General features: G+C 44.0%; 6 protein-coding genes across 7 annotated transcripts in view; 4 read left to right on the forward strand and 2 right to left on the reverse strand.

Moving 5' to 3' along the window:
- Positions 1-23987: 23987 nt before the first annotated feature.
- Positions 23988-35985, forward strand: LOC112239500 (insulin-like growth factor-binding protein 5). The gene is made up of 4 exons (XM_042323810.1): positions 23988-24803; positions 33105-33322; positions 33438-33557; positions 34131-35985. The coding sequence occupies exons 1-4, from the start codon at positions 24470-24472 to the stop codon at positions 34266-34268; spliced, it is 810 nt and encodes a 269-aa protein (XP_042179744.1). The 5' UTR covers positions 23988-24469; the 3' UTR covers positions 34269-35985.
- Positions 35986-37135: 1150 nt separating this feature from the next.
- LOC112239499 (insulin-like growth factor-binding protein 2-A) lies at positions 37136-58019 on the reverse strand. Of its 2 annotated transcripts, XR_006083673.1 has the most exons (5): positions 57500-58019; positions 41290-41468; positions 38825-38965; positions 38159-38391; positions 37136-37907 (listed from the first exon to the last, which is right to left on the reverse strand). XR_006083673.1 is itself a non-coding variant. In XM_042323811.1 (4 exons), exons 1-4 carry the CDS (start codon positions 57885-57887, stop codon positions 38233-38235), a joined length of 867 nt encoding a protein of 288 aa, XP_042179745.1. In that variant the 5' UTR covers positions 57888-58019; the 3' UTR covers positions 37136-38232. The 2 variants fall into 2 exon arrangements, 1 of the variants encoding a protein (XP_042179745.1); XM_042323811.1 differs by having other exon boundaries at positions 37136-38391.
- Positions 58020-62289: 4270 nt separating this feature from the next.
- On the forward strand, positions 62290-105323 carry LOC112235954 (serine/threonine-protein kinase 11-interacting protein). The gene is given in 27 exon segments (XM_042323812.1): positions 62290-62486; positions 62841-62908; positions 63103-63305; positions 63519-63593; positions 63697-63708; positions 63710-63793; positions 63878-63985; positions 64099-64170; positions 64289-64418; positions 64980-65083; positions 66745-66834; positions 66941-66982; positions 67139-67315; positions 67790-67865; positions 67975-68445; positions 68635-68855; positions 69070-69180; positions 70249-70465; positions 76327-76499; positions 79707-80022; positions 81829-81938; positions 82602-82699; positions 83555-83733; positions 93284-93368; positions 94446-94528; positions 99187-99413; positions 104159-105323. Coding segments are annotated over 26 exon segments (3672 nt in total). The 5' UTR covers positions 62290-62486; position 62841; the 3' UTR covers positions 104300-105323.
- Positions 105324-109253: 3930 nt separating this feature from the next.
- Positions 109254-120602, forward strand: LOC112235950 (gap junction gamma-1 protein). Its single transcript, XM_024404506.2, has 5 exons — positions 109254-109490; positions 117453-117734; positions 117942-118170; positions 118357-119025; positions 119307-120602. Exons 2-5 carry the CDS (start codon positions 117495-117497, stop codon positions 119318-119320), a joined length of 1152 nt encoding a protein of 383 aa, XP_024260274.1. The 5' UTR covers positions 109254-109490; positions 117453-117494; the 3' UTR covers positions 119321-120602.
- Positions 120603-120714: 112 nt separating this feature from the next.
- LOC112235951 (inhibin alpha chain-like) lies at positions 120715-122531 on the reverse strand. Its single transcript, XM_024404507.2, has 2 exons — positions 121891-122531; positions 120715-121689 (listed from the first exon to the last, which is right to left on the reverse strand). Exons 1-2 carry the CDS (start codon positions 122204-122206, stop codon positions 120944-120946), a joined length of 1062 nt encoding a protein of 353 aa, XP_024260275.1. The 5' UTR covers positions 122207-122531; the 3' UTR covers positions 120715-120943.
- Positions 122532-132326: 9795 nt separating this feature from the next.
- Positions 132327-137268, forward strand: part of LOC112266346 (rho GTPase-activating protein 20) — a 12726-nt gene continuing 7784 nt past the window's right edge. Inside the window, exon 1 of the mRNA XM_042324983.1 lies at positions 132327-132819. Coding sequence (XP_042180917.1) covers positions 132327-132819 — 493 coding nt within the window. The remainder of the gene's footprint in view (positions 132820-137268) is intronic.

Genomic DNA, 137268 nt, shown 5'->3' on the forward strand with positions numbered 1-137268 from the left:
ATAAGAGCCTCCTGTCTTCAGGTCATCATCATGTCTGTCTACCTGTACAATGTGTGTGTGTGTGTGTGTGTGTGTGTGTATAGGTGTGTGTGTGTGTGTGTGTGTGTGGTGTGTGTGTGTGTTTGTAGGTGTATAGGTGTGTGTGTGTGTTGTTGCAGAATGTCCAATGTGACACTAGCGTATCTATCCAATCTCCTTCCTGTGTCTAAACTTGCAGAATCGGTCAGATACAGATCTGCCACATCAGTGGAATCTTCTCCTCTCGTCTCTCACTTTTCTCCTGTTTTGTTTCTCTGTTTTCTCACTCTGTACTTTCTCACAGCCAAGATAGAGAACTGTCAAGGTCACTGGCAGAGTAGGAGCTCTTAAAACGCTGAGATTTTGGCGACTGGCTCATTTGACATTGTTTGTACTGTTTGGAGGTAGTTAAATCTTCACATCCGGTATCCCTGACAGTTTGCTGACACTTTTCAACGTCAACCGAGCTCCGGAGGCTGTCACTGTCAGGTATTCATCTGAGCGGAACCTTCCAGCCCACCAACACCATGCAAAGGTCAATGTCACCAGCAGAGGTCACTCTAATGTTGGTGATGTGTGTGTGTGTGTGTGTGTGTGTGTGTGTGTGTGTGTGTGTGTGTGTGTGTGTTTGTGTGTGTGTGTGTGTGTGTGTGTGTGTGTGTGTGTGTGTAAATTATTCTGGTGGGAGGACCTATAGCAAGACGGGCTCATTGTTAAGACTAATAGTATAAACGGAACGGTATCAAACAAATCAAACACATGGAAACCACATGTTTGAATCCCTTCCATCGAGCCCATTGGAGCCATTACAATGATCCTGTCCTCTTGTAGCTCCTCCCACTAGCCTCGTCTGGCGCACGTGCATTAGAAGGAGAAACAACAGGTCTTTGGATAAGACATTATCTCATGGATAAGACGTTATCTCTTGGATAAGACTTTATCTCATGGATAAGAAGTTATCTCATAGATAAGACATTATCTTATGGATAACACTTTATCTCATGGATAAGAAGTTATCTTATGGATAAGACTTTATCTCATGGATAAGAAGTTATCTCATAGATAAGACATTATCTCATAGATAAGACATTATCTCATGGATAAGAAGTTATCTCATAGATAAGACATTATCTCATGGATAAGAAGTTATCTCATAGATAAGACATTATCTTATGGATAAGACTTTATCTCTTGGATAAGAAGTTATCCCATAGATAAGAAATTATCTTATGGATAAGACAGTCTGTTGTACCATTGAATGATATTGGTATCAGTGAAACAGTAAACAGTCAACACACTATTATTTCTCCATAGTTCAATAGGTGACACCAGGACACGGTGTTGCATCTGTACACATCCCCCTTTAATCACATACTTTTGGTTCCAGGCACATTCTTTCTGATGACAGAGGCCAAATGTCCTGAAGGAAGGTGATTCACCCTCAACATGATATATTACGCTGCAGTCAAATACCACTAAATAAGTAGTGTTACTTTATGAGAATTCTCCTCTGACATATTTATCCTTTTGATTAAAGGGTGATTAAAGGGTGCAACCTGGTATACAATGGTTGCTTGTTTAACACATTTGATAGTATATGATTCAGTGCTCATGTGTAAACCAAGAAGTTACACGTTGTTTCATCAAGACAGGGTCAAACGTATCCAGAATAGGTTCATTACATTTTTATTGCAACGTCTTAGACTTTCAGTTACGCGAACATGTTCTTGTCAAAATGTGAAGCCCCTGGCTATACCTAGTTGGAACCAGTGCCACCAACCAGTAACCAGTGAGGATGGTGTGGAGGAGGGTTGAGAGAGACAGTAACCAGTGTGGATGGTGTGGAGGAGGGTTGAGAGAGACAGTAACCAGTGAGGATGGTGTGGAGGAGGGTTGAGAGAGACAGTAACCAGTGAGGATGGTGTGGAGGAGGGTTGAGAGAGACAGTAACCAGTGAGGATGGTGTGGAGGAGGGTTGAGAGAGACAGTAACCAGTGAGGATGGTGTGGAGGAGGGTTGAGAGAGACAGTGAGAGGATGGTGTGGAGGAGGGTTGAGAGAGACAGTAACCAGTGAGGATGGTGTGGAGGAGGGTTGAGAGAGACAGTAACCAGTGAGGATGGTGTGGAGGAGGGTTGAGAGAGACAGTAACCAGTGAGGATGGTGTGGAGGAGGGTTGAGAGAGACAGTAACCAGTGAGGATGGTGTGGAGGAGGGTTGAGAGAGACAGTAACCAGTGAGGAGTGTGGAGGATGAGAGAGGTGTGAGGATGGTGTGGAGGAGGGTTGAGAGAGACAGTAACCAGTGAGGATGGTGTGGAGGAGGGTGAGAGAGACAGTAACCAGTGAGGATGGTGTGGAGGAGGGTTGAGAGAGACAGTAACCAGTGAGGATGGTGTGGAGGAGGGTTGAGAGAGACAGTAACCAGTGAGGATGGTGTGGAGGAGGGTTGAGGGTTGAGAGACAGTAACCAGTGAGGATGGTGTGGAGGAGGGTTGAGAGAGACAGTAACCAGTGAGGATGGTGTGGAGGAGGGTTGAGAGAGACAGTAACCAGTGAGGATGGTGTGGAGGAGGGTTGAGAGAGACAGTAACCAGTGAGGATGGTGTGGAGGAGGGTTGAGAGAGACAGTAACCAGTGAGGAGTGAGGTTGAGAGAGGTGTGAGGAGGAGGAGGGTTGAGAGAGACAGTAACCAGTGAGGATGGTGTGGAGGAGGGTTGAGAGAGACAGTAACCAGTGAGGATGGTGTGGAGGAGGGTTGAGAGAGACAGTAACCAGTGAGGATGGTGTGGAGGAGGGTTGAGAGAGACAGTAACCAGTGAGGATGGTGTGGAGGGGGTGGAGGAGGGGTTGAGGGTTGAGAGACAGTAACCAGTGAGGATGGTGTGGAGGAGGGTTGAGAGAGACAGTAACCAGTGAGGATGGTGTGGAGGAGGGTTGAGAGAGACAGTAACCAGTGAGGATGGTGTGGAGGAGAGACAGTAACCAGTGAGGATGGTGTTGGAGGAGGGTTGAGAGAGACAGTAACCAGTGAGGATGGTGTGGAGGAGGGTTGAGAGAGACAGTAACCAGTGAGGATGTGTGGAGGAGGGTTGAGAGAGACAGTAACCAGTGGAGGATGGTGTGGAGGAGGGTTGAGAGAGACAGTAACCAATGAGGATGGTGTGGAGGAGGGTTGAGAGAGACAGAGTGAGGGTGTGGAGGAGGGTTGAGAGAGACAGTAACCAGTGAGGATGGTGTGGAGGAGGGTTGAGAGAGACAGTAACCAATGAGGATGATGTGGAGGAGGGTTGACAGAGACAGTAACCAGTGTGGATGGTGTGGAGGAGGGTTGAGAGAGACAGTAACCAGTGTGTTAGGTGTGGAGGAGGGTTGAGAGAGACAGTAACCAGTGAGGATGGTGTGGAGGAGGGTTGAGAGAGACAGTAACCAGTGTGGATGGTGTTGAGGAGGGTTGAGAGAGACAGTAACCAGTGAGGATGGTGTGGAGGAGGGTTGAGAGAGACAGTAACCAGTGAGGATGGTGTGGAGGAGGGTTGAGAGAGACAGTAACCAGTGAGGATGGTGTTGAGGAGGGTTGAGAGAGACAGTAACCAGTGAGGATGTTGTGGAGGAGGGTTGAGAGAGACAGTAACCAGTGAGGATGGTGTGGAGGAGGGTTGAGAGAGACAGTAACCAGTGAGGATGGTGTGGAGGAGGGTTGAGAGAGACAGTAACCAGTGAGGATGGTGTGGAGGAGGGTTGAGAGAGACAGTAACCAGTGAGGATGGTGGAGGAGGGTGGAGGAGGGTTGAGAGAGACAGTAACCAGTGAGGATGGTGTGGAGGAGGGTTGAGAGAGACAGTAACCAGTGAGGATGGTGTGGAGGAGGGTTGAGAGAGACAGTAACCAGTGAGGATGGTGTGGAGGAGGGTTGAGAGAGACAGTAACCAGTGAGGATGGTGTTGAGGAGGGTTGAGAGAGACAGTAACCAGTGAGGATGGTGTGGAGGAGGGTTGAGAGAGACAGTAACCAGTGAGGATGGTGTGGAGGAGGGTTGAGAGAGACAGACAGTAAGGGTTGAGAGAGACAGTAACCAGTGAGGATGGTGTGGAGGAGGGTTGAGAGAGACAGTAACCAGTGTAGATGGTGTGTGGAGGAGGGTTGAGAGAGACAGTAACCAGTGAGGATGGTGTGGAGGAGGGTTGAGAGAGACAGTAACCAGTGAGGATGGTGTGGAGGAGGGTTGAGAGAGACAGTAACCAGTGAGGATGGTGTGGAGGAGGGTTGAGAGAGACAGTAACCAGTGAGATGGTGTGGAGGAGGGTTGAGAGACAGTAACCAGTGAGGATGGTGTGGAGGAGGGTTGAGAGAGACAGTAACCAGTGAGGATGGTGTGGAGGAGGGTTGAGAGAGACAGTAACCAGTGAGGATGGTGTGGAGGAGGGTTGGTGAGGATGGTGTGGAGGAGGGTTGAGAGAGACAGTAACCAGTGAGGATGGTGTGGAGGAGGGTTGAGAGAGACAGTAACCAGTGAGGATGGTGTGGAGGAGGGTTGAGAGAGACAGTAACCAGGGTGAGGATGGATGGTGTGGAGGAGGGTTGAGAGAGACAGTAACCAGTGAGGATGGTGTGGAGGAGGGTTGAGAGAGACAGTAACCAGTGTAGATGGTGTTGAGGAGGGTTGAGAGAGACAGTAACCAGTGAGGATGGTGTGGAGGAGGGTTGAGAGAGACAGTAACCAGTGAGGATGGTGTTGAGGAGGGTTGAGAGAGACAGTAACCAGTGAGGATGGTGTGGAGGAGGGTTGAGAGAGACAGTAACCAGTGAGGATGGTGTGGAGGAGGGTTGAGAGAGACAGTAACCAGTGAGGATGGTGTGGAGGAGGGTTGAGAGAGACAGTAACCAGTGAGGATGGTGTTGAGGAGGTTGAGAGAGACAGTAACCAGTGAGGATGGTGTGGAGGAGGGTTGAGAGACAGTAACCAGTGAGGATGGTGTGGAGGAGGGTTGAGAGAGACAGTAACCAGTGTAGATGGTGTTGAGGAGGGTTGAGAGAGACAGTAACCAGTGAGGATGGTGTGGAGGAGGGTTGAGAGAGACAGTAACCAGTGAGGATGGTAACCAGTGAGGATGGTGTGGAGGAGGGCTGAGGAGGGTTGAGAGAGACAGTAACCAGTGAGGATGGTGTGGAGGAGGGTTGAGAGACAGTAACCAGTGAGGATGGTGTGGAGGAGGGTTGAGAGAGACAGTAACCAGTGTAGATGGTGTTGAGGAGGGTTGAGAGAGACAGTAACCAGTGAGGATGGTGTGGAGGAGGGTTGAGAGAGACAGTAACCAGTGAGGCTGGTGTGGAGGAGGGTTGAGAGACAGTAACCAGTGAGGATGTTGTGGAGGAGGGTTGAGAGAGACAGTAACCAGTGAGGAGGCTGGTTGAGAGAGACAGTAACCAGTGAGGATGGAGGAGGGTTGAGAGAGACAGTAACCAGTGAGGATGGTGTGGAGGAGGGTTGAGAGAGACAGTAACCAGTGAGGATGGTGTTGAGGAGGGTTGAGAGACAGTAACCAGTGAGGATGTTGTGGAGGAGGGTTGAGAGAGACAGTAACCAGTGAGGCTGGTGTGGAGGAGGGTTGAGAGAGACAGTAACCAGTGAGGATGGTGTGGAGGAGGGTTGAGAGAGACAGTAACCAGTGAGGATGGTGTGGAGGAGGGTTGAGAGAGACAGTAACCAGTGAGGATGGTGTGGAGGAGGGTTGAGAGACAGTAACCAGTGAGGATGGTGTGGAGGAGGGTTGAGAGAGACAGTAACCAGTGAGGATGGTGTGGAGGAGGGTTGAGAGAGACAGTAACCAGTGAGGATGGTGTGGAGGAGGGTTGAGAGAGACAGTAACCAGTGAGGATGGTGTGGAGGAGGGTTGAGAGAGATGGTGTGGAGGAGGTTTGAGAAACAGGGAGAGAATGTAAAAGAGGAACACTGGAGAGAAAAAAAGAACAACTCAGCATATTTTACACACACACACACACACACACACACACACACACACACACACACACACACACACACACACACACACACACACACACACACACACACACACACAGTCTTATATAAGTAACCTTGTGGGGACACACAATTATGTCCCATTCAAACTCCTATTCTCCCTAACCCCTAACCCTAAAACTAACCCTTAACGTAAATATAACACTAATTCTAACTTTAACCCTGAACCCCATAGAAAGGGCATTTGACCGTGTGGGAACTAACAAAATATAATGACTACTCTTGTTCATTTACTAGTCTTGTGGGGACTTCTGTATAGTTAAACAAGGCCACACACACACACACACACACACACACACACACACACACACACACACACACACACACACACACACACACACACACACACACACACACACACACACACACACACACACAGACACTCTGCATTTTGAGTCAGCAGTAATTTGGTTATATCTGGGCATATCTGGCCCCAAAGCCATTTCATGGTGGTTGAAACCAAGTCACCCATGTTCTCATGCACTACCTTAGGGATTTTAATCAGCACAAAGTTTCCAGGGTTTTCTACAGATGTAGGATCTTAATTTGAGCCAGTTTGCTACAAAATAATCCTGCAGCATCAGGAAATGTGGATTATAATGAATTTATATTTTTTGCAAGGGAAAAACAAATCTGAATCTTCAGAAGCTGAAAGTGAAAGTTATCTTGCAACAAGGTGATCAAATTAAGATTCTACATCTGTTATCTACATAAATACATAAATGTTTTGTTCAATTTCCAGGATAACATTTCTTCAGGCATACAGTAGTAAAAGTATAAAATCCAGGTTTCTGTATGTTGAAACTTGTCATCAAACTACAGAACTCCAAAAAACAATAGTGTTCACTACATCCAGATGAAACTGGAGTTGTTGTTTGGGGGGTTAACGGGTTCAGACAGCCTGACACAGATAGTATGGAATGAGATAATGTTTGTTTGGCTTTTCATGTATTAAAACCAAATCTCAAATGCAGCTATCAATCATCTCATCATGCACCGCCACCAAGGGGAATAGATGGGAGTTGAGGACAACTTGACCACAAGTTCAAAGTTCAGAAAGTGAGAGAAAGAACCAGCAGAGCAGTAAGTGATGGGCTCAGCCAAGAAGCTTGTCTTTCCAGTAGGATCCATATTTTCTTGGAAAATCTTGTGACATGTTGGAAAACTCTCTAGACATGCAGTACTGCCTATTCTGAGAAAGCAGTATTTTTTAAATAGGAAGTGAACAGAAATTCAATGTATTCCAAGAGTCTAACATTTACACCCCACTTTGCAGTTCCAAGAAAGAGACAAGTTTGGATACAAAGCATGCCACTTGCAATTTGTCTCTTTTCTTGTTAGATGTTCAAATAATTCTCTCACCTCTCTCTTTCTCCTCTCCTCTCCATCCTTTCTTTCTCTCTCCCTCTCCTCTCTTTCTCCCCTCTCTCTCTCTCTCTCTCCTCTCTCTCCTCTCCTCTCCCCTCTCTTCTCCTCTCCTCTCTCTCCTCTCCCCTCTCTTCCCCCTCTCTCTCTCTCTCTCTCTCTCTCTCTCCCTCTCTCTCTCTCTCTCTCTCTCTCTCTCTCTCTCTCTCTCTCTCTCCTCTCCTCTCCTCTCCTCTCCTCTCCTCTCTCTCCTCCCTTCTCTTCTCCTCTTTCCTGTTCAGATCTGATGTCTAGTTCTTCCCCTGCTGTGCTCTCCTTGGCTGTCCTGCCTGGGCCTTGCGTGCAGATCCCTGCCTTCCCCTGCTGATTTGAGGTTAGAGTTACTGGACTGTAGCTGCCATATTGGCTAATTTAGTACTGTCTCCGTACTATATTTTGACAAGTACACTGCATCATGAGTAAAGTGGAACGTCATCCTAATGAGTTAGTGAGTACACTCTCAGATTAGTTCCAGGCAATTCTCTTCACATGCACAGTCTGAGTGAGTTGTGATACACCCCCAAATATGACTTTACTCTTTAAGAATCCAGAGGAAAAGTAAGTAACTATTGTCTCAGCACATTCTCAGTGGTTAAATCCCAGTAGTGTTGTTTACATTAAGGGCTGAGTGTGTCAGAGAGGAGAAATACAGCAGAAACCCCCCTCTGGGCTTGATAAAGAGGGGCCATGATGAACTCATTGACACACACTGAGTGGATACAGTAGGACATGAAAACACCACAGAGCAGCAAAACAAATGTCCATATGAGAAAGAGAGAGAGAGAGAGAGAGAGAGAGAGAGAGACCAAGGACTGATCACCCCAATCCACAAAAGTGGAGACAAATTTGACCCCAATAACTACCGTGGAATATGTGTCAACAGTAACCTTGGGAAAATCCTCTGCATTATTATTAACAGCAGACTCGTACATTTCCTCAATGAAAACAATGTACTGAGCAAATGTCAAATTGGCTTTTTACCAAATTACCGTACAACAGACCATGTATTCACCCTGCACACCCTAATTGACAACCAAACAAACCAAAACAAAGGCAAAGTCTTCTCATGCTTTGTTGATTTCAAAAAAGCCTTCGACTCAATCTGGCATGAGGGTCTGCTATACAAACTGATGGAAAGTGGTGTTGGGGGTAAAACATACGACATTATAAAATCCATGTACACAAACAACAAGTGTGCGGTTAAAATTGGCAAAAAACACACACATTTCTTCACACAGGGTCGTGGGGTTAGACAGGGATGCAGCTTAAGCCCCACCCTCTTCAACATATATATCAATGAATTGGCGCGGGCACTAGAAAAGTCTGCAGCACCCGGTCTCCCCCTGCTAGAATCCGAAGTCAAATGTCTGCTGTTTGCTGATGATCTGGTGCTTCTGTCACCAACCAAGGAGGGCCTACAGCAGCACCTAGATCTTATGCACAGATTCTGTCAGACCTGGGCCCTGACAGTAAATCTCAGTAAGACCAAAATAATGGTGTTCCAAAAAAGGTCCAGTCACCAGGACCACAAATACAAATTCCATCTAGACACTGTTTCCCTAGAGCACACAAAAAACTATACATACCTTGGCCTAAACATCAGCGCCACAGGTGTGAACGATCTGAGAGACAAGGCAAGAAGGGCATTCTATGCCATCAAAAGAAACATAAATTTCAACATACCAATTAGGATTTGGCTAAAAATACTTGAATCAGTCATAGAGCCCATTGCCCTTTATGGTTGTGAGGTCTGGGGTCCGCTCACCAACCAAATCTTCACAAAATGGGACAAACACCAAATTGAGACTCTGCACGCAGAATTCTGCAAAAATATCCTCCGTGTACAACGTAGAACACCAAATAATGCATGCAGAGCAGAATTAGGACGATACCCACTAATTATCAAAATCCAGAAAAGAGCCGTTAAATTCTACAACCACCTAAAAGGAAGCGATTCCCAAACCTTCCACAACAAAGCCATCACATACAGAGAGATGAACCTGGAGAAGAGTCCCCTAAGCAAGCTGGTCCTGGGGCTCTGTTCACAAACACAAACACACCCTACAGAGCCCCAGGACAACAGCACAATTAGACCCAACCAAATCATGAGAAAACAAAAAGATAATTACTTAACACATTGGAAAGAATTAACAAAAAAACAGAGCAAACTAGAATGCTATTTGGCCCTACACAGAGAGTACACAGCGGCATAATACCTGACCACTGTGACTGACCCAAAATTAAGGAAAGCTTTGACTATGTACAGACTCAGTGAGCATAGCCTTGCTATTGAGAAAGGCCGCCGTAGGCAGACATGGCTCTCAAGAGAAGACAGGCTATGTGCTCACTGCCCACAAAATGAGGTGGAAACTGAGCTGCACTTCCTAACCTCCTGCCCAATGTATGACCATATTAGAGAGACATATTTCCCTCAGATTACACAGATCCACAAAGAATTCGAAAACAAATCCAATTTTGAAAAACTCCCATATCTACTGGGTGAAATTCCACAGTGTGCCATCACAGCAGCAAGATTTGTGACCTGTTGCCATGAGAAAAGGGCAACCAGTGAAGAACAAACACCATTGTAAATACAACCCATATTTATGCTTATTTATTTGATCTTGTGTCCTTTAACCATTTGTACATTGTAAAAACACTGTATATATATAATATGACATTTGTAATGTCTTTACTGTTTTGAAACTTCTGTATGTGTAATGTTTACTGTAAATTTTTGTTGTTTTTCACTTTATATATTCACTTTGTATGTTGTCTACCTCACTTGCTTTGGCAATGTTAACACATGTTTCCCATGCCAATAAAGCCCTTGAATTGAATTGAATTGAATTGAATTGAGAGAGAGACATCCACAAAGAATTCGAAAACAAATCCAATTTTGAAAAACTCCCATATCTACTGGGTGAAATTCCACAGTGTGCCATCACAGCATCAAGATTTGTGGCCTGTTGCCACGAGAAAAGGGCAACCAGTGAAGAACAAACACCATTGTAAATACAACCCATATTTATGCTTATTTATTTTATCTTGTGTCCTTTAACCATTTGTACATTGTTAAAACACTGTATGTGTAATGTTTACTGTTAATTTTTATTGTTTATTTCACTTTTGTATATTATCTACCTCACTTGCTTTGGCAATGTTAACACATGTTTCCCATGCCAATAAAGCCCTTGAATTGAATTGAATTGAGAGAGATGGGGGGGGGAGAGAGAGAGAGAGAGACGGCAAGACAGACAGAGACAGAGTAAAGTCAAGGCATTTGAGAGAACTGAATCATATCAGGAGAGGGGGATGGTTAGTAGTGTGAGTGGTGGAGGAGGATGAGGCAGGGAGAAGACTTATTAGACCTGCATCTTACCTTCTGCCTGAACAGCTCACTGTGATCCCAGGACTATGAGAGGTCCTGAACAGCTCACTGTGATCCCAGGACTAAGAGAGGCCCTGAACAGCTCACTGTGATCCCAGGACCAAGAGAGGTCCTGAACAGCTCACTGTGATCCCAGGACTTAGAAAGGTCCTGAACAGCTCACTGTGATCCCAGGACTAAGAGAGGTCCTGAACAGCTCACTGTGATCCCAGGACTAAGAGAGTTCCTGAACAGGTCACTGTGATCCCAGGACTAAGAGAAGCCCCAGAAACAACCAGTATTGGGTGGCAGTTTAGCGCATGAACCTCACAACACACATGCTAGTACACACACATACACGCACACACACGCATACACACAAACACAAACACCCACATAGATGAGTTGGCCATGGTCCCTTGCTACAGGGTGGGGAGTGTCAGAAACATCATGACTTCACTGAGCAGAGCTGAGTTGAGCTGTCAAAAAGCACCTCCATAGCCCTTATCCTCAGTCCATGTCTATCAGAACAGCACCTCCATTGCCCCTATCCTCAGTCCATGTCTGTCAGAACAGCACCTCCATAGCCCCTATCCTCAGTCCATGTCTGTCAGAACAGCACCCCCATAGCCCCTATCCCCAGTCCATGTCTGTCAGGACAGCACCTCCATAGCCTCTAGCTTCAGTCCATGTCTGTCAGAACAGCACCTCCATAGCCTCTAGCCTCAGTCCATGTCTGTCAGAACAACACCTCCGTAGCCCCTATCCTCAGTCCATGTCTATCAGAACAGCATCTCCATAGCCCCTAGCTTCAGTCCATGTCTGTCAGAACAGCACCTCCATAGCCCCTAGCTTCATTCCATGTCTGTCAGAACAGCACCCCCATAGCCCCCTAGCCTCAGTCCATGGCTGTCAGAACAACACCTCCATAGCCCCCTAGCCTCAGTCCATGTCTGTCAGAACAACACCTCCATAGCCCCTAGCTTCAGTCCATGACTATCAGAACAACACCTCCATAGCGTCTATCCTCAGTCCAAGACAACATTCCAACACTCTCAAGGAACATTTACAGTCATCGTCTGCATCCCAAATGGAACCATATTCCCTATGTAGTGCACTATTTTCGACCAGGGGCCTTAGGGCGACTTTGTGTCATTATTAAAAGTAGTGCACTACATAGTAAATGGAGTGTCACTTGGGATGCAGCAGTGTCTGCTACAGCATAACAAATTGAGTATTGTGTCTATCAAGTAGGCAAAAACATGTGTACTACTTTACTTTTATCCATCTAAAGTATTTATACAGTAGAAAGAATGGTGGCCCTGGACAGGAAGTCTGACTGACTGACTTGCGACTTGACACAAGTCAGGCAGGGTGTAGTTGCCTTGTTACTTTCGAACAGGTGCCTTCCCCACAGTCCAAATGCTTCATTTACCATACTGTGTCATGCTTGTATGAGGAACATCAACATTTTGCCCAGGAAGAGACCATCAATGGGTCTTGCTTGGTTCAACAAACATTAGAACATCTACACCAGTTTGACAGAATCTGAAATGGAATGCCAAGGCGTGTTTTGTGGGCTCAATCTATACGTGTAATACTATCTCTCCTACACACTGATGAAGGCTGCAAAGCCAAAACGTCTGTGTACGCTATCCCTGATGCAGTGAAAATGTGTTTTTTTTTACATCGAAAAATGAAGTAAGCTTTATGAGACATCTTTTTGAGTGTGGACCACACCTTTTGTTTGTCTGAATTCCGGGGGGTTAAGCACCAGCCAAGCTTGTGGGAGAGTAGCTCTCCACTCTCATATCAACCTGCGCTATATTAGTCGCCTCGTGTTTCAACTGACACGACACCAGGCGTGTCCACACAGGAACCTGCCCGTCGTCCTCCCTAACCCAATGAACACAACGACAGATTTGATCAATTTAATGTGCTCCACCAGCATTTAAATCTCACTCCTATTTTCAAATCCGGATGAAATGAATAGTGGGTTGGTTGACGTTGTATCTCAGTGACATCCATGCATGCCGGGCCAGGAGCATATTCAAATCAAATCCCCCAAAAATATTTTGTCAAAATCGCCGAATCCAACAGGTGTAGACTTTAACATGAAATGCTTCCCAACGATCCAGAGTTTCAAAAACAATAGTAACACAAGAGGAATAAAATACACAAGAATGAAGCTATATACAGGAAGTACCAGTACCAGATCAATGTGGAGCTATATACAGGAAGTACCAGTACCAGATCAATGTGGAGCTATATACAGGAAGTACCAGTACCAGATCAATATGGAGCTATATACAGGAAGTACCAGTACCAGATCAATGTGTAGCTAGCTATATACAGGAAGTACCAGTACCAGATCAATGTGTAGCTATATACAGGGAGTACCAGTACCAGATCAATGTGTAGCTATATACAGGAAGTACCAGTACCAGATCAATGTGGAGCTATATACAGGGAGTACCAGTACCAGATCAATGTGGAGCTATATACAGGAAGTACCAGTACCAGATCAATGTGTAGCTATATACAGGAAGTACCAGTACCAGATCAATGTGTAGCTAGCTATATACAGGAAGTACCAGTACCAGATCAATGTGTAGCTATATACAGGGAGTACCAGTACCAGATGAATGTGTAGCTAGCTATATACAGGAAGTACCAGTACCAGATCAATGTGTAGCTAGCTATATACAGGGAGTACCAGTACCAGATCAATGTGTAGCTAGCTATATACAGGGAGTACCAGTACCAGATCAATGTGTAGCTAGCTATATACAGGGAGTACCAGTACCAGATCAATGTGTAGCTAGCTATATACAGGAAGTACCAGTACCAGATCAATGTGTAGCTATATACAGGGAGTACCAGTACCAGATGAATGTACAGAGAGATACAAGGTATTTGAGGTAGAAATGTACATGAAGGCAGGGTAAAATGACTAGACATCAGGATAGATAATAATACGGTATTTGAGGTAGATATGTACATGAAGGCAGGGTAAAATGACTAGACATCAGGATAGATAATAATACAGTATTTGAGGTTGATATGTACATGAAGGCAGGGTAAAATGACTAGACATCAGGATAGATAATAATACAGTATTTGAGGTTGATATGTACATGAAGGCAGGGTAAAATGACTAGACATCAGGATAGATAATAATACAGTATTTGAGGTTGATATGTACATGAAGGCAGGGTAAAATGACTAGACATCAGGATAGATAATAATACGGTATTTGAGGTAGAAATGTACATGAAGGCAGGGTAAAATGACTAGACATCAGGATAGATAATAATAAGGTATTTGGGGTAGATATGTACATGAAGGCAGGGTAAAGTGACTAGGCATCAGGATAGATAATAATAAGGTATTTGAGGTAGAAATGTACATGAAGGCAGGGTAAAATGACTAGACATCAGGATAGATAATAATAAGGTATTTGAGGTAGATATGTACATGAAGGCAGGGTAAAGTGACTAGACATCAGGATAGATAATAATACAGTATTTGAGGTTGATATGTACATGAAGGCAGGGTAAAGTGACTAGACATCAGGATAGATAATAATACGAGTAAGAATAAAGAACAAAAAAGCAGCAGCATATGATGAGTGTGAAAGTGTATGTATGTATGTGTGAGTGCGCGTGTGTATGTGTTTGTGTGTGTTGTGTCGGTATGCGTGTGTGTGTGTTATGTCTGTGTGTGCGTGCATGTGAATGTGTGTAGTGCATGTGAATGTGTGTGGGTTTTGTTTATAGTGTGTATAGTCTTGTGACTGTGCATAGAGTCTGTGACAATAGGGTCAATGCAGATAGTCCAGGTAACCATTTAAATAACGATTTAGCAATATTATGGCTATTTAGCAGTCGTATAGCTATTTAGCAGTCGTATAGCTATTAGGCAGTCTTATAGCTTTGGGGTAGAAGCTGTCTCGGTGTCCACCCTATTGAAATCAGCTGGGTAAATCATCAATGTAAATATGGTGAACATATAGGCTTATTTCAGCTGTCTGAAGAGAACACAGCCTTTTGACCTCTGATATGTTTTGCATAGTAGCCTGGTGCAGCACATGAACCCTTTGGCTAGAGACAGACATCTAGAGACAGACTAGAGACAGGCGTCTAGAGACAGACTAGAGACAGACGTCTAGAGACAGAGGTCTAGAGACAGACTAGAGACAGATTAGAGACAGACTAAAGACAGACTAGCGACAGACTAGAGACAGACTAGAGACAGATTAGAGACAGACTAGAGACAGATGTTTAGAGACAGACTGGAGACAGTCTAGAGACTGACTAGAGACAGATGTCTAGAGACAGACTAGAGAAGATTAGAGACAGACTAAAGACAGACTAGCGACAGACTAGAGACAGACTAGAGACAGATTAGAGACAGACAAGAGACAGGAGTCTAGAGACAGATGTTTAGAGACAGACTGTAGACAGTCTAGAGACAGACTAGAGACAGACATCTAGAGACAGACGTCTAGAGACACTCTAGAGACAGACTAGAGACAGATTGGAGACAGACTGGAGACAGTCTAGAGACAGACTAGAGACAGACGTATAGAGACAGTCTAGAGACTGTCTAGAGATAGACTAGAGACAGACGTCTAGAGACAGACTAGAGACAGACTAGAGACAGGCTAGAGACAGACGTCTAGAGACAGTCTAGAGACAGATTAGAGACAGACTAGAGACAGACTGGAGACAGTCTAGAGGAAGATTAGAGACAGAGGTCTAGAGACAGTCTAGAGACAGGCGTCTAGAGACAGACTAGAGACCGACTAGAGACATATGCCTAGAGACAGACTAGAGACAGACTAGAGACAGACTGGAGAGTGTCTAGAGACAGACTAGAGACAGACGTATAGAGACAGTCTAGAGACAGTCTTGAGACAGACTAGAGACAGACGTCTCGAGACAGATGTCTAGAGACAGACTAGAAACAATCGTCTAGAGACAGACCAGAGACAGATGTCTAGAGACAGACTAGAGATAGACTCCTAGAGACAGACTAGAGACAGATGTCTAGAGACAGGCACGAGACAGACGTCTAGAGACAGATGTTTAGAGACAGACTGGAGACAGTCTAGAGACAGACTAGAGACAGATGTCTAGAGACAGACTAGAGAAGATAAGAGACAGACTAAAGACAGACTAGCGACAGACTAGAGACAGACTAGAGACAGATTAGAGACAGACAAGAGACAGAAGTCTAGAGACAGATGTTTAGAGACAGACTGTAGACAGTCTAGAGACAGTCTAGAGACAGACATCTAGAGACAGATGTCTAGAGACAGTCTAGAGACAGACTAGAGACAGAGTGGAGACAGACTGGAGACAGACTGGAGACAGTCTAGAGACAGACTAGAGACAGACGTATAGAGACAGTCTAGAGACTGTCTAGAGATAGACTAGAGACAGACGTCTAGAGACAGACTACAGACAGACTAAAGACAGACACCTAGAGACAGACTAGAGACAGACTAGAGACAGACTGGAGACAGACTGGAGACAGACTAGAGACAGACGTCTAGAGACAGACTAGAGACATAGACGTCTAGAGACAGGCTAGAGACAGACGTCTAGAGACAGTCTAGAGACAGATTAGAGACAGACTAGAGACAGACTGGAGACAGTCTAGAGGAAGATTAGAGACAGACGTCTAGAGACAGTCTAGAGACAGGCGTCTAGAGACCGACTAGAGACCGACTAGAGACATATGCCTAGAGACAGACTAGAGACAGACTAGAGACAGACTGGAGAGTGTCTAGAGACAGACTAGAGACAGACGTATAGAGACAGTCTAGAGACAGTCTTGAGACAGACTAGAGACAGACGTCTAGTGACAGACTAGAAACAGTCGTCTAGAGACAGAACAGAGACAGATGTCTAGAGACAGACTGGAGACAGACTGGAGACAGACGTCTAGAGACAGTCTAGAGACAGTCTTGAGACAGACTAGAGACAGACGTCTAGAGACAGTCTTGAGACAGACTAGAGACAGATGTCTAGAGACAGTCTAGAGACAGTCTTGAGACAGACTAGAGACAGACGTCTAGAGACAGACTAGAGACAGACTGGAGACAGACTAGAGACAGACTGGAGACAGACTAGAGACAGACTAGAGACAGACTTGAGACAGACTAGAGACAGACATCTCGCGACAGACTAGAGACAGACATCTAGAGACAGACTAGAAACAGACGTCTAGAGACAGTCTTGAGACAGACTAGAGACAGACGTCTAGAGACAGTCTAGAGACAGACGTCTAGAGACAGACTAGAGACATACGCCTAGAGACAGTCTAGAGACAGACTAGAGACAGACGTCTAGAGACAGACTAGAAACAGACGTCTAGAGACAGTCTAGAGACAGACGTCTAGAGACAGACTAGAGACAGACGTATAGAGACAGATGTTTAGAGACAGACTGGAGACAGTCTAGAGACAGACTAGAGACAGATGTCTAGAGACAGACTAGAGAAGATTAGAGACAGACTAAAGACAGACTAGCGACAGACTAGAGACAGACTAGAGACAGATTAGAGACAGACAAGAGACAGAAGTCTAGAGACAGATGTTTAGAGACAGACTGTAGACAGTCTAGAGACAGTCTAGAGACAGACTAGAGACAGAGTGGAGACAGACTGGAGACAGACTAGAGACAGATTAGAGACAGACAAGAGACAGAAGTCTAGAGACAGATGTTTAGAGACAGTCTAGAGACTGTCTAGAGATAGACTAGAGACAGACGTCTAGAGACAGACTACAGACAGACTAAAGACAGACACCTAGAGACAGACTAGAGACAGACTAGAGACAAACGTCTAGAGACAGACTAGAGACATAGACGTCTAGAGACAGACTAGAGACAGACTAGAGACAGGCTAGAGACAGACGTCTAGAGACAGTCTAGAGACAGATTAGAGACAGACTAGAGACAGACTGGAGACAGTCTAGAGGAAGATTAGAGACAGACGTCTAGAGACAGTCTAGAGACAGGCGTCTAGAGACCGACTAGAGACCGACTAGAGACATATGCCTAGAGACAGACTAGAGACAGACTAGAGACAGACTGGAGAGTGTCTAGAGACAGACTAGAGACAGACGTATAGAGACAGTCTAGAGACAGTCTTGAGACAGACTAGAGACAGACGTCTAGTGACAGACTAGAAACAGTCGTCTAGAGACAGAACAGAGACAGATGTCTAGAGACAGACTGGAGACAGACGTCTAGAGACAGTCTAGAGACAGTCTTGAGACAGACTAGAGACAGACGTCTAGAGACAGTCTTGAGACAGACTAGAGACAGATGTCTAGAGACAGTCTAGAGACAGTCTTGAGACAGATTAGAGACAGACTAGAGACAGACTGGAGACAGTCTAGAGGAAGATTAGAGACAGACGTCTAGAGACAGTCTAGAGACAGACATCTAGAGACAGACTAGAGACAGACTAGAGACAGACTGGAGACAGACGTCTAGAGACAGACGTCTAGAGACAGACTAGAAACAGACGTCTAGAGACAGTCTTGAGACAGACTAGAGACAGACGTCTAGAGACAGTCTAGAGACAGACGTCTAGAGACAGACTAGAGACATACGCCTAGAGACAGTCTAGAGACAGACTAGAGACAGACGTCTAGAGACAGACTAGAAACAGACGTCTAGAGACAGTCTAGAGACAGACGTCTAGAGACAGACTAGAGACAGACGTATAGAGACAGATGTTTAGAGACAGACTGGAGACAGTCTAGAGACAGACTAGAGACAGATGTCTAGAGACAGACTAGAGAAGATTAGAGACAGACTAAAGACAGACTAGCGACAGACTAGAGACAGACTAGAGACAGATTAGAGACAGACAAGAGACAGAAGTCTAGAGACAGATGTTTAGAGACAGACTGTAGACAGTCTAGAGACAGTCTAGAGACAGACTAGAGACAGAGTGGAGACAGACTGGAGACAGACTGGAGACAGACTAGAGACAGACGTATAGAGACAGTCTAGAGACTGTCTAGAGATAGACTAGAGACAGACGTCTAGAGACAGACTACAGACAGACGTCTAGAGACAGACTAGAGACATAGACGTCTAGAGACAGACTAGAGACAGACTAGAGACAGGCTAGAGACAGACGTCTAGAGACAGTCTAGAGACAGATTAGAGACAGACTAGAGACAGACTGGAGACAGTCTAGAGGAAGATTAGAGACAGACGTCTAGAGACAGTCTAGAGACAGGCGTCTAGAGACCGACTAGAGACCGACTAGAGACATATGTCTAGAGACAGACTAGAGACAGACTAGAGACAGACTAGAGACAGACTGGAGAGTGTCTAGAGACAGACTAGAGACAGACGTATAGAGACAGTCTAGAGACAGTCTTGAGACAGACTAGAGACAGATGTCTCGAGACAGATGTCTAGAGACAGACTAGAAACAATCGTCTAGAGACAGACCAGAGACAGATGTCTAGAGACAGACTAGAGACATAGACGTCTAGAGACAGACTAGAGACAGACTAGAGACAGGCTAGAGACAGACGTCTAGAGACAGTCTAGAGACAGATTAGAGACAGACTAGAGACAGACTGGAGACAGTCTAGAGGAAGATTAGAGACAGACGTCTAGAGACAGTCTAGAGACAGGCGTCTAGAGACCGACTAGAGACATATGCCTAGAGACAGACTAGAGACAGACTAGAGACAGACTGGAGAGTGTCTAGAGACAGACTAGAGACAGACGTATAGAGACAGTCTAGAGACAGCCTTGAGACAGACTAGAGACAGATGTCTTGAGACAGATGTCTAGAGACAGACTAGAAACAATCGTCTAGAGACAGACCAGAGACAGATGTCTAGAGACAGACTAGAGATAGACTCCTAGAGACAGACTAGAGACAGACTGGAGACAGACTGGAGACAGATGTCTAGAGACAGTCTAGAGACAAACTAGAGACAGACGTCTAGAGACAGACTAGAAACAGACGTCTAGAGACAGTCTAGAGACAGACGTCTAGAGACAGACTAGAGACAGACGTATAGAGACAGATGTTTAGAGACAGACTGGAGACAGTCTAGAGACAGACTAGAGACAGATGTCTAGAGACAGACTAGAGAAGATTAGAGACAGACTAAAGACAGACTAGCGACAGACTAGAGACAGACTAGAGACAGATTAGAGACAGACAAGAGACAGAAGTCTAGAGACAGATGTTTAGAGACAGACTGTAGACAGTCTAGAGACAGTCTAGAGACAGACTAGAGACAGAGTGGAGACAGACTGGAGACAGACTAGAGACAGATTAGAGACAGACAAGAGACAGAAGTCTAGAGACAGATGTTTAGAGACAGTCTAGAGACTGTCTAGAGATAGACTAGAGACAGACGTCTAGAGACAGACTACAGACAGACTAAAGACAGACACCTAGAGACAGACTAGAGACAGACTAGAGACAAACGTCTAGAGACAGACTAGAGACATAGACGTCTAGAGACAGACTAGAGACAGACTAGAGACAGGCTAGAGACAGACGTCTAGAGACAGTCTAGAGACAGATTAGAGACAGACTAGAGACAGACTGGAGACAGTCTAGAGGAAGATTAGAGACAGACGTCTAGAGACAGTCTAGAGACAGGCGTCTAGAGACCGACTAGAGACCGACTAGAGACATATGCCTAGAGACAGACTAGAGACAGACTAGAGACAGACTGGAGAGTGTCTAGAGACAGACTAGAGACAGACGTATAGAGACAGTCTAGAGACAGTCTTCAGACAGACTAGAGACAGATGTCTCGAGACAGATGTCTAGAGACAGACTAGAAACAATCGTCTAGAGACAGACCAGAGACAGATGTCTAGAGACAGACTAGAGATAGACTCCTAGAGACATACTAGAGACAGACTGGAGACAGACTGGAGACAGATGTCTAGAGACAGTCTAGAGACAAACTAGAGACAGACGTCTGGAGACAGGCTAGAGACAGACGTCTAGAGACAGACTAGAGACAGACGTCTGGAGACAGACTAGAGACAGACGTCTGGAGACAGACTAGAGACAGTCGTCTAGAGATAGACTGGAGACAGACTAGAGACAGACGTCGGCAAGTTTCAGCTCAATCCCCTTATTTCGTCTCTTTTTTTCCAGACGGAAGGAGAGAGGGGGAGAAGAGGGGCCGGTTAGGGTTCAAAGAGAGAAAGAGAGAAAGAAAGAGAGAAAGAACGTGAGAAAGAAAAAAGGCAAGCAGAGAATGGGTTAATATTGCTTGGAGCTGAAAGGACCGGAGATTAAACTTGGCAACATCACGCACGCACACACGCACACGTTTAGAGACAGACTAGAGACAGACTGGAGACAGACAGACTAGAGACAGACATCTAGAGAAAGACTAGAGACAGACATCTAGAGACAGACTAAAGACAGACACCCAGAGACAGACTAGAGACAGACTGGAGACAGACTAGAGACAGACGTCTAGAGACAGTCTTGAGACAGACTAGAGACAGACGTCTAGAGACAGACTAGAGACATACGCCTAGAGACAGTCTAGAGACAGATTAGAGACAGACTGGAGACAGTCTAGAGACTGACTAGAGACAGACTGGAGACAGACGTCTAGTGACAGACTAGAAACAGTCGTCTAGAGACAGACCAGAGACAGATGTCTAGAGACAGACTAGAGACAGACTAGAGACAGACTGGAGACAGACTGGAGACAGACGTCTAGAGACAGTCTAGAGACAGTCTTGAGACAGACTAGAGACAGACGTCTAGAAACAGTCTAGCGACAGTCTTGAGACAGACTAGAGACAGATGTCTAGAGACAGTCTAGAGACAGTCTTGAGACAGTCTTGAGACAGACATCTAGAGACAGACTAGAGACAGACTAGAGACAGACTGGAGACAGACGTCTAGAGACAGACGTCTAGAGACAGACTAGAAACAGACGTCTAGAGACAGTCTTGAGACAGACTAGAGACAGACGTCTAGAGACAGTCTAGAGACAGATGTATAGAGACAGTCTTGAGACAGACTAGAGACAGACGTCTAGAGACAGTCTAGAGACAGAAGTCTAGAGACAGACTAGAGACATACGTCTAGAGACAGTCTAGAGACAGTCTAGAGACAGACTAGAGACAGACATCTAGAGACAGACTAGAAACAGACGTCTAGAGACAGTCTAGAGACAGACGTCTAGAGACAGACTAGAGACAGACGTATAGAGACAGTCTTGAGACAGACTAGAGATAGACTCCTAGAGACAGACTAGAGACAGATGTCTAGAGACAGACACGAGACATACGCCTAGAGACAGTCTAGAGACAGTCTAGAGACAGACTAGAGACAGATTAGAGACAGACTGGAGACAGTCTAGAGACTGACTAGAGACAGACTTGAGACAGACTAGAGACAGACGTCTCAAGACAGACTAGAGACAGTCGTCTAGTGACAGACTAGAAACAGTTGTCTAGAGACAGATGTCTAGAGACAGACTAGAGACAGACTAGAGACAGACGTCTAGAGACAGACTAGAGACAGACTGGAGACAGACTGGAGACAGACGTCTAGAGACAGTCTTGAGACAGACTAGAGACAGACGTCTAGAGACAATCTAGCGACAGTCTTGAGACAGACTAGAGACAGATGTCTAGAGACAGATGTCTAGAGACAGACGTCTAGAGACAGACTAGAGACAGACTAGAGACAGACTAGAGACAGACTGGAGACAGTCTAGAGACTGACTAGAGACAGACTTGAGACAGACTAGAGACAGACATCTCGCGACAGACTAGAGACAGACATCTAGAGACAGACTAGAAACAGTCGTCTAGAGACAGACCAGAGACAGATGTCTAGAGACAGACTAGAGACAGACTAGAGACAGACTAGAGACAGACGTCTAGAGAAAGTCTAGAGACAGACTGGAGACAGACTGGAGACAGATGTCTAGAGACAGTCTAGAGACAGACTAGAGACAGACTATAGACAGACGTCTAGAGACAGACTAGAGACAGACTATAGACAGACGTCTAGAAACAGACTAGAGACAGACGTCTGGCAGGTTTCAGCTCAATCCCCTTATTTCATCTCTTTCTTCTCATCCAGACGGAACGAGAGAGCAGGGAGGAGAGAGGGGGAGAAGAGGGGGCGGTTAGGGGTCAAAGAGAGAGAGAGAGAAAGAAAGAGAGAAAGAAAGAGAGAAAGAAAGAAGGCAAGCAGAGAATGGGTTAATATTGCTTGGAGCTGAAAGGACCGGAGATTAAATTTGGCAACACCACACACACACACGCACCCGCACGCGCACGCGCACACGCAGGCAATGTTACAATAATAATACACAGTAAGATGCCATAGCATCTTCTGGCTGAAGTACACTCTTGTCTACTTGTTATGATCTGACATTGGCAAATCAACAACTACACAATGTACTCAAGGTCACATCGACCTTGGCGAACTATACTGAAGGCCACATTGACCTTGGCGAACTATACTGAAGGTCACATCGACCTTGGCGAACTTTACTGACCATAAGCTTATCTTGACCACATGCTGTCATATTACAGACAACCACAGCTCACAGTGACCCCAGTGTAGCTGGGAGAGCTTCCAGGAAACATGTTGCAGAGGTGGGGCTAACATCATCTGCCAAATATTTAACCTCAGTTGGTCAACTTTTTATCTCCTCAAAGAGTTGCAGATGTTGCTTTGAGGCAGATAACGTTTGTAATGTAGACACAGTCTTGTCCACTGGTCCTAAAATCAGTCCATACAACTCAAGGCTGGATCACTAGTGTTACTTTATTCATTTTTAAATACACCTCCCCACCTGATTACAAAAAAACACCAGAAAATACACCAGAATAGTGTATTTCAAAGAGAAATTGTAGCCTACAAATAGATAGGCCTATTTATTCCCTGTCAATGTCCATGATTGATGCAGGGGTCATCCAGCACCCCAAAACATTGTGGTCCCAGTCAGTTGGTTTTATTTATTTGCCCTCAGCATCGCCTTGTACCCAGCGGTAGAAGTCAGGGACTTGTCAGGACCCGCCCTGTACAATCAACAGCACCGCACGGAGTTGACAAGTGCGCCCTCCCCCATCAACGTCGTTTGACATATACCCATCGTTACAGGATTCGCCTCTGGCAGTTTTTAAAAAGGCAAGCTCAAAGCCACATATTATACTGTATGTGCAGAAAACGTGCGGGGAGGACAGCCTACAGAGATTGGTTCTTCTACAAGACAATCCCTGCTTTCTTCTTCTTCATTTGGAGACAATTGATGTGCATGCGTAAAACGACATTAGAAAGCCCAAAAGGAGAAGACTCGGGTTATTTCGCGGTGGACAATCTAAACTCGAATATAATTGGACATTTGACACAATAAAGACGCCGCAGACACTTCGCCCGGGTGAAGAGTGGAACCTTAGCATTTGATACAGTGATTGAGGGACTTTTACGCACGCAGGCAGTGGCCACCGGTGGATGGTGACTCTTTCAAGGACTTTTGCCCCAAAACCCCAATGATCGAAAGCATTGCAAGCGTTCCATGCAGTACACATAGTAGTTAATTATAGTTGTTTTATGTTTGTAATCGTTTTCATTTGAAACAATATGCTGATTCGTTTTTCACTCCTGGCAACGCTTCTCCTAAGCGAGTCGGGTTGTTTGGGCTCGTTCGTACCGTGCGAACCGTGTGACCAGAAGGTTATGTCGATGTGTCCGCCAGTACCGGTGGGATGCCAGCTGGTGAAGGAGCCTGGCTGTGGTTGCTGCCTGACTTGCGCGCTCCCCGAGGGACAGTCGTGCGGGGTGTACACGGGGACTTGCACGCACGGGCTCCGATGCCTGCCGAAGAGCGGGGAGGAGAAACCGCTGCACGCGCTCCTCCACGGGAGAGGAGTGTGCGCCAACGAGAAGATGTACAAGCCGCTGCATCCAGGCACGGGTAAATATGAGTCTTCATTCACTGATTTATCATTTTTTACCGTTTGTATTTCTTTAAAATGTTCAATATATATATATCTTTATAGGAACTACATCGGCAGATTATCCCATTTGTTAGACACACACACACACACACACACACACACATAAAAACACCACACCCTGTAGTGTATTCCAAATATACCACATGTATTGCCAAGATTGTTTGAATGATAACACACAGCTGAGAGCTGAAAATCCGGGGTTTTCAAGGGCATCATCTTGGTATGAGTGACCTAGTGCCTGGTACATGAAACAAGGTGAAGAATTACCAACATTACAAACATTTTAGAGCCTCCTGAGCTCTTTAGAGGGCTATTTGAGGGACAGTCACTGTGTCTGACGCATTAGCACTTAGTCAGCGGGTTTCTCAAGAGTCACGTTCTTTCACAGGGTTTCCCCCAAGCTTTAGTTTTCATTTTCTCCCCTGAAATGTGTTGAAGAGAGAGGGATCAGCGTTTTACCCTCCTCCCCCTTAACCCCCCCCCCTCTCTCCATTGCCATGCCCCCCTCCCCATTCCTCAGCTTCACCTGCAATAAGTAATCTCTACATCTTTCTCTGGTTAGATTTCTTCCTCCAACTCTTTCTCACCTAAGTAATTTCTCTCTCCCCTCCTTCACCAATATCCTTTCTCTATCTCACTCTTTCTCCTTTAAATCCCATCTCCTTCTCTCCTTCTCCTATGTCTCTCCATCTCTCCCTCCATCATCTTTAATCTGTGTAGTAATTCAGCAAAGTGTTAGCCAAGCAGCTAGATAAGATTGACGACCTCTTCTCATTTCCTGCAGGGTGTGAGAATTTAGAGAGGACAGAGGGCAAGGGGGAGGAGAGAGCGAAAGAGATAAAGACAGAGCAAGACAGATAGAGAGAGATGAAGACAGAGATGAAGACAGAGAGTGGGAGGTAGAAAGAGAGAGGAAGGGGATAAGGAGTCTTTTAGTTACAACTTAATCTGTGGGATTTCGAGAGAATCAAATTCGCCCAGATCAGGAAATACTTCATAACCCACTGAATCCCTCAGTCAGCAACACTGTTAATAAGATTAGAGAGGGCCAGATTAGGAAGTGAGGACTTGATTGGGTTTTAAACTAGGCTATGCTGCCTATGTTATGAATTTAATGTAATATCTTCTGTTATAGGAAAGACACCAAGAGACAACACAAATACTATTTACATACTATTCATATATACATATTGTTAAATACAGTGCAGTTAAATCTTATGTATTATATAGCTCTTATAATATTTAACTCTTATATAATATGTAACTCTTATAACACTTATATAATATATAACTCTTATAACTCTTATATAATATGTAACTCTTTTAACTCGTATATAATATATAACTCTTACAACTCTTATATATTAAATAACTCTTTTAACTCTTATATAATATATATCTCTTACGTAATATATAGCTCTTATAACTCTTATATAGTATATAACTCTTATAACTTGTATATAACATATAACTCTTATAACTATTTTGTAATATATAGCTCTTATAACGCTTATATAATTTGTAACTCTTACAACTCTTATATATTTTATTATTCTTATAACTCTTATAAAATATATAACTCTTATAACTCGTATATAATATATAACTCTTATAACTCTTATATAATATGTAACTCTTACAACTCTTAGATATTTTATAATTCTTATAACTCTTATATAATTCTTATAACTCTTATACAATATATAACTCTTATAACTCGTATATAATATATAACTCTTATAACTCTTATAATATATAACTCTTATAACTCGTATATATTATATAACTCCTATATAATGTATAGCTCTTATAACTCTTATATGTTGTATAACTCTTATAACTCTTATATAATATGTAACTCTTACAACTCTTAGATATTTTATAATTCTTATAACTCTTATATAATTCTTATAACTCTTATACAATATATAACTCTTATAACTCGTATATAATATATAACTCTTATAACTCTTATAATATATAACTCTTATAACTCGTATATATTATATAACTCCTATATAATGTATAGCTCTTATAACTCTTATATGTTGTATAACTCTTATAACTCTTATATAATATGTAACTCTTATAACTTATATAATATATAACTCTTATAAACCTTATATAATATATAACTCTTATAACTTGTATATAATATATAACTCTTATAACTCTTATATATTTTATAATTCTTAGAATTGTTATATAATATATAACTCTTATAACTCTTATATAATGTGTAATTCTTATAACTCTTATATAATATATGTCACGCCTTGGTCTTAGTATTTTGTGTTTTCTTTAATTATTTGTTCAGGCCAGGGTGTGACATGGGTTTATTGTGTTGTCATATTGGGGTTTTTGTAGGCATTGGGATTGTGGCTGATTAGGGGTGTGTCTAGCATAGGCTTGGCTGCCTGAGGCGGTTCTCAATCAGAGTCAGGTGATTCTCGTTGTCTCTGATTGGGAACCATATTTAGGTAGCCTGGGTTTCACTGTGTATTTTGTGTATTTTGTGGGTGATTGTTCCTGTCTTTGTGTTTGCACCAGATAGGGCTGTTTCGGTTTTCACATTACGTTTATTCTTTTTTGTAAGTTCGTGTTTCTTTATTATTTAATAAACATGGATTGCAATAGCCACGCTGCATTTTGGTCCGATCCTTGCTACACCTCTTCGTCAGAGGAGGAGATAGAAGAAAGCCGTTACAGAATCACCCACCACACCCGGACCGAGCGGCGTGGTAACAGGCAGCGATAGCAGGAGCAGTGAAAGGAGGAATGGACATGGGAAGACGTGATGGATGGCAAAGGTTGTTACACTTGGGAGGAGATACTGGCCGGAAGAGATCGCCTCCCATGGGAACAGGTGGAGGCATTTAGGAGAGCAGAGGCAGCCGGAGATAAGAGCCGACGATACGAGGGAACACGGTTGGCAAGGAAGCCCGAAAAGCAGCCCCAAAAATGTATTGGGGGGGGGCTCAGGGAGAGAGTGGCAGAGTCAGGAGTCAGACCTGAGCCAACTCTCCCTGTTAATCGTGAGGAGCAGCGATCAAAGGACTTCTGGACTTGGGAAGAGATATTGGACGGAAAAGGACCCTGTGCACAGCCTGGTGAATATCGACGCCCCAAAGAAGAACTGGAGGCGGCGAGAGCGGAGAGGCGCTGGTATGAAGAGGCAGCACGGCGACGCGGATGGAAGCCTGAGAATCACCCCCAAAAATTTATTGGGGGGGGCTCACAGGGAGTATGGCGATGCCAGGTAGGAGACCTGCGCAAACTCCCTGTGCTTACCGGGGGGCTAAAGAGACCGGGCAGGCACAGTGTTATGCTAGTGTGCGCACGGTGTCTCCAGTGCGGGTGCATAGCCCGGTACGGTACATACCAGCTCTTCATATTAGCCGGGCTAGAGTGGGCATCGAGCCAAGTAAGGTTGTGCAGGCTCAAAGAGCCCCAGTGCGCCTGCACGGTCCGGTCTATCCAGTGCCACCTCCACACACCAGTCCTCCGGTAGCAGCTCCCCGCACCAGGCTTCCTGTGCGTGTCCTCGGTTCAGTACCACCAGTTCCAGCACCACGCACCAGGCCTTCAGTGCGCCTCGCCTGTTCAGCGCAGCCAGCGCTTTCCTCCTCTCCTGCGCTGTTGGAGTCTCCCGCCTGTTCAGCGCAGCCAGAGCCTTCCTTCTCTACAGCGCTGTTGGAGTCTCCCGCCTGTTCAGCGCAGCCAGCGCTTTCCTCCTTTCCTGCGCTGTTGGAGTCTCCCGCCTGTTCAGCGCAGCCAGAGCCTTCCTTCTCTACAGCGCTGTTGGAGTCTCCTGCCTGTTTAGCGCAGCCAGAGCCTTTCTCCTCTTCTGCGCTGCCGGAGCCTCCCGCCTGTTTAGCACAGCCAGAGCCTTCCTCCTCTACAGCGCTGCCGGAGCCTCCCGCCTGTTCAGCGCAGCCAGAGCCTGTCTCCTCTCCTGCGCTGCCGGAGCCTCCTGCCTGTTCAGCGCAGCCTGAGCTGCCAGACTGCATGGAGCAGCCTGAGCTGTCAGTCTGCATGGAGCAGCCTGAGCTGTCAATCTGCATAGAGCTGCCAGTCTGCATGGAGCAGCCAAAGCTGCCAGTCTGCATGGAGCAGCCAGAGCTGCCAGTTTGCATGGAGCAGCCAGAGCTGTCAGTCTGCATAGAGCTGCCAGTCTGCATGGAGCAGCCAAAGCTGCCAGTCTGCATGGAGCAGCCAGAGCTGCCAGTTTGCATGGAGCAGCCAGAGCTGTCAGTCTGCATAGAGCTGCCAGTCTGCATGGAGCAGCCAAAGCTGCCAGTCTGCATGGAGCAGCCAGAGCTGCCAGTCTGCATGGAGCAGCCAGAGCAGCTAGATCCGCCAGTCAACCAGATTCTTCCAGATCTGCCAGTCAACCAGATTCTTCCAGATCTGCCAGTCAGCCATGATCTTCCAGATCTGCCAGTCAACCAGACTCTTCCAGATCCGCCAGCCAGCCAGGATCTGCCGGAGCCAACTACCTGCCTGAGCTTCATCTCAGTACTGGGCTTCCTCTCAGTACTGGGCTTCCTCTCAGTACTGGCTTCCCCTCAGTCCCGGGCTTCCCCTCAGTCCCGGGCTTCCCCTCAGTCCCGGGCTGCCCCTCAGTCCCGAGCTGCCCCTCAGTACCGAGCTTCCTCTCAGTCCCGAGCTTCCCCTCAGTCCCGAGCTGCCTCAGTCCCGAGCTGCCCCTCAGTTACGAGCTGCCCCTCAGTCTAGTGGGGTTCTGGGTGAGGACTACGAGGTCATGGTCGGCGGCGAGGGTGGACTATCCCAGGACGCAAGGGGGAGGAACTAAGACATTTATGGAGTGGGGTCCACGTCCCGAGCCGGAGCCGCCACCATGGACAGACGCCCACCCGGACCCTCCCTATGGTTTTGAGGTGCGTCCGGGGGTCCGCACCTTAGGGGGGGGTTCTGTCACGCCTTGGTCTTAGTATTTTGTGTTTTCTTTAATTATTTGTTCAGGCCAGGGTGTGACATGGGTTTATTGTGTTGTCGTATTGGGGTTTTTGTAGGCATTGGGATTGTGGCTGATTAGGGGTGTGTCTAGCATAGGCTTGGCTGCCTGAGGCGGTTCTCAATCAGAGTCAGGTGATTCTCGTTGTCTCTGATTGGGAACCATATGTAGGTAGCCTGGGTTTCACTGTGTATTTTGTGGGTGATTGTTCCTGTCTTTGTGTTTGCACCAGATAGGGCTGTTTCGGTTTTCACATTACGTTTATTGTTTTTTGTAAGTTTGTGTTTCTTTATTATTTAATAAACATGGATTGCAATAGCCACGCTGCATTTTGGTCCGATCCTTGCTACACCTCTTCGTCAGAGGAGGAGATAGAAGAAAGCCGTTACAATATATAACTCTTATGTAGTATATAGCTCATATAACTCTTATATATTTTTTAAATCTTATATAATGTATAGCTCTGATAACGGTTATATAATATGTAAATCTTATAACTCTTATATATTATATAACTCTTATATATTATATAACTCTTATTTTATTTGTATTTTTTAATTATGAACTTAATGTAATATCTTCTGTTATAGGAAAGACACCAAGAGACAACACAAATACTATTTACATACTATTCATATATACATACTGCTAAATACAGTACAGTTACATTTGAGATATTATATAGCTCTTATATAATATGTAACTCTTATAACTCTTATATATTATATAAGTCTTATAACTCTTATATGATATATAACTATTATAACTCTTATAGAATATGTAACTCTTTTAACTCGTAAATATTATATAACTCTTTTAACTCTTATATAGTATATAACTCTTATAACTCGTATATAATAAATAACTCTTATGTAATATATAGCTCTTATAACTTTTATATATTATGTAACTGTTATATAATATATAACTCTTATAACGCTTATGTAAAATATAACTCTTATAACTCTTATATAATATGTAACTCTTACAACTCTTATATATTTTATAATTCTTATAACTCTTATATAATATATAACTCTTATACCTCGTATATATAATATATAACTCTTATAATATATATAACCCCTATATATTATATAAGTCTTGTAACTCGTATATATTATATAACTCTTATATAATGTATAGCTCTTATAACTCTTATATATTATATAACTCTTATATAATCTATAACTCTTATAACTCATCTATAATATATAACTCTTATAACTCGTATATAATATATAACTCTTATAACTCTTATGTAATATATTACTTTTATAACTCTCATAATATATAACTCTTATATATTATATAACTCTTATATAATATTTATATCTTATATAATATATAACTCTATATGCATGTAGAGATATGGACATTTGGATTTGGCAAGACCCAGGGATTCTTGCCAGTTTTATAGGAGCTGTTCGCATTTGTCATTCACAGACAAGGTGTAGAGAGAGAAATGAAGATAGGGGAGGAGAATGAGAGAGGGAGAGAGAGAGAGAGAGAGTGAGAGTGAGAGGTGTAGAATGCTGTATGTTCATTGGATGACCCAGTTTAAAAGTAATGTCTTCCATTGCATTTGCCAAGCATTGACTTGAGAGGTATGTTGCATTGTCATGATAGACCACACCACTGTCTTGGCCCTAATCCAGCTATGTCACAGTTTACATTTAGCTCCCTCTTAGCTCCAGCTACAAGCCAGGGACTCTGCAAAAGGAAATCTCCACCTCACATGCAACAACTCCAGCGTACAACTACAGAACAAATCTTGTATACATACAGTATTGACTGATTCATGGCATTCATCACTTCAAATATTATATGGAGTCAATTCAACGCCATAAATGAGTAAATATGTACACAATATTTGTAGTTGTCCAGTTTAAAAAGAGAGAGTGTTGGAAGAGAGGCAGGAGAGAGTGAGATAGAGGGTGGGAGCAGTGGTGTAAAATGCTTAAGTATTTTTGGGGCATTTGTACTTTACTTTACTATTGCTATTTTTGACTACTTTTACCTTTACTTCACTACATACAAGAAAATATTGTACTTTTTACTCCATACCTTTTCCTTGACACCCAAATGAAGTCGTTACATTTGGAGTGCTTAGCAGGACAGGAAAATTGTCCAATTCATGCACTTATCAACTGAACATCCCTGGTCATCCCCACTGTCTCTGATCTGGCAGACTCACTAAACATCAATACTTTGTTTGTAAATTACGTCTTAGTGTTGGAGTGTGACTCTGGCTTTCCGTAAATAAAAACACTTTTAAAAATGTTGCAATCTGTTTTGCTTAATACAAGGAATTTGAAATTATTTATACTTGTATTTTTGATACTTAAGTATATTTTAAACCAAATACTTTTAGATTTTTACTCAAGGACAATTTTACTGGGTGAATTTTACTTTTAAAGGTATCTTTACTTTTACTCAAGTATGACAGTTGGGTACGTTTTCCACCACTTCAATTCACTCACTTCTCAAGAGAACATCCCTGGTCATCCCTACTGCCTCTGATCTGACGGACTCACTAAACACAAATGCTTTGTTTGTAAATGATGTGTTGGAGTGTGCCCCTGGCTATCCATACATAAAGAAATTAAAATGCAAATGATGCCGTCTGGTTTGCTTAATATATGGAATTTGAAATGATTTACAGTTTTACTTTTGATACCTAAGTATATTTAAAACCAAATACTTTTAGACTTTTACTCAAGTAGTATTTTACTGGGTCACTTTTACTTAAGTCATTTTCTGTTAAGGTATCTTTACTTTTACTCAAGAATGACAGTTGGATACTTTTTCCGCCAACGAATGAGGAAAGAGAGAAGAGGATCAGATTAAGAGAATGGAGAAATGCTTGTAAATGGACTGTGGCGAATAACTCCCTTAACCACTGACTGACCATGTGAGAAGTAGGTACACATTGTATGAGTCAGCTGGAGATTTCTTGATTGGCAAAACCTCAAGGTCTCCTTCTAGTGTTAGGAGAGGCTCTGTCTAAACACGCTGCCTCTCTTCAACTCTTTTCCTTCATCTGCACCGATGTGGAAGACCTTGACAGTATCCCACTCTTCCTACCTCCTCCTCTTCATATTCCTCCTCTTTCTCCTCCTTCTCCTCCTCTTGCTCCTCCTCCCCTCCCCCTCCTCTTCCTCCTCTTTTTCCTCCTCCTCCTCTTCCTCCTCCCCTTCACCTCCTCTTCCTCCTGCTCCTCTTCCTCACCACCACCGCAACCACCATCATCATCCTCTCTGACTCTCTGTCTCCCTAGATGGTTATTCTCCAGAGGAAGCTATGTTAGTAGAGGTTCCAGAGTCCCTGCTGCCCCAGGCCAAGGTGCCTCTGTACGGGGCCAGAGACCACATCAGCAGCCGCAAGGCTCAGGCCATGAGACAGGCTAAAGACCGCAAGAGACAGCAGGCTAAGCTCCACTCTGTCAGCAGCCTTGACTACTCAACCCTCGCCCTGGACAAACTGCAGCCTGAGTTTGTAAGTTGAACATATATACAATGTTTACACAGACAAACCCGCAGACACACACACAGACACACGCACACACACACATGCCATTCTTGCCCTAAACTATGACCCTGTATGTGTGTAGGGACCCTGCAGGAGAAAGCTGGATGGGATCATTCAGAGGATGAAAAACACATCTAGAGTCCTAGCTCTGTCCCTATACCTTCCCAACTGTGACAAGAAGGGATTCTTCAAGCACAAGCAGGTACCCATGGACTATTCTATCCTATACTATTGTATCCTATTCTATTCTATTCATTTGATCCTATTCTATCCTATACTATTGTATCCTATTATATTCTATCATATTCTATTAATTTGATCCTATTCTATCTTATTCCATTCTATCTTATACTATTATATCCTATCCTATTCTATCCTATACTATTGTATCCTATTATATTCTATCATATTCTATTAATTTGATCCTATTCTATCTTATTCCATTCTATCTTATACTATTATATCCTATCCTATTCTATCCTATACTATCGTATCCTATTATATTCTATCATATTCTATTAATTTGATCCTATTCTATCTTATTCCATTCTATCTTATACTATTATATCCTATCCTATTCTATTCTATCCTATTCTATTGTATCCGATTCTTTCCTGTTCTATTGTATCCGATTCTATCCTTTCTATTATAACCTATTCTGTTTTATTCTATCCCATTCTATTTCATTTCATTGTATTCCTATCCTATTTTATTCTATCCTATTTCATTTAATTGTATTCCATCTTATTCCCTGCTATTTCCTCTCCTCCTGCAGTGTAAACCATCACGTGGGCGGAAGCGGGGGATCTGTTGGTGTGTGGACCGTTTTGGCGTGCAGCTCCCTGGCACGGACTACAGTGGAGTGGACATCCAGTGCAAAGACCCGGAGAGCAACAGCAACAAAAACGAATGAGAGATGGCCAATTTGGTCACCTGACATGAGCCAAGGCCCGCCTCCCTTTACCCCTACTCCTGCAAATCACATGTACATGCAAAATATGCAAAAGCCAATCAAATCAGGAAAGCAGAGCACAGATACAGTACATACACATGGTTTTAAACTATACATCTACCTATACTGAGATGACCTATAACCTCCCTTTGAAGCACATATAACAATGTTCTCTGATTTAAATTATATTAGATTCTGTTTAAACAAAATGTTAAGGCTAAAGAGTAAAGCTCATCTTTTTCACCTACTGTATGTTGTTATCGTGATGTTGACAGGAACTCTTTACTGGGGAGCACAGTAATCTGGGGTCGTATTTAAACGTAACTCTGTTCTCTTGGTCCAAATGTTTGTCCCTTCAGAGCACTTCCCCTACAAGAGAACCTCAGTGACTGAAAGTACTTTATTGTCTGAGTTTGGGTCTATGTCCTTATATGTCTTTCTGAGTGCGATGAGATGAGATGAGCTTTTTTCAGTCCCGCCTTTCTTCCACTTTGTCTCCCAGATTGTTCTGAGTTGAGGGTCTTAAGAACTAGTAACTGCTCGTATACAGTAGGTTGTTGCAGAGTAGTTACAGTAGCTATCTTAATAAACCCATCAACTGCTACTTCTGATGGGTTGTGTCTCAATATAGTGTCATATGGGTGACTGTATGAAATGACTGTGTGTGTGTGTGCCTCCTATACTTTCTCCTTTAGTAGTCTGTATTGTGCCTTACCTTCCGTGAAGTATATAAAAAAGATCACCTCAAAAACACATCATGACAGTCATTTGCTTGTTTTGTCGTTTATAAACGACAGCCAAGAAAGTACAGGTGCTTTGAAAAATCCAACACAGGCTCAAATCGCATGCAAATGCTGCACAGCGTTTCTATTGACTTCTCATAGCTTCCTGTCTGACCACAACACAGTCTTCTGCCTAGGACTCTACTGTATGACCCCTGGAAAGGTGTGGCTCTTTGGGTTTCTATGGAAATCTCAGTGCCTTCTCTCTCTCTCTCTCTCTCTCTCTCTCATGACTTTGAATCCAGATTTACATCCAGGTTATCAGTATGTGGATGTGGAGATTGGTCACGGAAGGCCGTGATGATACTTCTTGATCCTACGTCCCGTTTGTTAACATGATGTTAAATCAGACTGATTTTATTGAAGCTCAAAACATTTGCCAGATATTTTGTTGACATTCCTTGAAATAGACATCCCTTTTTTCAGGGTATGGTAACATGCCAATAGCTTTGACAGGGGCTGTGTGTACAGCCTATGCCTGCCACTAGAATGCATAGGAGACTTGGAAAGGTTTCTCAACTCAGTCTTAAGCTTGCTTGTATGAAAGACCATGACATCTCAAACATTCCATATTCGTGATAAAAAAGCATGTAGGAAAGTAATAGGTAACATTTTACTTAAAGCCAAACGGTACAATGCTTCTTTGCTGCAATTTACTAACAGGCTGAAAATAGCTGTTTAGTCAGGGTCCATCAGAGACGATGGTAAGACGTTATAACAGGGTCATACATGCTTATGACAATTCTTACAATGCAATAATGCAATACATGTTGGCTTTAAGTGAAGTGTTACTAACAAATCTATTTATTCACTGTGTAATTGATATATTTTAACCTTGTCATTTTTGTAACGACAAAGCATTTATTTAAATAAAGTTATGTATTGATGTATGGGAAGGTTTGTTATGTCTTTTGTTTGCTCTATGCTGTGGAAGTAGGGTTGCAAAGTTCCGGTATCTTTCCCCAAAATTGCCAGATTTTCCAGAAATCCCAGTTGGAAGATTCCCAGATTCAGGAGGGAATAAGCAGGAAATCCAGAATCCTCCAATGAGGATTTCTGGAAAACCTGCCAATTTTGGGGAAAGTTACCGGAATTTTGCAAGGCTATTTGTAAGCCTTAATGCAAGTTCCCTATACACCTGCTGCTGGCTTCAAATGATTGTCTACCAGAAGATCCAGTTACCATAGCTACCATACCACATAAAGAAACGTAGAAGAATTTCCATACATACAAAGCAGTGTCTGCCAACTGCCATGAAACACCTGAACAAAGGCAATCATGTGGGTTCAGCTTTGAACTGGGTTGTACCATGAAATGGGTTGTACCATGAAACACCTGAACAAAGGCAATCATGTGGGTTCAGCTTTGAACTGGGTTGTACCATGAAATGGGTTGTACCATGAAACACCTGAACAAAGGCAATCATGTGGGTTTAGCTTTGAACTGGGTTGTACCATGAAACACCTGAACATAGGCAATCATGTGGGTTTAGCTTTGAACTGGGTTGCACCATGAAACACTTGAACATAGGCAATCATGTGGGTTTAGCTTTGAACTGGGTTGTACCATGAAACACTTGAACATAGGCAATCACCTGAACATAGGCAATCATGTGGGTTTAGCTTTGAACTGGGTTGTACCATGAAACACTTGAACATAGGCAATCATGTGGGTTTAGCTTTGAACTGGTTGTTGAAACACCTGAACAAAGGCAATCATGTGGGTTTAGCTTTGAACTGGGTTGTACCATGAAACACCTGAACAAAGGCAATCATGTGGGTTTAGCTTTGAACTGGGTTGTACCATGAAACACCTGAACAAAGGCAATCATGTGGGTTTAGCTTTGAACTGGGTTGTACCATGAAATGGGTTGTACCATGAAACACCTGAACATAGGCAATCATGTGGGTTTAGCTTTGAACTGGGTTGTACCATGAAATGGGTTGTACCATGAAATACGATGGCTTATCTACACCTAGACCTCCAGTAAGAAAATGAGACACAAGATACCAGGGCATACGCCCGAATGAATACACAATCAACGTACAGGAAGTTACCATCCATTTAATCATGTACTTCATCTTATAGCAAGACGTTCTTTATCACAAAACAATTCTACATTTCTATTTGTGTTCCTGTTAACGAGGAAATCTAAAACGTGTATTTGTGTTTGTAACAACAAGACTTTGTCTATGTGGTTTTCCTACAGTGTATAGAAGACATATGTGTATTCCAAAAGGCTATAGAAGGTAGGTTTCATAGTTTTAGTAGCCTACCAACCTGAAGGCGTAGAACACTGTAAAACAAACAAACGGTAGGCAGAGTTGAGTACACAACCACCAAACATTTGACATGTTCACTTCCCAGCACCAGAAAGTAAGACATTTGGGCTGCGTTTACACACGCAGAAGATCTGATCTGACTGGTCAAAAGACGAATCGGTGTCAAAATATTAGAATTGGGCTACCAGTGTAAACACAGCCATACAAACACTAAGTAAGTAAGACACTAATCCCTTAAAGCGTCAATTTGCTGTTTTGTTTTTTGCTTCACATATTCACCTTTCAAATAAGTCAAATCATTTTTTCATGACAACATTTCTCTAGATACCCTACAACAGATACATTGAATACAAGAGGTCCATAGGGGTGAATACTAATTCCCAAATGTGCATATTATTGGAATTTACGTGCAAATCGCCCATTGACATCAATGCTTGAATTTTACACAAAAGTCTGAGATGGACACACAGATTTCTAGTTAGAATTCAGCCCATAGTAAACATTCTTCTCAATAGACTTTGTTCACCACAGAAAAGCTACGAGAGGAGGGAAAGAGAGAGAGATCAATGAAAATACCAGTTAAACACTGACTTCCTTTGAAATTGCAAAGAAGAATGGGTTTCATCTTTGTTGCCTGTCACATCCTATGGCCTTGCAGTGGAATTTGTTCTCAAGCCAAGACACATTATGGTGGATACATTGTACGATATCGCTGAGAATTGATTTAATACCAAACAAAACTATACACAGAAACAGAAACAGACGCACAAACATTTTGATAGCTTACTTAAGTGTTTAGAGTACTGCTTCCTCTGTTGTGTTTTAAGACTCAGGCCGATCAAAGGGAGAACCAGGGCCGTACTAATTCTGGGCTGAGGCGAGGGTGTCCATCTCTGGCCCTCTAAGGTACTGGCTGCAGTTTGGGTCTCCCCTCACGGTCGGTGCTGATGGGATGGGCCGACCGGTGTGTGGGTTGACGCACCAGCACTCCCCCCTCTGGCCGTGCAGAGACATCTTACACTGAAACACAGAATGAACATGTGTTTGTGTGTGTGTGTCTGTGTGTGTGTGGATGCTCCTGGGCCATGGAGTAAGAGTGTTCTTTTTGAGGTTACACTGCCCCCTCTTGTCACAGTTGGGGATGTGCAGGGTGTAGTCACCTGTTTGAGGTTATACTGCCCCCTCTTGTCACAGTTGGGGATGTGCATCGTGTAGTCACCTGTTCGAGGTTATACTGCCCCCTCTTGTCACAGTTGGGGATGTGCAGGGTGTAGCCACCTGTTTGAGGTTACACTGCCCCCTCTGTCACATTTGGGGATGTGCAGGGTGTAGTCACCTCTTTGAGGTTATACTGCCCCCTCTTGTCACAGTTGGGGATGTGCAGAGTGTAGTGACCTGTTCGAGGTTTACTGCCCCCTCTTGTCACAGTTGGGGATGTGCAGGGTGTAGTCACCTGTTTGAGGTTATACTGCCCCCTCTTGTCACAGTTGGGGATGTGCAGAACATACAGGTCTTCCAGTGGGCCTCGGTTATCTCTGAAGGGCATCTTAGATATCCTCTCCAGCACCTGGTCCAACTCCTGCTGACACTGAATCTACAGTACACAACAGGCAACACCAGTCACATGATTAATAGCCTGGGAAATCTCAGACCTTGGAGCAACAGGCAACACAATTCACATGATTAATAGTCTGGGAAATCTCAGACCTTGAAGCAACAGGCAACACCATTCACATGATTAATAGTCTGGGAAATCTCAGACCTTGAAGCAACAGGCAACACCATTCACGTGATTAATAGTCTCTGACTATTACACTGAGGCCGAGCTCCCTGCCATCCAGGACCTCTATACCAGGCGGTGTCAGAGGAAGGCTCTAAAAATTGTCAGACTCCAGCCACCCAAGTCATAGACTGTTCTCTCTGCTACACACGGCAAGAATACCGATGCACCAAGTCTGGAACCAACAGGACTCTGAACTTCTACCCCAAAGCCATGAGACTGCAAAATAATTATTTGAATAGTTAACCAAATAGCTACCCGGCATTGACCTTTTTTGCACTAACATTTTTCACTTATCACATATGCTGCTGCTACTGTTGACTATCTGTTAGCTTAATTCTAGCTATATGTACATATCTCAATTCCCGGGCAGGGTGCTCTTTAGAATATATTACTAGTTTGGTTTGGATGGGCTTAAAATGCAGACGGGATTTCTTCTCGTGAAAAACAACGTTGTAAACTTGTAACGCTAACGTTAGCTGTCATGGCACAAGCAAACAACTTACTTGCCAAATACACTCATTGAAAATATCTAACTAAAATACCGATTTTGTGTCCGGTGGTAGGCTAATGTTTTTGTCAGGACATGAACGGAAAGGCTCTGGACTGATTTCCTGCTCGAGTCCCATTTCCGCCTCTTGTCCCAACCGATGCTGGTACTGTCAGCAGACATGTGTGCTGGAACACTGGATACATTGTGGGAGGCAAACCGTCGGCCTAGGGAGACTACATGATTAATGACCCAGCAATACCGTCAGACCACTGTTTGAGAAAAGAAATAAAACATTCTCCAAAATCATCTACAAAGGTTAAGAACTGGATTCTCGGAGGAATAATAATCCACAGGAAATGAAATGAAAGCACTACAAAAATATAGAATACAATTATTAATTCACATGAAAATGAATGTTTCCCTCACAGGTATAACTGAGAGTAAATTATATTTGCATGACTAATTCTATTCATGGATTATTGCCAAAGCACCTGATTGCCTAGGCGTTATGGCTTCATCAATTGCAAACCGATTGTAATGTTCATTTCTTTGCACTTACAGTCTCTCCTGATGGGTTTTGATGTGTTGCCAAGACTCGCTAATATCCGGGGCAAATGGTTCTAGTTTAAACTTGGCATCCGTGAAATGCCAAAATCATTATCCCCAAGGAAAATCACTCAATGTGGGAAAATAAGTACTGGTAGTAGTTTATAATAACATCTTGAAATAAAGCGTTTATAATAGTTTAGTAAACCGTTTATTCAGGTACTGCTGGAATGTCTACCAATGGCATGTCCATCATTTTGTGAGAAATTACACTGGTCACTCAGAACATTTACCAAGCATTTATAAAGTATAAATAGCGCTCACTTTAAATGAGGCCACACAAAAACACTTAACTAATGATTAGTAGATGGTTTATAAGGACCGATATTAAACAGCTTATGAACGATTGTGTTAATTATTATGACATAGTTATTCATAAATATAAATATGTGAATTCTTGGCTTACTAACATTTACATATGTGGGTGTAATGATGAATAAACAATTTATTAATCCATTATAAATGCTTCATTACAAGGTGTTATTATAAAGTACTACCAAAGTCATTTCCTAGGTCGGTCTACAACAGGACGCCAGGCCCGACTTCAAGGAAACAATACAGTTTTCAACAGTAGGGTCTTGTACTGTCATGTGTGAAACATTTACACCTTTCCCATGGTCACGTTCAGTACGCTTCAGATGGGGCAAACGTTGTCAAACGGAGGGCTATCTTGTCCAATAGAAATGCTTATCTACATTTTCCGATTGAAAAAGCTGACCTTAACTGTCCAAATTGGCAGTAAGACATTGTTAGCTGCTGGACACCATCAGGTCTGCTCCAGAAGATGGCAGCAATGCACTAGGTTCTGATAAGACTGACTCCTTCCTAAAGGGACATGGACACTGCTAATCATGATCCCAGGTTCACTAACTGTTTACTAACAGATGTGACGCACTAATGGTCTCGGTTTACCAAGGCAGCGTCTCAAATGGCACCCTATTCCCTTAATATGGGCCCTGGTTAAAAATAGTGCCTTATATAGGGAATAGGGTGCTATTTGTGATGTAGCCTAACTGTTTACTACTAGGTGTTTACTAACCTGCTTGCCACGGGGAGTTTTGGGGTCCTCCGGCTTGTTACTCTTCATCTTGGTCTTCATCTCCTGTCGGTGCTGGCGCATAGCGTTCTCCTTGGGCCCCAGCCATGGGTTGTCCTTAGTTGCCTTCCTCACCGGGGGGATCTCTGTCAGGCTCGTGTCCGGGAGGTCCACCACCTCCCCTGAGGGAGAGACACGCACGCAGACACAGATGCATGCACAGACTCACACACATGCACATACGCACGCACACACACACACACACACACACACACACACACACACACACACACACACACACACACACACACACACACACACACACACACACACACACACACACACACACACACACACACACACACACACACACACACACATACATACAAACACAGTCAAAACAGCTCTATGGAAAGATAGGGCCAGCAGGTTGGCTTTAGTACATTTGGCAATGGCATGCATGGTGAATCTTTCAGAGTAAATAGATACATCTTTAAATGTGCAATATTTTGGACCTTTTTCAAAAATATTGTGAAACATTATTATTTGTATATTTTTTCCATTTTAACTTCCAAGAATGAGAACCAATAGTGAACATCTGATTCTGTCTGTGTACACTCCAGGTTTATTGGCCACTGAAGAGCTGAAGACATAAGACTTTTCTGTTAACTATGGGGCACCTTCACTTGCTATGACTAGTGTCCTCCTCACCTCCAATGTCAAGGCATGTCATGAAAGGGCACTAGCTCTTTTTCATGTCCGACTGATTAGAATGAAAGCTTGAACAGCAACCACCCAGAACTAACACACCACACTATCTGGGGAAGGGAGGTAGAAGTCCTCAGCTGTTTGACCAGATAACCTGTGGTTAAACATCAACCAAACAATGCAGGGGGCCTGGCCCTGTGAGTCCACTAGCTGTCCATGCTATTCCTGACAACAGACAGAGCGGTGGCTGAGAGCCCACTAGCAGCTCTCCCAGGGCTCTGGGACCGTCAAAATGGAAGAATAACAGAAACTGCAGGGGAAACAGTTGGCTGGACCTTGTTTTGAGGAAATCTTAGATGAATAAACTTTCAGAGTAATGTATTGTTTACAAACTCTCTGTACTGTCAGGCTGTCCAGTGACATACCACTATTAACGACAGAGGGGGGATAGGTTATAAGATATAAATAAGATATAACAGGGTTGGCCGGCCCTTAAGTGAAGTGTATTCTACACCAAGGAAGGAGCAAGGGGGTCCCTCTGACGTTTACAATCCAGTAGATATATAATATGTAATATGTAATACCTACATGTTTCAAACAGACCACCATAGTCCCTGTGCCTAAGATAGCGGAGGTAACATGCCTAAATGATTACTGCCCTGTAGCACTCACGTCGGTAGCCATGAAGTGCTTTGAAAGGCTGGTCATGGCTCACATCAACACCATCATGCCAGAAACCCTAGATCACTCCAATTTGCATACCACTTCAACAGATCCACAGATGATGCAATCTTAATCGCACTCCACACTTCCTTTCCCACCTGGACAAAAGGAACACCTATGTGAGAATGCTGTTCAATGACTACAGGTCAGCGCTCAACACCATAGTGCCCACAAAGCTCATCACTAAGACAAGGACCCTGGGACTAAACACCTCCCTCTGCAACTGGATCCTGGACTTTCTGGCGGGCCGCCCCCAGGTGGTAAGGGTAGGCAACAACACATCTGCCAGGCTGATCCTCAACACTGGGGCCCCTCAGGGGTGCGTGCTTAGTCCCCTCCTGTACTCCCTGTTCACCCACGACTGTGTGGTCAAGCACGAATTTAACACAATCATTAAGTTTGCTGACGACACAACAGTGACAGATCTAACTTCAGCTCTCCTCCTGAGAGGATCAGATCTAAACATCTAACTTCATCTCTCCTCATGAAACTATCAGATCTAAACATCTAACTTCATCTCTCCTCATGAAACTATCAGATCTAAACATCTAACTTCAGCTCTCCTCATGAAACTATCAGATCTAACTTCAGCTCTCCTCATGAAACTATCAGATCTAACTTCAGCTCTCCTCATAAAACTATCAGATCTAACTTCAGCTTTCCTCATGAAACTATCAGATCTAACTCAGCTCTCCTCATAAAACTATCAGATCTAACTTCAGGACTCCTCATGAAACTATCAGATCTAACTTCAAGCTGTCTTCATGAAACTATCAGATCTGAAAACATCTAACTTCAGCTCTCCTCATGAAACTATCAGATCTAACTTCAGACTCCTCATAAAACTCATCATGAAACTATCAGAGCTCTCCTCATGAAACTATCAGATATAACTTCAGGAGCTCTCCTCATAAAACTATCAGATATAACTTCAGGACTCCTCATGAAACTATCAGATCTAATCTTCAGCTCATGAAAACTATCAGACTCCTCATCTATCAGCTAACTTCAGGACTCCTCATGAAACTATCAGATCTAATGAAACTATCAGATATAACTTCAGCTCTCCTCATAAAACTACTTCAGCTCTCATGAAACTCATGAAACTAATCAGATCATGAAACTATTCAGGACTCCTCATGAAACTATCAGATCTAACTTCAGGACTCCTCATGAAACTATCAGATATAACTTCAGGACTCCTCATGAAAATCAGATATAACTTCAGACTCCTCATAAAACTATCAGATATAACTTCAGGACTCCTCATGAAACTATCAGATCTAACTTCAGCTCTCCTCATGAAACTATCAGATATAACTTCAGGACTCCTCATAAAACTATCAGATCTAACTTCAGGACTCCTCATGAAACTATCAGATATAACTTCAGGACTCCTCATGAAACTATCAGATATAACTTCAGGACTCCTCATGAAACTATCAGATCTAACTTCAGCTCTCCTCATGAAACTATCAGATCTAACTTCAGGACTCCTCATGAAACTATCAGATCTAACTTCAGCTCTCCTCATAAAACTATCAGATCTAACTTCAGGACTCCTCATGAAACTATCAGATCTAACTTCAGCTGTCTTCATGAAACTATCAGATATAACTTCAGCTGTCTTCATGAAACTATCAGATCTAACTTCAGCTGTCTTCATGAAACTATCAGATATAACTTCAGCTGTCTTCATGAAACTATCAGATCTAACTTCAGCTGTCTTCATGAAACTATCAGATCTAACTTCAGCTCTCCTCATAAAACTATCAGATATAACTTCAGGACTCCTCATGAAACTATCAGATCTAACTTCAGCTCTCCTCATGAAACTATCAGATCTAACTTCAGCTCTCCTCATAAAACTATCAGATCTAACTTCAGGACTCCTCATGAAACTATCAGATCTAACTTCAGCTCTCCTCATGAAACTATCAGATATAACTTCAGGACTCCTCATAAAACTATCAGATATAACTTCAGGACTCCTCATGAAACTATCAGATCTAACTTCAGCTCTCCTCATGAAACTATCAGATATAACTTCAGGACTCCTCATAAAACTATCAGATCTAACTTCAGGACTCCTCATGAAACTATCAGATATAACTTCAGGACTCCTCATGAAACTATCAGATATAACTTCAGGACTCCTCATGAAACTATCAGATATAACTTCAGGACTCCTCATGAAACTATCAGATCTAACTTCAGCTCTCCTCATGAAACTATCAGATCTAACTTCAGGACTCCTCATGAAACTATCAGATCTAACTTCAGCTCTCCTCATAAAACTATCAGATCTAACTTCAGGACTCCTCATGAAACTATCAGATCTAACTTCAGCTGTCTTCATGAAACTATCAGATATAACTTCAGCTGTCTTCATGAAACTATCAGATCTAACTTCAGCTGTCTTCATGAAACTATCAGATATAACTTCAGCTGTCTTCATGAAACTATCAGATCTAACTTCAGGACTCCTCATGAAACTATCAGATCTAACTTCAGGACTCCTCATGAAACTATCAGATCTAACTTCAGCTGTCTTCATGAAACTATCAGATCTAACTTCAGGACTCCTCATAAAACTATCAGATCTAACTTCAGCTGTCTTCATGAAACTATCAGATCTAACTTCAGCTGTCTTCATGAAACTATCAGATCTAACTTCAGGACTCCTCATAAAACTATCAGATCTAACTTCAGGACTCCTCATGAAACTATCAGATCTAACTTCAGCTGTCTTCATGAAACTATCAGATCTAACTTCAGCTGTCTTCATGAAACTATCAGATATAACTTCAGCTGTCTTCATGAAACTATCAGATCTAACTTCAGCTGTCTTCATGAAACTATCAGATCTAACTTCAGCTGTCTTCATGAAACTATCAGATATAACTTCAGCTGTCTTCATGAAACTATCAGATCTAACTTCAGCTGTCTTCATGAAACTATCAGATCTAACTTCAGCTGTCTTCATGAAACTATCAGATATAACTTCAGCTGTCTTCATGAAACTATCAGATATAACTTCAGCTGTCTTCATGAAACTATCAGATCTAACTTCAGCTCTCCTCATGAAACAATCGGATCTAACTTCAGCTCTCCTCATGAAACTCTTTGTGCTCTCAGTGTCCTTTGCAGAACAGAGGTCAGAAATCAACTGGAATCAGGTGTGAGACATGCACAAACACACACACACACACACACAAATTAAGTTGTTTTCATATATTAGATAATCCCAACTGTCTCCAACTGTAATATACTGATTCCAGCTTCACGGAGGAAACCTGAGAAGGTCTGAGTCTATTAAATACCACACACACACACACACACACACACACACACACACACACACACACACACACACACACACACACACACACACACACACACACGGACAGGGTCAGGACCCCACTCTAAGGGGGCCCCGTTCCTGCAGTACACTCTGTTCCACCGATCCACAGAGGTGGGCCTGGGCTTTGCAACGTCAACAGAGCTGCAGCTCCATTGTTTTTACTTTGTTGTCCGGTCCACTGCTTGAATGAATACAGCAGACAAAAGGGATGAGTGGCTTCCTTGCTTTTTTAATAGCTGATATTTGTCAAATTCCCAGAACAGCACAAAGGAGAGAAGGTTCATGTCTGACAGTCTAGACTCTAGTCAACTGAGCAGATGGCCCATGGATGGAGAAGAGGAGACTGGATAGGTCAAACCAACACACATTCATGGTTCAAATGATCCCTTTAATTCTCCCCTTTAATCTCAATGTGACTTATTGTGTAATAAATGAATATTACCTCACTCTAGGGCCAGCATAGTGATAATGATACTGTATTTCCCCGTGTTTATGTGTATATATAACGTATCACCTTCACAATTGACTGTACAGTCGTGGCCAAAGGTTTTTAGAATGACACAAATATACAGTGCCTTGCGAAAGTATTCGGCCCCCTTGAACTTTGCGACCCTTTGCCACATTTCAGGCTTCAAACATAAAGATATAAAATTGTATTTTTTGTGAAGAATCAACAACAAGTGGGACACAATCATGAAGTGGAACGACATTGATTGGATATTTCAAACTTTTTTAACAAATCAAAAACTGAAAAATTGGGCGTTTATCGGATCATTTATCAGATCATCAAGAACTTCAAGAAAAGAAAGTCCAGCAAGCGCCAGGACCGTCTCCTAAAGTTAATTCAGCTGCGGAATCGGGGCACCACCAGTACAGAGCTTGCTCAGGAATGGCAGCAGGCAGGTGTGAGTGCATCTGCACGCACAGTGAGGCGAAGACTTTTGGAGGATGGCCTGGTGTCAGGAAGGGCAGCAAAGAAGCCACTTCTCTCCAGGAAAAACATCAGAGACAGACTGATATTCTGCAAAAGATACAGGGATCGGACTGCTGAGGATTGGGGTAAAGTCATTTTCTCTGATGAATCCCCTTTCTGATTGTTTAGGGCATCTGGAAAAAAGCTTGTCAGGAGAAGACAAGGAGAGCGCTACCATCAGTCCTGTGTCATGACAACAGTAAAGCATCCTGAGACCATTCATGTGTGGGGTTGCTTCTCAGCCAAGGGAGTGGGCTCACTCACAATATTGCCTAAGAACACAGCCATGAATAAAGAATGGTACCAACACATCCTCCGAGAGCAACTTCTTCCAACCATCCAGGAACAGTTTAGTGACGAACAATGCCTTTTCCAGCATGATGGAGCACCTTGCCATAAGGCAAAAGTGATAACTAAGTTGCTTGGGGAACAAAACTTTGATATTTTCGGTCCATGGCCAGGAAACTCCCCAGACCTTAATCCCATTGAGAATTTGTGGTCAATCCTCAAGAGGCGGGTGGACAAACAAAAACCCACAAATTCAAAAACCCACAAACTCCAAGCATTGATTATGCAAGAATGGGCTGCCATCAGTCAGGATGTTGCCCAGACGTTAATTGACAGCATGCAGAGGTCTTGAAAAAGAAGGGTCCACAATGCAAATATTGACTCTTTGCATCAACTTAATGTAATTGTCAATAAAAGCCTTTGACACGTATGAAATGCTTGTAATATACTTCAGTGTTCCATAGTAACATCTGCCAAAAATATCTAAAGACAATGACGCAGCAAACTTTGTGAAAATGTATATTTGTGTCATTCTCAAAACCTTTGGCCACGACTGTACAGTAAAGCACTTTGGGGAGCTGTAGTTAAAAAGAGCCAGCTCCATAACTGCTTCCCATTATCCTTTACAAGGCCTGCTAGGACTCTCCTCCTAGAATCACACAGTCAGCACAGAGCAAGTGTGTTTACCTCACAGCCAGGCTATCTGGCCTGAGAGGCTCCTCCACAGCATGAAGCTAGCTGGGGCTGGGCAGGTCCTGACACGTAGACACTGGCTGCACCCAGCCAAGCATCTATCCACCCCTGAACTGACTGACTGCAGGCTAAACCTGGGACTCTGGATGCGTCCCAAACAACACTATATCCCTATGTGACTCTGGTTTAAAGTAGTGCACTATATAGGGAAAGGGAGTATTTTGCCATTTGGGACACACACACCTGGCTCAGGAGGACAGGGAGACAGGGAGACGGAGGCAAGCCAGAGCCCATCGAGCCTGCAGGGCAGCACGGACAATTACAGCACACACATACAGAGAATAGAGAGAGGGGAGAGAGATGGGGCCCATCTTTCCCATTCCTTTGGGATTGAGGCTTGTAGACGTGACCTTGACATTAGGCCACTTTTGAGGTCTGAAAAGTCCAGATTAACTTTGAAGAGTGAACATATCCATATATCCTTTATTAACAGAGACGATAGGACACCAGATTAGGGTTGCATTTACGGGACTTTCAATAAATTCTCTGGTTTGCCTGAAATCCCGGTTGGAGGCTCCCCCGGAGTCAGGGGGGAATAATCAGGATATCCAGAATCCTCCAACCAGGATTTCTGGAAAACCAGGGAATTTATTGAAAGATGAAAAGGAATTTTGCAACCCTACACCAGACATGTGATCCAAGTCATGGCACCAATGTAACAAGTCAACTGGCCTTGATACACAAACCACCAGGATCAATTCCTAATTGCCCTGCAGGCAGAGCTCCTAAGACAGTAGCTCTGCCTGCAGCCATCGGGCTAGCCATGAACAACAGATCTTGGGTGATTGCAGCAGCCAAATGCATTGGCCTCCTTCTGTACACACATACCCAGCACTTAAAACTCCTTCAACTCCATTATCTTCGGTGAAGAAACATCAAACCATCTGTCGAAGCCAGCCCTATCCCCTGCAAAGTCCTTTTACAGGTCCCCTTCCAACCCCACTCAGCTCAGTAACATTTCAGACATAGCTTGTGTTTTCTCCAAGCACTGAAGAGAGAGAGGGAGGGAGGGGAGTGGAAGGAGGGAGGGAGTGGAGGGAGGGAGCCAGCGAGAGAAAGAAAGAAAGAAAGGGGGAGAGAGAGAGAGAGAGAGAGAGAGAGAATGAAAGGGAGAGGGAGAGAAAAACAGAGTGAGAGAGAAAGAGAAAGGGAGCAGGTTTATTCTGGAAGGCACGCTGAGATTCTTAGCATGGCTTCGGGTGAAGTTGCAGCCCCAGGGGTGGATGGCAGTGATGCCTGTGTTTTAGAGAAGCAGGAGGGATTATCAGGGGCTATTTCGGGCCTGCGGGCACCGTCTAGGGGGCTGGGCAGCCCAGCAGTGGACCCATGCAGGTACAGATGAATACCCCTCGTTAGGGAGCCGTGTTATTCCACCGCCCAGTTGCAGCCAGATGGTCAGGATCTGTTTTCCTTGTAAAGCTTTGAGTTTTTTTTGTTGGTCTTTTGTGGGTGGGGTTGTGGGTGGGGTAACCCTCCCTCTGTTGGATAAGTGGCAGCCCAACGATGTGATCCAGATGGGAGGATGAGTGATGAACCTTGGTGTGTCTCAAATAGCACCCTATTAAGTTAACCTTTATTTTAGCAGGGTCTCTTTTGCAAAGGAGTGCACTACTTTTGACCAGGGCCCATTATAGGGAACCCTTTGGGACGCTTCCCTTCTCTTAAATATATATTTTTAATAGTATGTCTTTGTATTCACGTATTATTGACTATGACGTGTCTTTACGTAATAATATGATATACTCCCCATCTGCCTGTTGTGGAATCAATCTCGCCCCAACGTCTCTATTTACATCATTCTCTGAAGCATCACAGTAAACCGACTGTAGCTGTACCACTTGATATTGACAATGAGGGGCTACTGTCTAGGCGTAGGCTGGTGGGCTAATAAAGATGCCCATCCACCACAGGGTTCAGGTAAGGAGGAGACACGGGGTGCACCACAGACACTGAGGAGGGTTTTCATATCACGTCTTCCATGGATGAAAGGCTACATGCCAGTCATGCATTAAGGCCTGTATAGCATGAGATGAGTAGCATGAAGGAATGCATATAGGGTGCTCTGCATTTCCCAGTGATCCAATCTTGGAGAATGCAGAACACGTTTTCCTTGGTTATAACATGTGTTCACATAATAACAGTAAGAAGTAAGCTTTATGCGACAACTCATTGCATTTGTGTGTATTACGTGTGTTCTGCCAGATGAGAAAGACAGGTAAGTTAAGAGATGATTATTTTGATACATGAGCGGATGTGACTGTTAACCAATGCTTTTTTAGTTTCAATTATAAACTGATCCTATAAACTCCTCATAAACTCTTTATTAAACAAGCTCTTTATTAAACAAGCCCTTTATTAAACAAGCCCTTTATTAAACAAGCCCTTTATTAAACAAGCCCTTTATTAAACAAGCCCTTTATTAAACAAGCCTTTTATTAAACAAGCCCTTTATTAAACAAGCCCTTTATTAAACAAGCCCTTTATTAAACAAGCCTTTTATTAAACAAGCCCTTTATTAAACAAGCCTTTTATTAAACAAGCCCTTTATTAAACAAGCCTTTTGTTAAACAAGCCCTTTATTAAACAAGCCCTTTATTAAACAAGCCCTTTATTAAACAAGCCCTTTATTAAACAAGCCCTTTATTACACAGGCCCTTTATTAAACAAGCCCTTTATTAAACAAGCCCTTTATTACACAAGCCCTTAATTAAACAAGACCTTTATTAAACAAGCCCCTTATTAAACAAGCCCTTTAGTACACAAGCCCTTTATTACACAAGCCCTTTATTAAACAAGCCCTTTATTAAACAAGCCCTTAATTAAAGTGAAGTGTTACTGCTATTAATTATCCCAAGGTTTATTCTGTTTCAACAAGCAGGAAATGTGATGTAGCTACCATGGCCTGAGTTGTCATTGATTGTGGTTTCGCACGTCGGCCTATTTAGACAATGAAAACGTGTAGGAAATGTGTGTAACCGGGGCTGCTTTTTGCATAATCTCGTGGAAACACCAGATTGTGTCCAGAAGTTTAAATCACTCTGTATACTGGGATGCTTAAACCTGCAAGAAAGTGGTTAATAAGGGACTGTTTGAAAGGGAGTCATATAAACATTGCCTCATTTTGTTTTTACAGGTAACATACTGTGAATTCTGTCTGAAGTACATTATAAAACTGTATAACCCAGGTGTACATTATAGTACTGTGTAACCCAGGTGTACATTATAAAACTGTATAACCCAGGTGTACATTATAGTACTGTGTAACCCAGGTGTACATTATAAAACTGTATAACCCAGGTGTACATTATAGTACTGTGTAACTCAGGTGTACATAATAGTACTGTGTAACCCAGGGTTATATAATAGTACTGTGTAACCCAGGTGTACATAATAGAACTGTGTAACCCAGGTGTACATAATAGTACTGTATAACCCAGGTGTACATAATAGTACTGTGTAACCCAGGTGTACATAATAGTACTGTGTAACCCAGGTGTACACAATAGTACTGTATAACCCAGGTGTACATTATAGAACTGTATAACCCAGGTGTACATAATAGTACTGTGTAACCCAGGTGTACATCATAGTACTGTGCAACTCAGGTGAACATAATAGTACTGTGTAACCCAGGTGTACATTATAGTACTGTGTAGCTCGTGTACATATTGGTACTGTGTAACCAGGTGTACATTATAGTACTGTATAACCCAGGTGTACATTATAGAACTGTATAACCCAGGTGTACATAATAGTACTGTATAACCCAGGTGAACATAATAGTACTGTGTAACCCAGGTGTACATTATAGTACTGTGCAACTCAGGTGAACATAATAGTACTGTGTAACCCAGGTGTACATTATAGTACTGTGTAGCTCGTGTACATATTGGTACTGTGTAACCAGGTGTACATTATAGTACTGTATAACCCAGGTGAACATACAATTACTGTGTAACCCAGGAGTACATTATAGTACTGTATAACCCAGGTGTACATAATAGTACTGTGTAACCCAGGTGTACATTTTAGTACTGTGTAACTCAGGTGTACATAATAGTACTGTGTAACCCAGGTGTACATTATAGTACTGTGTAACTCAGGTGAACATAATAGTGCTGTGTAACTCAGGTGTATATAATAGTACTGTGTAGCTCATGTATACATAATAGTACTGTATAACCCAGGTGAACATAACAGTACTGTGTAACCCAGGTGTACATTATAGTACTGTGTAACCCAGGTGTACATAATAGTACTGTATAACCCAGGTGAACATAACAGTACTGTGTAACCCAGGTGTACATTATAGTACTGTATAACCCAGGTGTACATAATAGTACTGTGTAACCCAGGTGGTGTATAACATGAACATACAGTACTGTATAACCCAGGTGTACATTATAGTACTGTATAACCCAGGTGTACATAATAGTACTGTGTAACCCAGGTGTACATAATAGTACTGTGTAACCCAGGTGTACATAATAGTACTGTGTAACCCAGGTGTACATAATAGTACTGAGTAACCCAGGTGTACACAATAGTACTGTATAACCCAGGTGTACATTATAGAACTGTATAACCCAGGTGTACATAATAGTACTGTATAACCCAGGTGAACATAATAGTACTGTGTAACCCAGGTGTACATTATAGTACTGTGCAACTCAGGTGAACATAATAGTACTGTGTAACCCAGGTGTACATTATAGTACTGTGTAGCTCGTGTACATATTGGTACTGTGTAACCAGGTGTACATTATAGTACTGTATAACCCAGGTGAACATACAATTACTGTGTAACCCAGGAGTACATTATAGTACTGTATAACCCAGGTGTACATAATAGTACTGTGTAACCCAGGTGTACATTATAGTACTGTGTAACTCAGGTGTACATAATAGTACTGTGTAACCCAGGTGTACATTATAGTACTGTGTAACTCAGGTGAACATAATAGTGCTGTGTAACTCAGGTGTATATAATAGTACTGTGTAGCTCATGTATACATAATAGTACTGTGTAACCCAGGTGTACATAATAGTATGCACGCCTCCAACTCAATCATCAAGTTTGCGGACGACACAACAGTGGTAGGCTTGATTACCAACAACGACGAGACGGCCTACAGGGAGGAGGTGAGGGCCCTCGGAGTGTGGTGTCAGGAAAATAACCTCACACTCAACGTCAACAAAACTAAGGAGATGATTGTGGACTTCAGGAAACAGCAGAGGGAACACCCCCCCATCCACATCGATGGAACAGTAGTGGAGAGGGTAGCAAGTTTTAAGTTCCTCGGCATACACATCACAGACAAACTGAATTGGTCCACTCACACAGACAGCATCGTGAGGAAGGCGCAGCAGCGCCTCTTCAACCTCAGGAGGCTGAAGAAATTCGGCTTGTCACCAAAAGCACTCACAAACTTCTACAGATGCACAATCGAGAGCATCCTGGCGGGCTGTATCACCGCCTGGTATGGCAACTGCACCGCCCTCAACCGTAAGGCTCTCCAGAGGGTAGTGAGGTCTGCACAACGCATCACCGGGGGCAAACTACCTGCCCTCCAGGACACCTACACCACCCGATGCTACAGGAAGGCCATAAAGATCATCAAGGACATCAACCACCCGAGCCACTGCCTGTTCACCCCGCTGTCATCCAGAAGGCGAGGTCAGTACAGGTGCATCAAAGCTGGGACCGAGAGACTGAAAAACAGCTTCTATCTCAAGGCCATCAGACTGTTAAACAGCCACCACTAACATTGAGTGGCTACTGCCAACACACTGTCAATGACACTGACTCTACTCCAGCCACTTTAATCATGGGAATTGATGGGAAATTATGTAAATATATCACTAGCCACTTTAAACAATGCTACCTTATATAATGTTACTTACCCTACATTGTTCATCTCATATGCATACGTTGATACTGTACTCTATATCATCGACTGCATCCTTATGTAATACATGTATCACTAGCCACTTTAACTATGCCACTTGGTTTACATACTTATCTCATATGTATATACTGTACTCGATATCATCTACTGTATCTTGCCTATGCTGCTCTGTACCATCACTCATTCATATATCCTTATGTACATATTCTTTATCCCCTTACACTGTGTATAAGACAGTAGTTTTTTTTTGGAATTGTTAGTTAGATTACTTGCTCGTTATTACTGCATTGTCGGAACTAGAAGCACAAGCATTTCGCTACACTCGCATTAACATCTGCTAACCATGTGTATGTGACAAATAAATAAAATTTGATTTGATTTAGTACTGAGTAACCCAGGTGTACACAATAGTACTGTATAACCCAGGTGTACATTATAGAACTGTATAACCCAGGTGTACATAATAGTACTGTATAACCCAGGTGAACATAATAGTACTGTGTAACCCAGGTGTACATTATAGTACTGTATAACCCAGGTGAACATACAATTACTGTGTAACCCAGGAGTACATTATAGTACTGTATAACCCAGGTGTACATAATAGTACTGTGTAACCCAGGTGTACATTATAGTACTGTGTAACTCAGGTGTACATAATAGTACTGTGTAACCCAGGTGTACATAATAGTACTGTGTAACCCAGGTGTACATTATAGTACTGTGTAACTCAGGTGAACATAATAGTGCTGTGTAACTCAGGTGTATATAATAGTACTGTGTAGCTCATGTATACATAATAGTACTGTATAACCCAGGTGAACATAACAGTACTGTGTAACCCAGGTGTACATTATAGTACTGTGTTACCCAGGTGTACATAATAGTACTGTGTAACCCAGGTGTACATAATAGTACTGTATAACCCAGGTGAACATAACAGTACTGTGTAACCCAGGTGTACATTATAGTACTGTGTAACCCAGGTGTACATAATAGTACTGTGTAACCCAGGTGTACATAATAGTACTGTGTAACCCAGGTGTACATAATAGTACTGTGTAACCCAGGTGTACATTATAGTACTGTGTAACCCAGGTGTACATGATAGTACTGTGTAAACCAGGTGTAACCCATCCCTTACATGCCAGGCTGTGAATACATAGAAACAGAGTAGAAGAGTGTAACCCAGGTGTACATAATAGTACTGTGTAAACCAGGTGTAACCCATCCCTTACATGCCAGGCTGTGAATACATAGAAACATAGTAGAAGAGTGTAACCCAGGTGTACATAATAGTACTGTGTAACTCATGTGTACTGTTAGAGCCGATTTGGACATATTTGTATAAAAGACTGAACATACGGAGCTCCACGTATATTTGTGTAAATATATTAAATATTAATGTACATGATGAAATATTAGGTACGTACCTTTATGATTTATATTTACCTGATTGAGATATATTCATTTGTTAGTGTAATTCAGTTTTTGGCCCCCCGTCTTGCCCATTCATTGTATTGTGGTAAGTGTGTTAGGATAAAGGCAGGAAGTTGGGCCTTCGGGGGAGGGCGTCCTTGCTAGATGCGGGAGCGGTATAGTTTTTTGAATATACAGACATACATACAGACAGGTCATGTTATGTATTTTCCATATCAAGTATTCTATGCTTTAAGTTGATTGGAGAATCATTTCTTTGTTAGATATAAGAAGAATACAACTTTTTGTTGCACCAATTCCCTGGATGTCATTGAATGTTTGGTCGTTTGGAAACCTTGTGTGTGGACTGTATGCGTACCAAACAACCCCGCTTCAGGCTTGGGCAGTGGCTATGGTAAAGAGGAAAGGAAGCCACTACATGTACATTATAGTACTGTGTAACCCAGTTGTACATAATATTACTGTGTAACCCAGGTGTACATAATAGTACTATGTAACCCAGGTGTACATAATAGTACTGTGTAACCCAGGTGTACATTATAGAACTGTGTAACCCAGGTGTACATTATAGAACTGTGTAACCCAGGTGTACATAATAGTACAGTGTAACCCAGGTGTACATTATAGTACTGTGTAACCCAGGTGTACATAATAGTACTGTGTAACCCAGGTGTACATTATAGTACTGTGTAACCCAGGTGTACATAATAGTACTGTGAAACCCAGGTGTACATAATAGTACTGTGAAACCCAGGTGTACATGATAGTACTGTGAAACCCAGGTGTACATAATAGTACTGTGTAACCCAGGTGTACATAATAGTACTGTGTAACCCTGGTGTACATGATAGTACTGTGAAACCCAGGTGTAACCCATCCCTTACATGCCAGGCTGTGAATACATAGAAACAGTCAGAGTAGAAGAGAAACAGTTGGAGCAGAGAAATATAGGATGGCGTCATTGCAATTCACTGTACTGTAGGCTAAGACTGTGGCATCTGGCTGTAGCAAAGCAGACTGCAAGTAGCTATTTCAGGAAGAGTTCCACCATAGAAATAGTATTAGAACACCACTACCTCCTAAGACCCAACTTATCTCTGGCTACATGTGCAAGTGTAGGTTACTCCACGTGCATTTCTAGTGCTACTGTCTGTGGTGTCCTGGCCCTAATCCATTTAAACTTTTCAGGAATCACAGATTCTCCTTCATAATCTAATCAAATGTTACATTTGGCAGATGGGGACATTGACATTAGCTTTAGTAGAAATCACACCATACTGAACGAGCTTCAACAAACACTCCATGACTAGTTGACAGTGGTTGGGGTCAAAGTACAAAGTCCAAATTTCCAATCAATGTGGCATTATTTTACTTCTCTCTCCTCTCTCATGTTATCCAATTCAATAGGAATGTTTTGGGATTTCTGTGTAAAACACAAGCTGGGAATGTTATTTCAGGGTATAATCAAGCATACAGTAAAGTCTTAAAGTATAGGCTTGCTTATACAGTGTATGTTATACAGGAATAATATTGATAGGTAAGGCAGTCTATTGGATTCCAGCAAGGGCCCAATAAGTCAACACATGGAGGTCAATAAGTCAAACTAGTCCAGTGTAGTTCTGGTTGTTGTTGGAGACTGATGGATGATACTACCTGCAAACGTTTCTTTCATTTGTGATTAGGACATATAGCCCAAAGCCAAATATAGGCTTATAGCATGTGCAGTTCAATTCCGTACATATTAAAGGCAAAAGTACCTTGATAAAATTGTGTTATAAAAGTGTTATACCTGTGTAATAACAAAGCATTCAAATAAATAGGCGTTTTAGAGCGGGTTAATTACAGTTTCAATGTTTCTATGAGCAAATGGACGCCAAAATCATTAGCTTAGACTGCTGCGAATTAAATAAATCACAATACGGTGCACGCTAATGGCTGTAAACCACCCCAATGAAAGGGCAATTACAGATTAACGCCTACTAATGATCATACTTCCCAAACTTCCTCTCTGTTCCATTATAACACTGTAAATGTATCAAGCTTGTTGAAACTGACCGCTAAATTGCTCCGGGTGCTCCTGGCTCCCCGTGGGCTCGGTGACCACTTTGTGTCCGCACAGCCCCAGCCCCTGGACCAGCTGCTCGAGAGGCAGATCGGAGTCCGGCTTCGGGTAACACCGGAGTCCGCTGGAGCATCTCGGGGTGTACACGCCGCATAACTCGCCCTCTTGCCGGGCGCACACCGGGCAGCAACCGCAGCCCGGTTCGCGCACTATCTCTGCACAGGTCTCGGTGAGCTTCGGGCACGCAGCCTGACGTTCGGCGGTGCAACTCGGGCAACGGAAGACCATCTCCGCGAAAGAAGCTCCCACGAAAGCCACCGACAGCAGCAGCAAGCTGCAGCCTGAATACGATATCATCCTCGGCGTGGAACGTCTTGTCATTTAGTGAGGCGATGGAACGCAACTCCAGGTAAAATAACTGTGCATGCGAACAGGTGAAGCCAGCGGATGGGTTGAGTTCTGCAGGGTCCTACCAACCACAGATTAATTGACAGCTCGTCAGACCAGTGGCGCGTATGGAAGAGCAGCAGGCAAACCCCAACAGGCAATTTTGTGCTATGACGAAAATATTATATAGCCTCTCAAGTTTTCATGCACAAGTATACCTAAGACCAGTCCAAATGACTTGTTATTTTGTAATCAACTTACATTAGGGTACTCAGCCAGGTGTCTCTGGCCAACTGTTGATGAGGCCTGTATATAGATAGATTTGGTGATTTATTACAACAAGCAGAAATAACTGTCAGACAAACCCAAACACACATAGGATACACTGAAGTGATGCCCTATAAACGTTCTATTTAAAATGATTCTGATCAATGGAAACTAAGAAATGTAAGTTCTAGATACTATCCACATTATAGGCTATGCAGCCTATTTGTAATAGTACTATTGTTGGAAATGTGCAAAAAATACACTGTACAATAGGGAAAGGCAAGAAGAGAATGTTCTATGTGGTAGTATCATGCAACTCAATGGAGGAAAACGAGGCAGCATTCCCTTGGCTGGGCCTGAGACTGAGAGAGGCAATATTCCATACTGTAGCATGTTTATTTTTATCAGCATGCACCCTCTCCCAGAAAATAAATAAACAAACAGACATAAACAAAAAGCATTCCTTCCATGTCCATTGACACTTAATGAAAGCCCTGCCCAGACGCTGCATGCCATTCCCTACCTGGTGGGCGCTGTGTATGTTGCCTATTGATCAGCTGGGGCCAGGCGCTGAGATGTCGTGCTTACATACGAAACAAGCTCCCATTAACCCATCCAGTGAGTGCTGTGGTTGCCCGGGAGACTAATTACTGTTTATTTAAGGGCACAGAAATAAACATTGCATATATACTGTAACCATACTCTCCAGCCAGGCAGGGAGTCACAGATATAAATGTGAATTATTTTGTTTTGTGGGTGCCCTCTGATTTCATGGTATTTCACCTATTTATGGTCGGCATCCCGGCTCGGCCTTGAGGGCGGACGCGAGGAGAAAGGGCCCTTCTGAAGGGGCCAGTATCTTGGGGGGCATCTGGATGATGCTGGGGGTGTTTGCGTAGAACCTCATATGTCATTTTATAAAAAGCAACATTGGGGAGGAGAAGCAGAGAAGGCCTGGTTTATAAACAAGGCCTGGGGCTAGAGTTTGCCCAGTGTCTGGGGACGGCCACCAGGTAATGGGGTAACATGCCACAGTATCTGGCCAGCGGTTATTGCAATGCCATTCCCATCAAGTTCAGCTACCTAAAATTCCCCCCAGAATTATTAAGTCAATATACACACTAGATAAAGTACAGGTCCACATTGATAGCAAGTGCTGGGTGAGATCTCCACATGCAGTGAATGAATATATTATCTGTTTCTATGCATATGTAAAGAGCTATAGTTCATTTCAATATGTGTATGTAGGCATTTCACTGTTAGTCCACACCTGTTGTTAACGAAGCATGTGACGAATAACATTTGATTGATATGAAGTGAAACATTACAACACTGAGCAGAAATCCCTTTCATTAGAAAATGGCATATTTCCGATATGGACCTAGCACAGTTGGATGACCTGTTTATATTTTTATATATTAGAACAGTATCCTGGCTATACTGACTATAATGTATTAGAACAGTATCCTGGCTATAATGACTATAATGTATTAGAACAGTATCCTGGCTATACTGACTATAATGTATTAGAACAGTATCCTGGCTATACTGACTATAATGTATTAGAACAGTATCCTGTCTATAATGACTATAATGTATTAGAAAAGTATCCTGGCTATAATGACTATAATGTATTAGAACAGTATCCTGGCTATAATGACTATAATGTATAAGAACAGTAGCCTGGCCTGATGCCTGGGCACACCCTGTGTTTGTATTGTGATGAATTGTGACCTGAGAAGTTTACTGACTCACATGTTATATTTTACTAGTGAGGTTTCGCTCTCTCTCTCTCTCTCTCTCTGACATACAGTCCAGTACAGTACAGTACAGTACAGTAAGCTGCTACAACAGATCCAAGAAAGCTGTAATCCAACCTGCCGAAGCCTTCTAACAGGCCTGATTTGTTCAGGGCTAAAAGTAAACAGTACTGGTTCACTTGCAACAGTTAAAACAAGCCCTTGGAATGCAGTGAAGACAAAAGGGACAGTGATATGGTCCTTTGACCTTGTTCTGGACGAAGAAAAGCCTTGACTTGACATGTCCCGATCCTGAATCATCCCTCCGTTCTCTGCCAATTATGAGCCAATAGAGGAATCGTTTTACAACCATGTTGTATTTACATGTAGCCTACTGTGCAAAAGGCCACAAAGGAGGAGGAGGTTTTCCATAGCCTACTCACAGATATTTTTGTTCTGTTTTGCCAACCCTTTTGGTCAGTATCACACCAAAAAATAGCCCAAACAGATGTGGGACTAGGCTAGGTTCCAGGCTAGGTTCTAGGCCAGGTTCCAGGAGTTCCAGGCTAGGTTTCAGGCTAGGTGTCACGAATCCCGCCGAAGATGGTGCATCTTCCTGTTCGGGCGGCGCTCGGCGGTCGTCGTCGCCGGCCTACTAGCTGCCATCGATTCCCTTTTTTGTTTCCGTTAATTTGGTCTGATTGGTTACACCTGTTTTGAGTTTAGTTTTGTTTGTGGGCTGTTTAAGGGCACTAGGCCCGCCGGCTTTTGTGCGGGCTTGTTTTCTGTTCATGGTGTTGGATTATTTGTGGATTCTATTTTTCCGGACAGTTTAGTCCTGTTTGTTTGGACTGGGTATTTTATGCGCCCTTGTGTTTGGCATGTCCGTTTTCACTGTCTTTGGAATAAAGATCTGAACTACCTGCTCTCTGCGCCTGACTCCTCCACCCACTACTCCTAGAAGCCGTTACACTAGGTTCTAGGCCAGGTTCCAGGAGTTCCAGGCTAGGTTCCAGGAGTTCCAGGCTAGGTTCCAGGAGTTCCAGGCTAGGTTCTACACCAGGTTCCAGGAGTTCCAGGCTAGGTTCCAGGAGTTCCAGGCTAGGTTACCTGTGCTTACTGGGGGATGGTCAGGTATTGTTCTTCCATTTTGAGAGCAGCATTTGGACAGTGAAGGAGCATGGTTTATTTAGTGTGTTGATTAGACTTAATTGACATTAATTTGACTGACTCACTGATTGGATAAATAGAGAAATGTTGAGGATTGTGGAAAACTTTTTATTCTCAGATCTATGGGCCAATATAAACTTCATACACACAAAGACATCTAAACATCTAAACATAACCTAAGCATTGTGTATTTGTTTAATTCTGTAACCATATTATCATACATTGAGAATCCCAAACAGAAGATGGCAGACTGAATGGTCTAAACTGAAATGGAAAATCAAGGTCACACAATTAGAGATTTTTTTAGAAGGCATTTCCACCCATAAAAATGCAACCAACTAATCCACAATGTTGAGTTGGACCATGTTTTCCATAACATTAATCATGTTGCTTGATTTTAATGCAATCCCAAAAATCGGAGAATTTGAAACAGTCCCAACATGCTTTCAGTGTATGCTTGGTCTGCAGAGAACCTTTCCTGCCAGAGCATCTCAGTGGATGGAAATGTTTACCAAATTACCGTACATAAATCCTTACATGGAAACATCCCCAGTCCCGAATGGAAAAAGATTGTCTCGTGTGTGCGTCTGCGTGCGTGTGTGTTACCTAGCAACAAGACGAACGGTACAGGCTTAAATTAGAGAAACCACTTAGTTTTGGACATTTGGTATAAAAGGTGGAATCTTAAAGGATCCCCGCAAAGGCAGTGGTAGTAGGCCTATTTGTAAAAATGCTTACTTTACTTAATTACTCACAATTACAGATTTGTTAAAAGTCTTTAGTAGGCTAAACGATACTATTTTGCGTGCCTTGCATAGTTACATCTAGCTACTTCTCGCAGTGTTGAAAACTGTATTGTCCTTCCACTCCATTGTAAAGATAACATCCAGAACAGTTTAAAAGGGCGATAAAGCATACCAGTAAGAAGTGCTGAGTGTTCTCAGAATGCACTTAATAAAGATGAACAAATGAGCAAATTGGAAATGCCCCATTGCGCTGTCACTGTCATAAAGTAAATATTGTTGATCCCCTATGATTTGATCCTGCTTCTTGAGATAGGGAGCCATCTAGTGGTGGCTATGGCCATGAAATCAGACTGAATCTGAATCATATTTTGAACATGCACACTCGTTTTTTTTTTTAGAGAGATGTCTCGCTCATTTATAACATTTCAATAGCCATTGATTGGCACAAGTTACAAAAACGCCTGTTTCAGCCTTTTGAAATTTGGTTTCTCCGGGCCACTGTATATCTTTTTTTCGAAACTTCCTCACGTGACATCAGTCCAAGTGAAGATGTCAACATCGATAACCGAGTACACTTGAAGTTATTTGACTGATGTTTTTGTCGTATTGCTGGCAATCGGAAGGGAATGTCAATGTTGACCACTGCTTGACTGTCACATAAGATAGGTAAGGTATGTTGGTGTCTCAAGAAATAGTCTGTGGAATGCTATCCAAGACAAGCTACAACAGCTAGCTAGAGATATATTCATGTTGGCTTTGTGAGTAGCCCAGTTTAACGTTCACAAACAACTGCAGGTCCTGCATTGCAATGTACTCTACATAGCTAGCTAACAAGCTAACAAGCTAGCTGGTATTTAACCAGTATCCTACAAGTTCGCTTCCATCATCTCTATACTGTAAGTTGAGAACGTATTTTTATTTTATCAATTTCTGCTATTGTTTGGGTTGTTTGCACGTGTCACATTTCCCCAGAATGATCTGTTTCGGTCTTCTCATCTATTTTATGGTGCATTGTTTACCTGCAGGATGGCTGGATGTCACAGTGGCCAATCCACCCTTGTCAACAGCTTAGCCACTCTGCTTCGGAATCATGGTATAGTAACATCACCACCTACATATTCTAGATATAGCCCTTGTTATCACAGACTTGCTAATCTGTACTTTTGACGTTGTTAGAAATGATTAAGGCCTCATAGCTATACTGTAGCTACATGCTTAATATATTTTATGTTGCATTATAACTGCTGGTTTTAAGTGGTGTGTTACCATTGTCTCTCCTCTCTCCAGGTACATCTGTACTGGATGGCAGCAGTACCCTGACTCTACAGGCAGACTCTCTGCAGCACCTAGGTTGTCTGTTTGAGCAGTACCTCCTCTCCAGGACTCACCAACATGGCTTCCTGGCTCTGCCCTCACACCCTGCTGACACCACCTCCCTACTGCAGCTCCAGTTCCTGTTCGACGTGCTGCAGAAGACTGTCTCCCTCAAGGTGTGTGTGTGTGTGTGTGTGTGTGTGTGTGTCCTGCTCTATTTGTGAACTGTTTAAAAAAAAAAATAGATGTATGCATAACTTGCTCAGCACTTCATAAACGCTCCAAGTAAAATTGAATTAAGTGGACATCTGAGGGAATTTCATTGAGCCACTAGGTGGCGCTATAGCATTCTGTATAATGATCTTTGGCCTTTGGTTTTTCATTCCTAGCTCATCAATCCACCTGGGTCGAGGCTTCAGTCAGTGGTCAAGATCTTTCCTTTCAAGTCTCTCAAGTCCTTAGAGGTATGGGAGGAAAATGTGTGCGCTTCTCCTTTGTAACAAAACAGTATAAATGTTGTATATAGATGAATCTGGCTTACTCTGGGCCTGTTGTTCTGTCTCCCAGTTGAAGCGTATCCCCCCCTCACTGTCTGGAGGACCTGAGGGGAGTCTACTCTCAGTTAGAGGTCTTCACCTGCTCCAAGAGCCTCAGTTCCCTGGAGGTAACACACACACACTTCACCGTTTTCTCTTTCTGAATAACAGACCCCTTTGTGTTGGAGTTTGAGCCAGTGTTATTGTTACAGGAGCTACTGTCTCTGTGTGGAGGAGACCTCAGCTCTGCACTGCCCTGGCTGGAGCTGCACACCCTCAACTTCAGCTACAACGCTATAGTCTGCCTGGATGAGTCACTGGTAAGACATGCTCCTGCTCTCTGGTTTATTTATTCACTAACTTTCACATTTGTTTTTAATGTGAATACTTTTTTTGGGCCATGTTTTAATGTGAGTCACTCTGCCTTTTTTAGAGTTTACTGAATGTTCTGAAGTCTCTGGATCTTAGTCACAATAAAATCCAGGAGTGTGCTGACTTTCTCAAGGTATTTCTGGATAGGTTTTGTGTCTGTGTGTTGAGAGGGGTCAGAGTTGGAGATATGCAGTAAGTTACTGCACTGGGCTATCTCCATATCTACTGTCTTTCTCCTCCTTCTCTCTCAGCCTCTGAGTGAGCTAGAGCACCTCAACCTGGGCTATAACAATCTCCAGAGAGCACCAACGCTGGGCTTGAGCTCCAGAGCCAAACTCCTCACTCTCATCCTCAGAAACAACGAGCTGGAGACCATCAACGGTACTGTAACACCTCTGATAGCATGACCAGATGGTGTCTATAATGAATGATAGTAGTGGTGGTTTCTCTATGGAAAATGGGATATTTTTTTACCACAGCCCTAATATTGATATTATCCCTAAATGTATGCCAAAAATCATCAATACCAAATAGTTAGCAATAGTATTCCATCTGCAAACTCCCTCAAGACTACTTGTTATGCATGACCCCTTGAACTGACCTCTATCAGTATTGGAACAGCGAAGGACTTCAGACAATCAAAGCCTTGTACAAGACAAGGACATCAGCCAATCAAAGCCTTGGATCTGTTGACAGCCTTGTGTCCACAAACAGTTGGGGGCTATAGATAAACAGGAAGCGAAGGAATATATTAATATACTGGCATACTCAAGCGTTTGTTTGCCAGTACTGCCTATCTGCCCATCTCTCTCCCCCAACCGTCTCCCTATTGTTCAGTGTACTCTCTAAGTCTCTGTTAGTCTTGGATGGCTGACTCTGCCCCCGTCTCAGTATGAGATGCTTAGATATCGGATTTGTGTGTGTGACTGTGACCCTATGCAGGAGTGGAGCAGTTGTCGTCCCTACAGCACCTGGACTTGGCCTACAACCTGCTACTGGATCACTCCCAGCTGGCTCCTCTGTCTATGCTGCACAGTCTCAACATGGTGAAGGAGAGAGAGAACTTAGAAGTGTGCTTATCAGTAGTTTACTGTGTGACAGCCTCTGTGTTATCCCAGACCCACTGACCTGTAGCCTCAGTGTTATCCCAGACCCACTGACCTGTAGCCTCTGTGTTATCCCAGACCCACTGACCTATAGCCTCAGTGTTATCCCAGACCCACTGACCTGTAGCCTCATTGTTATCCCAGACCCACTGACCTGTAGCCTCATTGTTATCCCAGACCCACTGACCTGTAGCCTCATTGTTATCCCAGACCCACTGACCTGTAGCCTCAGTGTTATCCCAGACCCACTGACCTGTAGCCTCTGTGTTATCCCAGACCCACTGACCTGTAGCCTCATTGTTATCCCAGACCCACTGACCTGTAGCCTCTGTGTTATCCCAGACCCACTGACCTGTAGCCTCAGTGTTATCCCAGACCCACTGACCTGTAGCCTCATTGTTATCCCAGACCCACTGACCTGTAGCCTCAGTGTTATCCCAGACCCACTGACCTGTAGCCTCATTGTTATCCCAGACCCACTGACCTGTAGCCTCATTGTTATCCCAGACCCACTGACCTGTAGCCTCATTGTTATCCCAGACCCACTGACCTGTAGCCTCAGTGTTATCCCAGACCCACTGACCTGTAGCCTCAGTGTTATCCCAGACCCACTGACCTGTAGCCTCTGTGTTATCCCAGACCCACTGACCTGTAGCCTCATTGTTATCCCAGACCCACTGACCTGTAGCCTCATTGTTATCCCAGACCCACTGACCTGTAGCCTCATTGTTATCCCAGACCCACTGACCTGTAGCCTCATTGTTATCCCAGACCCACTGACCTGTAGCCTCAGTGTTATCCCAGACTCACTGACCTGTAGCCTCTGTGTTATCCCAGACCCACTGACCTGTAGCCTCAGTGTTATCCCAGACCCACTGACCTGTAGCCTCATTGTTATCCCAGACCCACTGACCTGTAGCCTCATTGTTATCCCAGACTCACTGACCTGTAGCCTCTGTGTTATCCCAGACCCACTGACCTGTAGCCTCAGTGTTATCCCAGACCCACTGACCTGTAGCCTCATTGTTATCCCAGACCCACTGACCTGTAGCCTCAGTGTTATCCCAGACCCACTGACCTGTAGCCTCATTGTTATCCCAGACCCACTGACCTGTAGCCTCATTGTTATCCCAGACCCACTGACCTGTAGCCTCAGTGTTATCCCAGACTCACTGACCTGTAGCCTCTGTGTTATCCCAGACCCACTGACCTGTAGCCTCATTGTTATCCCAGACTCACTGACCTGACCTGTAGCCTCTGTGTTATCCCAGACTCACTGACCTGTAGCCTCAGTGTTATCCCAGACTCACTGACCTGTAGCCTCAGTGTTATCCCAGACTCACTGACCTGTAGCCTCTGTGTTATCCCAGACTCGCTGACCTGTAGCCTCTGTGTTATCCCAGACTCGCTGACCTGTAGCCTCAGTGTTATCCCAGACTCGCTGACCTGTAGCCTCTGTGTTATCCCAGACTCGCTGACCTGTAGCCTCAGTGTTATCCCAGACTCGCTGACCTGTAGCCTCAGTGTTATCCCAGACCCGCTGACCTGTAGCCTCAGTGTTATCCCAGACCCGCTGACCTGTAGCCTCTGTCTCTTCTTAGCTGAATCTGAAGGGCAACCCACTGTTCTTCCAGAAGACCCACAGAACCCGCACTGTCCGCCACCTCTCCCCCAAGGCTGCCTACCTCAGAGTGAGTGAGAGGGGGAGGGAAGCTGAATTTGGACCCAGTCTTTTTTTCATGATTCTCTGTCTCCTCCTTGAGTTTAATATATTGTCTCCCCCTCTCTCACCTCTAGCTCAGACTGGACAGCAGCCCTCTCTCCTCCTCAGAGTTGTCAGTGAGTAGGCCACTCCTGTGGGTCAGCAGGCATATACTCAACACTTCTCTCGTCTTGTTGGGTCACTTGTTGATGTGCATTTTAAGTCAATTCGTGGGATTCGCCACTTTTGTACCAGATAGTCTTAACATGGGGACCCCCCCCCCCCACCTTCAGGTGCTACCCAAACCGGGACAGCTGATTGGGCAGCTCCAGTCCCAGGCCTCACCCTTGATCACCAGGGCTCCAGAGTGGGGTAACCAGGAAGTAGTGTCCAGCGGGGGCGGGGAGTTGAGTGACAGCCTGTCGGTCAGCGAGGTGGGAGTGACACGACAATGCAAGAAGAAAGCCAAAGTAAGTCAGCTACACAGCTCACTGAGAGGCTGTACTCTGTGTACCTCTTAAAACCCTGACCAGCTAGAAGAAATACATGTTAATAGCTTTAACTAACCCTCTGATAGGATCAAGATCCTACGGGGTAAGGGGGCTAGGGTGTACCTACGGGGTAAGGGGGCTAGGGTGTACCTACAGGGTAAGGGGGGGCTAGGGGGGGGTACCTACGGGGTAAGGGGGCTAGGGGGTAAGGGGGCTAGGGGTACCTACGGGGTAAGGGGGCTAGGGGGTACCTACGGGGTAAGGGGGCTAGGGGGTACCTACGGGGTAAGGGGCTAGGGGGTGTCTACGGGGCTAGGGGGTGTCTACGGGGCTAGGGGGTGTCTACAGGGTAAGGTCCATTTGGAATGAACAAATCAATACAGGCAGAGGAGAAGGAACATGTTTCTGGAATGTCGTGTGTATAATATATATATATATCTATCTGTGTTTCAGAGTAAGGTGAGGGTGAGACGGGCTAGCATCTCAGAGCCCAGTGACTATGAATCCAGACCACAGTCCTCTATACAAGGTAAAAATGTACTTTGTGTGTGTGTGTATATATATATATATATATATATATAAATAAATAAATAAATAAATAAATAAATAAATAAATAAAAACCTCTCTCTCCCCTCAGACATCGTTCTGCCTCACCAGAAGGAGATTGAACGCATGGACAGTTTCAGGGACCAACTGGGTGAGGATTGGCTGCGCTACCAGCATCACCTAGAGGGGGCGCCAATCGCCACCCTAGACAAGGCGTACAGGCCAGCTCCTCCACACCTCAACAACAGTCTCTGTGACACCCCCTCCCCAACCAACAACAGCCCCATCCAGGTGAGCCCCACCACCTTTAAGCCCCCTTCTCCAGAGCTGGAAGTCCCGGAGGTTCTACCCCCACCGCTGCTCTCGTCTGAGACCAAGGAGGAGGCCTCAGACTGGGATGCAGATCTGGAGACGGAGTCCACCCTCCAGTGGCCTGACCACAGCCTCGGGCACACAGAGTCCACCCTGGAGACTACTATGGCAGAGGGACTGGGTCAGGGGTTAGAGGGGACACCGGCGACACCCACGGACACCAGAGAAGAAGAGGAGGAGGACTTGGGAGGTAGGAGCACTTCAGAACTAGCAGTAGCACACCTGATTGAAGTAGACAACTTATCATCCAGCCTCAACTAGTCCAACCAGCTGTGCTAGAGTGGGAATACAACCAAAATGTGCAAAGACTGGGGGGTTCCAAAGGAACTGATTGGGCAACGCTGAGCCAACCTTTGACCTCTCTTTCGTCTGTCTCTAGTTGACCTGTGTCACCCCCTGCTTGTGGGAGTACTATCATCATCATCAGAAGAGGAGGAGGAGGGACTGAGGATGAAGAACAGGGCCCATTGTCCTGTGTTCCTCAGGGTCAAGCCAAGACACGTCCTGGAGGTGGACATGAGCAGGGGTCAGTTGCAGGCCCGGCTAGAGTTGGACAGTCTGGGGAGGTTCACCATGTCCCAGGTCACCTGGACTGAGAGGGTGAGGAGCGGGAGGGATGATGGGGAGGGAGGGAGGAAAGAGAGGGAGGGATGGATGGAAGGAGAGGAAAGGTGAGTAGGGATGGTGGTGGAGGGAGGCATGGTTGGGGAGGGGAATTATGCCGAGAGGAAGGGGGGTGATTTATTTATTTTATTTTTGTTGTTGCCTGAAATGATGAAAGAAGTATTTGTTCTAAAGATGGTTCTCTCTCTAGGAGGTGGAGCGAACTCTTCCTGTGGTAGAGCTTTACTTCCGTTACATCAGCAGAGAGAGGAGGAGGAGATGCTATGTTATGCTGGATGATGACCCCCAGGAGGCACTGCAGGTAACACAATAGGGATGTGACAAATGGAAAATGTTCTTACTAGTTAAACAGACATTTTTTTAAAGTCAGTTTTCCATTTAAACTCCACCATGAATTCACAATGCAGCTACTCTGCTGCTAGCAACGCTTTGGGTCTCCTGGTACGTCCCTTTCAGATGGTTAAGCATTGCACCTGTACTGTCATTACTGCACCTCAACTCCACCTCTCAAAGTCTGCATTTCCTTCTCATTTAACTTCTGAAAGTATTGTCATACAGGACTACGCTGCTGTCGCTTGTCTTTCTCTGATAATTTGGTAACTGTTAACGATGATGACGCAGTGTTGGAGAGTGTCGACTCCAATAGAATTGATACCTTGACTCCTTGCACGTCGACTCCCGGTGTTGACTCCCATTTCTGAGTTTCAAGATTGTCTCCTAAGATTCAGTATTTTTGGAACAGGGGAGACTGATAAGTTGGTGTACTTCTGAGAACACAAACACTCACTTCTTTCATAGCGAGGGACAGACAGAGAGGAGAGGGGCACAGTATTTGTAGGTCGGCCACCAGGCAGACGGAGTCAGAACCGTGCGCTGGGCCTATCTATCTGCAATCAAAAACAGCATTCTATTGCGAGATACTGCGTCTCGCAATTTCTTGGCTTGCAACTTCAGTAAAGCGGGGCCTATCATCAATGAATGGGTTAGGATGTTCTACTGGCAGCAGACCGGAGACTGATCACACACATCATTACCGAAGAGAAAGATCAGGGGTGTAGTAATTCGTCCAAACAGTTGTAAAACGTCCACAAGGCTGTGGTCAGTAGTCCATGGATGTTGCCATCAGTCCTACAGGTCAAGCCTTGCTCATTATGCCCAATGAGATCTTTCTTGTTGTTTGTGTGTTTTACGTAAGCAGCCATTGGAATGTTCTGTTTTCTTGTTTGGACTTGCATGTGGGCACAATACAAATTTGAAGTAGCCTGTCATCATACAACTGTTCAATCGGAAAATACAAGGACTGTTATTAAAGTCTCAAAGAATGTCTTGGAAAATACATGATTGTAAATACGGCGGGTGTTGTTGCTAGGCACTGACAGAGGTCCTGTCGCGGGTGGTGGAGGAGAATGAGCGGCGGGTCATGGAGGGTCGTCCCAGCTGTGTCTGCCTGCAGTGTCTCCGCTGTGGGTCAGAGTTCACACAGCGGGGAGGGAAGGAGCAGGAGGACGGAGGGAGATTGAGAGGATGGACAGGACTGGAAGAGCAGGAGGAGGAGAGGAAGAACAAGTGCAGAGAAGATGGATTGGGTGAGAGAGGCACACTCGTACAGTAACACACATGCACGCATGCTAGGGACCGGCACAGTTATTCAAATATTACAATATCCAAACCGATGTCAGTTATTTATTTTATTTTACCTTTATTTAACTAGGCAAGTCAGTTAAGAACAAATTCTTATGTTCAATGACAGCCTAGGAACAGTGGGTTAACTGCCTTGTTCAGGGGCCGAACGACAGATTTGTACCTTGTCTGCTCAGGGATTCGAACTTGCAACCTTTCGGTTACTAGCCCAACGCTAGGCTACCTGCTGCCCCAATGGGTTAGTATTCCATTTTTTTCTTCTCTCCCTCTGTGCAAAACACACACACACACAGACCATCCACACACCAACACACACAGACCATCCACACACCAACACACACAGACCATCCACACACCATCACACACACACACACAGACCATCCACACAGACCACACCACACACAGACCATCACACTCACACCACACACAGACCATCATACTCACACCACACACAGACCATCACATACCCATTCTTTTGGTTACCATGGCTAGAAGAAGATATCTGAGTGACTTTGAAAGCGGTGTCTCAAAGGAGCACAGGGGGTTTAAAGGGTGGGTGGGTGTCTGTCACCAAATCTCAACCCAATCGAAAACGTACGTAGGGCAGGACGATTTATATTGAATGAATTTGATTAATTCAAATGTATGTTTTCACAGGATATTCCAAATGCCTGTATTGCAAGAATCAAGTTTTTATTAGTTTTTATAAGCGTTTTATGTCTGCTTGTTCTCGTGTATTTCGCTCCTCTGTGCTGTGTTCGCCTTCATATTTACACCAGAGATCTATATATAATGACAAGATGCTTATGTCTCCACCCTAACAATTCAGAGTCCTTATCCAAAATTCGGGGAGGCAGGCGACAAGCTTCAGTCCAAAATAAGCCCATAGAAACGCAATTTTGGCGAGAGTGAATCCTCTCTGTTTACACACACCAAGCCCCTCCCCCTCCCCCAACAACAAAGATGAGATCACTTCCTCCTCTGATAAGCAGTTACAACTCGCTATTTGCGTTTGAGGCTTAGTCCAACATAATCTGTTATGTGGAAACTGAAAACACATTGAGACATTATTTTACTGTAATAGAGAAGTTGTCTCAACTCTGTCTCAACTCCTCAAATTGCGTGCAGAGCAGACACTATTAAAACAAGAGTATTGATGAACATTGATTCTGGAACATGAATGGTCAGTTTGGTACCATGTTCCGCTAGCAGCATTTTATTCAAAGATCGTTATACATGCTGTCTAGTCTGTTTTATACATGCTGTCTAGTCTTTTATAAATGAGCAATAAGCATAAAGCACAATTACTTAAGGAATTGGCAACTCGTTCTTATTCTGAGAAATAAGATAGGCCACTTGATTTCAACATCTGAACAAAGTGGACAGGCTAGCATGCTGTTCAAACAGTTGGAGATGGACAGAAGAGTGTTTTATAACAATTCAACTCTTCTACCTTGTTGGCCAGCAAATAAACTCAGCAAAAAAAGAAACGTACCTTTTTCAGGACCCTGTCTTTCAAAGATAATTTGCAAAAAAAAACAAAATAGCTTCACAGATCTTCATTGTAAAGGGTTTAAACACTGTTTCTCATGCTTATGGTTCAATGAACCATAAACAATGAATGAACATGCACCTGTGGAACGGTCGTTAAGACACTAACATCTTACAGACGGTAGGCAATTAAGGACTCAGTTATGAAAACTAAGGACACTAAAGAAGCCTTTCTACTGACTCTGAAAAACACCTAAAGAAAGATTCCCGGGGTCCCTGCTCATCTGCGTGAACATGCCTCAGGCATGCTGCAAGTAGGCATGAGAACTGCAGATGTGGCCCGGGCAATAAATTGCAATGTCCTTACTGTGAGACGCCTAAGACAGCGCTACAGGGAGAAAAGGCAGACAGCTGATCGTCCTCGCAGTGGCAGACCACGTGTAACAACACCTGCACAGGATCGGTACATCCGAATATCACACCTGCGGGACAGGTACAGGATGGCAACAACAACTGCCAGAGTTACACCAGGAACGCACAATCCCTCCATCAGTGCTCAGACTGTCCGCAATAGGTTAAGAGAGGCTGGACTGAGGGCTTGAAGGCCTGTTGTAAAGGCAGGTCATCACCAGCAACTACGTCGCCTATGTGCACAAACCCACCGTCGTTGGACCAGACAGGACTGGAAAAAGGTGCTCTTCACTGACGAGTCATGGTTTTTGTCTCAACAGGGGTGATGGTCAGATTCACGTGTATCGTCAAAGGAATGGGCATTACACCGAGGTCTGTACTCTGCAGTGGGATCGTTTTGGAGGTGGAGGGTCCGTCATGGTCTGGGGGAGTGTGTCACAGCATCATCGGACTGCGCTTGTTGTCATTGCAAGCAATCTCAACGCTGTGCATTACAGGGAAGACATCCTCCTCCCTCATGTGGTACCCTTCCTGCAGGCTCATCCTGATAAGACCCTCCAGCATGACAATGCCACCACGCACAGAACGAGCAGTATGGCTGATCTCCTGCAAGACAGGAATGTCAGTGTTCTGCCATGGCCAGCGAAGAGCCCGGATCTCAATCCCATTGAGCACGTCTGGGACCAAGTCCCCAGAAATGTCTGGGAACTTGCAGGTGCCTTGGTGGAAGAGTGGAGTAACATCTCACAGCAAGAACGGGCACATCTGGGGCAGTTCATGAGGAGGAGATGCACTGCAGGACTTAATGCAGCTGGTGGCCACACCAGATACTGACTCTTACTTTTGATTACTTTGTTCAGGGACACATTATTCCATTTCTGTTAGTCACATGTCTGTGGAACTTGTTCAGTTTTATGTCCCAGTTCTTGAATCTTATGTTCATACAAATATATACTCATGTTAAGTTTGCTGAAAATAAACACAGTTGACAGTGAGAGGACATTTTATTTTTTTGCTTGAGTTTAGATCCAAGTTGGTTAGAAATTTAAATATAAATATAAAGATTAGCAGTCTTCTCAAAAGCATGTTCGCTTGTGCTTGAGAGATTGTTTACAGTGCCTTTGGAAAGTATTCAGATCCCTTGACTTTTTTTTCCCATACAGCCTTATTCTAAAATTGATTCAATAGTTTTTTAAATTTTCTCATCGATCTACTCGCAATACCCTATAATGACAAAGCACAGTTTTTTTATTTAAAAAAAAAAGTTTGCTAATTTATTGAAAAAAAAATACATAAAATAACATGACATTTACAGTACCAGTCAAAAGTTTGGACACCTACTCACTCATTCAAGGGTTTTTCTTTATTTGTACTATTTTCTACATTGTAGAAGAATAGTGCAGACATCAAAACTATGAAATAACACATATGGAATCATGTAGTAACCAGAAAAGTGTTAAACAAATCAAAATATTTGAGTTTGTGCCATTTCTGGGGCGGGTAACTCTAATGAACTTATCCTCTACAGCAGAGGTAACTCTGGGTCTTCCTTTCCTGTGGCGGTCCTCATGAGAGCCAGTTTCATCATAGCTCTTTATGGTTTTTGCAACTGCACTTGAAGAAACTTTCAAATTCTTGAAATGTTCCGCAGTAACATCGCCCCAGTCTGAGGTCGTGAACGCTTTTCATCAAGGATATCTCTGTACTTTTGCTCCATTCATCTTTTCCTCAATCCTGACTAGTTTCCATGCTTCACCATAGGGATGGTGCCAGGTTTCCTCCAGATGTGACGCTTGGCATTCAGGCCAAAGAGTTCACTCTTGGTTTCATCAGACCAGAGAATATTGTTCTCATGGTCTGAGAGTCCTTTAGGTGCTTATTGGCCAACTCCAAGCGGGCTGTCATGTGCCTTTTACTAAGGAGTGGCTTCCGTCTGGCCACTCTACCATTAAGGCCTGATTGGTGGAGTGCTGCAGAGATGGTTGTCCTTCTAGAAGGTTCTCCCATCTCCACAGAGAAACTCTGGAGCTGTGACAATCGGGTTCTTGGTCACCTCCCTGACCAAGGCTCTTCTCCCCTGATTGCTCAGTTTGGCCGGGTGGCCAGCTCTAGGAAGAGTCTTGGTGGTTCCAAACTTCTTTCATTTAAGAATAATGGAGGCCACTGTGTTCTTGAGGACCTTCAATGCTACAGAAATGTTTTGGTACCCCTACCCAGATCTGTGCCTTAACACAATCCTGTCTCGGAGCTCTACGGACAATTCCTTCGACCTCATGGCTTGGTTTTTGCTCTGACATGCACTGTCAACTGTGGGACCTTGTATCAATTGAATTTACCACAGGTGGACTCCAAGTTTTAGAAACCTCTCAATGATGATCAATGGAAAGAAACAAGATGCATCTGAGCTAATTTATGTTAACACGGTATTTCTGTTTTTTTAGGCACTGTATTCGACCTGTGTTCATTTTCTGTAATGCCTGCCACAAGAAGTTAGTCATTATTAGTGAATGTGCGTTATGCTTAGTTCTGGTAAACATTTTAACAAAAAGGACATCTTACTAGACCAGTGATTATTGCAAAAGAAATGCGGGTTTTGATAAAATAATTAAATGATGTGGGTCTTGGTTGTGGAAGGCTTATATTTAGCCTAGGTATAATTTCACAAACCTGAATTCATTTGATTATTACTGACTGTTTGAAATGCAGTGTATTTGACCTTTTTAATTGTACAAAAAAAATCTTAATTGGAGAATATAGATTAAAAAATCAAGCTGTATATCGTTAAATCAGCCCATGAGTTTGAAAATATTGAGGTGATTTTTTTAGGCCATATCGCCCATCCCTACACTTATCGGAGATTCTGGACCGGCGTCTGAGACAGTGTTTTTCTACCACCATCAACAACACTAAATGATGGAATGTCTCAAGGAAGAATGATGTCGCATCCCTCTATTAGAGTTCCAGACACTTGTAGAATCTATGCCAAGGCGCCTTGAAGCTGTTTTTGCACATCGTGGTGGCCCAATGCCATATTTAGACACTTTATGTTGGTGTGTCCTTTTATTTTGCTCATGTTCAGTCATCTCCATCTCTCTGATAGAGATCTCCAGGTCTGATCTTAAGGACAGGGCTCTACTGGCAGCGTGCAGGATCACCTTATCTTCCTGCCCTGACAGACGTCACACAGATGTGGGCGGAGGTCCGATGACAAGTCGTTCTAAAACCTCTTGAAGTTACTATGGCAACAGACATAACGGCTATGGTCCAAGCGACCACATTTTTTCCTTATAAATTGGCTGTCAACTTTGTTGAAAGTGATTGAGGTTCTTCTATCTATCAACTATTTTAATCAACTCTCTATAAAGTACTAATTTACCAGAACAAATCACTCACACGCCAAATGTAGCTTTTCATTCCTGTTTGTCTTTTAACGCTTGACTGCTGATCCCACAGACGACTAACTAACCCCTTTAATTAGCGGAGACAGATAGCTTTAAGCACTTGGTATCAGCTTAGCTCTCCTCTCCTGGTCCTCAACAACCCAGACCTGAAATGACTACATGCTCTGACATGCCCAGAGCTCAAGGAGAGTTTGTTCTACAGATTTCTACAGTTTTTGACAGTTGTAACTTGTAGTTGGAATGTAGTTAGTCATATTCCTTTTATATGCTGAGTACGACATCTACACCAAGGGAATGCTGAAGTATCTAGTCATTAACTCTGTTTTTTAAAGAGCAGATTATGGACAGAATTGTACCTTTTTATAACAAGTCTTTTTGTGTACAGAAATGAAACCATTACAGCACACTAATTTACCAATACGTACGAATTCACACTGAAGTATAACACTTTTGAAACAATGTATTTATTTTCTGTTACTTGTCAATTTACACAACGTCTTCAGGAAGTACCGTCATCTGTCCTGAGTGTGGTAGTGATCATGTGGTCCAGCTGGCTGGCCAATCAGCTCCCTCCACCAGTACGCCCGTCCATGGTTCCCCATGCCAAGACGGGACTGACCGACACTTTACCTTCAACCACAGAGATACACCTCTACCCAGTCAACCTGGCAACAAGGTTTGAGATTTTATAGTCTTTATGATGTATTTAAATATGTTGTATGATGAACATGTTTTTAAAGTCTAGGGCAGTGGTTCCCAAACTTTTTATAGTCCCGTACTACTTCAAACATTCAACCTCCAGCTGCGTACCCCCTCTAGCACCAGGGTCAGCGCACTCTCAAATATAGTTTTTTTTGCAATCATTGTAAGCCTGCCACACACACACTATACAATACATTTATAAAACATAAGAATGAGTTAGTTTTTGTCACAACCCGTGGGAAGTGAAAAGAGCTCTTATGGGACCAGGATGATGATAATAAAAAGTAATTTAGCTCTTTATTTAACCATCTTACATAACCTTATTTGTTTATTGAAAATTGTGAAGAACTCGCCACAGGTTAATGAGAAATCAAATCAAATCACATTTTATTTGTCACATACACATGGTTAGCAGATGTTAATGCGAGTGTAGCGAAATGCTTGTGTTTCTAGTTCCGACAATGCAGTAATAACCAACAAGTAATCTAACTAACAATTCCAAAACTACTGTCTTATACACAGTGTAAGGGGATAAAGAATATGTACATAAAGATATATGAATGAGTGATGGTACAGAGCAGCATAGGCAAGATACAGTAGATGGTATCGAGTACAGTATATACATATGAGATGAGTATGTAAACAAAGTGGCATAGTTAAAGTGGCTAGTGATACATGTATTACATAAGGATGCAGTAGATGATATAGAGTACAGTATATACGTATGCATATGAGATGAATAATGTAGGGTATGTAACATATTAGGTAGCATTGTTTAAAGTGGCTAGTGATATATTTTACATTTCCCATCAATTCCCATTATTAAAGTGGCTGGAGTTGTGTCAGTGTCAGTGTGTTGGCAGCAGCCACTCAATGTTAGTGGTGGCTGTTTAACAGTCTGATGGCCTTGAGATAGAAGCTGTTTTTCAGTCTCTCGGTCCCAGCTTTGATGCACCTGTACTGACCTCGCCTTCTGGATGATAGCGGGGTGAAGGGTGTGCTTGGCAGGATGCACACAACTCTACTATGTTGGGTTGTATTGGAGAGAGTCTGTCTTAAATCCTTTTCCACACACAGTCTGTGCCTGTATTTAGTTTTCATGTTTGTGGGGGCTGAGAATCCACTCTCACATAGGTACTTCGTTGCAAAGGGCATCAGTGTCTTAACAGCGCGATTTGCCAAGGCAGGATACTCTGAGCGCAGTCTAATCCAGAAATCTGGCTAAATTACATTTTCACAGAACCGCTTGTTGCAATTTTGACGAGGCTCTCTTGTTCAGATATCGGTAAGTGGACTGGAGGCAGGGCATGAAAAGGATAATGAATCCAGTTGCTTGTGTCATCTGTTTCAGGAAAGTACCTGCATAATTGCGCACCCAACTTGCTTAGGTGCTTCACTATATCACGTTTGACATTGTCCGTAAGCTTGAGTTCATTTGCACACAACAAATCATACAATGATGGAAAGACCTGTGTGTTGTCCTTGTTAATGCAGACAGAGAAGAGCTCCAACTTCTTAATCATAGCCACAATTCTGTCCCGCACATTGAATATAGTTGCGGAGTGTCCCTGTAATCTCAGATTCAGATCATTCATTCGAGAAAAAACATCACCCAGATAGGCCAGTCGTGTGAGAAACTTGTCATCATGGAAGCGGTCAGACAAGTGAAAATTATGGTCAGTAAAGAACTTTAAGCTGGTCTCTCAATTTAAAAAAATAAATAAAAACGTGTCAATACTTTGCCCCATGATAACCAGCACACCAGTATGTTGTAAAAGCGGTACAAGGTCACTGCCCATATCATTGCATAATGCAGAAAATATTCCCTTGGCAGCAAGAGCCTCTCGGTGGATGCTGCAGTGTACCCAAGTAGCATCGGAAGCTGCAGTGTACCCAAGTAGCATCGGAAGCAACTGCTTGCACGTGCATGTCTTCCTTAATTGACCCCCCACAAACGTAACAGGTCGGAGGAGCTGTGCCAGGCCCGCCACGTCTGTTGACTCATCCAGCTGTAACGCATAGAATTCACTGGCTTGTTTGTGAAGCAGTAATTGTTTCAAAAAAACATCTCCTACCATGTCACTGATGTATCGTGAAACAGTGTTGTTTGATGAAGGCATTGTCTGTATAGTTTTTTGGGCCTTTTCTCCCAGCATTGTCCCAGCAATATCCGCGGCAGCAGGAAGAATTAAGTCCTCCACAATAGTATGGGTCTTTCCTGTCCTAGTCACTCGGTAGCTCACCATATAAGACGCTTCTAGCCCCTTCTTATTAATGGTATCTGTTGCTTTTACTAATCAAACGTCTTAATTCTCGCTCAAACTCCTGTGGCTTATTTTTCAAATAGGCATGTTCTGTTTCTAAATGTCTTTGTGAGATTGACGGTTTCATCGAGTTGTGAGATAGTACTTTTACACATATAACACACTGTGGCTGAGGAAAGGCACGACTCCCAATATAAGTGAACCCCAAATCAATGTAGTTAATTATATTTGCGCCTCTTCGATGGTCCAACATCCCTGTTGTTCGGTGCTTTCCCGAGTAAGGGGTCAGTAGCTCTTCGGCTGCATCAGATTCACAACTGCCAGTGTCCATGCTACCTGGTCTAACAACAAATGTAGAATTACTGATGCTAGCAATGGACGTGCTCGTGGAAGGAGAACAACTTGTCGTCGACAGGTGCAGTACTGCTGGTAGTAGCCGTACTACCAGTAGAGCTTGTATGTGTGTCTATGGACGCGGGGCCTTACTTTTTTTAACCACCACCAGCAAACGGAATGAGCAGCAGCTACGTTTTGGCTACATACGGACCGTTAGTGGAATTCCCGCGAGAGAGTAACCGTTAATGTGATTGGATGTTAATTATTTGACCAGGCTACCTGTATTTGACAATGTGTTATCTCGCTGAACATGAGATCGTTAAATTTTTGGGCAGTGAAACGAGGCTACTCGGGCGAGGGGGGGGAACTCACCCAAATATATAGCCCCGTTGGAAAATCTAAATGGACTGTTTGAAAATGTTTTAAAAAATGTATTTTAAAATGTGAATCACATTTTTATTTGGCGTAACCCTGACGGCATTGCGCGTACCCCAGTTTGATTACCCTAGATTACCAATCAGCTTTCAGGCCCCGCCGTAGTGTCAATAAATCTCCCATATTCCCCCTCCCTCTGTTTTTAGGATCCCACCATGGAAGGTCCTTCCTCTGCCAGGGCCAGCCACTTCGGCAGCCCTGCCATGAAGGCCTCAACCCAGGACACTATCCAGACTAGCATCTCCATGGAGGACCCCACCTCCTTCTTCTCAGCCAAGGGAAGCTCCTTCTCCTTGGGGGAGACCTGGGAGGACCAGAGCCGTGACCGGAGCCTGTCCCAACCTGCCAGCTTCTACAGTACAGAGGGCCAGAGTAAAGGAAGTATAGCAGGGAGCTACAGCTATACTGTTAGTGCTACCTCACCTGGACCCCAGGATCAGCATGCAGAACAAGCCAGTCCAGGTGGTCATAATATATCATTTTGAATACTTCTGCAATAACCAATGTTATTGCTAAGATTTAACATCTGTGTATTGTGATGGGGAAAGGCGTGAACAAAATAACATTGTTTGATTGGGACCTTTGGTTTTTATCAGCTATCAGATGAAGTCATAAAATGGATATGGTCCTGAAATAGAAGTGATCACATGACCTGGATTTGAACCTTTTTATTTAAAGATTTTTCATCAAATGGTCCCCTTTTTTCCCTTTATGTTAGTCGGTCCAGCAGCATCCTCAGACAATTGCTTTCATTTTTGGTGTAATTCACATTTCTGGAAAAGGCTTAAAATAAAGGTTAAAATCCAGGTCATGTGAGGTGATAGTCCAAAACACAGGGCCCTAGTGATAGGAGACAAGGAGGAAATGCATATTTAGATTTTGCAAGAATGAGTATAACACAACAATCCATAGGTTATTTGACATTGGTGACAGTCTCCCAGGCTGGCCCCTTGGGTCTCTGTCTGTGGGTCTTACAGTAAGGTCTCATATGGTTTAGTAAGACCGTTACTATTAGAACTGATGGGAGAGGAAGGAATGCTTTAGCCTCCACAGAGAAGACAATGGAATGGAGAGAGGAGAGATGGAGAAAGAGTGATCTTAGAGGGGGTATAAATGCTGTATATACACAGTATAATAGACCTTAATATTTCCCTCTGTGGTATACTGTAGCAGACAGAGATGCTGAATGACTGACAACATGGAATCCTTGTTTAAAAACCACACGCCACTGCAGAGACCCATCCCAAAGCACTTCATCAGCCGCTGAGCTGACGCTAATTTGAGACAACTTCTGAGAGGATGAAGACTCATCTATTTTGTTGAACAAGTCCTTTAGTCTAACACCAGTTTACTACATATAGATGAAAAACAACTAGGATCTGATTTCCATGTATTTGGGACACATTGATCTGAATTATCGTTCATCAAAAAGGGAATGTTAGACGCGTGGAGATGAACAGAGCGAAAAGACTCAGGTGTAAATGCAACATTTGAATACTCTTGCTTTAGCTATAGACACTTCCGCTCAGTGATATATGTAGCATTGGACCAGATTCAGAGAGGCCTAGTGAATGATGGCCACAAAGTAAATAGGCCAGTTTCCTGGCAGTTAGTTACTATCTATTGTCTCTGGGGTATATGTGTGTCACCTTGCACTAAATGGAGCAGCAGCCCTATGCCAAGTTAGATTTACTACACAGTGACAGCATAATGCTCCATAAACTACAGTTTAGAGACAGTTTAGATTTAGTGGGAGGGAAGCTTAAATCTATATGTTCATTTATGAGACACCCATCCCTTTTATCAGTTTTTATTGTGATCTGCCAAGGTAATAACTGGAAAATATATTTGTTTAAAAGGGGAAGTAGGGAGAATACATAGCCAAAATGTTATTGAGTTAGCTGTTGCATACTAACTGTACTGTTTGTAAACTAGTGCTGTGTCTGTGTTGGTTATGCTAAGCTAGCTGCTTTACCTTTTGTGTCGGTTATGCTTAGCTAATTGCTGTCACTGTGTGTTGTTTATGCTAAGCTAACTGCTTGTCCCTCTGTGTTGTTTATGCTAAGCTAACTGCTTGTCCCTCTGTGTTGGTTATGCTAAGCTAACTGCTTTTTCTTTTGTGTTGGTTATGATAAGCTAACTGCTGTCTGTGTGTTGGTTATGCTAACCTAACTGCTGTCTGTGTGTTGGTTATGATCAGCTAACTGCTGTCCCAGTGTGTTTGTTATAAATGTTACCCTAACACTATTCTGACCTGTGTGTCTGTAGGCCAGTTGGACCTTCTCTCAGAGGACTATGAGGCGGTAGACCATCGGCTGAAGCTCTTCCTAGATGTGGAGGTGTTTGAAGAGGAAGAGGAGCTCCACTCCTTTCTCAAGGTTAGCAGAACCAATGTTCTGACAACGGTTAACAGTTCAGTGACGTGGCTGAATCCGGTCACAGCAGTTCTGCTCAGAAGTTCCATGAACTGCTAACCCAGCCAAAACCGGTCGACTCCAGCTCTTGTGATCTGCTCCTGGCTGCTTTTTTGCCCCCAGCTGTTCTCTCGCTGTCCTGCACCCCCCTTATCTCTTCATCGCCACCCCCACCCACCACACCATGACCTTGGATGAGCTCCTCCATGTGTAATGCATGCTGGGAGCCCTGTGGAGCGGAGGGGCATTGGTTTTCTGCTCAGGACACCTGGACGAGGAGCCAAGAGGACACAAGCAACCCCAGCAGGAGACAGAGGATCCAGCTCATAACATGCTCATTCATCTGATGTTTATTTATCTTGTCAGTCGTGCTTCTCTCCCCTCTGGCTCTCTTTCAACAGCTCAACTGTTTTATTTTTGGGCCTACACAGTATTCAATGAAGATTGATGTGACTTTGTTGCTAGACCTTACTCTATAGGTGTTTTTTAAACAGGAACTGATCGGTTCTTATACAGTCTGTTTAAGAAGAGCTCTGAATGCAGTCATCATTTTCCTCAGGGAAAGTTATTTGCAGCAGTTAAGTGTTGTGGAATCTTTAACGTGTGTACATCTTATCTTTGTTGTAGGTGTCGACCGTGAAGTTTGGTGATCCGGTGGAGTTCCCCTCGTTCCTGGTGGTGTCTGACCAACGCATCTACTTCCTGGAAGTGACATCCGACATGGAGTAAGTTAACCACCTGACCTGTCACACTGAAGAACATCACACAAGAGAAGGCTGGAATAAAAATAAACATTCAAGTACCCATTCTGTGGTCACAGTGCTTGTCATGAAGGTATTGTCTGTGGAGGCATTTGGTCTGTAGACTACAGTTTATTCTATAAAGCTATATATGACATTTATGTGGACAGCAGCAACCGGTGTGGTAGGGAGCAGACCAACACTATAGGATCACCACAGCTTTATGTAACCCACCACATCCCAATACTAACAGACTTTCTGGGCCACATCTTCAAACCCATTACAGCCCTGGTCTTTGTGGTGGCCCTAAACATCTCCCCAGCCACTGCTCCCATGTCCTATATCAGTGGCTCCACGTTCCCTCTGATATAGTGCAAACACTATATCAAGGACTTTGTAAGCCCTGTATCAATGGCTTTTTTTTGTCCTCATCAAAAGCATGTTGGCTTGCCTCTGCTTCCTCCCAGGAGTGTGAGTAGTACGGTGTTGGACAGGCCTGAGTCTCATGCTGCGACGGTCCCTATAAAGTTACTGGGATTCTGACCCCAGAAGGCCACACCCCCCCCTATCCTGAGCACGCCCTGGAAGTTGTGTAACGGCCAAGTTTGGTTGCGCAACAGTGTGATATTCTTATGATGACCTTTCGCTGCTTTTTAAAGGTGCAATCTGTGACTTGGTTGTCTGGCTGTCTGACAAATTGCAGAAACAAACATTTCTCAAACAAAAACATATACACCTTAAACGTGAGTAGACTCAAGGAAACAAAGGTAATAGGCGGGATACATGCAAGTAAAAAAGTACTTTCACACTTTCCCATCTTCATTGTTCTTTTCCTTGCAGAGGGCAGCCTTGTGATTGGCTGCAGAAGAGGGACAGCCGTGGAATCACAGAGCTGAGTTACCTGGAGGTGGGACTGGGCTCCCAGAGTATCCACATGGAGTTTGAGGACGGGCCTGTGGCCTACACCCTGCTAGTACGGGACAGCGTGCGTTGCAAACGCTTCTTCAGCCTTTTCACAGGCAAGACGCAGCCTTTCCGCACACCGCACACACACACACACACACACACACACACACACACACTGCACATGTGTTGCATGCATCTGTATCTCATGAATTAAGGGCCTTCCTCCTGGGGATATTAGAGTGGAGCGTACTCGTTCTTAGGACAATATGTCCCTCTCTCCCTCCATCTCGCTCTCTCCATCCGCTCTCTCCTCTCTCTCGTCCCTCTCAGTATGTTATTCACATGCTCCTCTGCTCACAGTGACTACACCCTGCCTAGCCTGTCAGCAAGGCAAGACCAGAAGCAGAGAGAGAGGAAAGCTGAGTTTTATTAGATCAACACTCCCCTCTCTGACTCTCACAACTTCTCCTCACTACTTCACTAGAGCGCTCTTTTAATGGAGTCCCTTTGGTAGCAAGGGGAAGCACCATGGCCAAACGGTCTTCAGCTAAGGCTCTGTGGACCTGAGTCTGTCCTGTCTTATCTGTGGGGACTCCATGTTTTCATTCAGTCGTATCAATAATCCAGTCATTATTTGACCGTTTTCCAGATCGACTCTTTAGCTAATCTGGTACGGTCCAGATGTCCTCATATTCTTATTCGGAATTTCCTCTGCCTCTGAAAGTGAGGGTCCAGAATCGAAGATTCATTTCTGGCCTCAAAGGGGGTCATCTTGTCAGTGAGTCTATGTTGTGTAGAGCCATTGTACGTCCTAGAGCATAATAGACCTCATTAGAGTTCTCGTCTCGTCTTCTCTTCCAAGTCTATGCTCTAGGTTACCTAGAGGTGGTCCTTTTCTTGTACTGTGAGGCCTGTTGGAATAATTGTTTCGGAGGTTATGTCCTTGTCTGGATTCGTCAAAGATGATTTTTCTCCTTCCTCTCAACGACTGAGGACGGGTCCAGCTTTTCATTCACTGGGACCACATAGCCGGCTACGTCAGTCCAATTCTGGGCTTGGACTCTGTATTGCAAAGCTGAACGGCCCCATAGAGAGAGGCTGTCACAGGGCTCTGCTATAGCCTGCCAGTTGGATCATCTCCTATACGTCTTAAAATATCCTCTGTTGTGTGCCTGAGGAAGGAGGAGGAGGAACAGGAGAGTTGAGCCTGGTTGTAGGCCTGGTTCTGAGGTATGTGCTACAGACAGACAACATGGCTGGTCCTGTCCAGTTGGCAGAGGGAGAGAGGGGGTGGGAGAAAGGGGGGATAAATAACTAGGTGCCTTTTCAGTGCTCCACTCATTGGTATGAGGCTTTGGCACAATCCTTCCTCCCTGGCCTTCACTCCTATTCTGACCCGCTCTTCCTCCCCTTGATGAAACTGGAACTATTTATTATGTGCCTGAAAACTCGGTCCAGAGCTCTGATATTGCCCCCATAACAGCTGTTACAATATTTGTCTCAGGGACAGAACCAAAGGATACCTTTACTATAACAAAAGCAGTTTTCAGACGGGGCTGGCATTCCCAGAACAGATGTGGTCACGCCTGGCTTGGTCGGTGGTGAGGGCTACAAACATGGAGAAGGAAAGGGTCTGGAACTGTGAGGAAACTCGCATGTGGTTTTACTACCCCAAGGAGAAGAAGCTAGTAGGGACAGATCTGTCTACTGCTCACTGGATTTGAAAATGTTTTATTGAAATGAGAAAGAAGTCTGAGTCAGTACAGGTCAGTACAGGTCACCATGTCAATCAAAGACTTGTCTGAACAATGTCTCGACTTTTGCTAATTTAAATGCCCTTATTGCCCCTTACAGACCTACAGTGGGTAAAAATATGTGGTCGGTCTGGTAAGTAGTTTGGTGAGGTTTGCGATGCTCGTAAATGGTCATGGAAGGAGTGTTTTGGTTTGGTTGTGTGGGTTGGATCCAGACACTGCATTCCTGGTAATGGAAAACTGTTCCTGTCTCCTTCACTAACTATCAAGTTAAGGGGTAGCGCTCTCAAATTACAAACGGACCTCCTCTATGGATACCAGGGAACATAATCAACATTTTATGATTTGTTTTCTTATCAGCAACAGCAATTAGCATCTTGAGTGATATTTGTAATTTGGGTGAAGAGTCCCTTAGGGCTGCAATCCCGTTAACGGGATGATATGACAACAGCTAGTGAAAGTGCAGGGCGCCAAATTCAAAACAGAAATCTCATAATTAAAATTCCTCAAACATACATGTATATTATACTGTTTTGAAGGTAATCTTGTTGTTAATCCCACCACAGTGTCCGATTTCAAATAGGCTTTACAGCGAAAGCACCACAAACGATTATGTTTGGTCACCACCAAGCCACAGAAAAACACAGCCATTTTTCCAGCCAAAGAGAGGAGTCACAAAAAGCTCAAATAGAGAAAATTAATCACTAATCCTTCCAGTGATTTTTGCATAGCCACATCGATTCCACAGAAATACTCATCATAAATGTAGATGATAATACAAGTTATACACATGGAATTAATGATATACCTCTCCTTAATGCAACCGCTGTGTCAGATTTTTTTTTTGTAACTTTACGGAAAAAGCAAACCATGCAATCTGAGCGCTCAGAAAACAAATACAATTTTCCGTCATGTTGGAGTCAACAGAAACCAGAAATCGCATTATAAATATTCCCTTACCTTTGATGATCTTCATCAGAATTCACTCCCAGGAATCCTAGTTCCACAATAAATGCTTTATTTGTTCGATAATGTCCATTTATTTATGTCCAAGTAGCTACTTTTGTTAGCGCGTTAGGTAAACCTATCCAAACGCTCATGCAGGTCCAGCCGAACGTCGGACAAAAACTTCAAAAAGTTATATTACAGGTCGAAGAAACATTTCAAACTAAGTATAGAATCAATCTTTAGGGTGTTGTTATCATAAATCTTCAATAAAGTTCCAACCGGAGAATTCCTTTGTGTAAAGAGAAGCAATGGAACGCAGGTCGATATCGTGTGAAATGCGCATGACCAGGAAATGTCTCTCTGCCAGTAACCTGACTCATTCAGCTCTTATTCAGGCCCACAACACAAAGACGGTTGACATCTAGTGGAAGCCCTAGGAAGTGCAACTTCATCCATATCCCACTGTGAATTCAATAGGGTCTGGGTTGAAAATCGACCTCAGATTTCTCACTTCCTGTTTGGATTTCTTCTTAGGTTTTTGCCTGCCATATGAGTTATGTTATACTCACAGACATCATTCAAACAGTTTTAGAAACTTCAGTGTTTTCTATCCAATACTAATAATAATATGCATGTATTAGCAACTGAGACTGAGGAGCAGGCCGTTTACTCTGAGAACCTCTGGGCACCTTTCATCCAAGCTACTCAATACTGCCCCTGCAGCCATAAGAAGTTAACTGCATAGTAAACTCAGTGTCCTCTCGTGTAAGGAGATGGATGATATAAGCAGATGTCATATCTCAAGTTTAACCCTGTCAGATACCCTTGCAATACCAACACAGTGTCACTTTCCACTGTCTCAGACCTAGGCTAAACTCTGCCCTGTTTTCCTTGGAAATCCATTCAGATTCGGCGTATCCCGGCCGTACTGCTCCCACTCCCGCGCTCTCCCTTCCCCGTGGTCTGCTGTTCCGACAGGGCCGAGAGTGTTTGGTTTCGTCCGGAAGGACACTGAGGGTCCAACTATTCCTTGTGAAAATAAGCAAGGGTATTTGGGAAGGTTGGAAGTGGTTAACCTAGTGGAGAGGGTCCTGTGATTGAACCGGCAAGAGGGAGCGTAACGTTATTCGCCGGGACAGATCCCAGACGCCGACACAGATCCGCTCTCCTTTTACAGTTCTAGGCTCTTTCAGCCAGGCCTGTCGCCATGGGCGACCGAGCCCTGTACCTGTTTATCCTCTCGTCATGGTGACGGTGGTCCACTAAATCACGCAACACATACATACAGTGAGTGTACAAAATATTAGGAACACCTTCCTAATATTGAGTTGCACCCCCTTTTTGCCCTCAGAACAGCCTCAATTCATCGGGGCATGGACTCTACAAGGTGTCGAAAGCGTTCCACAGGGATGCTGGGCCATGTTGACTTCAATGCTTCCCAGAGTTGTGTCAAGTTGGCTGGATGTCCGTTGAGTGTGAAAAACCCTGCAGCTTTGCAGTTCTTGACCCACTCAAACCGGTCCTCCAGGCACCTACTACCATACTCTGTTCAAAGACTCTTCAATGTTTTGTCTTGCCCGTTCACCCTCTGAATGGCACACAGACACAATCCATGTCTCAAGGCTTCTTTAACCTGTCTCCTCCCCTTCATCTGCACTGATTTGAAGTGGATTTAACAAGTGACATCAGTAATGGATCATAGCTTTCTCCTGGATTCACCTGGTTAGTCTATGACATGGAAAGAGCAGGTGTTCCTAATGTTTTGTACACTCGGTGTACACCGTCAGGAGAATGCACAAGGGTATGTTTAGACTAAGAGGGAGATGTTTTGACTCCCGCACGTGCAGCTTAAAGATGGCAGAAGCAGGTATTGCTCACAAGATGTTATTCTCTGGGATAATAAAACAAAATCGGCCTTAACTTGCCCTGTTCTGTCCCACCTTGCCCTGTCCTGCAAGCTCCACCTTGTCCTCTGCTCCAAAAGGAATTGAGTGTTTTTTGAGTTGAGGCTAAATCTCTGCTTTGCTTCACCTTGAATAATGTCCTGAATAGAGGTTGTGTGTGTGTGGTCTCCTATTGGTTCACTAGAACCCACCAGAAGATAAGCGGTTAAAGGGGAGCTCAAAGAGGGACAACAATACCGTCCCTTTAATGGTTGTCCTTTTTAATCCAGCACCATGCTTCGTCCCGTAGGCTTCACTTTAGATGTTCGTCCTGGTCTGGAACGTTAGTGTGGCAGATCAGTTTCCTCTGGGAAGAAAGGGAAAGAAACAATGGCAAAAGAATTGAGGTTGAATCTTATACATGCATTGGGAGCCAGAATAGGCCACGCAATGTCTTTTATTTCTCGTCCCTGTTGTTGTTGAACTTGGAAATTGATAGGGGCAGGGTGTTCCTACTCTGTTTTTCTTCATATTTGTTGTTTCACTCTTGTCAGTGTGTCTCCCTTTTAAACTCAACTTCCCTTTCAATTCCACCTATTTAACCTTGGCATTTGCCTGTGGCCCTGTGTTCTCCTATTGTTAACACCCCACAGGGAAGTATTTTGTCCCTGTGAGTGTGACCTAGCACATTGTACTCCTGTACCTTTTCCAACCTGTGTTTTTCACCTGCTTCTATGGAGATGTAAATCTAGAGCTGAAATCAGAGACCTGTTTCTAGTATTAACCCACCACAGACTGTAATGGTCTAACATTAGCTCTGTCTCTTATCCCTAGGGCTGCAAAGCAAAGAATCTTCAGTAATTTTGGTAATTTAACAGAATCTATGGCAATCTTTTGTAACCTTGGTAATTTATACTAGAATACTTTTTTTTTTAAATATATTTTTTAATAGTATTCATTTTTTATATGAAAAAACAGTTTCTATTAGACTATATGGTTCAAGAGAAAATAGGATAATTAATGAAAAAAAGCATCTGATCAACAATGCCATTATTTTCAGTTAACTCTTCCAACTATTGACTTTTTTCACAGCTGAGATATTGGCAACAAATACATAGTCAAATAAGTGTGTAAAAAAATGTCAAATAATATATCAAATATATGTCATACTGAAATCCTCATATTAAACAATGGTATTCACTAAGTTTATGGTTATATTTAAGATAATGTTTTCAGCTTTGTCATTCAATTACTTTTGTGAAAATCATCTTATTAAATGAGTTCATATATTTTACATGTGACAAGGCCACACAGAGGGACAGTGATTATTAGACACCTGTCAAATCTGAAGTACCCAAAAGGACCACTAGATGTATTGTGATAGAGTACATAACATCCTTGAAAGATACCAAAATTCTTTCCAAGTTTCCAGTAAGACACCCTCCCTTTGCAACCCGAATTGTCTCTAGTCCTCATCTGATCTCCTTGGGTGTGACACTCTTTCTCTCTGGCTGTATTTATGTAACAGTATAACCCTGTTACATTTACACAGGCAGCCCAATTCTGATCTCGCTTTCATTTTTTTCAACATTTTACCTTTTATTTAACCAGGTAGGCCAGTTGAGAACAAGTTCTCATTTACAACTGCGACCTGGCCAAGACCTGGCCAAGATAAAGCAGTGTGACAAAAACAACATCAGAGTTACACATGGGATAAACAAACGTGCAGTCAATAACACAATAGAAAAATCTGTATACAGTGTGTGCAAATGAAGTAAGGGGGTAAGGCAATAAATAGGCCATAGTGGCGAAGTAATTACAATTTAGCATTTTACACTGGAGTGACAGATGTGCAGATGAGGATGTGCAAGTAGAAAACCTGGTGTGCAAAAGAGCAGAAAAACAAAAACAAATATGGGGATGAGGTAGGTAGTTGGTTGGATGGGCTATTTACAGATGGGCTGTGTACAGCTGCAGCGATCGGTAAGCTGCTCTGACAGCTGACACTTGAAATTAGTGACGGAGATATAAGTCTCCAACTTTAGTGATTGTTGCAATTTGTTCCAGTCATTGGCAGCAGAGAAGTGGAAGGAAAGGTAGCCAAAGTAGGTGTTGGCTTTGGGGATGACTAGTGAAATATACCTGCTGGAGCGTGTGCTACGGGTGGGTGTTGCTATGGTGACCAGTGAGCTGAGATAAGGCGGAGCTTTGCTAGGTAAAGACTTCGATGACCAGGAGCCAGTGGGTTTGGCGGCAAATATGTAGCGAGGACCAGCCAACGAGAGCATACAGGTCGCAGTGGAGGGTAGTATATGGTGCATTGGTGACAAAACAGATGGCACTGTGATCGACTGCATCCAGTTTGCTGAGTAGAGTGTTGGAGGCTATTTTGTAAATGACATCGCCAAAGTCAATGATCGGTAGGATAGTCAGTTTTACGAGGGTATGTTTGGCAGCATGAGTGAAGGAGGCTTTGTTGCAAAATAGGAAGCCAATTCTATATTTAACTTTGGATTGGAGATGCTTAATGTGAGTCTGGAATGAGAGTTTACTGTCTAACCAGACACCTAGGTATTTGTAGTTGTCCACATATTGTCCACAAGTCAGAGTAGTGATGCTAGTCGGACAGGCGGGCGGGTGCGGGCAGCGATCGGTTGAAGAGCATGCATTTCGTTTTACTAGTATTTAAGAGCAGTTGGAGGCCACAGAATGAGTGTTGTATGTCATTGAAGCTCATTTGGAGGTTTGTTAACACAGTGTCAAAAGAAGGGCCAGATGTATACAGAATGGTGTCGTCTGTGTAGAGGTGGATCAGAGAATCACCCGCAGCAAGAGCGACATCACTGATCTATACAGAGGAAAGAGTCGGCCCCAGAGTTGAACCCTGTGGCACCCCCATAGAGACCCCCATTCAACACCATAGTACCCTCCAAGCTCGTCATCAAGCTCGAGACCCTGGGTCTCGACCCCGCCCTGTGCAACTGGGTACTGGACTTCCTGACGGGCCGCCCCCAGGTGGTGAGGGTAGGCAACAACATCTCCTCCCCGCTGATCCTCAACACTGGGGCCCCACAAGGGTGCGTTCTGAGCCCTCTCCTGTACTCCCTGTTCACCCACGACTGCGTGGCCATGCACACCTCCAACTCAATCATCAAGTTTGCGGACGACACAACAGTGGTAGGCTTGATTACCAACAACGACGAGACGGCCTACAGGGAGGAGGTGAGGGCCCTCGGAGTGTGGTGTCAGGAAAATAACCTCACACTCAACGTCAACAAAACTAAGGAGATGATTGTGGACTTCAGGAAACAGCAGAGGGAACACCCCCATCCACATCGATGGAACAGTAGTGGAGAGGGTAGCAAGTTTTAAGTTCCTCGGCATACACATCACAGACAAACTGAATTGGTCCACTCACACAGACAGCATCGTGAGGAAGGCGCAGCAGCGCCTCTTCAACCTCAGGAGGCTGAAGAAATTCGGCTTGTCACCAAAAGCACTCACAAACTTCTACAGATGCACAATCGAGAGCATCCTGGCGGGCTGTATCACCGCCTGGTATGGCAACTGCACCGCCCTCAACCGTAAGGCTCTCCAGAGGGTAGTGAGGTCTGCACAACGCATCACCGGGGGCAAACTACCTGCCCTCCAGGACACCTACACCACCCGATGCTACAGGAAGGCCATAAAGATCATCAAGGACATCAACCACCCGAGCCACTGCCTGTTCACCCCGCTGCCATCCAGAAGGCGAGGTCAGTACAGGTGCATCAAAGCTGGGACCGAGAGACTGAAAAACAGCTTCTATCTCAAGGCCATCAGACTGTTAAACAGCCACCACTAACATTGAGTGGCTACTGCCAACACACTGTCAATGACACTGACTCTACTCCAGCCACTTTAATCATGGGAATTGATGGGAAATGATGTAAATATATCACTAGCCACTTTAAACAATGCTACCTTATATAATGTTACTTACCCTACATTGTTCATCTCATATGCATACGTTGATACTGTACTCTATATCATCGACTGCATCCTTATGTAATACATGTATCACTAGCCACTTTAACTATGCCACTTGGTTTACATACTTATCTCATATGTATATACTGTACTCGATATCATCTACTGTATCTTGCCTATGCTGCTCTGTACCATCACTCATTCATATATCCTTATGTACATATTCTTTATCCCCTTACACTGTGTATGACAGTAGTTTTTTTTGGAATTGTTAGTTAGATTACTTGCTCGTTATTACTGCATTGTCGGAACTAGAAGCACAAGCATTTCGCTACACTCGCATTAACATCTGCTAACCATGTGTATGTGACAAAAAAAAAATTGATTTGATTTGATTTGACTGCCAGAGGTCCTTGACAACAGGTCCTCAGATTTGACACACTGAACTCTATCTGAGAAGTAGTTAGTGAACCAGGCGAGGCAGTCATTAGAGAAACCAAGGCTGTTGAGTCTGCCGATAAGAATACGGTGATTGACGGAGTCAAAAGCCTTGGCCAGGTGGATGAAGACGGCTGCACAATTGTTCTTTTGACCAATCACATCAGAGCATTTTCAGAGCTGATCTGATTGGTCAAAATACCAAATTAGTAGAAAAAAAGATAAGAATTGGGCTGCAGGTGTAAACCCAGCCCATGTTCTGTGTGATTTCCAGGAGGTTACATACAGTGTAGAGTTCGAAGTGAGGTGTTCTGTCTGTGTAAGCTTTGATTTTACTTTCAATCAATCAACATATTTATCGTCCCAGTTCATTGAAATTTAATTGTGCTGATGTTCCAATACACCGCATGGAAAAACCATAAAACATGAATTAACTCTATTTAACTCTAGCATGTTACTTTCAGTCATTGTGCTAACGCTAGTTAGCAACTTCCTTCAAACTGCACGCAGAGACATAAAAATGGTATCCACGAGTTCATCTGACTTCATTACTAAAATCTCAAAGTATCACTTTAAAAAGAGTTGAGAGAACCATTGATAGCGATGCATCACTAAACTTAATTTGTATCTCCTATTCTTTTTCCCCTTCCTCCACTCTCTCTCTCCCTCAGGAGTGGTGCGTGAGTTGGCTACCAAGTCGGACAGCAAGCTTAAGTCTATCTCCACCACCAGGCTCAACCCACAGCATCATCTCTGGTACGAACTGCCCAGATTTATGTTATAATTGCCCTGAATGACTTGCATGTGTCCAGGATATTTTGTCATATCCTCACAATCTCCACTCGATGGTATTGAGCCAAGCCATAGGCCCATCTGTCTCTTACCCCCACTGTGACAGTGACAAGGCTGTGGTAACTTCTGTCTGGTGTTACTAAACCTCCACATTGTCGAAAATTGGGCTGTAAATTAGTGGCTAAGCCACATTCTAATGTCTTACATGTGTTGGCCTCAAGATGCTAAGAAAGCGCTAACGATGCATTACCTTTTAACTAGAGAGCTGATCCTGCAGTGCCATGTCCTTAGGGGCTTCATCCCAATACTTTGAAGTGGCTTCCTCCCCTATGATCTTGGTCCTTAGAGGGTGTATCCCAATACTGTGAAGTGGCTTCCTCCCCTATGATTTTCTTGTGTCCTTGCTCACCTGAAAGGACTGGAAAGTGAAGACTAGCAGATGGGAAAGGAAACTATTTTTAGTATATGGATTTACCATCCACCCTCCCCTTGTTTCTGTGGTAATGATGGAACACGCTGTACATTCACTGAGAATTAATGGCTCAGTTAGTTATTATACGGCCCTTTTTTGTGTGTAGCTGAAAACCACAGCTACTCAGGGAACAGGCTCACTGTTTGAACAAGACTGTAGGATAACTCAGGACTGTTTAATTGTTTATCATGCCTACCATTTCTGTGTAGCTTTTATAATCACACTATCGTGGATATAGTTGGAATAACTATTAACACATGGTCATTTTAAAGTCAACAACAGACTTAGAAACCACAAAATACTACATAGAATTAGTATTACCGCTGTCTGCTCACTTTCGAAAACAAACTCACCCAGGGGGCTATTTTGAAACCATAGACCAAAGTCGTCTTTATGTGTCTGTGATACAGATATGTCTATTTTTCCTGATTCATATCTCCAGATCTGCCCCGTCTCAAAAGCACTTAGATTCAGAGTCTGATGTGGTGTATGGGCCTGATGTACAATGTGACGTTGTGAATATTAACCTGGTTGTCTCTTATGTAAGCCTTTCCTCTGTGTCTCCCCAGGCCCCTAGTGTGTGAAGACATGCAGACTGATGTGGAGGATGGCCAGCTACAGTTCTTCTACCTCCTGTCCTTTCTACATCAAGGTACATTAGAAGTGTGTGTGTATGTATACTGAACAAAAATATAAACACAACATGTAAAATGTTGGTCCCATGTTTCATGAGATGAAAAAAAAGAACCTAGACATTTTCCATATGCACAAAAAGCTTATTTCTCTCATGTTGTGCACAAATGTGTTTGCATCCCTGTTAGTGAGCATTTATCATTTGCCAAGATAATCCATCTACCTGATAGGTGTGGCATATCAAGAAGCTGATTAATTAAAACTTCTTAGGGCTAGGCCCCTTTTTCTCCACTTCCTGTCTGAATGATGTGCCCAAAGTAAACTGCCTGTTGCTCAGGCCCTGAAGCCAGGATATGCATAAAATTGGTACCATTGGAAAGAAACTTTGAAGTTTGTAGAAATGTTAAAATATGTAGGAGAATATAACACAATAGATATGGTAGGAGAAAATACAAAGAAAAACCAACCAGAATTGTTTTATTTTATAGACTGTGCTCTTACAATGGCAAGTATAAGGGCATACTCAATTCTAGCTCCCAGGATGCAATTCCTATGGCTTCCACATGGTGTCAGCAGTCTATTTCAAGGTTTCAGGCTTGTAACTTCCTAAACGAATAAGAAATATTAGATTTAGTATAGGGACACAGTCTTGGAAATTTGTGTTTGCGGGCGCCATGAAGACAAGACGCACCTGCTAAAATTGGTTTCCTATTGAACATACTTCTTTCCTTAAGAAATATTATAGTTTGATTATATTTTAGGGTATCTGAGGAGTAAATAGAAACTCATTTAGAGATTTTCGGATTCCTTTCTCTGCATGTTGAGCGAGTGGGTTACTCAAATCGATGGCGCCAACTAAACAGACCTTTTGGGCTATAAAGAAGGATTTTATCTAACCAAACATAGCTGGGACCCTTTGGATGACAAATCAGAGGAACATTTTCAAAAAGTAAGTGAATATTTCATCGCTATTTGTGAATTTATGAAACGTTTTCTTCAAACAATTGCATGGCATGCTTTCGCTGTAATAGCTACTGTAAATCGGATTGTGCAGTTAGAATAACAAGAATTCATGCTTTCGACCAATATAAGACACTTGTATGTACCTAAATGTTTAATATCCATAATTTGTATGATATTTATTTGAATTACGCACCCTCCAGTTTCACCGGAAGTTGTCCAGCTAGCGGGATGCCTAGCCCTAAGAAGTAGCGTGCTCATTACACATGTGCAAATTGTGCTGGGGACAATTAAAGGCCACTTCTAAAAATGTGCAGTTTTATCACACAACACAATGCCACAGATTTCTCATGTTTTGAGGGAGCATGCAATTGGCATGCTGGCTGCAGGAATGGCCACCAGAGCTGATGCAGGAGAATTTAATGTTCATTTTTGTACCATAAACTGCCTCCAACGTCATTTTAGAGAATTTGGCAGTACGTCCAACCGGCCTCACAACGGCAGACCACGTGTAACCATGCCAGCCCAGGACCTCCACATCTGGCTTCTTCGCCTGGTGATCGTCTGAGACCAGCCACCCGGAGAGCTGATGAAACTGAGGAGTATTTCTGTCTGTCATAAAGCCCCCAGTGGGTGGGCCTGGCTCCCCAGTGGGTGGGTCTAAGCCCTCCCAGGCCCACACATGGCTGCGCCCCTGCTCAGTCATGTAAAATCCATAGATTAGGGCCTAATGAATTTATTTCAATTGACTGATTCTGTTTTTGAACTGTAACTCAGTAAAATCATTAATTGTTTTCATTTTGCGTTTATATTTTTATTCAGTGTATGTATGCATGTGTGTGCAATGCATAATTCTTAATGTTTCTCTGTGTAATTGAGTGTATCTGTATGTCTCTCCCTGCCTGTGGGTGCAGACTTCGCATCTGTAGCCAAGCATGGCTGCAGGCTATGGGCTGTGCAGGTGAAAAGAATGTTAACTACTGTAATTGTAACATGCACTGACCTGCCTCTGCTGAAGTTTTAAACTGGGTTTAAACATCAGGAGGGTGAGGAATGGAATAGGAAATATATCCATTGACATAGGAAAGTGTCCACCCATTTGTGTCCAGCTACTTTATATCCCTGGACTTCAGTGGACTGGTGTGGGGAGAATGAGGGAGGACTATTACGTATATCACTCCCTACCCAGTCCTCGCACTGTCTCTCCCTGTAGGAGATCACTGTAGTCTAGTCAGACCCAGTGTTGCATGACTCTCTCTCCCTGTAGGAGATCACTGTAGTCTAGTCAGACCCAGTGTTGCATGACTCTCTCTCCCTGTAGGAGATCACTGTAGTCTAGTCAGACCCAGTGTTGCATGACTCTCTCTCCCTGTAGGAGATCACTGTAGTCTAGTCAGACCCAGTGTTGCATGACTCTCTCTCCCTGTAGGAGATCACTGTAGTCTAGTCAGACCCAGTGTTGCATGACTCTCTCTCTCCCTGTAGGAGATCACTGTAGTCTAACTAACTAACTTTAAGCGTCAGCTGTCAGAGAAGCTTACCGATCGCTGCAGCTGTACACAGCCCATCTGTAAATAGCCCATCCAACCAACTACCTACCTCATCCCCATATTTATTTTTGTTTTTCTGCTCTTTGCACACCAGTTTTTCTACTTGCACATATCACTCCAGTGTAAATCGCTAAATTGTAATTACTTTGCCACTATTGGCCTATTTATTGCCTTACTTCATTTGCACACACTGTATACAGATTTTTGTATTGTGTTATTGACTGTACGATTGTTTATCCCATGTGTAATGTTTTTGTCGCACTGCTTTGCTTTATCTTGGCCAGGTCGCAGTTGTAAATGAGAACCTGTTCTCAACTGGCCTACCTGGTGAAAAAATAATATATCAAATCTAGTCAGATCCAGTTTTGCAAGGACTCTTATTTATCACCCACCAGGGGTGGTGATTGACTGTCGATTGATCAAAGCTGGACAGTTCCTTCCTGGTTTAATGGAGTAGATCAACACTGAGAGGAGGAGATGACGAGGGGGAGAGAGAGGCAGCTGTTTCCCGGTGGGGGTGCTAGGGAGATGAGAGCTCTTTGTCTTATCTCACCACAGTACAAGCATCCCACTGATATGGCTCTTCCCGTGACTTCTTTGGGACTGGGGGGCAGTGTTGAGTAGCTTGGATGAATAAGGTGCCCAGAGTAAACTGCCTGCTACTCAGGCCCAGTTGCTAATATATGCATATTATTAGTGGATTTGGATAGAAAACTCTCTGAAGTTTCTAAAACTGTTTGGATGATGTCTGTGAGTATAACAGAACTCCTATGGCAGGCAAAAGCCTAAGAAAAAATCCAACCAGGAAGTGGGAAATCTGAGGTTTGTAGTTTTTCAAGTTATTGCCTATCAAATATATGGTGTCTATGGGGTCATATTGCACTTCCTAAGGCTTCCACTAGATGTCAACAGTCTTTAGAACCTTGTTTGATGCGTCTACTGTGAAGGAGGGGGGAATGGGAGCTGAATAAGTCAGAGGTCTGCCAGCGTGCCATGAGCTGACCACGCGCGTTCACGTGAGCGTTAGCTTGCGTTCCAATGTGTTTCTACAGACAAAGGAATTTTCCAGTTGAAACATTATAGAAGATTTATGATAATAAACATCCTAAAGATTGATTCTATACTTCGTTTGACATGTTTCTACGGACTGTAATGGAACTTTTTTTACTTTTCGTCTGCTCGCGCCTCATGAGTTTGGATTACTGGGCTAAACGCGTGAACAAAAAGGTATTTGGACAAACTTTATCAAACACATCAAACATTTATTGTGGAACGGATTCCTGGGAGTGCATTGTGATGAAGATCATCAAAGGTAAGTGAGTATTTATGATGCTATTTCTGACTTTGTTGACTCCACAACATGGCGGATATCTGTATGGCTTGTTTTGGCCTCTGAGCGCTGTACTCAGATTATTGCATGGTGTGCTTATTCGGTAAAGTTGATTTGAAATCTGACACAGCAGTTGCATTAAGGAAAAGTGGATCTAAAATTCCATGCAATACACTTGTATCTTTTAACAATGTTTATTATGAGTATTTCTGTAAATTGATGTGGCTCTCTGCAAAATCACCGGATGTTTTGGAGCTACTGAACGTAACGCGCCAATGTGAACTGAGATTTTTGGATATAAATATGAACTTTATCGAACAAAATATACATGTATTGTGTAACATGAAGTCCTATGAGTGTCATCTGATGAAGATCATCAAAGGTTAGTGATTCATTTTACCTCTTTCTGCTTTTTGTGACTCCTCTCTTTGGCTGGAAAAATGTCTGGGTTTTTCTGTGACTAGGTGCTGACCTACAATAATCGTTCGGTGTGCTTTCGTCGTAAAGTCTTTTTGAAATCAGACACTGTGGCTGGATTTACAAGTTTATCTTTAAAATGGTGTGAAATACTTGTATATTTGAGGAATTTTAATTATGGGATATCTGTTTTGAATTTGGTGCCCTGCACTTGAGGTGGGACGCTACCTTCCCGAATATCCCAGAGAGGTTAACCAGACGATAAAACACTTTAAGACGTGCCATAAGACCCCCTGTTAGATAAATACAATACAAGCAAAACTATTTAGATGCAAGTATATGATTATAATCTGTACGGGGGGGGTTAAACATTTATCCAAATGCATATTTTCTGTGTGTTGTATTCGTTCTCTCTGCCAGAAGACTGTGTGACCCCTCTGACAGTGCTGGCCACCCGGGAAACCCTGTACCTGCTCAACGAAGACCACCAATGGAGCAAGAGCTTGCCCCACCCATCAGCCAATGAGAACGGGGAACCCTGCAGTGGGCGGGTCACTGTTCAGGAGACCCAGCCAATCAGCTGTGTCAGCTCTGTCCATCTATGGTCGTCTGACCCGTGCAGAATGGACATCAAACTTTACGATGAGGTGAGACTGAGGGAGGAAAGAGACGTGATTGGTCTTAAATTAGTAAGGACTTCTTCCAAGTTCTCAAGGGTAAGCTGGATAAGCTAAATGCTATCATGAGCAAAGCTGGGCACACATTTGTATGTTTATTAGACATGTTTCAGGATGAAATCTCTTGAGATGCACCATCCTGTTTTCAAGAGTGTGCAGATGAAAACAACTAACAAACGAACAATACTTAGTAAGAAGACTACTGTCTAATAACAATGAAATCTGATTTTATTTGTCACGTGCTAAATCCAAATGTGAAATGCATAACATAATAAAACTTCGCTAACACAGCGCGGGATTGCCTTCCCTCCAAAAGTGTGTTGCTACAATAAGGATCCTCGTTACAACAGTATTAGCTACGTAGATCCGCTTGTATTATCATTTCCCCACACAGCGGACACGTAAACAATTCAAACAAAAGACAACAACCTCTAACTGTCAGTTACAACTTACAAGCCCTTAACCAACAAGGCAGTAATAAGAAAAATAAGAGTTAAGAAAATATTTACCCAAATAAACTAAAGTAAAAAAAGAAAATGTATAACACAATAAAATAACAAGGCTATATACAGGGGGTTTTGGTACCGTGTCAATGTGCAGGGGGGGTACAAGTTAGTCGAGGTAATATGTACAGTACCAGTCAAAAGTTTGGACACCTACTCATTCAAGTGTTTCTTTATTTTGACTATTTTCTACATTGTACTTCAAAACCTATGAATAACACATATGGAATCATGTATTAACCAAAAAAGTGTTAAACAAATCAAAATATATTTCATATTTGTGATTCTTCAAAGTAGCTACCCATTGCCTTGATGACAGCTTTGCACACTCTTGGCATTCTCTCAACCAGCTTCACCTGGAATGCTTTTCCAACAGTCTTGAAGGAGTTCCCACATATGCTGAGCACTTGTTAGCTGCTTTTCCTTCGCTCTGCGTCCAACTCATCCCAAACCATCTCAATTGGGTTGTTGTGGAGCCCAGGTCATCTGATGCAGATCTCCATCACTCTCCTTCTTATTCAAATAGCCCTTACACAGCCTGGAGGTGTGTTGTGTCATTGTCCTGTTGAAAAACAAATGATAGTCCCACTAAGCTCAAACCAGATGGGATGGCATATCGCTGTGCTAGCCATGCTGGTTGAATGTGCCTTGAATTCTAAAATCAGCAACAGTATCACCTGCAAAGCACCATCTAACCACCTCCTCCATGCTTCACGGTGGGAACCACACATTCCGAGATCATCCGTTCACCTACTCTGCGTCTCACAAAGACACGGCGGTTGGAACCAAAAATCGTAAATTTGGGCTCATTAGACCGGAGGAAAGATTTCCACTTGTCTAAGGTCCATTGCTCGTGTTTCTTATTATTGCTGTCCTTTAATGGTGGTTTCTTTGCAGCGAATCGACCACGAAGGCCTGATTCACGCAAAGGGTGGCTACTTTAAAGAAACTCTAATGTAAAATATACACCGCTCAAAAACATAAAGGGAACACTAAAATAACACATCCTAGATCTGAATGAATGAAATATTCTTATGAACTACTTTTTTCTTTACATAGTTGAATGTGCTGACAACAAAATCACACAATTATCAGTGGAAATCAAATTTATCAACCCATGGAGGTCTGGATTTGGAGTCACACTCAAAATTGGAAAACCACACTACAGGCTGATCCAACTTTGATGTAATGTCCTTAAAACAAGTCAAAATGAGGCTCAGTAGTGTGTGTGGCCTCCACGTGCCTGTATGACCTCCCTAAAACGCCTGGGCATGCTCCTGATGAGGTGGCGGATGGTCTCCTGAGGGATCTCCTCCCAGACCTGGACTAAAGCATCCGCCAACTCCTGGACAGTCTGTGGTGCAACGTGGCGTTGGTGGATGGAGCGAGACATGATGTCCCAGATGTGCTCAATTGGATTCAGGTCTGGGGAACGGGCGGGCCAGTCCATAGCATCAGTGCCTTCGTCTTGCAGGAACTGCTGACACACTCCAGCCACATGAGGTCTAGCATTGTCTTGCATTAGGAGGAACCCAGGGCTAACCGCACCAGCATATGGTCTTACAAGGGGTCTGAGTATCTCATCTCGGTACCTAATGGCAGTCAGGCTACCTCTGGCGAGCACATGGAGGGCTGTGCGGCCCCCCAAAGAAATGCCACCCCACACCATGACTGACCCACCGCCAAACCGGTCATGCTGGAGGATGTTGCAGGCAGCAGAACATTCTCCACGGCATCTCCAGACTCTGTCACGTCTGTCACGTGCCCAGTGTGAACCTGCTTTCATCTGTGAAGAGCACAGGGCACCAGTGGCGAATTTGCCAATCTTGGTGTTCTCTGGCAAATGCCAAACGTCCTGCACGGTGTTGGGCTGTAAGCACAACCCCCACCTGCGGACGTCGGGCCCTCATACCACCCTCATGGAGTCTGTTTCTGACCGTTTGAGCAGACACATGCACATTTGTGGCCTGCTGGAGGTCATTTTGCAGGGCTCTGGCAGTGCTCCTCCTGCTCCTCCTTGCACAAAGGCGGAGGTAGCGGTCCTGCTGCTGGGTTGTTGCCCTCCTACGGCCTCCTCCACGTCTCCTGATGTACTGGCCTGTCTCCTGGTAGCGCCTCCATGCTCTGGACACTACGCTGACAGACACAGCAAACCTTCTTGCCACAGCTCGCATTGATGTGCCATCCTGGATGAGCTGCACTACCTGAGCCACTTGTGTGGGTTGTAAGACTCCGTCTCATGCTACCACTAGAGTGAAAGCACCGCCAGCATTCAAAAGTGACCAAAACATCAGCCAGGAAGCATAGAAACTGAGAAGTGGTCTGTGGTCACCACCTGCAGAACCACTTCTTTATTGGGGGTGTCTTGCTAATTGCCTATAATTTCTACCTGTTTATTCCATTTGCACAACAGCATGTGACATTTATTGTCAATCAGTGTTGCTTCCTAAGTAGACAGTTTGATTTCACAGAAGTGTGATTGACTTGGAGTTACATTGTGTTGTTTAAGTGTTCCCTTTATTTTTTTGAGCAGTGTAGTTTAGATTTGTTTAACACTTTTTTGGTTACTACATGATTCCATATGTGTTATTTCATAATTTTGAGTCTTCACTATTTTTCTACAATTTAGAAAATAGTAAAAATAAAGAAAAACCCTTGAATGAGTAGGTGTTTTAACTTCTGACCGGTAGTGTAGATATTTACAAATGTTGTCACATGGTGATGTTTCTATTAGTTAAAAAAAAGTTTGATCTTAACATTTGAAAAAGGGCTTTCTTAAATTCAATGTGTGATTTTAATGTCCTGATTTCTATAGGTAAATGATTTGTCAATTGGGTTTTCCTTTTAATAAATATACACAGCACGACAAAACATGTTTTAAGTTGATCCATTTAAAAAGAAATTGGTTCTAATGCAGTTGTCTTCTGTTTGTGAGTGACAGTCCATTTAGTGATTCAGACATTGTGCAATGATGTCTTATAATGACATACAAGAATGAATCTGCAAAGATTATGACATTGAATTCTCAAAGTAAGGTCTTGGTTGTGATTTGAAAGATGTCACTAAAGTCTAGGATAGGAAGTAGCAGATGGTTTACTACGGTCTTTCTAAAGGATACAGTAAAACAACTCTGTATTGTAACCCAGGCTTATAGTTTGTTGTTTTTCTCAAATCTATATGCTGTCCAAAAAATCATTCAGAATCTATCCTCAAACCCAGATATTTCAAACAATCAACACTTCCAAGCATTGTTCCATCACTTCCAAAAAAAATTGCCAGTATTGTCAGCAACTCATTCTTTGCCGTGTACCAAACCGTGTGTGTGTGTGTGTGTGTGTGTGTGTGTGTGTGTGTGTGTGTGTGTGTGTGTGTGTGTGTGTGCATTGGTGTCCACATCACCAATGAACTATCATGGTCCAAACATACCAAGACCGTCGTGAAGAGGGCACAACACAACCTTTTTCCCCTCAGGAGACTAAAAAGATTTGGCATGGGTCCTGAGATCCTCAAAAGGTTCTACAGCTGCACTATTGAGAGCATCCTGACCGGTTGCATCACCACCTGGTATGGCAGCTGCTCGGGCATCTGACCGTAAGGTGCTACAGAGGGTATTGCGAACAGGCCAGAACATCACTGGGGCCAAGCTTCCTGCCATCCAGGACCTATATAATAGGCAGTGTCAGAGGAAAGCCCAGAAAATTGTCAGACTCCAGTCACCCAAGTTATTGACTGTTTTCTCTGCTACCGCACAGCAAGCGGTACCGGAGCGCCAAGTCTTGGACCAAAAGGCTCCTCAACAGCTTCTACCCCCCCCAAGCCATTATGAATTGTTCAGCAGTCTAAAAAATGCCACCGGACAATTTACATTGACCCCCAACCTCCTGTACACTGCTGCAACTCGCTGTTTATTTGTTACCTATGCATAGTCACTTCGCCCCCACCTACATGTACAGATTACCTCAACTAGCCTGTACCCCGCACACTGACTCGGTACCAGTGCCACCTGTATATAGCCTTGTTATTGTAATTCGTATTGTGTTACTTTTTATTTTAGCCTACTTGGTAAATATTTTCTTCTTCTTGAACTGCGCTGTTGGTTAAGGGCTTGAAGTAAGCGTTTCACGGTGAAGTCTACACTTGTTGTATTTCGCGCATGTGGCAAATAAAGTTTGATTTGATTTGAGCATGTGAGTGTCTTTGTTTCCTGTGCAGATAGTGAAGGAGGAGAAGACGTGGTCGTTGCACTCTGACAGTGCAGAGCTGGTGCAGGGCCTGCTGGTCTGGGTCAGAACACAATGGGAGAACATGTTCGGAGTCAAACTCGCCATCACCAACCTCACCCTACCAGCCTGAGGGAAAACATCCACCCTTCCAACTGTGTGTGGGTCTGTCTGTCTTCACTGTCAGACTTGACCCTCAATAGGACAGTATGTTTACCTGGTTTGAAGCCAACTATGATTTCCTCATGTTTGTTCACTTTTACAAAAGCACTGATCTGTTAACGCCTCATCTGAATCCCATCCATTTTCTAACCCTGCCAGTATAGCCAGCCAGGGAGAGTGCCTTGTGGTGTTGCCAGTCCTGCTACGTTCTAATGCACCTTGAATATGTGAAAGGGGTGAGGGGGAATCATGTGTTTCTTTCAGGGGGGTGAGGACAGGATAAGGAGGGAGAAAGGGGTAAGCAAAAATGTGAGTTGGGGGGTAATTGTGTGTGTGTGTGTGTGTGTGTGTGTGTGTGTGTGTGTGTGTGTGTGTGTTATCAAGGAGGTTAGTCTGTTCCTCTGAAGCTCAGTGGACTGTGACTTCATCAGGTTGTCCCGGGACTGGAACAGTGAGTTGTGACATCACACTCTCGGCACAAGGCTCTCTAGCCGTCCCCTGAGGCTCTGCTCCGGACACCTCTGACGTGACACCTCTGATGTGACACCTCTTAGTTATTTTCAATCAGGGACTTTTGATGTCTCTATGCACTGTGATTATGTAAAGGAAAAGGGCAACCCAAGTGAAGAGTTGCAGCCAAGGCAATGAACCGGGACAGTATCTGTGTTCTGTATCCTTGGCAAAAGTGCAGAATACGCATGATAGGGAATGTGAAAGGGAAGGGTTCTGACTGACCTGTTTTAAAGTGGGAGATGTTAGTTGGTTTGTGGCTGTCTGTTAAATGTATAGTCTTACGCTAATACCTCTCTAGTGCAGTTTAACTATATTGTGAATGTCAAGTGAATGCTATTTTTGATGTAGACAGATGAAAAGATGTGTAGAAGTGGACGACAAACAGATGTGTGTAACTTAATTTATTTACCGTCAGCAAATCAATGATAAAAAACTATAGCTTTTTGTACATTAAATAAAAATGCATATCCGTGGTACAAATACATCCTCTTATGACACTGTATTTCCACATGTTTGTCCAACTCTTTCATTTTCACAGTGAGAAAGTTCCAATAGCTACTTTTCCCTCTGTAATCATGTAGTTCCAGAGGGGTTTTTCATTGTTCTCACACAGTCAGCCCAACGTCAACCACAACCGCAGCAATGCACCCCCCTCCATCGTCACGTTAATCCTCCAGTCATCCACGTGACCACACACACAACTACCAATAATCATCACTTTCTGCCCCATCAGACCCCCTTGCGGTTCTTCAATGAAAACTTTGACAATTCCTAAGATTTTATTGTGAAATACAAGAACATTTCCACACCAAGTGACATTTTTCATAGGAGGAATACAAATGCTGAAAAGTTACACGAAGCTTTGAAATAGATTCATGTGTACTATAGGCTTAACCTTCACACTGATAGTCTGTCTATCCATTCCTGTCATGTCAGGGCTCACAAGGAAGGAAGGAAGCACTTTAAAACCCTCGATGTTAAATGATTTCCTTTCAGGGAGAGATTGGTCAGGACCAAATCTCCAAAGAGAAAGCAGCACAACGTCTAGGAAAAACTCCCTACAAGGCAGCAACCTAGGAAGAAACCTGGAGAGGAATCGTGCTCAAAGGGGACGGCAGTTCTCTTCTGGCTGGGTTGAGTGAGGAGTTAAGAGTACATGTGGCCATTCATTCCAGAAGTTCAAACGTTCATAGATCACCAGCAGGGTTATATAATAACCATGGTGGCTATAGAGAGGGCAACAGTTCAACAACTTGGGAGTCAATGTCAGTTGGTTTTTCATGACCAGGTGTTTTGAGATGAGAGAGTGTCCAGTGAATCAGGGTCGCAAGACACTGACCCTGTCCAATGTTACACCTGGATGGAGCCAATCAGGCAAGATATAACCCCACCCACTTTGCCAAAGCACAGCCCCCACAACCCTGTACACACATATTCAACGTTTTCAAGTAGTTCTTGTTTTCTCAGTTAGTAGAGCATGGTGCTTGCAATGCCAGGGTTGTGGGTTCAATTCCCATGGGGGGCCAGTACAAAAAAACTATGAAAACGGATGCACTTGGTACTATAAGTCAGTCTGGACAAGTGTCTGCTAAATGACTAAAATGTGAAATAAAACATCTGCGATGCACATAACTCTACTAATCAACCCACCACATGGCTAATGAAGAACTTTTATTTGATGTCCTACCCCCCCTCCCCCCCTCCAGTGGTTCCGAATGGTAGGGAACACAGCACCAGATGAGTAAAACTATCAGATCTATCTGGCAGGCACATACGTCAAAATGTTAAGGCTTCATTTGTACTGATCAACAGTTGCCCAACGGAGACACTAATTAAACTCTGCCTAAAAGACCCAGAAGTGTTAGACTAACATTCACGTGGAGATGAAGATGTGGGGACATTTTCTCTGCTTGCGTGAGACGGATTGGGATAGTAGTGTTAAATATCACAACATACACACTTCCTGCAACATTCTTGGGGCCCTTGACACTGCTCTGGCAATGCTACTCAAGCATTGCCCACCCCTGGGAGAAGACAGCCCTGTCCCAGTCCTGCTGTCACTGCCATGCAGGGAGGGGGCTTTCTTCTGTTTGTTTTTCCAGAGTAAAGACCAACAGTTCCTTATTGAGCACTGTGAATGACACCAGAGAGAGTCAACATACCACCTGTAAGTAGTAAATATACCCCCCCCCACATGAAAAAATATTGCAGTTAGCGTGCAGTATAACTACAGTATGCTGCAAATACTGCACTCAAAATAAATAAAAATTTACTGCAGTAATTTTGCAGTGTAACTGCAGTCAGAATGCAGTCAAACTGCAGAACACTGCAGTTATTCTGCAATTTCTGTGTATAAAATACCACAGTTGACTGCAGTTACTGCACTTTTACTGCAGTTTCAAAACTGCAAGAATATTTTGGAAGGGCTAAGTTGATGGCAACGAGCCCTTCCTGGCTGTGAAGATGGGATGGGACTGTTCAGGAAACGTGTTAAAGACCCACTGGGCAAATACTGGTTGTATCAATGTATCAACCTACCAAAAAAGAAATCTAAGTGAAAGCCTATTGGATTTGTAAAAAGTAATCAGCATAAGGGAAATTCCTCCTAACTTATAACATAAATCCAATAACATGGTGACATGCTTTGTTGATTTCATGTGGAATTCACATTAGTTGACAACTCAACCAAATGTAAATCAAAACTAAACATTGAACTGATGTCTTTACCCAGTGCCCTTAAGAAAAAAGATTGCAGTCAGAATGCAGTCTAACTGCAGTATGCTGCAAATACTGTGTCCGTTTTTTTACTACAGTAATTTTGCAGTGTAACTGCAGTTACAGTGCAGTTATTCTGCAATTACTCTATCCAAAATACCTCAGTCGACTGCAGTTACTGCACTTTTACTGCAGTTTCAAAACTGCAATATTTTCTTGGGAGGGTGTTTTAAAGAGATTCAGTAGGAGTGGATTATGCTTTTGATTATCACACCTATGGCATAATAAACCAGCGGTAGTAAACAACATTAGCGGACCTGTTTTGTCTTGCATGACGCCCACATGTTTGACGTAGGTACTCTGTATTGTTCCAATAAACTCTAGCAGCACTTACCCTATTAAATCTGTCTCCTGTTATTTCAAACAATGTTTTTGTTTGGCAAATAAGCCTGGGATAGATGGGTTCCGGGTTTGTGGACGTTACAGTGGGACCGGTCTATTACCATACCATATATGGCAAACATCGGATGTTGGCACCACTATGCAAGCTGTTATGTGTGAATTTAAAGGTTTTAACAGTGGAGGAATGTGTATACACAGCCCATTTTAATTGTGAGAGCATGTGCTCGGAGACCAGCCAAAATACCAAGCTTGAGTTCAGGCAACAGGTGCTTCGACTCAAGATTGGTATTTTCTATTCTACTTTTATCACACTCACTTGGAAGATATGCTTTTGGGTTTAAGATGCTGTAGACGTTGAATCACTGGCATCTTGCTATGTATGACACACGATACACAATCTTATCAATCAGTGGAGGCTGCTGAGGGGAGGATGGCTCATAATAATGGCTGGAACGGAGCATATGGAATAGCATCAAAGACATGGAAACCAAGTGTTTACTATATTTGATACCATTCCACTTACGCCGCTCCAGACATTACCACGAGCCCGTCCTCCCCAATGAAGGTGCCACCAACCTCCTGTGCTATCAATTAGGATATTGTTAGTTTTACAAGTGACAGAAATGCATATTCCATTTCCCCAGTAGACTTACAATACATATTAGACATAGCTACATAACTAGAGTGTACTAGAGTGGACATTCTTTGGCCATTTGGACACAGGCACACAGCTGTGCTGATGTGGAATACCACAGCCATTCTCTCACAGTGTTGAGCTGAGAATTGATCTGGCTCTGGTCCAGCTCTACAACTGTGTGATAGGGACAGCAGGGAGCATGTTGTTATAGCATACTCCTTCTCCCTATCTACACAACCAACAAGACAGGGAGCAGCTGGAGCAGGTTCTACCTCACACATAAGGAGCGCTCACATTTTGATTGTTCTTTAAATGCTCTCTCTCTGCCCCCCCCCCATATATATTTATCATATTTCATTGCCCTGATGATAAGTAGCCTAAATTGTGACATGTGTATAACTAACTACCTCATAACGTTAAAGCAGATCCTGCTGCACCTAAAGCTGCACCTACCTATAGTGTTTTTTGATTGTAGAGATATAAAAGGCTATTGGTTTCATAAATATCTGGCTTTCTTTGTTTAATCTGAGAATAGCAATAAAATGATACAAAAAAGTGTGAACTAAATTACAGTATACAGCAAACAGTATCTAGTCAGCTAGTATATCTCACGTTTCAGTTAAGGGCCTCCTAAACGGGGCAGGGTTACGTGGAGGTATGGTAGGAGGAGAAAAGGGATTTCGGGACTCTTCTTTTGTCCTGCATGAATGTGTTTGGGGCCCCGACATGGATGCAGGGGTCACATGGTACTACAAAGCGCCGAATGGGTTAAAAAAGAGGGGGTTGTAGTTTATGAAAGAGCGGCGGAGGAGAAAGAACAGTTGTTGATAGTTTGGAGAGGCTACGAGGGGAATTAAGGCTGAAAACAAGAAGGACAGTTTCGAGCCTTAAAAAGGTGAGTTTTTGCGAGGAGACCCATAATCATTTGAGACGTTTTTTTACCAGGTTCACAAACGCTCAATGTAACTTTACTCGCAGTTTAATTTACTAATGTCAATTTATTAATTTCACAAGTTGTTGCCTATCAATTCTTCAAAGTTTAACGATACTTTTTTTGTCCCCTAAATTACCACGGTTGTGTGCCTGCGGTCAGCAAAGCTACAATCGTGTGATCTTTAAGTTTTCTTGGGCAGTTTGACTCAAGGCGCTTAGGTTTTCTACTTTTAAATGATTACAATCTAAATTCAGAATTTACAATTAAATGGTTGTTCGGAATCAAGTTTTCTAATCTTGTTAGCTGAGTGTGTCAACAAATTACAGGTCAAAGTTTGATGGCTTTTTCCATCACTTTTATTTTACCAAACGCCTTCCAGCCATGATGTCAAGCTTTTTTTAGCCATTCATTATCTTGATCATCTTAATCTTAAAATCAGTCATTTTTATCAATCAAGATATTAACCCCTCGGCAGTTCATTTTAACACGCGTGTAGCCAATTTAGTCGCAAATGAAACGCTTGATGGCGAGTTAACAAGCCTAATCTAAATTCTCCGGCTCATTGGCCTTCTACACAGTCCACTTCATACAGTCACCGTTCTATGAGTGACATAGTGAAGTTCAATGACTGGTGTTTGTAGGTTTATTGGTTGCCATGTGTGACTGACAGCATGCAGTCAGTGGTTTCATGCATGTGCCCTCGGCCTACACCATGGGCCATCTCTGTTTTTGGTTAGAGGCCAAGGAATGTTAACACGCTGTACCTTGACCGGATACCTTCACTACCAGGCCTTCTGCGCTACTCAACTCCCATCCCCCGTCTTTACTTCACTGACTTGTAATTAACCACATTCCTTTGCTGGCTCAGTAGCCTAGGATGAGCTTGGGTCCAGATGAGAAGGAGCTACTCTGTCTTGGTCAGTTGTTGATTTTGAGGACTTGAAGTGTTTAGTAGGCTTATTTGCCCTCACACTCTCAACTGTTTTTGTGTGTGAACCTTTCAAATATCACCCACATGTAAGATGTCTCAAAACCAAGGTGATGTAGGTGAACACATGGAGTAATGAGTAGGATTCTGTTTTCACGTGCAAAAGTGATTTATCAAAATCAATGCTTTATCTGCCTCCCCAATAAACTACACTGAACAAAAAATATAAATGCATGAAAAGTGTTGGTCCCATGTTTCATAAGATGCCAGACATTTTCCATATGCACAAAAAGCTTATTTCTTTCAAATGTTCTGCACAAATGTTACATCCCTGTTCGTGAGCATTTCTTCTTTGCCAAGATAATCCATCCACCTGACAGTTGTGGCTTATCAAGAAGATTAAACAGCATGATCATTACACAGGTGCACCTTGGGATGGGGGCAAAAGGCCACTAAAATGTGCAGTTTTGTCACAACACAATGCCATAGATGTTTTGGGGTGTGTGCAATTGGTATGCTGACTGCAGGAATATCCACCAGAGCTGTTGCCAGAGAATTGAATGTTCATTTCTCTACTGTAGGCCGCCTCCGTTTTTGAGAATTTGGCAGTACGTCCAACCAGCTTCACAACCGCAGACCACGTGAATGGCGTCATGTTGGCGAGCGGTTTGCTGATGTTAACATTGTGAATAGAGTGCCTCATGGTGGGGTTATGGTATGGGTAGGCATAAGCTACAGACAATGAACACAATTGCATTTTATTAATGGCAATTTTGAATGTAGAGATACCGTGATGAGGTATTGAGGCCGATATGCGTCTGTGACCAACAGATGCATATCTGTTTTCCCAGTCATGTGAAATCCATAGTTGATTTCAATTGACCGATTTCCTTATGTGAACAACTCCGGGAGATCTTTAAAATTGTTGCCTTTATATTTTTGTTCAGTCTAGTTTAAAAAGAAATGGAACACTACCATTTAAAAGTTTGGGGTCACTTAGAAATGTCCTTGTTTTTAAAAGAAAAGCAAATGTTTCTGGTCCGTTAAAATAAATCAAATTGATCAGAAATACAATGTAGGAATGGTTAATGTTGTAAATTAATATTTTTGCTGGAAATGGCAGATTTAATGGAATATCTACAGAGGCCCATTATCAGCAACCGTCACTCCTGTGTTCCAATGGGACGTTGTGTTAGCTAATCCAAGTTTTAAAAGGCTAATTGATCATTAGAAAACCCTTTTGCAATTATGTTAGCACACCTGAAAACTGTCCTTCTGACTTAAAGAAGCAATAAACCTGGCCTTTAGACTAGTTGGGTATCTGGAGCAGCAGCATTTGTGGGTTTGCTTACAGGCTCAAAATGGCCAGAAACCTTCTTCTTCATCTCAGTCTGTTCTGAGAAATGAAGGCTATTCCATGTGAGAAATTGCCAAGATACTGAAGATCTCGTACAACGCTGTGTACTACTCCCTTCACAGAACCGTGCCATCTGTCTCTAACCAGAATAGAGGGAGTGGGAGGCCCTGGTGCACAACTGAGCAAAAGGACAAGTACATTAGTGTCTAGTTAGAGAAACAGACGCCTCAAGTCCTCAACTGGCAGCTTCATTAAATGGTACCCGCAAAACATCAGACTCAGCGTCAACAGTGACGAGGCGACTCCAGGATGCTGGTCTTCTAGGCAGAGTTGCAAAGAAAAAGCCATATTTCAGACTGGCCAATAAAATATTTGGCTGGGCAAAAGAACAGACACTGGACAGAGGAACTCTGCCACTGCTGGCTTGCTTCTGAAGCTAAGCAGGGTTGGTCCTGGTCAGTTCCTGGATGGGAGACCAGATGCTGCTGGAAGTGGTGTTGGAGGGCCAGTAGGAGGCACTCTTTCCTCTGGTCTAAAAAATATCCCAATGCCCCAGGGCAGTGATTGGGGACACTGCCCTGTGTAGGGTGCCGTCTTTCGGATGGGACGTTAAACGGGTGTCCTGACTCTCTGAGGTCATTAAAGATCCCATGGCACTTATCGTAAGAGTAGGGGTGTTAACCCCGGTGTCCTGGCTAAATTCCCAATTTGTCCCTCAAACCATCATGGTCACCTAATAATCCCCAGTTTACAACTGGCTCATTAATCCCCCTCCTCTCCCCTGTAACTATTCCCCAGGTCGTTGCTGCAAATGAGAACATGTTCTCGGTCAATTTACCTGGTAAAATAACGGATAAATAAATAAAAGGTCAGCATCCTGGAGTCACCTCTTCACTGTTAATGTCGAGACTGGTGTTTTGCGAGTACAATTTAATGAAGCTGCCAGTTGAGGACTTGTGAGGTGTCTGTTTCTCAAACTAGATACTCTAATGTACTTGTCCTCTTGCTTAGTTGTGCACTGGGCCTCCCACTCCCTCTATTCTGGTTAGAGCCAGTTTGCGCTGTTCTGTGAAGGGAGTAGTACACAACGTTATACGAGATCTTCAGTTTCTTGGCAATTTCTCTCATGGAATAGCCTTCATTTCTCAGAAGAAGAATAGACTGATGAGTTTCAGAAGAAAGGTCTTTGTTTCTGGCCATTTTGAGCCTGTAATTGAACCCACAAATGCTGATGCGCCAGATACTTAACTAGTCTAAAGAAGGCCAGTTTAATTGCTTCTTTAATCAGAACAACAGTTTTCATCTGTGCTAACATAATTGTAAAGGGTTTTCTAATGATCAATTAGCCTTTCAAAATTATAATTGGCACACAGGAGTGATGGTTGCTGATAATGGGCCTATGTAGATAATCCATAAAAAATCAGCTTCCAGCTACAATAGTCATTTACAACATTAGCAATGTCTACATTGTATTTCTGATCAATGTGATGTTATTTTAATGGAAAAAATTTGCTTTTCTTTAAAAAATGAACATTTTAAGTGACCCCACATTTTTGAACAGTAGTGTGTATTTTATAGGAAATGTGTTTCTGAATGATGCACCATGCTGCTGCCTTGACAACATGCCTAAACAATGCAGATTACTGTTTGAGTTGAGAACGGCGCTCCTCCCTCACCCCTTTTGCTGTTCACGTCACGGGCCATAGACCGGTGCACCGTGGTTCAGCTTAATCAAACTCCCTGACTGCCCACCTGTTTACATCTCTCTTCACTAGATTTCCTAGATGGCGTTTTTGCTGTATAGGATGCCAGTGTTTCTTTGGCCTCTTAATAAATTCCTCCAACACATAGAGAATAACTGGACACGTGGCTTTTGCAGGCATGAGCAGTGTAGCATGCCTGTTAGGTGTGGGCTAGGCCTCAATTGACCAAAGATGAAATGGTACGCATTGGGAAGGTGGTACCCACTGCTTTTCAAAGCCAGAAGGAAGTTCAGAAGAGAGCTGGATGACCCATTTTCTTGCACAATGCTTAGGCTGCTTGGACAGTTTTTGTTTTGAAGAGTGGGTTGATTACATGGACCATTATGTGACATTGGATGTTCGACTGACCTGAGACATTTTCGACAATGGCTAGATAATACCTGTCATCTTCAATGGCTGTTGTGTTCTCAAAGTACACTGTGAAATGGAGAGGATCCAGTATCCGATCACTGAGGAGATTGTCACTGAACATATTCATAGTGTCTCAGAGTAGGAGTGCTAATCTAGGTTCTGTTTAGCCTTGTTAAATATACTGGGTCCATTGCATATCTACTAACAGGAGATTACTTTCACCTGTGTGTTAAAACAAACTTGCTTGCAACCAAAAACCCAGAAGAATAAACCAGCCGATCTCATGTTACCGTGTCAAGAGTCTGATACCAGACAGCTGTCTACGTTCTCTACTTCTGCCTCAATGATCTAAAATATTTATTTTAAGATATAGGATTATATTTCCTACAAAACATTTAATCTTTAATGTTATAATTAGAATATTATTAGAAGTTACTAGAAACTACAATTAAATTAAAACTGATTCTAAAGTCATGATTGGGTTGTTTTAGGTACATTTTAATGTGAACAGTTCAGGAAGTTTTCTCTCCAAGTATTTACTACACTGTATTAAGACAAGTTGTTACTTTTTCCATTTCATGTGATCGTTAAGAACAAACATTGTCCAGTGAAAATGTGTAGGGTTAACTGCCACGGGTTAACTGCCACGGGTTAACTGCCACGGGTTAACTGCCACGGGTTAACTGCCACGGGTTAACTGCCACGGGTTAACTGCCACGGGTTAACTGCCACGGGTTAACTGCCACGGGTTAACTGCCGGGTTAACGGGTTAACTGCCACGGGTTAACTGCCACGGGTTAACTGCCACGGGTTAACTGCCACGGGTTAACTGCCACGGGTTAACTGCCACGGGTTAACTGCCACAGATTTGCAGTGGTAAACTAGGAAAGACATTGATTCAGTTGTACAGAATGATGGTCAAGTAGGCCTGTTTAAATCTGCTTACTGCACCCATTCCAGAAAAGCGGGCACGTTTTTTCTTCCCAAGGTCAAGTTGAGAGGACCTGGCAATGCCATGGATGGCAGATTGGTGAGGTATCCCTCATGTACTGGCACTAGATCAGGACTTTGTCGTGTCACCTCACCCACATCTATTCTGGGATATTTGAAACCAGAGATGACTAGTGTGGGAAAGAAGGGCTAGTTCTTGTTTCTTGGAACAACTAGAAAGTCAGCAAGGTAAATGGAGGTCTTTGATGAAGATGAGTAATGATGACTGTTGATTTTAGATGAACACTCCTAGACAGGTTCATGTTGAATACAGTGCGTGCTAAAGGTTTTGGGACAGTGGCTCATTTTCTTGTTTTGCTGCTGTACTCCAGCACTTTGGATTGGAAATGATGGAATGACTGTGGTTAAAGTGCAGATGATGTGCATTATATTTCTGTCCAACTTTCTCTCTCACTCATCATTATTCACGATTCATTCAGGATGTTCCGTAATCCTGGTAGCATACACATTAAAGAAGCGCTTTAGAAACGTATCATATTCATATCTATAAAAAGTGACTCAAATGGCACAACATTTACCATTCATTAATATTTGGCACAAAATAATCTGAAACAACCAAAAACAAACAGCAAATGCATCCAACACAATTCTGGAGTCACAAGCTTGATGTAGTCATTGCGTGCTATGAATAGAAGGCCAAATACTTAACTTCTTACTACTTTAATACACAAGTGCATCTGTTCTAATACTTTTGCTCCCCTTAAATGGGGGGGGGGGTGCTGCTATGTACTGTAATTTGTAAACATTTCACCCCATAATACCCTCAAAGGAAAGCTGACATCTGCACATATAAATGCACAGTCATTGTATCAAAGTCCTGGAGCTACAGAGCCAAAACAATCCACAATCCCGATACTTCTGGAGCTCTCCGTGTACACAGTATGCCATTGCAATGTCTGTACACACTTTACTGGGGACAATTTATTTCCTTGCAGTAGCGTCTATCTTGACTTGCCTCCTCATCTACCATAATTCACTGTCCTGGTAAATACTGTGACTCTACAGGCTGACCCCCTCCAGTCCTTTGTCTTCCTATCCTGCTGCTGCTAAGCTTTCCCATCTGGTCTGCCTTGCTTCTCTGACCTGCACTGTCCTCTGTCCCCAGTGTGAAGTCCCAGCTTGCTGTGACTTGCTGACCCCAGTCTTTAGAGGTGGTAATGAGCAGGTTAGGGTTTGGAATGACAGGGTGCTGTAAGAATACAGGTGTAAACCACAATCCACTAGGGTACCATGTGATAGTATTGACTGACCGGTGTTAGGTCTTTTTCTAATGTCAATCTATTTTTGTTGGGCCGGTCCACCGGACAGTATACATGATTCACTAGCAGTTCAGTCTATAAAAATTTTCTTTATTTTTTTATTGTGCTTCCAAATGAACAGCCTCCTTTTTACATTTGAGCAAACAGCATATTATGAAACCAGAAACCACACTTGTTAAATCCTTCACAAGGAAACCTATGGCCATAGATCTGAAGCCTGGGTGTGAGACATGGACGTTGCAACACGTTCATCTTGTGGTACTTCTACCACAGTACTCCCACTAGGTCATTATATTTCACCTGGCCCCTGCTCTTCTGGTTCCTATAATAATATTTAACCTGGGAGTGTGGGCGTCATCATCCAACCCTCCCTGTGCCCTCCTTATGTGCTCATATGGCTCATCATTTATGAACCTTGTGGATGGAGTGGTGCCCCCTGTTGATCAAATCAAATATTTCTCAAGTGTTATTTTTCTGAAGAGTGGGGTTGGGGTCAATGAGGCCAATAATTCAGTCATGCGAGAAAGGTAATTAAAATTCCCTTTCGGGAATAGGTAGTAGCCTACGTCATACCTTTTCAGAATTGTTTTTTATTATTATTCATGTTCAGGGGTCAATAAGAGCCGGTTTTGCAGCCTCTGTTTTTAAAGGCATATATGAATGTTTTGGTTTAGCTGAAGAGCCCGGCTTGGTTGAATCGTGGTAAAGAATCAAACCTTTTTAAGTGAACACATGGACGATGTTGAGTACCAGACCTGTAAATGATTTGACTGTTGACGTTTGGACCTCCCCTGTAGTTCACACAGTAACTAAAGGATTAGAAGCTTAAAACTAAGTTATGATTGACTGTATTAGTACTTTGTAGTATGGATGGCTTGGTTTTATCTGTACCTCTCCCACATCCACACGTGTATCGCATGGTGGTTTTCTCTGATCTACAGTCTAGTGTGTGTGGATTGATCTGGACAGGAGATGTAGTGTATCGCCGTACAGGAGGCAGCCAGTTCTCTCTGCTGACATCTCTTCACTTGAATGGCATAATTGGTTTTACCTTGATGGATGGTGTGTTGACTTGAGATGTGTGTTTTAAGAAGCTTATCCTCTTGCTCCTAACACTCGTCCCACCTCACCTCCATAACTGACATGATGATCAGGGTGTTCTTTCTTTCTTTGAAAATCTGAAGATGAGCCAGGTGCACCAGAAACCGCTTTTTCAGGTAACTGTCACACTGAAAATAACATCACCCCCCCCAGAGCTGAGAGGGCTCCTGGCCAGGTGTCTGCTGAGGCCTCATCATGAGCTGGAGCTTCCTGACGCGTCTCCTGGATGAGATCTCCAACCACAGCACGTTTGTGGGGAAGATCTGGCTGACTGTGCTCATCATCTTCCGCATCGTGCTGACGGCCGTGGGGGGCGAGACCATCTACTACGATGAACAGGCTAAGTTCGTCTGCAACACGCAGCAGCCCGGGTGTGAGAACGTCTGCTATGACGCCTTCGCTCCTCTCTCACACGTCCGCTTCTGGATCTTCCAGGTGAGACTGAGTCAAGCATATGGAAATGTTTTCTCAAGGTAGGGTGAAGTAACTATAAGGTGTGTGTGTGTGTGTGTGTAGCCATAACAGATGGGATGTATAACCTGTTGACACAAACAAACCATTAACTGCTTATGTCTTTGTAAGCAATCGCTCAGGGACTGTGAATTCCCTGTCTACCATCCACTCCCTCCCTCTCTCCTCCAGGTGATCCTGATCACCACCCCTACCATCATGTACTTGGGCTTTGCCATGCACAAGATCGCCCGCATGGACGATGTTGAGTACCGACCTCTTCATCTCGCCGGGAAGAGGAGAATGCCCATCGTGACCCGGGGGGCACAGCGGGACTACGAGGAGGCAGAGGACAACGGAGAGGAGGACCCTATGATCACTGAGGAGGTTGAGGTGAAGGACAAAGAGAAGGTGACAGAAGGTAGGGCGAGGCACAGCTTCTCCACACAAACTGTCTCTTTTCATTCACACTGGTTATGAAGTTGTCACCAGAGAAATGGCTTTTTATTTGACTTTAAATCTGTGTGTGGATCACACCCGTCCCTTTACTTTGACTTGCCCTGTGGCTTGCTGTCAGTGAGTTAGTTTGTCTCTGCCTCGTCTCCAGGCTCTGTGAAGAAGCACGACGGTCGGCGGCGGATCGCGCGTGACGGCCTGATGAAGGTGTACGTGTGTTCGCTGATCTCACGCATCGCCTTCGAGGTGGCCTTCCTGTTAGGCCAGTATGTCCTCTACGGCTTCGAGGTGGCGCACTCCTACGTGTGCATGCACTCTCCCTGTCCACACATGGTGGACTGCTTCGTCTCGCGGCCCACCGAGAAGACCATCTTCCTCCTGGTCATGTACGTGGTGTCTCTCCTCTGCACCACACTCACCCTCCTGGAGATTCTCCATCTCGGTGTTGGCGGGGTCCGCGACACCCTTCGCATGCGCGCAAGACATGTGCCCACGGCCCCGCCAGGGTACCACACTGTCCTGGGGAAGAAGGACCCGTCGGGGAAGAAGGACCCGTCAGGCAAGCTGAAGGCAGAGTTCAGAGAGCCATTGGTGGGGGACTCTGGGAGGGAGAGCCTGGGGGACGAGGCGTCCAGCAGAGACCTGGAGAGGCTGAGGAAGCACCTGAAGATGGCCCAGCAGCACCTGGACTTGGCCTACCAGAACGAGGAGGACCAGGGGTCCCCGTCACGGAGCAGCAGTCCTGAGAACAACACCACGGCTGCAGAGCAGAACAGACTCAACTTGGCTCAGGAGAAACAGGCGGCGGCCAGGGAGAAAGGTAAGGATGTCAAATAGTATCTGACTGCTGAACGGGTCAAAACAATATGAAGGAAGGTTTCTAGCTTTATCAGTCCTACAAAAAGAGCGATTGAAGAAGGCGTCATATGTATTTTTCAGACATTGTGTTTATTTGAACCTGTTCCAGATTCCTTAAGCCATTTTGAATGACTGTACAGAATGACATTAACCTAATATAACCCCACAGTACTGTTTGTTCCCATGAAGTAGGAGAGAACGTAGAGATCCCTCTATTTCCTGTCTAACATGTTGTTCCCTCAGGAGTACATCCCTGAATCCTGCTTAATGCCTGCTTGCCTGCCTGCCTGCTTTCTCTTCCCAACTGGCCCTCCACGGATGGGGAAGCACATGGGAACACAGCCAGCCAGCGGAGAGACTGAAGAGTGTGGTTGTGTGAGGGATGGAGGGCCTTGCAGTATTAAGGGCCAGGGACAACGTGAATGTAAAGCTGCCCAAGCTTCCGTAAAGCTACAGTACAAATCTCCTTAGCGTCTGACTCGTTCAACTTGAGTGCCTCCAAATACTTTGTCAAGTTTCAGCTTGCCCAAACCCCACACCCTACTTTGGCAGTGCCTGTCGCTGAAGCACAGCCTTCTAGATGTAGTCGACACCCCGTTTATTTTTGCCCAAAGGTGTTTTGGTTTGTCCGTTGTTTTAATTTGTTTGGCAGTCATTCTGTTCTCCGGTCAGTTTCTGTGGTCTGTCAGGTGAATGGGTCTCATCCAGTTTAAGCTTTAATTTACCCCTCTCTATTGACGAAGTTTACTAGTCGGTCCAATTTTAAAAGCGAGGCTCAACAAAGTCTTAAAAGCATTTACTGCACATGTTGTTATGCCAGGGCTTGTTGTTGCTGGATACAGAGTGAACCACAATGAACACTTGCCTGCGGGGGATGTCCTTTTGCACAAACATTAAGAGGATGTTCGTGCGTCTGTGTGGGTGTGTTGTGTACAAGGTGGTGGGAGGTTTTCTGAAAGTGCAGTTCTTTAACGAACACTTCACTTAATCTTGGACGCAAACTGTACAGCTTTTGTCTACGTTTTTAGTCATTAAAAATGAATTGTTTTGACATTCCATGAGACTCCACTCATTGTTAAAGCCTTGTATATTAGTCATTCCAACAAATTGGCCAAATGTGATAAATACCTGGGAAATGCTTGAATCCTGTGATGCCTATAAATGTTCTTCCATGCGGTTGAAACACCTGTAGTCCTCCTGTACCTGTCATTTTGCTCCTGTCCTGGTTCCTTTTGTTCATGCTAGTCGGTGTTGTTTTTAAACATTTTTATGTTCGTACTGGATTTCTAAGGAGGCAAATGCACCAACATTTGCTTATGTTGTCATGTGATGGTTCTTTGAAATGGTTGGGTTGGAAACTGGAAACAATCGTGTGCTGTGTTCATTTAATTTTTCCTTTTATTTGTTTTATTCGGTACAAAATAACATTCCAATTTTTCTATTTGGAGTGTTTTTGTTACATTGTCCCAAGTTTTGTGTTTTTTGCAACTGTAGAGTTTAAATTCATAGAAATACATGAATAAATATATTTGAACAGAATGACATTGGAATGACTACTTCACTGTAGACCTTTTAGTTCCCTTCTAAAATACCTTAATCTGAGTCTGCATTGCCCTCTTGTAGCAAGAAGGAAGAACACACTGCACACCCATTTCAGTAAATGTTTTATTAAACATGTATCTTGTGTAGCTGTATCATTAATAAACATTATTTTGCTCTATAATCTTGGTGCATGACAAATACAGGCCTACAGTTATAGTTCTAGCCTAGGTGCTCCCTAAAAACAAATTTAAAAAATGACATCTAAATTGCTCAGGCTGAGATTACACTAGCATAACTAATCTTACTTTGAAAAAGTGAGCCCATCTCAGGTTTTAGGCCTAGATACAGGTGCACTCCTCTGGTATGATGTTGGGCAGGGTCTCGTATTTAAAGGAGAACCCTCCGTCAGACGTAGTGGTAAACCGCAGTGACCTCATGGTCCCGGGGACCGGAGCGCAGCACTGTTTGATCCCCAGCATAGCAGTGGTGCGGTCCAAAGCCGAGCAGGTGCCATGACAGTAGTAGAAGTTGAGAACCTTCGGGTGAACGATCCAGTTGTCCCAGCCCAGCTCCTGGAACGAGATGTTGATCATCTCCCGCTGACAGTCACTGTACTCTGGCTTCTGCTGCGATGGCCGCATCAGGAGGTCGATGGACGATGGGAACCAGGGAATGGTGGCGGCCGCTCGCCGTGGGGAGCGGTCTGGGCCGTGAGGTCGGGTGTGCAGGTGGAGGAATGGCATTTTGTCGGCTTCGTTTACGTGGCATTCGCAGGCGGGGCAGCGCACCTGGAGTACAAAGGGGCCTTGGGTCAGGGCGGTGAGGAGGTGGTGCTCGAAGTGGTAGGTGGTCCAGCCATCAGAGGTGGTCCTGGCCGGAAACTCTGCCACCTGGAGGAGCTGCTGGTCTGAAGTGAGGAGGAAGAGAGGGGTGATGTTCCTGCTGGCCCCCTCGCCGGCGTAGAACCAGAAATGGGCTGAGGTGATGGCTGAGTCCTGGTTGTCTAGGGAGGATTGGAAGTAGTAGGTGAAGTGGCTGGTGGCTCTCTCCCCTGATGGGGAATCTGAGCTATCACAGGTAGAGTCTGGAAAAACAAGGCAGACAGTGGAAATAAGACCAGGTCACTGGATGGGGAAACGAGTAACCTACAGTTGTCTGGAAAAACATCTGACAAACTTCACGTTTGGAGTGAACTAGTGAAGAGAGATTGACTAAAGAGAAGGGAAAAGGAACAGGGCATCAGAGCTTGAGAAAAGGAGAAAGAGGGATATGGACTCTCACTCACCAGAGTTGGGGAAGAGGATGACTTGCTCATGGCTCTCCTGGTGATGCCTCCTGTGGTCCTGTGCCCAGGCTGCCCTCCCTGCCCTGGTGGACCTCCGGTGACCTCGCCCTGCCTCTGCTCTCTCTCTGCCCCCGTCAGGGGCCTGGTGGCTGGGCTCGGGGGGCTGTTCCAGCCCTAACCCATCCAGGAGACGCTGTTTGAACCAGTCCAACACCACGTCACGAGGCAGCTCGTCCCCCTGGCAGGCCTGGGTCAGGGTCTGGGTCCACAGGAGTAGCAGGGCACAGGAGAGGACGGTAGAAGGACCAGTCTGCATGGTTCAGATCTCTTCAGTCTATAGAAGGTTGTGAAGCATGAAGATCGAGGTGGAAAATTGCTTTGAGTTTGAGTAATCCAAGTAGGTCAGATATCCCTGTCTAATAATTGGTAAGGTGACCAAATGGGTCAATTGATTGTGCCAAAACTTCTAGTAGATTAGGTGAAGTAGTGTAGATCCTTCTCTGTCCTGAGCCGGTGGGCAAGTGGTGTCAATGAAGTCCTGTATTATTTGAAGGTTCCATCTCTGCCAATGCAGAGCACTGTGTCTCTCTTATCCATTGTTTTGTCATGGAATAATATTGCCTCCTACCCTTGCCTATCTAGACACTGGAGAAAAAGGGAGTGAGAGAGAGCCCTATGTTATTGTTATGCAGTCATTATCCAGAGGAAGGACTTCAGAGTATGACCTTGTGGGTGATTGGAAGTTACAATGTATTTGATCAGTCTGCGTTTCACGGTAAGGGCCGCTTTGTTCTTGTACTGTACTAGATTTGTCTGTTTTGTGAAGTGGAATGTAGCAAAACTTTGAAACCATTTTTGAGGTATTGTTCCTTCGTGTTAAGGTTTTCTTTAATACACATAGTGTGTATTTAGTGTCGGAGGTGTGAGGAGATTTCAGCAGAGGAGAAGTATTAGACAAAACACCAGGTCCAGATAAGACACGATTGAAAGAGGTGTCTGAAATGGAATGGTTTACAGGCTCTGTAAGTGCAGAATATGTGGTTTTCTCACCTAGCTATCTTAAGATGAATGCACTGTAAGTCACTCCTGATAGGAGTGTCTGCTGAATGACTCAAACGTAAACAGATATTGGGGTCAGTTATTGAAAATGAACCACAGTTTGAACGAATGTGTTATAACTGTTTATATAAACGACTCATGAACCCTTTGCAACCCCCTTAGAAGATACAAAGTGTTACGAATAGATCACAACAGTAATCACACGTGAACTCACAGTGCTGCTGTAGTCATTTCATAAGGCTCATCTGTAGATGACACCTTGGTCTCAGTAGGACTCCCTGATCAAATAAAGGTTTAATATTATTTGTTTTTCATCATAATGAACCCAACAGATGTGTAAGTCCCTCATCATAGCACCTGCTTTCCCACCAAACAAATGTGTGTGTTAATGTGTCTTTTGAAAATAATAACAATTAGGCTTTCTTTATCCAACTTCAGCCTTGGGGCTCTGCCTGCCTGCATCTGTGCAATTATACACTGCTCAAAAAAATAAAGGGAACACTAAAATAACACATCCTAGATCTGAATGAATGAAATATTCTTATTAAATACTTTTTTCTTTACATAGTTGAATGTGCTGACAACAAAATCACACAAAAATTATCGATGGAAATCAAATGTATCAACCCATGGAGGTCTGGATTTGGAGTCACACTCAAAATTAAAGTGGAAAACCACACTACAGGCTGAGCCAACTTTGATGTAATGTCCTTAAAACAAGTCAAAATGAGGCTCAGTAGTGTGTGTGGCCTCCACGTGCCTGTATGACCTCCCTACAATGCCTGGGCATGCTCCTGATGAGGTGGTGGATGGTCTCCTGAGGGATCACCTCCCAGACCTGGACTAAAGCATCCGCCAACTCCTAGACAGTCTGTGGTGCAATGTGGCGTTGGTGGATGGAGCGAGACATGATGTCCCAGATGTGCTCAATTGGATTCAGGTCTGGGGAACGGGCGGGCCAGTCCATAGCATCAATGCCTTCCTCTTGCAGGAACTGCTGACACACTCCAGCCACATGAGGTCTAGCATTGTCTTGCATTAGGAGGAACCCAGGGCCAACCGCACCAGCATATGGTCTCACAAGGGGTCTGAGGATCTCATCTCGGTACCTAATGACAGTCAGGCTACCTCTGGCGAGCACATGGAGGGCTGTGCGGCCCCCAAAGAAATGCCACCCCACACCATGACTGACCCAGCGCCAAACCGGTCATGCTGGAGGATGTTGCAGGCAGCAGAACGTTCTCCACGGCGTCTCCAGACTCTGTCACGTCTGTCACGTGCTCAGTGTGAACCTGCTTTCATCTGTGAAGAGCACAGGGCGCCAGTGGCGAATTTGCCAATCTTGGTGTTCTCTGGCAAATGCCAAACGTCCTGCACGGTGTTGGGCTGTAAGCACAACCCCCACCTGTGGACATCGGGCCCTCATACCACCCTCTTGGAGTCTGTTTCTGACCATTTGAGCAGACACATGCACATTTGTGGCCTGCTGGAGGTCATTTTGCAGGGCTCTGGCAGTGCTCCTCCTGCTCCTCCTTGCACAAAGGCGGAGGTAGCGGTCCTGCTGCTGGGTTGTTGTCCTCCTACGGCCTCCTCCACATCTCCTGATGTACTGGCCTGTCTCCTGGTAGCGCCTACATGCTCTGGACACTACGCTGACAGACACAGCAAACCTTCTTGCCACAGCTCGCATTGATGTGTCATCCTGGATGAGCTGCACTACCTGAGGCACTTGTGTTGGTTGTAGACTACGTCTCATGCTACCACTAGAGTGAAAGCACCGCCAGCATTCAAAAGTGACCAAAACATCAGCCAGGAAGCATAGGAACTGAGAAGTGGTCTGTGGTCACCACCTGCAGAACCACTCCTTTATTGGGGGTGTCTTGCTAAATGCCTATAATTTCCACCTGTTGCCTATTCCATTTGCACAACAGCATGTGAAATGTATTGTCAATCAGTGTTGCTTCCTAAGTGGACAGTTTGATTTCACAGAAGTGTGATTGACTTTGAGTTACATTGTGTTGTTTAAGTGTTCCCTTTATTTTTTGGAGCAGTGTAGAATACAGTTTCATAGACAAGGTCAGATATTACAGCTTGTCTCAGTGGGGAATAAACATACCAGACCGAGATACAATAACCTCGGAAGCACACAATCGTTCTCTTGCAAACACGTCCTTCTCTCTATACAGAGAGAGTTAAGTTAAGCCCCAGGTTGTGCTGGCCAACTCTGAAAGTGGTACTGGCCAGGCAGACGGGCAGTCTTCTGCATAACTCACCAACTCTCTGACAGATTATCTGTACCATTGTCAGCTCTCTCGTGTGACTAGAGTGGAGTCATGGAGCCACATGTCTCTAGTCAGGCCTGGGGAACTAGTTTATAGACCGCAGCCAGGGTACATATCTTTACATATCTCATAGCTTCTGTAGTTCCCATGCTGCTGTTCTTATCATCACCAGTGACTGTCCTGTATTTTTGTCCTATGATGCATTGAAATCCCAACATTACTCTCAAGAACATTTCAAGAGGACAAGTAATCTAGGATAGAAGGTAGGAAGTAACTTTTAGTTTGGGAATCCACCTCATCTTTGGGGTGGCAGGTAGCCTAGTGGTTAGTGTTTCAACATGAATTTGAACACTTATAAACAAAAGGTTGCTAGTTTGAATCCCCAATCTGATATGGTAAAAAATCTGTCGTTCTGCCCCTGAACAAGGCAGTTAACTCATGTTCCTAGGCCATCATTGTAAATAAGAATTTGTTCTTAACTGACTTGCCTAGTTAAATATTTTTAAATTATTTTCATGGGGCTGTTTCAAGGGCTCTTGCAGTACAACAAGGTGGCCAGAAGATGGTCTGAACTCACCAGTTGTCTACTAGTTTACCACAGCTGGGGCTCAGCTGCATGAGGGAATTCTGTTCATAGTCAGGAGTGTTTGCAAATTGCCAGGTTTTCATTATTCTGCCAAAACTTCCTCAGTGTGATCTGATATGTCTAGAATGTTGAGAGTGGGAGATATAGACTGAGTGTACAAAACATTAAGGACACCTTCCTAATATTGAGTTGCCCCCACCCTTTTGCCCTCAGAACAGCCTCAATTCATCGGGGCATGGACTCTATAAGGTGTCAAAAGCTTTCCACAGGAATGCTGGCCCATGTTAACTCCAATGCTTCCTAAACTTGTGTCAACTTGGCTGGATGTCCTTTGGGTGGGGGACCATTCTTGATACACGGGAAACTGTTGTGTGTGAAAAACCCAGCAGCGTTGCTGTTCTTGACACAAACCGGTGCGCCTGGCATCTACTACCATACCCTGTTCAAAGGCATTTAAATATTTTTTTCACCCTCTGAATGGCACACATACACAACCCATGTCTCAATTGTCTCAAGGCTTAAAAATTATTCTTTAACCTGTCTCCTCCCCTTCATCTACACTGATTGAAGTGGATTCACCTGGCCAGTCTGTCATGGAAAAAGCAGGAGTCCTTAATGTTTTGTACACTCAGTGCAGAGAGAGAGAGAGAGAGCACAGGAAGTTGGTGGCACCTTAATTGGGGAGGACATGCTCGTGGAATGGTTTCCATGTGTTTGATGCCATTCCATTTGCTCTGTTCCAGACATTATTATGAGCCGCCTTCCCCTCAGAAGCCTCCACTGATATAGAGAGATGGCACGCTGTGTTAAGAAGCAGTGTGGCTTGGTTGGGTTGTGTATCGGAGGACGCATGACTTTCAACCTTCGTCTCTCCCGAGCCCGTACGGGAGTTGTAGCGATGAGACAAGATAGTAGCTACTAAACAATTGGATACCACGAAATTGGGGAGAAAAAAGGGGTCAAATTCAAAAAATAATAATAATAATAATTTTTTAACACTCATTCTTCTCAGTGGGCGACATTGCACATGTGTGCAGGAATAGGTGAGTGGGTGCAAACACACAGGAGTGAATATCAGTGTCAGAGACAATAGCTCCCTGCTCTGTCTGGCTGGTGGAGCGTTTGGTTGGTGGTGAACATCTCCTCCTTCACTCTGGCTGGCTGCTCTTTTGTGCTCCCTGATGCCAGACGCCTCATCTGACCAACCGGTAGTCCTGGCAGGCACAGCAAGCCTCTTTTCCATCTTCCTCTGTCGCTTCTTCTTCAGTGGGAGGGTATCAGGGTCCTTTAAGGTTCTGATCCTCATGACCCATTTGGGCTTCTTGGGCTTTGGGGTCTCTGCATGACTGGCACTGTCGCCCAGCTGCTGCACAGCACTCTGGGATGGGCCTGAGCTCTGTGAGTCTGGACTAACAACCATCCTCGGGATCATTCTGTTGACAGAACAGGGTTGTTTTCTTACAGAAACAGGATGGTCTCCCAGAGGACTTGAGCCTTTTTGGGTTTTGAAGGGCGGCGTAAGTTAGCAGTTTTAGCACTTTCAGAGGTTTGACTTTGGAGGCTTTAGATGGAGCTGTGGCTGAGTGGTTTTCCCTGGAGACCAAAGACTTGAAATGTTCCAGACTTGAACTGTCACTATGGAGACAGAGGTTGAATGCTATCCATACCTGAAAGTGGAGAAATTGTGTTTTTAATTTACAAGCAGTTGAATTTGCATTCAAAAAAATGTCCAAGTCCCAGATCAGTTAATTTTGAGATGAATGTTCAATACATTTTTTTTTAAATTAAGTAGCCTAAGATACACCCAGTTATCCAAATTATCACTAAATATTCAAATTTGATTCAACGTTTTGAATGAGGATGGAGGTTTTGTCGATTTAAATCAGCTATTCCAGCTTTCGTCCATAAGCAAACTAAACGTTTTAGTTCCAATTCTACGTTTGTTGGCGCGTTTATTACGAACAAAACCTCATAATAAAGGAGCGCATGGAGGAGCACCATATCCATAGTAGCGCGCAACGTATTTCTTGTCATAAATAAACAATTATTTTATACGAAAATATACAATAAATGTAGGTCAGGCACAGGACTACTGTTACAGTATAGTTACAGTATAGTTTATACAAAGGTATCTTTAGCGAAATTCAGACAACAAATGAAAGAAAGTTTAGGCAATAAAATTAGAGGATACATTTTTGCACGCGTTTTGACTTTAAGGCCAACCGCTTCAACCGGCAGTTATAGGCCTAAATATTGTTTAAACCTCCGAAAAACCCGACTTTCATAAAATACATTGTTCAAAACCTAAAAATGTTTTACTCAATTGTTGGCCAGTGGCTAGTTAGCAGTGTCACACCCTGGTCTAAGTATTTTGTGTTTTTCTTCATGTATTGGGTCAGGCCAGGGTGTGGCATGGGGTTTTTGTATTGTGGTGTGTTTTGTCTTGGGGTTTTTGGTGTGTGTGTATCGGGATTGTAGCTAGTGGGGTTATCTAGCAAAGTCTATGGCTGTCTGGAGTGGTTCTCAATCAGAGGCAGGTGTTTATCGTTGTCTCTGATTGGGAACCATATTTAGGCAGCCATATTCTTTGAGTTTGTCGTGGGTGATTGTCCTTAGTGTCTTTGTTCCTGTCGCTGTGTTAGTTGACACAAGTATAGGCTGTTTTCGGTTTTCGTTACGTTTATTGTTTTGTAGTGTTTTGTGTGTATTCGTGTTACGTTTGTTTTATTAAACATGGATCGCAATCTACACGCTCGCTGCATTTTGGTCCGACTCTCCTTCACACCTAGAAAACCGTTACAAGCAGGGAGCGGTCTGTTCAAGTTCGTGTGATTGATGGATAAACTCTGTTGCCATGCGACATTTGTGTTACGGAGTCTAGTTGATAGGTAATCGACTAGCCGGACTGTTCCCCGGACTCCAGTTGTAGCCATTCGTACAATGCACAAACAAGGCTATTGAACCTGACATTGGTGTCTGTCGTTATTCCTTTATCTAACATATCATACTGAAACATGGTATCAGAAGTGGCTCGGAAAACACACGTTTGTTATTTTTGTAGCTAAGTACAGTATAGGCGCAGTTACGTTCCATATGCGAACACACGCCGTTTTCCTACTCACAACACTGATCAACTCGTTGTTAGCTGCCTAGCTAGCATCACTACCTACGTCGATGACTGAAGGCAAAGAAATCTCATATTCCATTGCTATAGCAGCGAACATTCTGCCACCAAATCCCATGGTTCTCACAGGGGACTGGAATACTAATTGGGACAACTTCAGGGATGAATTCGAGGACTATGCGCTGGCGACCGGTCTACATGAGAAACCCAACGAGGTACAAGCGGCAACTCTGAGGAGTTTAATGGGCAGCGAATGCAGGCATATCTACCGGCACAATCTCACCCTCACAGCACGTCAACAGTGTGATGCAAAGGCTTATTGGATGCATTGGAGAATTACTTCAAACCCGCCAGAAACGTAATTTATGAGCGGTTCGCTGAAGCTGTAAACAGGAAGAGGGTGAGTCAGTACACAACTTCGTAACCCGTTTGAGAGAGAAATCCGCCACTTGTGAATACGGGGGATTGAAAGATGAATTGATTCGTGACAAAATAGTGCTGGGAATTGCAAATGAGGATACACGCTGGCGTCTACTGAGAGAGAGAGACTTAACATTAGTAACTGCCATTGAAATGTGCCGCACTGCTGAAGTCACTGACATGAGAATGAGAGCAATGGAAATCGAAACCCCACGCTCCGACGTTGATACCGTTCACGCTGTTGCTAGGCAGACATTCAGACTAAACCAATCGAGGCAGAGCAATTCACCACGAACGGTGAACACAGAGAGCCCCGTAGCATGTAAATACTGTGGGAATACACACACACGTGGCAAAGAGCACTGCCCTGCCTACGGAAAACCATGCAGAGCTTGTGGAACTAATAATCATTTTGCAAAAGTGTGTCTCAAAAGCAAAAGAAGGGTGAGTGAGGGCAAGATTCACTGTGTTGATGATGTCATTCAATGTTCAGAGCTGAAAAGTGAAAGTGACATTTACATGCATGAATCCATTGGGGCTGTACACTCAAGAGGGAAGAAATGGTTTGTGACACTACGATTACACAACAAGCAACAACAATGTCAACTGGATTCTGGTGCTACATGCAACGTAATGAGCTACAAAGACAAAATCAATCTGGCACCTGACACACATCTATTGCCCAGCGATACTAGACCAAAGCTCTACTCAGGAGAGGCTAATGAGCTCTATGGGCACCTTTGAGACCGAATGTGTTATTCGGGGACGCAAACACAAGCTGGAGTTTGAGATTGTAAAAACCAGTCAACATCCTCTCCTCTCAGGCTCTACATGCAAACGCCTGGACTGATGCAGTTCACTGTACCAAATGACCTGCACATTGTGGATCATGTCCAGCATGGACCCCTGTCCAAAGAACAACTACTTAGCAGATATGACGATGTATCCAACATGCCCGTTGAATCTGTGCCTGGGGAGGTACACTTTGAAGTGGATGAGAGCATCACTCCAGTCCAGTGTGCTCCTCGCAATGTGCCCATTGCAATGAAAGTGGCTATGAAGGCCCAGCTGGACAAGTATGAGGCTGATGGCCACATGACATCTGTGACTGAACCAACTGACTGGATCAGCAATATGGTCATAGTGAAAAAAACAGAGAAGCTGAGGGTCTGCATCGACCCAAAGCATCTGAACCAAGCACTGAAACGATCCCACTACATCATGCCGACACTAGAGGATGTCCTCTATAAGCTTCCCAAGGCCAGGATTTTCACCTTGGTGGATGCCCGAGATGCATTCCTTCAATGCAAGCTGGATGAAGAAAGCAGCCTCATGACTACCTTCTGGACCCCCTGGGGTCGGAAACGCTGGCTCAAGCTCCCGTTTGGTGTCTCGGTGGCGCCTGAGATATACCAACGTAAGCAGCACGAGTTACTGGCTGGGCTTAAGGGCATTGAACCCATCGCAGATGATGTCCTGATCGTAGGCTGTGGTGACACAGACGAAGAAGCAGTACGCGACCACGATGTGAAGCTCCTGGCACTGATGGAGCGCTGCCGATCAGTTAAGCTTCGCCTTGGCCTGAAGAAGCTGCAGTTCAAGGTGAAAGACGTCCACTTCCATGGCCACATTCTCTCTGCAAAAGACCTGAAGCCGGACCCAGACAAGGTCAGAGCGATCCTCAACATGCCAAACCCGTCTGATGCAAAAGGAGTACAGCGTCTCATCGGCTTTGCAAACTATCTTGCAAAGTTCATGCCACACCTATCAGCAGTCTGTGAGCCTCTGCGCCGGTTGCTGGACAAAGACACACCATGGCACTGGCTACCCAAGCACGAGGCCGCAGTGCAGGAGATGAAATCTCTGGCTTCATCCATGCCAGTGTTGCGCTACTACGACGTCATGAAGCCTGTCACAATCCAGAGCGACTCCAGCCAAAGGGGACTTGGATGCTGCCTTATGCAGGAAGGCCAGCCCGTTGCGTTTGCCTCGAGAGCGCTCACCCCCACCGAACAAAACTATGCACAAATTGAAAAAGAGTGCCTCAGCATCGTCTTCTCCTGCCAGCGATTCCATCACTACTTATATGTGCGAGACCTGGTCATCGCTGAAACTGACCACAAACCACTCATTGCCATATTCAGTAAACCTCTCCTCAACGCGCCAAAGAGGCTTCAAAGCATGTTCCTGACTCTGCAAAACTACAGCCTGAAGGTCATTTACAAGCCAGGACCAGAGATGTACATCAGCGACACACTGAGCAGGGCAACAACACAATGTACAGGCAGAGGCACTGTCTATCAGCGGCAGGCCATCTGTTCGCTACAGCAGGAACAACAAGATGTTCAACAGATCAATCAGGCAGACTACTTAAACGTCACAGATCACCGCCTAGCCCAGATAAGGCAACACACTGACAAGGACGAACGCCTACAGTCACTGAAGTCCATGGCTCTCGCAGGTTGGCCATACCTGAAAGAGGAGACACCTTTCACAGTGAGATAATACTGGACCTTTCAAGATGAGATCAGCGTGCAAAATGGCGTCTTGTTCAGAGGTCTGAAGGTCATTATTCCCAAATCACTACGTCCAGAGATGCTTACCCGCATACACTCCAGTCACGTTGGAGGTGATGCATGCTACCGCCAGGCTCGTGAAACATTATACTGGCCAAACATGCAAGCAGAAATTAAAGACTTTGTCAGCAACTGTACCACATGCAACGAGTACGCTCATGAACAGCAAAAGGAAACCATGATGTCACACGAACTGCCCACAAGGGCCTGGCAAATCGTCAGCATGGACTTATTCAGCCACAGACAAAAGGACTATCTTCTCATCGTTGATCACTACTCTGACTTTTGGGAAATTGAACTGCACCCTGACTTGTCTGCAGAGACGGTCATAAAGCACTGCAAGGCGCAGTTTGCAAGGCAAGGTCAGCCTGACAAGGTAATCACGGACAATGGGCCCACAATTCACTGCACAGTTCAAGCGTTTCGCCTCAGAATGGGAGTTTGACCACGTGACCTCTTCTCCAAGACACCCAAAAGCAAATGGCAAGGCAGAATCAGCTGTCAAGATTGCAAAAAACCTGTTAAGCAGGGCCTTGCGCGACAGCAACGACCCATGGAAAGCGATCTTACAGTGGAGGAACACACCCACTGAAAACATGGACAGCAGCCCAGCACAACGCCTTCTGTCCAGACGTCTGAAGACTACCATCCCCGTAGCTAACAAGCTACTTGAGCCCTGCGTCATGGTTGGCGTCACAGACAAACTGCGTCACAGAAAGCAGCTCGCTAAGTGCTTCTACGACCGGACTGCTCGGGACCTACCAGAGCTGGAGGTGGGTGAAACGATAAGGATGAAACCGCTGCCGGGAGACCACACAGGACTTTGGAGGCTGGGCACAAGCCTGCAGAGAGTTGCACCACGTTCTTACCTGGTGGATGTTGGTGGCTCCCTCTATTGTCGCAATCGGGTGGATCTGCGCGTAGCAGAGCAGACAAACAAACCAGAACACGCCATACACTCACCTAGATGAGCTGGATCACAGTCCAGGCCTAAGGGTAAGGGGTGCAGAATTGAGACATGGGCCAACTGAAGGTGAGGCTTCTACCCCACCAAGCTCTCCAGCTCGTGCCCCTAATCCTACCCCTGTCAGAGCCAATACTTACTCACGGGTGGGTTGGCTGTGCAAGCCACCGGACAGGCTTACTCTGTAAGCAAGGGACTGTTAACTTGCCCTCGGTTAATTAAAATCTATATTTGTTCTTAAATAATTATATTGAAATTAAAAAAGGAAGATGACAACTGAAGTAAAAAAGAAATGGAATGCTTTTTCTATTGTTATGACCTGACTGTTAAGAATTTAATGTTATGCCTTTATGTTTGCACTTTCTATTGAAAAGGATGATGTTACGGATCCCCGGACTCCAGTTGTAGCCATTCGTACAATGCACAAACAAGGCTATTGAACCTGGCATTGGTGTCTGTCGTTATTCCTTTATCTAACATATCATACTGAAACAATTTGCCTGAAAATAAACACCAGAAGGTCCCATCATCACCGCAGGTGCATCCTAAATGGCGAGTTCTCTATTCAAAGCTGCTTCAAATAATCGGAACTGGCGTTCTTTTATCAATATGATACATTTGTAACCTCTTAACAAAGTGTTGGGTGCACATAATTCAACATGAAAAATAATTTCCCAACACTGCACGTTGGTGTGAAGACTATAATTGATAAGCTAGACAGACAGACACTGTATTGTTTATTAGCAATATGTCTCCTCTTTGCACACATCACCATTTGGTCCATGCTCTGCTTGAGGCCTAGACCAGAGGATGATCTTTGCCCAAGTCAGAGGATGTACTCTCTAAATATATGACTCTGGTCCAAGTCCACGGCCCTATATAGTCTGTTTCCATGGTGACCAGACAGACAGAGGAGCTGTAGATGGGGTTTATTTATCCCATAGCAGCACACATGGTTCTCCTCCTACTGCTGTGACTCAGAGTTAGTCATGATGACAAACTGTCAATGACGTATGAGGTTATAAATGACCAATTAATAATCTAATATGATGCAACCTAATGCAAAACAAAAACACAAGATTTGTGAGATTTAAGATATTTGAACAGAGTTAGAGAAGTAATTACGTTTTTTTGGCTTTATTTCCTTGTGAGCAACCAGTAGTTGTTAGTATGCATGTGAACTACCAGTAGTTGTTAGTATGCATGTGAGCAACCAGTAGTTGTTAGAAAAAGAGGGAAACGAAGCGGTCTTCTGGTCAGACTCCGGAGACGGGCACACCGTGCACCACTCCCTAGCATTCTTCTTGCCAATGTCCAGTCTCTTGACAACAAGGTTGATGAAATCCGAGCAAGGGTAGCATTCCAGAGGGACATCAGAGACTGTAACGTTCTCTGCTTCACGGAAACATGGCTAACTGGAGAGACGCTATCCGAAGCGGTGCAGCCAGCGGGTTTCTCCACGCATCGCGCCGACAGAAACAAACATCTTTCTGGTAAGAAGAGGGGCGGGGGCGTATGCCTTATGACTAACGTGACATGGTGTGATGAAAGAAACATACAGGAACTCAAATCCTTCTGTTCACCTGATTTAGAATTCCTCACAATCAAATGTAGACCGCATTATCTACCAAGAGAATTCTCTTCGATTATAATCACAGCCGTATATATCCCCCCCAAGCAGACACATCGATGGCTCTGAACGAATTTTATTTAACTCTCTGCAAACTGGAAACGATTTATCCGGAGGCTGCATTCATTGTAGCTGGGGATTTTAACAAGGCTAATATGAAAACAAGACTCCCTAAATTTTATCAGCATATCGATTGCGCAACCAGGGGTGGAAAGACCCTGGATCATTGTTACTCTAACTTCCGCGACGCATATAAGGCCCTGCCCCGCCCCCTTTCGGAAAAGCTGACCACGACTCCATTTTGTTGATCCCTGCCTACAGACAGAAACTAAAACAAGAAGCTCCCACGCTGAGGTCTGTCCAACGCTGGTCTGACCAAGCTGACTCCACACTCCAAGACTGCTTCCATCACGTGGACTGGGAGATGTTTCAGATTGCGTCAGACAACAACATTGACGAATACGCTGATTCGGTGTGCGAGTTCATTAGAACGTGCGTTGAAGATGTCGTTCCCATAGCAACGATTAAAACATTCCCTAACCAGAAACCGTGGATTGATGGCAGCATTCGTGTGAAACTGAAGGCGCGAACCACTGCTTTTAATCAGGGCAAGGTGTCTGGTAACATGACTGAATACAAACAGTGCAGCTATTCCCTCCGCAAGGCTATCAAACAAGCTAAGCGCCAGTACAGAGACAAAGTAGAATCTCAATTCAACGGCTCAGACACAAGAGGCATGTGGCAGGGTCTACAGTCAATCACGGACTACAGGAAGAAACCCAGCCCAGTCACGGACCAGGATGTCTTGCTCCCAGGCAGACTAAATAACTTTTTTGCCCGCTTTGAGGACAATACAGTGCCACTGACACGGCCTGCAACGAAAACATGCGGTCTCTCCTTCACTGCAGCCGAAGTGAGTAAGACATTTAAACGTGTTAACCCTCGCAAGGCTGCAGGCCCAGACGGCATCCCCAGCCGCGCCCTCAGAGCATGCGCAGACCAGCTGGCCGGTGTGTTTACGGACATATTCAATCAATCCCTATACCAGTCTGCTGTTCCTACATGCTTCAAGAGGGCCACCATTGTTCCTGTTCCCAAGAAAGCTAAGGTAACTGAGCTAAACGACTACCGCCCCGTAGCACTCATATCCGTCATCATGAAGTGCTTTGAGAGACTAGTCAAGGGCCATATCACCTCCACCCTACCTGACACCCTAGACCCACTCCAATTTGCTTACCGCCCAAATAGGTCCACAGACGATGCAATCTCAACCACACTGCACACTGCCCTAACCCATCTGGACAAGAGGAATACCTATGTGAGAATGCTGTTCATCGACTACAGCTCGGCATTCAACACCATAGTACCCTCCAAGCTCGTCATCAAGCTCGAGACCCTGGGTCTCGACCCCGCCCTGTGCAACTGGGTACTGGACTTCCTGACGGGCCGCCCCCAGGTGGTGAGGGTAGGCAACAACATCTCCTCCCCGCTGATCCTCAACACTGGGGCCCCACAAGGGTGCGTTCTGAGCCCTCTCCTGTACTCCCTGTTCACCCACGACTGCGTGGCCACGCACGCCTCCAACTTAATCATCAAGTTTGCGGACGACACAACAGTGGTAGGCTTGATTACCAACAACGACGAGACGGCCTACAGGGAGGAGGTGAGGGCCCTCGGAGTGTGGTGTCAGGAAAATAACCTCACACTCAACGTCAACAAAACTAAGGAGATGATTGTGGACTTCAGGAAACAGCAGAGGGAACACCCCCCCATCCACATCGATGGAACAGTAGTGGAGAGGGTAGCAAGTTTTAAGTTCCTCGGCATACACATCACAGACAAACTGAATTGGTCCACTCACACAGACAGCATCGTGAGGAAGGCGCAGCAGCGCCTCTTCAACCTCAGGAGGCTGAAGAAATTCGGCTTGTCACCAAAAGCACTCACAAACTTCTACAGATGCACAATCGAGAGCATCCTGGCGGGCTGTATCACCACCTGGTATGGCAACTGCACCGCCCTCAACCGTAAGGCTCTCCAGAGGGTAGTGAGGTCTGCACAACGCATCACCGGGGGCAAACTACCTGCCCTCCAGGACACCTACACCACCCGATGCTACAGGAAGGCCATAAAGATCATCAAGGACATCAACCACCCGAGCCACTGCCTGTTCACCCCGCTGTCATCCAGAAGGCGAGGTCAGTACAGGTGCATCAAAGCTGGGACCGAGAGACTGAAAAACAGCTTCTATCTCAAGGCCATCAGACTGTTAAACAGCCACCACTAACATTGAGTGGCTACTGCCAACACACTGTCAATGACACTGACTCAACTCCAGCCACTTTAATAATGGGAATTGATGGGAAATGATGTAAATATATCACTAGCCACTTTAAACAATGCTACCTTATATAATGTTACTTACCCTACATTATTCATCTCATATGCATACGTAGATACTGTACTCTATATCATCGACTGCATCCTTATGTAATACATGTATCACTAGCCACTTTAACTATGCCACTTGGTTTACATACTCATCTCATATGTATATACTGTACTCGATATCATCTACTGTATCTTGCCTATGCTGCTCTGTACCATCACTCATTCATATATCCTTATGTACATATTCTTTATCCCCTTACACTGTGTATAAGACAGTAGTTTTTTGGAATTGTTAGTTAGATTACTTGTTCATATTACTGCATTGTCGGAATTAGAAGCACAAGCA

Source organism: Oncorhynchus tshawytscha, linkage group LG07 (genome assembly GCF_018296145.1).
Source record: "Oncorhynchus tshawytscha isolate Ot180627B linkage group LG07, Otsh_v2.0, whole genome shotgun sequence".
NCBI classification, from domain to species: domain Eukaryota; kingdom Metazoa; phylum Chordata; class Actinopteri; order Salmoniformes; family Salmonidae; genus Oncorhynchus; species Oncorhynchus tshawytscha.

Excerpts from the sequence above, each read along its gene's own strand:
- LOC112239500 (XM_042323810.1), top strand. The coding sequence starts at position 24,470 with ATGCTGATTCGTTTTTCACTCCTGGCAACGCTTCTCCTAAGCGAGTCG. Across the intron at positions 33,323-33,437 it reads ACAAACTGCAGCCTGAGTTT|GGACCCTGCAGGAGAAAGCT; the intron begins GTAAGTTGAACA and ends GTATGTGTGTAG. Across the intron at positions 33,558-34,130 it reads GATTCTTCAAGCACAAGCAG|TGTAAACCATCACGTGGGCG; the intron begins GTACCCATGGAC and ends CTCCTCCTGCAG.
- LOC112239499 (XM_042323811.1), bottom strand. The coding sequence starts at position 57,887 with ATGACAAGACGTTCCACGCCGAGGATGATATCGTATTCAGGCTGCAGC. Across the intron at positions 38,966-41,289 it reads AAACTCCCCGTGGCAAGCAG|ATTCAGTGTCAGCAGGAGTT; the intron begins GTTAGTAAACAC and ends TGTGTACTGTAG. Across the intron at positions 38,392-38,824 it reads GGCAGTATAACCTCAAACAG|TGTAAGATGTCTCTGCACGG; the intron begins GTGACTACACCC and ends TCTGTGTTTCAG.
- LOC112235950 (XM_024404506.2), top strand. The coding sequence starts at position 117,495 with ATGAGCTGGAGCTTCCTGACGCGTCTCCTGGATGAGATCTCCAACCAC. Across the intron at positions 117,735-117,941 it reads TCCGCTTCTGGATCTTCCAG|GTGATCCTGATCACCACCCC; the intron begins GTGAGACTGAGT and ends TCTCTCCTCCAG. Across the intron at positions 118,171-118,356 it reads CAAAGAGAAGGTGACAGAAG|GCTCTGTGAAGAAGCACGAC; the intron begins GTAGGGCGAGGC and ends CCTCGTCTCCAG.
- LOC112235951 (XM_024404507.2), bottom strand. The coding sequence starts at position 122,206 with ATGCAGACTGGTCCTTCTACCGTCCTCTCCTGTGCCCTGCTACTCCTG. Across the intron at positions 121,690-121,890 it reads CATCCTCTTCCCCAACTCTG|ACTCTACCTGTGATAGCTCA; the intron begins GTGAGTGAGAGT and ends TTGTTTTTCCAG.